This window comes from Odocoileus virginianus, chromosome 23, assembly GCF_023699985.2.
Source record: "Odocoileus virginianus isolate 20LAN1187 ecotype Illinois chromosome 23, Ovbor_1.2, whole genome shotgun sequence".
Classification (NCBI taxonomy): Eukaryota; Metazoa; Chordata; class Mammalia; order Artiodactyla; family Cervidae; genus Odocoileus; species Odocoileus virginianus.
Genome location: NC_069696.1, coordinates 7,276,316 through 7,407,891, shown reverse-complemented (window position 1 = coordinate 7,407,891; position 131,576 = coordinate 7,276,316). Strand labels below are relative to the sequence as shown.

At 50.2% G+C, this 131,576-nt stretch overlaps 3 protein-coding genes and 1 long non-coding RNA gene across 8 annotated transcripts; all 4 read left to right on the top strand.

Annotated features, from left to right (window-relative positions):
* Window positions 1-20,372: 20,372 nt before the first annotated feature.
* On the top strand, window positions 20,373-22,307 carry LOC139030666 (uncharacterized). Its single transcript, XR_011483079.1, has 2 exons — window positions 20,373-20,412; window positions 20,921-22,307. It is a non-coding gene; the product is annotated as an uncharacterized lncRNA (long non-coding RNA).
* Window positions 22,308-46,487: 24,180 nt separating this feature from the next.
* On the top strand, window positions 46,488-57,724 carry CBX6 (chromobox 6). The gene is made up of 5 exons (XM_020896433.2): window positions 46,488-47,026; window positions 47,206-47,249; window positions 47,408-47,473; window positions 47,617-47,683; window positions 52,070-57,724. The coding sequence occupies exons 1-5, from the start codon at window positions 46,958-46,960 to the stop codon at window positions 53,066-53,068; spliced, it is 1,245 nt and encodes a 414-aa protein (XP_020752092.2). The 5' UTR covers window positions 46,488-46,957; the 3' UTR covers window positions 53,069-57,724.
* On the top strand, window positions 55,048-97,139 carry NPTXR (neuronal pentraxin receptor). Its single transcript, XM_020896421.2, has 7 exons — window positions 55,048-55,140; window positions 60,613-60,676; window positions 75,050-76,188; window positions 88,326-88,551; window positions 89,487-89,734; window positions 92,369-92,548; window positions 92,825-97,139. The coding sequence occupies exons 1-7, from the start codon at window positions 55,048-55,050 to the stop codon at window positions 93,047-93,049; spliced, it is 2,175 nt and encodes a 724-aa protein (XP_020752080.2). The 3' UTR covers window positions 93,050-97,139.
* Window positions 97,140-106,409: 9,270 nt separating this feature from the next.
* Window positions 106,410-118,131, top strand: DNAL4 (dynein axonemal light chain 4). 5 transcript variants are annotated; one of them, XM_070453339.1, is made up of 5 exons: window positions 106,410-106,510; window positions 114,002-114,209; window positions 115,756-115,839; window positions 117,024-117,167; window positions 117,820-118,131. In XM_070453339.1, the coding sequence occupies exons 2-5, from the start codon at window positions 114,141-114,143 to the stop codon at window positions 117,835-117,837; spliced, it is 315 nt and encodes a 104-aa protein (XP_070309440.1). In that variant the 5' UTR covers window positions 106,410-106,510; window positions 114,002-114,140; the 3' UTR covers window positions 117,838-118,131. The 5 variants fall into 5 exon arrangements, with proteins under 5 accessions (XP_070309440.1, XP_020752095.1, XP_070309437.1 ...); XM_070453338.1 differs by adding an exon at window positions 110,527-110,660 and having other exon boundaries at window positions 106,411-106,510; window positions 117,024-118,131; XM_070453337.1 differs by adding an exon at window positions 110,527-110,684 and having other exon boundaries at window positions 106,411-106,510; window positions 117,024-118,131.
* The last annotated feature ends 13,445 nt before the right edge of the window (window positions 118,132-131,576 follow it).

Sequence of the window (131,576 nt, the reverse complement as noted above, 5' to 3'; positions counted from 1 at the left end):
CTAGGCAGAGGCTGCCTCACTGAAGCCACAGAGTCTGTATGGGGTAAACTTCTTAGATAAATGCAACTGACAACTTTTGCAGAAAGATTAATTTTTATATTAACAAGAATATAATTCTACTCTGTACTATTTCCCTATGACCCTGTTACCTTTCAGTTAAGGTCACCATAAAAATGGAAAATAGGTTTACAATCACCTGACCTGCATGAAATGTTAATAGCCTCAAGGCCAGGAGATCATGTGCTAAAAATTATTATAGAATTAGAAAGCAAAAAAAATCCTGCTCTTCCTAAAATTCAAAATGATGTAATGCTAATCCTGTGTAATCATGAGTAAGCATCTTGTACCTTGAAAACGTTCTGTGAAAGGGTATAAAACGGGTTGTCAAAAAGTAAAACACAGATTTGGCCCTATCAAGGCTGATCTCACGTGTCTTCTCTCTCTCTCTCGCTGACGCCGTTCATCCTGAGGGTACCCCCTGGATCCTGCCGGGGCTGGACCCCGGCAAAAGGGAGATTTCAGGACTTTCTCGGTGGCCCAGTGGCTAAGACTCTGCGCTTCCACTGCAGGGGGCGCAGGTTTGATCCCTGGTCAGGGAACTAAGATCCCACGTATCGCACGGCACGGCCCAAAGAGAAAAAGAGGAAGAAAGGGGGTATTTTTCACTGCCCTTCTTGCCCCTCCACCTAGCAGCAAGTGACACAGCTGAACACACTGCCTTCTTGAAACTCTCTCCTCACCCGTTATAGTGACAATCCTGTCCCACGGTGATCCTCCTCCTTCTACTTCCCAGTTCCCCTCTTCTGGGTTCCCTCCCTCCGTCCTCCATGCATCCCGCTGTCTTTCTGGGAGATACAGCCTGCACTCGGGCACATGGCCCACATCTCCAGTCCTGCTGCTCCCCCGAGTTGGACACTCAGGTACCAGCCTCTTACCGGATATCTGCCCTCGGACATCTGATGGGCACTGAACACTTAACCTGCCCAGTAGAACTCTGTGTGGGGTATTTCGCCCTAAAGCTCACTTTTCTCAGATTTCCCCAGCTCTGTACAGGATGTCACCACTTAACCCAGCAAGCAGTGAGACTGCGCCAAAACCCAAAGGCCTGTCTTCAGTCCTCTTTTCCCTAACATCTAACCCATAGCCATATATGCTCAGTTCCTCAGTCGTGTCTGACTCTGTGACCCCATGGACTGTAGTCTTCCAGGCTCCTCTGTCCATGGGATTTCCCAGGCAAAAATACTGGAGTGGGTTGCCATTTCCCTCTTCACGGGATCTTCCCAGTCCAAGGATGGAACCCTCATCTCCTGAATTGGTAGGCAGATTCTTTCCCACTGAGCCACCTGGGAAGCCCAATCCATAACCAAGTCCTGTTAATCCATGTTACCTCTAAACTCACCCTGTCAATCTCCACCCCCGTGGTCTCCAATGTCACCTCTCTCTGGGCTGACTGGACAACCTCTGGCTTCCACTCTTCCTCCCTCTATCAGCATCCTCAGAACCTTTGGAGGGAGGCTTTAAACAGGAGGCAAGTCACCTTGATTCAGCTCCTCACCCCTTCAACACACACACACACAAACACACACGGTCTTTTTATTTTTTTTTTGCGACACTGCACAGCGTATGGGATCTTAGACCAGGGATCGAACTCATGCCCCCTGCAGTGGAAGCGTGGAGTCTTAACCGCTGGACCACCAAATCCCACAGTCTTGTACTTAGTATACCATCTAAACTTCTGCTTACGACCAGCTCCCACCACCTCCCTGCCCCAACTCTTTGCTCCTCAGACACAATTCTCTTTTCTCGTCCTGCCTCAGGGCTTTTGCACTTGACTTATCTTTGCCTGGAAAGCCCTTCCCCCAAAGTCCTCCCAGGGCTACCTTTTACTCCTCCTTTCTCTCTCGGTACAGCAGGTACCAGCTATTTAAACAGCTTCCCACCACAGCTTGTCTAACGCAATGAAACTAACCCATGCCGCATGGGGCCACCCAGGATGGGCGGGTCATGGTGGAGAGGTCTGACAGACCTCCACTTCTCCACTGGAGAAGGGAATGGCAACCCACTTCAGTATTCTTGCCTTGAGAACCCCATGAACAGTATGAACAGGCAAAAGGATAGGACACTGAAAGATGAACTCCCCAGGTTGGTAGGTGCCCAATATGCTACTGGAGATCAGTGGAGAAATAACTCCAGGAAGAATGAAGGGATGGAGCCAAAGCAAAAACAACACCCCGTTGTGGTTGGGACTGGTGATAGAAGCAAGGTCCGATGCTGTAAAGAGCAATATTGTATAAGAACCTGGAATGTTAGGTCCATGAATCAAGGCAAATTGAAAGTGGTCAAACAGGAGATGGCAAGAGTGAACGTTGACATTCTAGGAATCAGTGAACTAAGAGGGACTGGAATGGGTGAATTTAACTCAGATGACCACTATATCTACTACTGTGGGCAGGAATCCCTTAGAAGAAATGGAGTAGCCATAATAGTCAACAAAAGAGTCCAAAATGCAGTACTTGGATGCAATCTCAAAAACAACAGAATGATCTCTGTTCGTTTCCAAGGCAAACCATTCAATATCATGGTAATCCAAGTCTATGCCCTGACCAGTAACAGTGAAGAAGCTGAAGTTGGACAGTTCTATGAAGACCTATAAGATCTTTTAGAACTAACACCCAAAAAAGATGTCCTTTTCATTATAGGGGACTGGAATGCAAAAGTAGGAAGTCAAGAAATACCTGGAGTAACAGGCAAATTTGGCCTTGGAGTACAGAATGAAGTAGAGCAAAGGTTAATAGAGTTTTGCCAAGAGAACGCACTGGTCATAGCAAACACTCTCTTCCAACCACACAAGAGAAGACTCTACACATGGACATCACCAGATGGTCAACACCGAAATCAGATTGATTATATTCTTTGCAGCCAAAGATGGAGAAGCTCTATACAGTCAGCAAAAACAAGACCAGGATCAGACTGTGGCTCAGATCATGAACTCCCTATTGCCAAATTCAGACTTAAATTGAAGAAAGTGGGGGAAACCACCAGACCATTCAGGTATGACCTAAATCAAATCTCTTGTGATTATACAGTGGAAGTGAGAAACAGATTTAAGGGACTAGATCTGATAGACAGAGTGCCTGATGAACAATGGACAGAGGTTCGTGACACTGTACAGGAGACAGGGATCAAGACCATCCCCAAGAAAAAGAAATTCAAAAAAGCAAAATGGCTGTCTGAGGAGGCCTTACAAATAGCTGTGAAAAGAAGGGAAGCGAAAAGCAAAGGAGAAAAGGAAAGATATACCCATTTGAATGCAGAGTTTCAAAGAATAGCAAGGAAAGATAAGAAAGCCTTCCTCAGCAATCAATGCAAAGAAATAGAGGAAAACAACAGAATAGGAAAAACTAGAGATCTCTTCAAGAAAATTAGAGATACCAAGGGAACATTTCATGCAAAGATGGGCTCAATAAATGACAGAAATGGTAGGGACCTAACAGAAGCAGAAGATATTAAGAAGAGGTGGCAAGAATACACAGAAGAACTGTACAAAAAAGATCTTCACGACCCAGATAATCACGATGGTGTGATCACTCACCTAGAGTCAGACATCCTGGAATGTGAAGTCAAGTGGGCCTTAGAAAGCATCACTATGAACAAAGCTAGTGGAGGTGATGGAATTCCAGTTGAGCAATTTCAAATCCTGAAAGATGACAATGTGAAAGTGCTGCACTCAATATGCCAGCAAATTTGGAAAACTCAGCAGTGGCCACAGGACTGGAAAAGGTCAGTTTTCATTCTAATCCCAGAGAAAGGCAATGCCAAAGAATGCTCAAACTACTGCACAATTGCACTCATCTCACACACTAGTGAAGCAATGCTCAAAATTCTCCAAGCCAGGCTTTAGCAATATGTGAACTGTGAACTTCCAGATGTTCAAGCTGGTTTTAGAAAAGGCAGAGGAACCAAAGATCAAATTGTCAACATTTGTTGGATCATCAAAAAAGCAAGAGAGTTCCAGAAAAACATCTACTTCTGCTTTATTGACTATGTCTTTGACTGTGTGGATCACAACAAACTGTGGGAAATTCTTAAAGAAATGGGAATACTAGACCATCTTACCTGCCTCCTGAGAAATCTGTATGCAGGTCAAGAAGCAACAGTTAGAACTGAACATGGAACAACAGATTGGTTCCAAATAGGGAAAGGAGTATGTCAAGGTTGTATATTGTCACCCTGCTTATTTAACTTATACGAAGAGTTCAGTTCAGTTCAGTTGCATCATGAGAAATGCTGGGCTGGAGGAAGCACAAGCTGGGATCAAGATTGCCGGGAGAAATATCAATAACCTCAGATATGCAGATGACACCACCCTTATGGCAGAAAGTGAAGAAGAACTAAAGAGCCTCTTAAAGAAAGTAAAAGAGGAGAGTGAAAAAGTTGGCTTAAAGCTCAACATTCAGAAAAGTAAGATCATGGCTTCCAGTCCCATCACTTCATGGCAAATAGATGGGGAAACAGTGAAAACAGTGGCTGACTTTATTTTTTGGGGCTCCAAAATCACTGTAGATGGTGATTACAGCCATAAAATTAAAAGATGCTTGCCTTGGAAGGAAAGTTATGACCAACCTAGATGGCATATTAAAAAGCAGAGATATCACTTTGTCAACAAAGGTCCATCTAGTCAAGGCTATGGTTTTTCCAGTGGTCAAGTATGGATGTGAGAGTTGGACTACAAAGAAAGCTGAGTGCCGAAGAATTGATGCTTTTGAACTGTGGTGTTTGAGAAGACTCTTGAGAGTCCCTTGGACTGCAATGAGATCCAACCTGTTCATCCTAAAGGAGATCAGTCCTGGGTTTTCATTGGAAGGACAGATGTTGAAGCTGAAACTCCAATATTTTGGCCACTTGATGCGAAGAGCTGACTCATTTGAAAAGACCTTGATGTTGGGAAAGATTGAGGGCAGGAGGAGAAGGGGATGACCGAGGATGAGATGGTTGGATGACATCACCAAATCAATGGACATGAGTTTGGGTAGACTCCAGGAGTTGGTGATGGACAGGGAGGCCTGGCGTGCTGTGGTTCATGGGATCGCAAAGAGTCGGACATGACTGAGCAACTGAAATGAACTGAACCGAACTGAACCGAACCACCAGCCATTAGTCTCTATTACAGCATCCTGTTTATCCCTTCCGACAATTGCCTCGATCTGGAATTATCTTACCCATTCCCATTTTTTTTTATTTCCTTTGGGTCTCCTTTCACCATGACATCATCCGCTGAGGTATGGAGTTCCCTCCACCTTACTCAAGTTTGTACCCAACACCTTGGACCAAGCCTACCCTCCCCCCAGTAGACGCTCAGTCAGTATTAGTCAAAAGAACAGACACAAAAGAAAACAAATGAATAAATAAAATGATGCCGAAACGAAACACAAGTTTTTCTTCCTCTGTGGAAGAGGGAGATTAGAGAGGAGGAGGGTTAATGATGAGAGACTCTAAACTTTCCCGTGAGCTATCTCTGTATCATTTGACTTGTTTCATTAATCTAGCACCTTGTGAATCATTAAGTGCTAATAAAGTCACTACGGAAGAAGAGGTTTGCAGGCTGACAAAGATAGGGAGAGCCAGGTTCAGGCTGCCAGAGCCAAAGTCCACCCAAACATCAAATGCTACCTGTAATTACATGGCCGGGAGGAGGAATTCTGGTTCAGAGCCAACTGGCAGTGCCCACAGGGGAAACAGGACAGCAGAGCTTCACGGCTGTGATAGAATAAACCTCGCTCCTATACCCAGGTTAGCATATTACACGTACATTGCCATGCGTAAAATAGATCGCCAGTGGGAGTTTGATGAATGACACAGGGAATCCAAAGCCGGTGCTCTGTGACAACCTGGACGGATGGGGTGGGGTGGGAGGTCGGGGGGTGGAGGAGAGGACACATGAATGCCTATGGCCAATTCATATTCATGTATGGCAAAAACCATCACAATACTGTAAAGTAATTGTCCTCCAATTAAAAAAAATTAATTAAAAAGAAAAACACACCACCCCACAGTGAAAGGAGACAAGGCAGTTGAAAATGAGTCCCTGAAAACTAAACCCCAATGATGACGAGTCAGGGTATGTTAGCCGTCCCAGCAAAGGGTTTTCAGTAAAACCCAGATTTCAGTCTGGGCTCTGGAGAGTGTTCCCACATCAGCAAGTCCACACTCCCCACCCCACTCCCGTCATGGCTGATCCCCTGGGCAAGGAGAGGCAGGGAGCAGGAAGCTGCAAAGAAAGGAAAATAGGAGCTGTGTGGAAGGATGCGACCAAGGATGAGTCCGCGATGAAGGGCAGGACTCCCCCACCCCGACCTGGGCCCTCTCCTGGCAGTCATCTTTTCTCTGCTTCCTGGGGATTTCCCAGGTGATGAATCTGTCTCCTTCCCTGGAGGGCTCCTCTTCTCCTGGCCTCTCCCTGGATCTTCCTAAACAGCCACGGCCACCTGTCCTCCCTCTGGGTTCCCCCCCCCCCCCCCCCGCCCAGGAATGGGCTCTGTCCCCTAGGGGCCAGCTCTGCTGAGGCCCCCAAACCGGCTCCTCCAGCCCAACTCCCTCCAGGCTCCTGGTCTGGATCTTTTTCTGCCTTTGGTGCCAAACCCTGTCATTCCTGCTTTTGCAAAGGTTCTGGGGCCTCCGGTATCTCAGTGACTATTGGACAGATGTGTGCTCACCTTCTAACTCTGTAACCAGATTGCAGGGCTTGAAGAAAGTCTTGGGCCTCTCAGAGCATTGACTGAGGTGGAGCTGAAACTATGTCAAGATGGATTTAGAAGTTCACAACATGTGCAGAGAGAATATCCTTGTTTCGGGTCTTATGACCCAAAAGTCAGGTAGCCAGGCAAGGTTACACTGGTACCTGTGTGGACACTGTCAATTGTAAGAGCATCTTCTTCACTCTTAAGTCCTGCTTACTAATTATTTGTATTATAACTGCAGCCTATGTGAGCAATGCTTAAAATATAACTTTAAAACAACACATTCAATATCTGATAAAATAGAAAACGAGCCAAATAAAAAGAACGAGAAGAGAAAATTGTACTCAAGAAGTCATTGCAGGGCGCCTTCCCTGGTGGTCCAGTGGTTAAGAATCTGCCTGCCAAGGCAGGGGACGCCGGTTCAGTCCCCGGTCTGGGAAGATTGCACATACCGTGGAGCAGATAAGCCCACATGTCCCAACAACTGAAGCCAAAGAGCTCTAGAGCCCACGCTCCGCAACAAGAAAAGCCACTGCTATGAGAAGCCCCCGCACCGCAACTAGAGAGCAGCCCCCACTCGCCACAACTAGAGAAAGCCCTCACACAGCAACGAAGACCTAGCGCAGCCAAAAATAAACAAATGAAAGATACCAATTAGCAGCTTACATTCCTTTTTTCTTTTTTTTAATTTATTTAGTTTTAATTGAAGGATAATTGCTTTACCGTATTGTATTGGTTTCTACCAAACATCAACATGAATCAGCCATAGGTTTACCCATGTCCACTCCCACTTGAACATCCTTCCCACCTCCCTCCCCATCCCACTGCTCTAGGTTGTTACCAAGCAGCTTACAGTCTTAAAAAAAAAAAGCTCTTTCAGAAATGGAAGAACTTGTGAAAGGAACTGTATAGGTCCACAACTGCAGGATTCCATTCCAATATTTCTCAAAATCTCCCAGGATAGCTTGCCTTTTAGACACAACTGGTGGCCATTTGGTTTCAGCATGTGATACAGGTTTTAAAACTTTGTTTCCTTCAACAGTGAAAACACACCTTCCCAGCCTCTGGGGAGACCAGAGCTGTACCTTCCGTCCTGCTCCGTGATCCCCAGATCTGTCTACACTGCATTTCACGCACGGCTCCTGAGTTTCCTCTCACCCGCATCAGTACTTTCACGGCCCAACGCACTTACCTTACAAGGTTACGGGGCAAAGGCAGTGACACAGTGAGGCTGTGGTGTGCACCCTGCCGTAGAGACAGAGCTGGCATTTCTGCAGACACCTGGGCCTGTGCCAGCTGGCCCGTTGGAACCTACCTTGGCTGTGGGAATGGTGCCCAGAGCTGCCAACTATCACATGCCACATGATGAATTGAGCCGACCCATGTCGGCTACCAGTCTGAGGCCTGGGGTACAGCAGTGACATGATGGCCAGGCCCCTTCTTTCACACAACCACAGTGATGAATTCTGTACAAACGGGTGGCAGGCCCACCTGAAGACAGAAAAATGTCAATTTCATGATTAAATGAGAAGTGACCGAGAGGTAGATAGACAAAGATAGATAGATAGATAGATAGATAGATAGATAGATAGATAGATAGTTAAATGATGGAGATGATAGACAGATAGAGGGAACTCCCTGGCAGTTCAGTGGTTAGGACTCTGAGCATTCACTGCACGGGCCAGGGTCTGATCCCTGGTCAAGGAACTAAGATCCCACATGCAGTGTGGTATGGCTCCTCCCCCCCAAAAAGATAGATAAACAGGTAGACAAGTAGACAGTTGGAAGATAGACGATAGATAGATGATAAAGACAAAGACAGGTAGATGGAAAATAGATGACAGATGATTGTTTGGTAGGAAAAGAGCACTTGAATGTTGAAGCAAATGGGGAAAAGATTGACAACAGGTGAATTTGGGTACAGGGTATATGGATGTTCTTTATATGTAATTTTCTGTAAGTCTGAACTAAAATAAGAAGTTTAAACAAATAAAAAGTAAAATTAAAATGCTCAATATCTCTAGGGTGGTAATATGAATCGTTTTCTGTCACAACTTATCTCTGCTTTTCAAATTTCTACAGTGAGTGTTCTTCATAATAGCTACAGATGTTATTAAGAAAGAAGTCTCGAAGCCATCATTTCTCCAAGGGTGGATCTCACCCCAGGCACAGTCTGATAAGGCCCCTACCATGGGAGCCACCATTTCAGTCTACAACGAACCCAGCAGGGCGAGCAGGGCTGACCCTCCGCAGAGTGCCTCCCAGGGGCCAGGAAGAGACAGGACATGTGTGGGCTGTAGGAGTCAGAAGCTGAAGAATGGAAGCCATGTTCACCTAGAAAGAGTGTGCTGCTTTTTTCTACCTCCTCGGACCCTTCTGATCAAGATGAGTTTTGCTAATGCCCTTAATACCTTAAAGCCTAAGGGCAGTGTGTTTTCAGACTGTGCCTCTGGCTACAGCAACTGACAGGTAATGACAGCCCAATCTTACTGGACACTGGTCCCTTCAAAACCAGAGATCAACGGAGTCCAATTTTTCCAGAATCTAGGACAAGAGATGGACCTGCTTAGCCCCAAATGTCACGTTTCATGATTTTAAATTCTTTAAACTCCATATCCTGAGACGGCATGGTTTTCTGTTCCTTTAATCTGTTTGGGCTGCTATAATAAAGTCCCATAGACTGGATGGTTTAAACACAATATACGTTTATTTCTCACAGTTCTGGAGGCTGAGATCACAGTGCCAGCATGGCTGGGTTCTGGTGAGACCCTCTACTAGGCAGCAGACGGCTGACTCCTCGTATCCTCCCATGGCAGAGGGCAGAGAGGAGGCAAGCTCTGTGGGGACTCTTATAAGGGCACTAACCCTTATGACCTCAGCTAATATTATTTACCTTCCAAAGGCTCCACCTAATACCATCTCATGGCCAGCAGGGTGGGGGGTGCCGGGGGGGGGGGGCAGTATTCAGTTTTAGGAAAACACATTCAATTCATAGCATCCTCCAGGACTTCCCAGGACCCTGACACCTGGACAGACTTGAACCTCACCCCTTTCCCACTGGGAGTGCTGGGGAGAGGAGTGGCTAGGTAGGATATGAGGCTTTAGAACCAAGGGGAAGTTTGCATTACAGCTGCTGTGGCCACACAGGCGAAGGTAAATGTCAAGGATTTCAAGTGCCCCAGAACCTGCCCAGGTATGTTGACTCACTGGTTACTTCACTGCAGATAGAAAGGACAGAATGTGGAGGATTCAGATCGTGAATGGATTCCCAAAGCTGATTTTCGTAAGGCTATGATTCCCAACTGTCTTCTTCCTAATTCAGAATGATGGGGGAAGCGGGGAAGGGCGGGGAATGGACCAGGTGAAGAGGAAGAGGAAGGCCCTCCAGACAAGGAGCCGAGTAGAGCAAAGCTGTAGAAGCCAGGAGAGGCAGGGCTGTTGAGGGGGAGGTCAGAATACAGCACGCTGCTAGCCCTGCGACATGACCTGAGGGCCAACAGGGGCTGAGCTGGTAGCGAAGCCAGGACACAGAAGGCCTTTTTTAAAAACTGTTTGACCTTTTTTGTTTGTTTGCTTTTTGGCTGTTCCACGTGGCTTGCAGGGATCTCAGTTCCCCAACCAGGGATTGAACCTGACCATGGCAGTGAAAGTGACAAATCCTAACCACTGGACCACCAGGGAATTCCCACAAACTTAACCTTTTTTTTTTTAACTTAACCATTTTTAAGTGGACAGTTCAGCGGCATTAAATAAACACTTTTGTGCAGCCGTCACCACCAACCACGTCTTAGAATGTTATCACTTTCCCAAACTGAAACTCTGTACTCATTAAACATTACCTCTCCATTCCCCTTTCCCTTCCAGTGGCAAAAATGTCAGCTGTTTTCAAAACGAGTCAGACAGTTTCTACTTCACGTCTGCAAGTCTTCACTCATTATTGACCGGAGACACATTAATGTCACAGGCGTTAGTTTCTGCAAAAATCCCCCTTAAATAAATAAAGTGTTATTTCACTTTAATAAAGTGTTAAAGTTTTACTTTAATAAAGTGTTAATTCACAACGACAAATTCTTTTCTGATTTTTTTTTTAAGAAGTCTCTTAGGATTGCAAAATTAGCTGCCCAATTTCATTCAGCCACCACACAGAAAACAGACACAACAGTCCCAATACTGTGAATTTTGAAAGGATTGCAGTTATTTGACTAGAGTAGTTGTGACTTGTTTCACCCAAGACTTTTGGCTTATTCTCTTAATAAAAACCAGTCTGTGTCAGGTCAAACTTTGCAAGACTGGGCTCCAGAAGCATAGTGAACAAGAAACACAAATTCAAAATATGACAACTTTAAAGTCAATCTGTTACGTATACAGACAGAAAACTTAGGAATTTTGCAAACTGCATAAAGACAGTTGTTTTTGTGGGTTTTTTTTTTTTACAACGTTGTGTTAGTTTCTTATATACAGCAAAGTGATTCAGTAATGCATATATATATTCAGATATTCTTTTTCACAATGGTTTATTACAAGATATTGAATGTAGCTTTCTGTGCTATAGAGGACTTTGTTGTTTATCTATCTTATATACAATAGTTTGCATCTGCTAACCCCAAACTCCCAACCACTTGGTTAACCACCAGTTTGTTCTCTATGTCTTTGAATCTGTTTCTGTTTCATAAGTAAGCTCATTTGTGTTATATTTTAGATTCCACATATATGTGACATCATATGGTATTTGTCTTTCTCTTTATGACTTGCTTCACTTAGTATGATAATACCTAGATCCATCCATGTTGTTACAAATGGCATTATTTCATTCTTCTTATGATTAATATTCCATTGTATATATGTGTGTGTGTGTGTGTATGCCACATCTTTATCCATTCATCTGTCAATGGACAGTCAAGTTGTTTCCATATCTTGGTTATTGTAAATAGTGTTGCTATGAACATAGGGATGTATATATCCTTTTTTAATTAATTTTTTTGTTTGGAGTGTAGTTGCTTTACAATGTTGTGTTAGTTTCTGCTGTATAGCAAAGCGGATCAGCTGTACGTATACATATACCCCCTCTTTTCTGGATTTCCTTCCCATTTAGCTCACCACAGAGCACTGCGTAGAGTTCCCTAAGCTATGCAGTAGCTTTTCATTACTGACATTTTTGTTTGTTTGCTTTATTTATTTTTTAACTGAAGGATAATTGCTTTACAGAATTCTGTTGTTTTCTGTCAAATCTCAACATGAATCAGTCATAGGTATCCATATATCCCCTCCCTTCTGAACCTCCCTCCCATCTCCCTCCCCATCCCACCCCTCTAGGTTGATACGGAGTCCCTGTTTGAGTTTCCTGAGACATACAGCAAATTCCCGTTGGCTATCTATTTTATATATGTTAATGTAAGTTTCCATATTACTCTCGCCATACATCTCACCCTTTCCTCCCCTCTCCCCTTGTCCATAAGTCTATTCTCTGTGTCTCTCCATTGCTGCCATGCAAATAAATTCTTCAGCACCATTTTTCTAGATTCTGTATATATTAATTGCTTACCTATTTTACACATAGTAGTGTATATACATCAACCCCAATCTCCCAATTCATCCTATCCCCTTTCCCCCTTTGATATCCATATGTTTGTTCTCTGCACCTGTATCTCTATTTCATTTTTGCAAATAAGTTCATCTGTATCATTTTTCTAGATTTCACATATAAGTGATATTATATTTGTTTTTCTCTTTTTGGCTTACTTTACTTTGTATGACAGTCTCTAGGTCCATTCACATCTCTGCAAATGGCACAATTTCCTTCCTTTTATGGCTGAGTAATATTCCATTGTATATAGGTACCATATCTTCTTTATAAATTCCCCCATTGATGGACATTTAGGTTGCTTCCATGGCCTGGCTATTGTAAATAGTGCTGCAATAAACATTGGGGTGTATGTATCTTTTTGAATTATGGTTTTCTCTGGGTATATGCCCAGGGGTAGAATTCTTAGGTCAAATGGTAATTCTATTTTTAGTTATTTGAAGAGCCTCCATACTGGCGGGCTACAGTCCATGGGGTAGCAAAAGAGTCAGACACAGACACGAGTTAGTGACTAAAGAACAATTACTACCCCTAAGGACATTATGCACAAGATAAACCCAAGTGCTCATGACAGTGTTTCAGGTGGAAACAGTCTTATGCAAAAACAGTCTATATCTTAAACTTGAGGGATGACTGAGAGAAAAAAAAAAATCTTGGTCCATTAAAGATTGATAGGAAAAGTCAGTTTGTGGGATTTTAAATGCTTGCTTAAGAAAAAAATTCAGAACACATCACTTTCCATACAGAGAAAAATAGCAGACTTCTGGATGACCATATCCGATCACACTACATGATTTAGAACAGGGGTCTCCAACTGGGGTCACAGACTGGTTCCAGTACAGTCTTTTATGAACTGGGCATTACAGCAGGAGGTGAGCGGCTGGGCAAGTGAGCAGTTTCATCTGCATATTTACAGCCACTCCCCATTACTCATATTACCACCTGAGCTCTGCCTCCTGTCAGATCAGTGCAGCAGAATAAATGTAACGCACTTGAATCATCCCGAAACCACCACCACCACCCCACCCTACCCCGGTGCGTGGAAAAACTGTCTTCCGCAAAACCAGTCCCTGGTGCCAAAAAGAGGTTGGGAACCAATGATTTAGAATGAAATCATGTCTATGGTTAAAAGCTATTTTCTGCTGTACTCATTCCTTAAATAGCATCAATTTGTGAACTAAAGTTCATCTTTAGTTCAGCTACATTTATGGCACAAGATCTTGTTTCCAAATCAGTGACACTAATTTTCCTTAAGTGTAACAGCGCTCAATTTTTAGTAGCAATTATATTTTTTAAAGGTTAACAACTTATAGGACAAAAATATTCTAGCCATATTTATTTTCTACCTTTTTATTCACTATTTATCAGTTACACTATTTGCAGCAAGAGTAATCTACCTACAAGATGGTCTTTCTTACGCTCCCATCCCACATCTTATTCAAAGGATTTTCCTTCCTCCTTCCTCATTTCTAGCTTGGTTGGTGCAAGTGCAGGAATTTCAGAAGAGGTACCTGTGTATTTTGGATAGAATTCTGAGTATAAAGGTAGTGTGTTAATCACTCAGTGATGTCTGACTCTTTGCAACCCCATGGACTGTAACCCACCAGGCTCCTCTGTCCATGGACTTCTTCAGGCAAGAACACTGGAGTGAGTGGCCATTCCCTTCTCCAGGGGATCTTCCTGACCCAGGGATCAAACCCAGGTCTCCTGCACTGCAGGCAGATTCTTTACCATTTGAGCCACCAGGGGAGCCCCAAAGGCAGAAAGAAGACAAAAAATCCTTAGTTTTACAGTGTCCCCAAAATTAGATATGAGAAGTAGTTATCTGTCGAGAATCTTGAGAGGATGGGGCCATCGAAAGTCCCTCTCTGTGTAATCTGATACATCTGCAACAGTAGATTAGCAAGAAAGTCACCTTAGTCAACTAGTCAACTAGTCATGCAAACAGAACTGACAGCAAGTAATAAATACACCTTCTGATGCAAACTGATGAAACCTTTTGTTAACAATACCTTCTGAGAACTCCCCAGCTCTACCTAGTTACGCTTTGTGTTAAATCACTCTTCAGGACTTCCCTGGTGGTCCAGTGGTTAAAAATCCACCTACCAATACAAGGGACACAGGTTTGATCCTGGGATGATTCCACATGCCACGGGGTAACTAAGCTGGGTGCCATGACGACTGAAGCCTGAGCTTCAAGAGAGCCACTGCAAAGACAAGCCCATGCTCAGCAACGAAGACCCAGCACAACCAAAAATACAATTAAAATAAAGAAATTAAATCATTAAAACACATAATCAACCCTTAAGTTATTAGAGGAAATACTCATAGAAAGTAACTAGTGGCAAAACACTCGTGAAAACCGAAGCAAATGAGTTGACAAATTCCTGAGAAAAGCCAAGTGACATCATTTGTCAGAATAAATGCTGGACAATAAAACACCGGTCCAAACCTGAAATGTGTAAATTAGGATGGTGATCCTATCAAGCAAGTTTTGGAATTGATGGAAAATTTCTCGAGGTGCCAGAAGGGGCATGTTCACCAGTCTCCCACCCCCCCGCCAAAGGAGTGGCTGGCTGAAAATGTAAATACTGTGAGAAAGCAAATTCGAACCTGTACCCACAGGAAGTGACTCTGATTTGGAGAAGCCACCATGAGAAAACAAACCACAGACTGATGTCCAGCGGACTCCCCAAAAAACAAGGGGGGCGGGGGCAGAGTTAAGGCACTTAAAAAAATTTTTTTAATCCAAGTGACTTTGGCCTTTTACAATATTTTACACTATTTTTTTTTAAAGAGGATTTCAAGCATGTGGGAAACAGGCAAGTTGTTTCAAAAACCCTGCCGTGGCAAATTCAGTTTGCAAGCGTCCTTCAGATGTTTGCCAAGGATAATAAGGCCGACTGTTGGCGGTGTCCGGTCCTTCTTCCTCCCTGACGCTCGGTGGAACCCCGAGGACTATGCAGAGTCACAAACAAGTGGTCTGCAGGAAAGGGGCGTGGCATCTACATCGCTCGAAAACAGCTCTCGCTTGGCAGATTTTCGAGAACCGTGATTGCCTCTTCCACGTAGAATCATTCTCTCGCCATATTCGCAGAATTTCTCCAGTCGTCTAATATTTCAGTGACAGGACATAAACACGTGTCCTGCGCCGCATTTATGGCACAAGATCTCGTGTTCAAAACCGTGGCCCCGATGTCCCCGGTAGTAACAGCAGTGGACTTGTAGCGGCCATCGTATTCTTTAAAAAGGTTAACAACTCGGCGTCTTGTTACAGGTCACCTCTGCCAAGCGTCTCCCTCATTTTCCTTCGATGCCAACCTCTTCGTAAACCTGCCTTCCCACTGCACGGCCAGGTTCTCGCGGCGGCCCCAACCCTCCTTCCCCTCCGCTGGGTCTCCTGCGTGGCTGCGGGGACACGTCCCCCGCTCGCTGCCGTTCCGGCCGCAGCCCGAGCGGGGGCGATAGCGAGTCGGGGGCGCAGGTGGCGCGCGCGGAGGGCGGCCAGGCGCGTCCCTGGGGTGCGCTGGGGCCGGGCTGGGCGCCCGCCGCCATCCAGCTAGCCTGGGTCGCAGCTGGCCCCGCACCCGGCCCCCCTCATGCCCAGGGACATCCGTGCCAGGGTAGAACAAGGCTCAGCGTCAGGCGCGGCGATGCCAGGGACTCGGCCGACTGCGCAGCAGCGCCGCGCGCCGGAAATCTCTGAATATTGCATAGATCCTTCCTTGGTACGCGAGATGATTGACTCAACATCAAGCTTTGGTTTTGTTTAAAAAAAAAAAAAGCTTTTGGGATTATGTTTGCTTTTGAAAATCCATACTGATAAAATGATGTACTCAGAGTATTCCTGATTTGGGGTGTGTGATTGGCAAATTAAAAATGAAAGAATGGCGAGAAGAATAATAAGAGGTTGAGAATATACGAATGCACTTCTCTAAAAAAAGAAAACCTTGGGGAGTCGGAAGAAGGGGTTGGGGGGCAGGCCCCGCTCATGGGATTCTTCGGGTCGCCGATCAGGTTAAGCTCTCAGAAAGCGAATCTGGCAAAGGGATCCGTGCTCTTTATTTTTATGTGCCCCCACCGGTTTGGGTCAGAAGAAGGCTAGTTATGCCGCAGTAACAATCAGTCCTTGAAATCTCAATGGCTTACATCAGTGGCGTCTTTTTCTTGCTTGTGTTCAGGGTGCACCGCAGGGGTTAGGGGACCCCTCTATCCGGCGGTGCTCGCCAGCCTCCTGGATGCAGGCTGAAGCCACCGAGGCTCCACCCGACCACTCAGCAACCCGGCAGGGACACTGGACATAACTCTCCAGCTCTTAAAACTATTGCCAGAAAGTGGTGTGTCACTTTTGCTCCCATTTTCATTGGCCAAAGCAAATCACATGCTTCCCCAAAGGTATGGGAAAATAAAACTTCAGCAGGGGCAGGAACAAGCATAATGGGAGTGTTCTAAAGTAGCCCTGATGGCCATCACATCATCCAATCACTGTGCTGAGCCAACTTCTTTGTTTTTTCAATTTATTTTACTGAAGTATTTCAATACTTAATGATTTACAATGTGTTCATTCTTGCTGTAGAGCAAAGTCATCCAGTTATTCATGTATATATGCATTCTTTTTCATATTCTTTTCCATTATGGTTTATCACAGAATAGTGAATCTAGTTCCCTGTGCTCTATATCCAGCAGGTTGTTCTTTATCCATTCTATATTTAATAGCTTCTATCTACTAATCCCAAACTCACAATCCATGCCTCCCTCATCTCCCTGCCCTCTTGGCAACCACAAGTCTGTTCTCTCTGTAAGTCTGTTTCAGTTTCATAGATAAATTCATTTGCATCATATTTTAGATTCCACATATAACTGATATCATATGGTATTTGTCTTTCTTATTTCACTTAGTAGAATACTCTCTCAGTCCATCCATGTTGCTGCAAATGTTCATCTGTCGATAGACATTTAGGTTGTTTCCATGTCTCAGCTATTGAAATTAGTGCTGCTATGAACATAGGGGTGCATGTATCTTTTTGAGTTATAGTTTTGTCTGGATCTGTGCCCTGGAGTGGGATTGCTGGATCATATGGTAACTCTATTTTTAGTTTTTTAAGGAAACTTCACACTGTTTCCCATAGTGGCTGCACCAATTTATATTCCCACCAACAGTGTAGGAGGGTTCCCTTTTCTCCACACCCCCCTCCAGCATTTCTTACTTGTAGACTTTTTGATGATGGCCATTCTGACCCGTGGGAGGTGGCACTTCATTGCAGTTTTGATTTGCATTTCTCTAACAATTTATCTGGGGCTTCCCAGGTATTCTGCCTGCCAATGCAGAGGATGCAAGAGACACTGGTTTGATCCCTGGGTCAGGAAGAAATCCCCCAGAGTGGGAAATGGCAATCCACTTCAGTATTCTTGCCTGGAACATTCCATGAACAGAAGAGCTGGCAGTCTACAGTCCCATGAGGTCTCAAAGAGTTGAACACAACTGAGTGACTGAGAACATATACACACAGTAGTTCATCTAACTTCTTTGGGAAGGTCTGATTAATAAATAAGTCCAAGAAAGGGAAAGAGGTAAGATAATAGGAAAGAGGTTACACTTGTCACTGTTTTTCTATTGTAGCTCCCCTTAAAAGGACAGAGGCCACAGCCTGGCAGAAGTTGGCATCACTGTCCCAGCTCAGCACAAGTATGAGTTGGCTTAGATACAGAGAATGCACATGCCTGGTGTGTTCCCTACACACTTAGCTACCAACCACCTCCTGACCAATGAAAAAGCAAAAAACTTCTATAGAAAGGTCAGAACAGAGGGAAAGAGACCAAAGACAAACTATTAATGGTCTCACAATTTTGATATATTTGTTCAAAGACTTGCCTGCTCTCACCCATCTCCTTCCACCCCCAACCCCATTTCTATTGCTCTCTCTCTCACACACACACCAAAAAATGCCACTATGAAGCTTCAGAACATCAGGAATAAAAATAAAATCTTCAAAGCTACCAGATAGATGAGATACACTGCCTAGAAAGGAATAAGAATCAGACAGCCCTGGCAGAGGCCTTTCACTTGCAAGTTGCTGTTTATATTTGCTATTTTTTTTATGTTTGCTATTTTTGAATTACTGTGGCTACTGTTATGTTGCATTTTTCCACCCAGTTCACAAAAATGGATCAATGGCTCAAAAGAGGTTCTTCAAAATGTAAAGGAATGATGAAAATGACATCATGAATCATCAGAAGAACACAGTAAGCATAATGAATAAATAGTTCTCCAGTGTATCTATGAAATACAAAACTGCATATTCTAACATAGATGAATTCTTGGGTAATGATTTTTACACATGTAGACATAAATGAAAATTCTGAGTATAAGTTCAGTGAAAAATATTTGAAAATTTTATTTATTGGGCCAGCAATCCATTGCCCCTTGTCCTCAACATGTTACCATTAAAACTGTTAGCTGCTCAATCATGCCTGACTCTTTGCGACCCCATGGACTGCAGCTCACCAGGCTCCTCTGTCCATGAGATTTTCCAGGCAAAGATACTGGAGTGGGTTGCCATTTCCTTCTCCAGGGGATCTTCCCAACCCAGGGATCGAAGCCGGGACTCCTGCACTGCAGGGAGAGTCTTTACCGACTGAGCTACAAGGGAAGCTCCCACCATTAACATTAAAACTTTGATAAATAGTAGTCTAAAGTCATTAAAAAAAAAAAAAAAAGACTCCATTGTCTTTCAGAAAAGCAACCAATCCAGTTTTCCGGGAACAAACATGAAATACTTTCTAAACATAATTAATATCCTTGTTACTAAAAGTGCAAAGGAGACCAAAGCATCACTCTAGGCATCGTTTTAAGCTGCTGCCCTCTTTAACAAACGCACATAAAAGTCACACAAACTACCAAAAAGGCTGTAAACCAGCTGCAAAAACAATGATAACGACTATTCTTGGAGAGAGAGCCAAAGAGACTATTGACAAAATTCCTTTATCAGATAACACGGTTAGACATTGCATAACATTAAGAATACACAAAAGTAGAAAAGCAATTAGTGCCTACACATGCTATCGGATAGTTTTGCTTTTCAACAAGCCAAAACTGCTCACGTGGGGGGTATGAAGCAAACCCTTGGCATATATGGGGTTCCAACATGAAGGAAAATGTTGCCTGGCTTGTCATTTTGTTTGTCGTGCCAAAGTATGATAAGAGACGCCTCAATTACAGATTATTTACTTTGTGAGTCATGTGCTGGAAATGGTACTTTAGGATGGGTGCCAGAGTTGAAGCGGCCATGGCTGCCATAAGCAGAGCTCTGCACTGTGGATAAAAGAGGTTGCCCCTTTACATGCTGCTTTATTCACAGAAAAGCGTTAATGGTCAGCAAAATGCAGCTGGACCTTGATTCCGTGTTAGAGGAAGTTAAAAAACACACACACACACACACAACAAACTATCATCTAATTCTGGTAGACTGAAATGCACATCATTTCAGCATATGTGGGGAGGGGGAACAGGTAGTATATAGGTCAGTATGCTTTTAGTTAGGGACAACAGAAACCCAATTCCAAGTGGATTAAACAATAAATGGAACTAATTAGATCGTTGTGATGTCCGGGCTCTGGCTCCGTTTCACTGCAGGTTTGGCTCTGTCCTCCTCCTTGTATTGGCTTCGTCTCAGCTTCCCCTGTGGTAGAAAACGGTTACAGCAGCGCAAAACCCCACACGTTCAGGCCACACACTCCGGACCAAAAGAACGGCGGCCTGCCGAATCCCCATAAATACCCCGAGGTTCACACTGATTGGATGGGTTTAGGTCATATGTCCACTTCTGAACCAATCACAGTGTGGCTGGTGAGGGCGTGGAGCCCTCTGATTGCTCCATCCCTTGCAGTAAATGAAGAGGCAAAGCCAGAAAAGAACAGGGGATGGAGTGGGAGGGCGATCTTACAGATACAAGTTCTTCTTCTTGCTTAAAATACTGTTTTATCTTGTAATTTAAAATAATTGTTGAAACTCTGGTTGTTTGGTTTTTTTTTTTTTTTTTTTTGCTACAGATTGGTGATGCTTGGTGTGAAACCTTCGAAGAACTATGCTTAGTGGTAAAGAATGCAGGAGACGCGAGAGATGTGGGTCGGATCCCTGGGTGGGGAAGCTCCCCTGGAGACAGAAATGGCATTCCAGTATGCTTGCCTGGGAAATCCCATAGAGGAACCTGATGGGTTAGAGTCCATGGGGTCACAAAGAGTCGGATAGCACTTAGCAGCTGAACACGCATGAGCGTGCTTTAAGAGGATGCTTCAAGGATCTAATACCTAATGACCATCCCTTGCAAATCCACGTTTCCCTTAGTAGCAAATACTTAAACAACTATTACAAAGTCACGCCTCCTGATAAGCCTCCTTCATCCGTTGCTGTCACAGGGGATGGAGGCACCAAGCGGCAGGGAGAGAGCTGGAAGCGTCAGGGCTGACTTTCTGCTGTGCCACCGCTCCCAACTCTGCCCACCTGGCACCAGCTCCGCGGCGTCAGTGTCCCCTGTCAGTTGTCCTCACCAAGGCAGCGCCTCTCCCCGCCTCATCCTCTCTCTTTCTGCTTCTCCTTCTACAGTTCCTACATTCCATCCCTCATCAGTCTTGTCTCTCTTCCTGCACAAGGACTGCCATGCCTGTCCCCAGATGACCTGCTCAGCCCCAGGGCTCCCTGACCTTCCCGGTCCAGCAGCCAAAACTCACCTAGGAGAACCACTGCCTCTTAAGTCTAAGTCTCCAGAAGAGAGACGTTGTTCTGCTTGCATCAGGTGTCCACATCTGGTCCCATTAGCTGTGGAAGCCTGTGGGTCCCACTGATGTGGGGGAAGAGGGAAGATCACAACAAAGAGGACATTGGCTCCATAAGTACTTCAAAGTGTGTCTATAGATCCTTTACACGACATCCTGACATCCTCCTCTAAGTGTACCTTTCGAAGACAGTTCATAGGACGGCATGGTCTTTGCTACCACCTTTCAAAGACAGTTCATAGGACGGCATGGTCTTTGCTACCACCTTTCAAAGACAGTTCATAGGACGGCATGGTCTTCGCTGCCCTGTGAGTGGAGAACAGTACTCCAGTGAACCAAGTGGAATCAGGGTAAGCTCCCTGTAGGCTAGAAAAACCTCCATTTCGTGCTGACATGAAGAGAGAGCTGGCCTGACATGGATCCAGAGTTGGCTGCACCCCTGCATCTGATTGAAGTCTGGGTGATTGCCAAGCTGATTCATCCAGGAGCTGGAGAAAACCGCCAGCTTGTAGCTTGGACCAAGCCTCATACCACATCACCTGACTCGTGTCTTGTTCCCCTGCCAGATCTGTTGTGTCTTTATTGGCTCCCCTGATGACTTCTTCTGTCATTGAAAGTTACTCATTACTTTGGCTGTGCAAAACTAGAACATGCATGAGGCGCTGAAGCAGGAAAAAACCCCTGAGCCCTGCTGAGGGTTGAACCCCAACTCCCACTCCATCCCCTACCCTGGATGTAAGCTCCTGACCCAAAACCCTTACTGGCAATAGTTGCCATCCCAAACCATCTCTCTAACCTTTTAATGTGATCTCCAGACATTAAACAAGATCCTTGGACTTCCCTTGCGGCTCAGTGGTAAAGAATCTGCCTGTCATGCAGGAGACACGGGTTCGATCCCTGATCTGGGAAGATCCCACATGCTGCAGGGCAGCTAAGCCTGTGTGCCATAACTCCTGAGCCTGTGTCCTACAGCCCAGGAGCTGCAAGTCCTGAAGTCCATTCATCTCGAGCCTGTGCTCTGCGGCGAGAGAAGCCACAGCAGTGAGAAGCCTGCGCATCACAGCTAGAGAGGAGCCTCCACTCACGAAAACTAGAGACTCGCCCGCACAGCACTGAAGACCCAGCACAGCCAAAAGTAAATAAACAAATAAAAATAAAAGCCAGGAACCTTGGATTCCTTGACATAAAATAAAACAAGGTCCTTTTACAGACTACAAGCCCGTTTTTTTTCCCTTGTGGAATTTTATCTCTCTCTCCTTGCATAAGAAGGAAGTAGAAGTGATGATGAGGAAAACATGGCTTTTGGGGTAAGTAAGACCTGGATTTGAGCCCTTGACCCACACGGGAGCAATGGGATCCCATTCAGGAGGCTTGTCTCTATAAGCCTAATTCTTGACCGGGAAATTTGTGATAAAACTTTCATGAGGATTAAACTAAAGAACTTAATATCAAATGGCTGAAACACTTGAGTCTCAAATGTTAGGCCTTTTGTCCTCCCTTGGGGAAAGGATGAAAGCAAAACCTATTTTAAGTATCTACTCCACACTGCTTCTCTTCCACCCAAAAGCTGATCAATCCCACCAACACTTATTGAACATCTGCTATATACATTGACAAGGTAATAAGAGAAGCTAGCATGAACCCTGAACTCCAGGAAATCACATCTCTATATCTCTATCCTCACCTATAAATTTACCATCAGTGGGAAATCATGGGGTCATGTACTTCCCAACCTCCCAGAGGTCTTGGTGACAATAAAACTTTGTAAATGACACTCAGAAGAAATAGTCCCAGTTTCTTCTCTCCAGGAATGTCTCAGCAGCAGGATTCTCCAAAAGAAATCAGTCTGGTTTTTTCCCTTCTCTCTACCTCTTACATCCTTGATCACTTGGTTCCCAGCCCCTGGGAAGAGTTGAACATGAGTCATCACTGCTCCAGCGGAAAGTGGAACAGTGCAAGGAAGACCAGTAGCTGTGGTTCAGGACCATGAACAGCGCCAGATGGACTCCTCCTGGTCCAGACAGGTGAGTCCTCCTAGCCCAGGGCCTCCCTGCATACAGGATGACAGAATGGCTGCCTCTCATAGGTTTGGCTCCTGCTGCCGGAGTCACTGGATCTACATCAGGGCTCATGCTGTGAATTAGGATGACAGCCCTCCTCTTGGGGCTGGAAGATGGCTCTGAAAATCAAAATACCAGGAACACTTTCCATTTGGACCCATGAATGGAGAAAGGGGAGCTCCAAGCCAGCTTTGGGGGTAAGCAGATGTAAAGGGATGAGGCATCTGTGGATTTGCCTAAGAGCTATTCCTAAGCCAAGTCAGAGTGCTTTTCTGCTGTAAGCCTCCTGTTCAAGTTAGTCAATGACTTTCAGCTACAAGAGTCCATGGAGGAGTGTCCCAGCAAGGACCAAGCCCAAAGGAGGGCGGAGCCTTTTCTGCTGGTCTTGTCTGTTACACATGGAAGATGGTGCACATCTTTCCCTCCTCGAGACTCCACTTTTAGAGCAATGCCTGTCGTAGCAAAACTCCTTGATCAATGTTGCTTCCTCCTCCAATCCCTCACTGAATGCCTTGGAGAACATGAAGTCTGTTTACTTCATCTACTGTCTGTTTACTCTCTCACTGTCCTCCTTTCCTTGTGTCTCAAGCCTCAGGTCTCACCTCCCTGTCTTTGCCTACAAAATCTGCTTCACCATCCTAGATGCTAAACTCTCGTCCCTGAGGCTAGCAACATGGAATCACCTTTGATTCTTCCTCTCCCTCTTCCTTTGTTATATCTGCTAGTGAAAACTTTTATCCTTTCTTTAAAAGTCTCTAAATCAACCATTCATCCAAAATTTTTGTATGAAGACTTTTAATTATTTTACAGATTGCCAGTTGAAACTGAGGAGGTGACCACACACAGTTAGCCTATTCACCCTTGGAGATCCTTCCAAGATGATTATAAAGAATAAAAAAGGAATAAATCCCAAATTAAGAAGAGAATAAAAGGGTAGTCCCAGAAGAGAAAATAATCTGAAAGACTGAAAATAGATGGAGAAGAAAAAACTGATGATGTTTGGGTATGCATGGACAGAAACTCAATCAATGAATGAGATTTGCCTCCAAGGACTGCTCACCAAATGGAGGGCAGAGCCCAGGCTCACTGTTTGAAACCTTGGATCTTGGGTGGATTGTTCCCTGCTTGTGAAAAGAAGATCTAGAGGAAGGGAGGGAGGGAGATAGAAACTTTCTGGCCAGGGGCTGTGCTAACCTCCCACTGTTCTGTAATGGGACCAGTCATCACCCAATATCATAGCAGAACAGTAACCACTTGAGCTACCATTGTGAAGTGGGATCAAGGTTGGGGCCTCAAGGATCTAGCAACTGAAAGATGCTGACAGGGAGGATGATTAAGAGAAAGGGAGGAGAAGGAAAGAGAAACAAAAACCAATGTTTCCTCTCAAAAGAAGTCTGCAAACCAAAATTCCCAAAACCTAGAAAGAAAACTAATGCTGAAAAAGAAACTCAACAAAATCAACACATGAAGTCACCACGTGCAAGGTGATCTTTCTTTCCTTGAGACTCCACTTTTAGAGCAATGCCTCTCATAGCAAAACTCCTTGACCGACGTTGCTAACCTCTGATGATGTTGGTCCTTATAAACTCCTTGACTGATTAAGTAATCTCATAGAATAATATGACAGTGGCTTTAAAGAAGTACATGAAGAGGATTCAGAGACCTAGATGCCTGCTCTGGCTCAAGGTTGGGAGACACTGCAGAGAAGCTTTCTTTGGGGTTTCTGGGAGGTGATGTCACTGACAGAAGCCACCCTTGAACTGGCACACACAGTGTACAACTTCCCTGCTGTTCATCACTTGCCAAGTTCTTGCCTTTGAGAATATCCCAAAACGTTCTCAAGGAAGGTAACTGAGGCACCCCTGCAACCAGAGGAAGGAAGATCAAGGTGAAAAATTAGAACACAGGTCTAGTGGGGTAGGCTGAATGATGTGCCTCTGAAACATGTCCATGTTGTAATCTCAGAACCTACGAACATGTTACCTTATATAGCAAAAGGGACTTTGCAGACATTATAAAGCTAAGGATTTTAAGATGGGAGAGTACCCTGGATTATCTAGTGGGCCCAATAAAATAACAAGGGTCCTTATAAGCAGGAGGTAAGAGGTCAGAGTCAGAAAAAGATATGGCAACATCACCAGGGGTTAGAATGGTGTGGTTTGAAGATGGAAGAAGTGGCTGTGAGCCAAGGGTGGCCTTTAAGAAGCTGGAAAAAAGCAAAGAAGTAGATTCTCCCCTTAGCGTCTCCAGAAGGAGCCAGCCTTGCTGACACCTCGTTTAGACTGATTTTGGACTTCTGACCTCCAGAATTAACAACAGTAAGGTAACAAATTCATGTTATTATAATCCACTGAACTTGTAGTCATTTATTACCATAACAATAGGGAACTAATATACCTGATGAAATAGAATCCAAGTGGATTTCATTTTTTTTTGTTTACACACACACAAAATTTCTTGGGGCATAAAACATGGTTTTCAACTAAAAAAAAATCATCAGGTAAATTGAAGATTATTCATATCCAGTTAGCAACTCTGAAGGTGGCATGCAGGAAATATCTCAAAAATAGGGAGAAGAAAGATAATCCCCCACAAAATGTAATTTATGAGGGAAGGAAAAATTGGTGGACAAAATCAATGGATGTAATGGACAAATAATAGCTGTTCCAGATGGAGATAAATGCTAACAGATGGGGGAGAAGTCATAATCAAATATTAGAAGAAAATTTTTCCTGAGCTAGGGAAAATACGCCTACCAACTGATTTAAAGGCTCACTGAATTCTTCCTGGGTTGATGAGAAAGTTACACAGGATGGCACATCTTGGTAAAATGCGTGATCTTAGAAGATAAAAAGAAAATCTTCTAGGCTACCAGGCAGAAAGAACAACTTAAAAGGATGGAGTTCTAGCTTATGGGACGTGGTTTATTCTCTGGGTTAGAAATTGATATATGGTGCTTTCTCTCTCATCACCAGAATATTCGAGTCCAGGAATTAAGAGATAGAAATAAGAGAAGGTCCTCTCACTATTGGGGCTTCTCAGGTGGTGCTAGTGGTAAAGAATCCACCTGCCAATGAGGGAGACGTAAGAGACATGAGCTTCATCCTTGGGTTGGGAAGATCCCCTGGAGGAGAGCAGGGCAACCCACTCCAGTATTCTTGCCTGGAGAATCCCATGGACAGAGGATCCAGGCAGGCTACAGTCCATAGGGTCAACTACGGACTGACTAGCAACTTGGCATACACCCACACCTCTCGCTATTATACCTAATAACTTGCTTACAGAACTTTTTCTGCCCATTCCCACGACTCTGAGTACAATGGATTTGGAGGTGGTGGTTTCCAAGAGTTGGGATTGCTACCAGCCATTTTGGGTCTCCCTGCCACTAAGCCAAGAAAGGGATTACTGCCTGGGGTGATTGATTTTGTTTCTGAAGAGAAACTGATTTGCTGCTACACAGTGGAGGCAGGGAGAGCAGTATCTGACACCTAGAGGATGTTGAAGCTGGAGCTCCAATGCTTTGGCCACCTGATGCGAAGAACTGACTCATAGGAAAAGACCCTGATGCTTGGAAAGATTGAGGGCAGGAGTCAACAGAGGATGAGATGGTTGGATGGCATCACCGACTCAATGGACATGAGTTTGAGTAGGCTCCGGGAGTTGATAGACAGGGAAGCCTGGCTGTGCAGCAGTCCATGGGATCGCAAAGAGTCAGACATGACTGAGCTACTGAACTGAACTGAGAGGACGTTCTGGGACTCCCCTTAGTATTGGGTTGGCCAAAAAGTTCATTCAGGTTTTTGACACTATCATGCAAAAAAAACCTGAATGAACTTTTTGGCCATCTCAATTCTTCATGTCAAATCATAAAACTTAATGGAAAACTATAGCAATCAAAAAGTCAGGACCACTAAGAATTCAAAGACTTTGGGAATGAAAACTTAGGTCACTCCGTCAGCTAAAAAACCCTAGCCAGTTGAAAGCAAAGGACATGCAGAATGAGGAGTAGAAGAAGAAATGATAAATGTCAGCTACAGCCTCGTGGCCTGTTATAGAAACAAAGACTGTGTCAGCTAAGATTATTTTCTTCCTCAATTGCTTTATGGGGTCTGTGTGTGTGTGTTTGTGTGTGTTTCTTCTCCTTCCCCCTTTCCTATTATTATTTTATATAAGTTTTGCTGGGGGTTAACTTTCCGATTTTGTATTTAGGTCACAGAATATTCAGGTGTGACTGTGACTGGATTTAGGAGTTATTAACATTGCCCAGAGACAGATACATGCCTGTTAGTACTTTGCATCTTCTCATTTGGGAGAGAGCCTGGGAATGTCTTTATTTGCATGAAGGATTGTGGCATCAAGTTAAATGGAAACCTAGAGTTGTTTTGTTGTGTGAAAGTCAAAACACATATATAATGGTGACTATGAATGCTGAAAAGCCCATGAGATGGACTTGCCCCTTCTGAAGCTATTGCCTCTCAGCTCGAAAGTGAAAGTTGTGACCCCATGGACTATCCAGTCCATGTAATTTTTCCAGGCCAGAATACTGGAGTGGGTAGCCTTTCCCTTCTCCAGGGGATCTTCCGGACCCAGTAATCAAACGGGGGTCTCCTGCACTGCAGGCAGATTCTTTACCAACTGAGCTATCAGGGAAGCCCAGATCCGCTTCTATATTCTGAGTTGTGATGCTGTAGCTGCCAGTCCAAACCTCTTTTCAGCTTGGCCAGCTGGTGCCGTGTTAGACCGCCAGTAGGGGACGCTAGAGGAATAATAGGAATCCAAGGGAGGAAGCTATGTCTGCCTATTTTCCATCTGCTTCCTACTTGATTCCCGTGAGAATCGCCTAGCAATTCACCCTGCAACAGCAACTGATTCCAGTTTGAAGTCTTTCCAACACCTGCAGAACCAGCCTGATCACACCCCACACGCACACCCCAGAGACACTAGCCAGCTTATGCCCCTCCTTACAAGTTGGATTTTCAAACCGGTGAGGTGCCTCCTCCAAGCTGAAGGGACACCTGGATCAGCTTGACCTTATCCCTTCCATTAGAGGTCTGAGTTTCATCTTTATGGACCCCCTCCTCAAAGTCACTAAATTTTAATAAATCCAACACTGTCCTTTTGTTTCCCCAATCCTAGGAGTGGTAAATGCATTCTAAAATTGATAGCTGCAAATCTCAGAATTATCTTTTTATCCTTTCAGTTACCCAGTTAATGCCTTTGTAACTAGTTAACAATTCTTTCCATGAAATTCTCTCCGCTCAAATAACCAGTTTGTTTGTTTGTTTTATTTCCTGAGTAGATCCTGAATGTTATACTATTCACTCAATATGTTTAATGGTTATAGGACTATTCGTGTTCTCTACATCCTCTTGAGTCAATATTAGTAAGTTATATTTTTCTAGGCATTTGTCCAATATAAAGTTCCAAATATATTGGTATAATATCCCACTATTATCTTATGGATATCTGCAATGTATGGAATTATGTCCTCCTTATTTCATTCTGGATATTATTATATTATTCATACCTTACTGCTTTCTCTTGATCAATCCTAGTAGAAGGTTACCAAGTTCAGGTACCTGGCAGGCTATGGTCCATAAGGTTGCAAAGAGTTGGACACAACTGAGCACACACACATTTTTAAAACATATTCTCTTTGCTGCTCTACTATATATTTTCTCTTTCATCAGTTTCTATCCTTTATTATTTTTTTTTCTTTCTCTGTTTTGGGGATTTGTTTTGCTACATTAAAAAAAATACTTCTGAATATGGATGTGTAAATGAAAAGTTTTTAGTCTTTCTTATTTTCTATTGTGGGCTTTTCCAGGTCCCCTTCATGGATCACAACTTTGTTGTAGTGAAGGGGCTTGTGGGGGGCTCAGTGGTAAAAGAATGCTCCTTCTAAAGCAAGAGACACAGGGAAGATCCCCTAGAGTAGGAAATGGCAGCCCACTCCAGTATTCTTGCCTGGAGAATCCCATGGACAGAGGAGCCTGGTGGGCTATGGGCCATGAGGTTGCAAAGAGCTGGACACGACTGAGCACACACACATGTACCTATTTTCTATTGTATGAAATTAAGGCTTTAAATTACCTTCTAAATACTATTTTAATTGAATGCCACAATTTTTAATATGTGATATTTTCATGTTATCTTTCAGTTTAATATTATACTTCATCTTTGACTAAAGGATTATATAAATCCTTTATATGAGGATTTATAAGATGTGAGCATCTTAACTTCCAACTACATTAATAATCTATTATCTTTTTGTTGATTTATAACTTGTCCACTATAATCATAAAAAGTGATCTGCATAATTTTAATCTTTGATGTTTGCTGAGCCTTGTTTTTTAGTATAACATATGGTTAATTTTCACTAATGTTCCAAACCAATGAAAAATAGACACATTGGGCTTTATCTAAATTTAAAATTTTTGTATTTCAAAGGACACTATCAAGAAAGTCAAAAGACAACCCACAGAACAGGAGAAAATATTTGCAAATCATTTATCTGAAGCTATTGTCTCTCAGCTCTGAAATCACCATTCTATACTGTGATTTGTCCAGTATCAAGAATGTGTAGAGTTCTTACAACTCAACAACAGAAAGACAAGTAATACAATTTTTTAAATAACCAAAGAAGTTGAAAAGACATTTTCCCAAATGGTCAATAAGCACTGGAAAAGATGCTCAATGTCATTAGTCATTGTCGCTATTGTTTAGTCGCTAAGTCATGTCCAACTATTTTGTGACCCCTCTGGACTGTAGTCTGCCAGTTTCCTCTCTGTTCGTGGGATTTCCCAGGCAAGAATATTGGGGTGGGTTGCCATTTCCTTCTCCAGGGGATCATCCTGACCCAGGGATTGAATCCATGTCTCCTATATTGGTAGGCGGATTCTTTCTCTGGAGCCACCAAATCAAATCACAATAAGATATTATTTCACACCCACTGAGATGTCTATAAGCCAAGACAGACAATAGCAAGTGTCAGGGAGCATACAGAGAAATGGAAATTCTTGTATATTTTTGGTGGGTGTGTAAAATGGTTCAGGCATTGTGGAAGATGGCTTTGCAGTTAGCGCCTCAAAAAATTAAATATAGAATTACCACATGACTCAGCAATTCTACTCCAAGGCATATACCCCAAAGAACTGAAAATAGGTATTCAAACAAATACATGTTTGACAAATGTAGTCAAACAAATATGAACTCATGTTATAGTAGCACTATTCACAATAGCCAAAAAATGGAAATAACTCAAATATCCATGGGTAAATTGTAGTATATGCATACAATGGAATATTATCAATGTTCGGTCATAAGATAGAATGAAATATTGATACATGCTACAACATGGATGAATCTAAAAACATTATCCTAAGAGAAACAAGCTAAACACAAAAAGTCACATGCTGTGTGATTACATTTATGTAAAATATTCAGAATGGGTAAATCCATGGAAGCAGAAAGCAGATTGGTGGTTACCAGGGGTTGGGAAGAGAGAATGGGGATAAACTGCTTAATGGATATGGGGTCTCCCTTTGAAGTGATGAAAATTTTTTGAAACTAGATAGAGGTAGAGGCTGGGCTTCCCAGGTCCCACTCATGGTAGAGAATCCATCTGCCCATGCAGGAGACATAAGAGACTTGGGTTTGATCCCTGGGTTGGGAAGATCCCCTGGAGGAGGGCATAGCAACTCACTCCAGTATTCTTGCCTAGAGAATCCCATGGACTGGTGAGGAGAATGGTGGGCGACAGTCCATAAGGTCACAGGGTCGGACACGACTGAAGCAATTTAGCACGCACACAGAGGTGAGGACTGAACACTTAGTGAATGTACTCAGTGCAACTGAATTGTTCATTTTCAATGATTAACTTGAAATAACTTGATTTTAAAAAGGACAGAAGACCTGAATAGACACTTTTTCAAGATACCTTTTACTCATACATTGCTGTATTGTCAATTATATCTCGATAAACTGGAAGAAAAAAGATGCAAGTGAGAAAAAATAAATAAATGATTACTTTTATGTATGTAAATTTCATGGCAATAAAAAAGGTGAGGGTTAGTCAGGTTTAATATCAAAACAACATCCAAGTTGGAAAATAAACAAATGAAAAATATATACTGGGAAAATACCCAAAGAAAGCAGGTGTACATATTTTAATATTCAGAGAGGAAAAGAGACTTCAGGGCAAAAATAGCTAATGACAAAGTGAGTCACTTTATCTTTGATGCAAGTGACATCATTTTCATAAGAAAGATAGAAAAATTCTAATCTTCATTTCCAACATAGCTTCAAAGTATATAAACAAAAAAATGAAAAAAAATCACAAATAGAAATTGACAAATCACTGTCAGAATGAATCATTTTTACACAGTTTTCTCCATCAATCATGAATTAATTCACTCAACAAATAATATTTTGAGTTACTACTGTGTGCCAGGCACAATTCTTAGCAACTCCTAATTAGAAGAGAATGATCAAGTCCTTTGTAAATAACAGCAGTTTTGGTCTTTGTATTCCAATTTTATGCTTTTTATTCATTTTTCCTGGCTCTACTGTATTTTAATGCCAAATAAAAATGGTAGAAGCAGGCATCTTTGCCTTTTTCCTGATCTTAACATTTTATCATTTACTAACATGTTTAATTAGATTTTTTAAAAAAATCTTTGATTTAAGAGAATTTCTTTCTGTTCCTAGTTTGCTTGGAATTTTTAAAAAATCATAAATGGAAGTTGAATTTTATCAGACATCTTTTCTGCATTTGTGGAGATGCTCATGTGGTTTTTCTCCTTTTATCTATTAATGGGATGAATTATACTGCTTGATTTTCCAAAGCATTCCTGGCACAAACCCAGCTTGATCATGATGCATTATCTTTTGTATGTATTGTTGGATTTGATTTGCTGACATTTTGTTTAAGAAAAAGATTAGCCTGTATTTCCCTTTCTCCAGCCATCTTTGGTTTGGATACCAAGATTCAGCCAACTTCATAAAGAATGAGTTAGGGAGTATTGGGGATTTTTTTTTTTTTTTCTGTTCTCTGGAAGAGTTTGTGTTAGACTGAAATTATTAAGTCTTTAAATGTTCGGTAAAACTCCTGATTTTTTTTAAGTTCAGTTCTGACACTCTTTTTTTTTATAAGACCCATTTATGTATTCACTTGATTTTATTTTTTTGGTGGCAGTGGGTCTTTGTTGCTGCACACAGGCTTTCTCTAGTTGTGGAGAGTGGGGTCTGCGTTTCGTTGCAGTGTGCAGGCTTTTCATTGCATTGGCTTTTCCCGTCGCAGAGTGTAGGCTCTGGGCGTCCAGGCCTCAGAAGTTGCTGCACTTGGGCTTTGTTGCTCCACAGCATGTGGGATCTTCCCAGACCAGAGATCAAACCGGTGTCCCTTGCATTGCAAGGAGGATTCTTAACCACTGGACCATGAAGGAAGCCTTCTGATACTCTGATATAAAGACGTTTGGTCACCAATTCAGTTTTTTAAATGGTTATAACATTGTTCACATTTGAAATTTCTCTGGAGCCAAAGTTTATTACTGGTAAAAAGGTGTGCACACTCAAAGTTTTTAAAATTTAATTTGATTTAAATTTTCCAAATGATTGGCCAAAAAATGCTCTTAATAGTCTCTTGATGTATTTTAAATGTTTTCTTTGTCTGGGGCCATGTTTCCTTTCAATTCCTCTCTATAGTTTTTGGGTGCCACCTCTCTGTTTCCTATTTAGACTGGCCAGAGGTTTGCCTGTTTTCTTACTCTTTTCAAAGAACCAGAATTTGGTGTCATTAGTCACATGTACCTTATGGATGTTTTCTGTTTCATTTATGTCTATTCTTATCTTTTACATTTCCTTCTTCATAATTCCTTTGAGTTTATTCAGCTGTTCTCTTGCTAACTTCTTGTGTTGAATGTTTGGCTTATTGATTTTCGGCCTTTTTATCTCATAGAGGCCTCCCACCTGTTCTAATGTGTGTAATTTTCCTTATCATTCACTTCTAAGCATATTCAAAATTTTATTATGCTCTCTTTTTATCCATGAATTACTTAAAGAGGGTTTTTTATTTCCATATTTTTTGTTACTAACTTTGTCCTGAATTATGTGGTGGTCAGAAAATGTTATTTGTTCAATCCAACTTTTTATCGTTAACCAAATATTCCTTTTTGATGAGCTAAATGGTCAATTTTCATAAATGTTCCAGGTGTGCTTGAAAAGAATGTCACATCACCAGTTACTTGGTGAAATGTTCTAGAAATTGCCATGAAGTGACACTTGTAATTCCATAATTCCCATCTTCTCTAGCCTCACCAATTTTGGGGGATGAAGGGCTGCTTGCTCCATCCAAGTGAGGTATGTCAGACAGAGTGAGGGGGGACTGGTGAGAAGAGAAGACAAAAAGACCAGCTGAATTCACAACACGACCAGGAACCAATCAGACAATCCAGAAGGTAGAACATTCTACAGGACAACAGCTTAGTCCCCCCGATTCATGTTAGGAAAATAGGAACTGTTCTAAATTTATAAAGATTTACAGATGTAAGTAGATTGGGCCCTGGGTCTTAATTTAGAAAACCAGCTATAAAGGATATTTGGGGGATAATTGATCTGGGCCTCTCTAAGCTTGAGGCCCCACCTTGCCCAGGACCAAGGGCATCCAAGTGTCCTGCCTTTCCAGATGGCCAGTGCATTGATCGTGCCAGAGGAAGGCTGACATCATCATCAACCTATTCCAATGATGATACAAGCTCCAGTTGCCATGATAACAAAATATGGTCCCTAGAACTGGGACAGTGTCTGGAATATGATAAGAGCTTGAAAATACTGTTTTAAATGATTTACCAGTGGATTTTAGAAACGGACTGTTCTTACTGGGTAGGTTCTCTCTTAGGTCTCTTGATTGGGGCGATGGTTTCACAGGCTTATGCAAAACTCACTGCATACTTTAAATATGTAAGTTTATTATAGATTAATTATATATCATTAAGCTGATTTTATTTTTTAAAATATCTATTTATTTTGGCTGCACTGGGTCCTCCTTGCGGCATAGGAGATCTAGTTCCCTGACCAGGGATCAAACCCAGGCCCCCTGCATTGAGAATGCCAGATCTTATCCTCTGGATCAACAAGGAAGCTCCAATAAAGCTGTTTTTAAAAAGAATAAATGAGTATTGTTTTAAACCACTGAGTCTTGGGATGCTTTATTTGATGCAAAGACTTACGGATACATCTCCATTGCTTTATGTTTTGCTAAAACATTTCCCATCTCATCAGAATGAGAAGCAAGGGCCATTTCCCAAAATGTAAAGTTCGGTTTATCAAGGCTAACAGAATAGATATGTCTGAATAGCAGACATCAAACCCATGGGACGTGACTGTGCCTAAGTAGTAATGGGATTTTAGGCTCTGAGACCAGAATCATCTTTTAACTGCCCATGTGTTTGCTCAGTCATGTCAGACTCTTTGTGATTCCATGGACTGTAGCCCACCAGGCTCCTCTGTCCATAGAATTTTCCAGGCAAGAATACTGGAGTGGGTTGCCATTGCCTACTCCAGGGGATCTTCCCGAACCAGGGATCAAACCCATGTCTTTCACATCTCCTGCCTTGACCGGTGAATTCTTTGCCACTGTGCCACCTGGGAAGCCCAACTGCCCATGTAACACTGGACAAATGACCTAATCTCACTGTGTTTCAGTTTCTTTATCTGTAAAATGGGAGAGTTAATAGCACCTACTTCAAGAGATGTTTGAATGCAATGAATTAATAGTGAAAAGCACGTGGAACTATTCCTGGGGCAGAGTTGGCCTCCCATAAACGTTAGCTACTAATCTCATCAAACTCGAAGGACTTTAGACATTTTTATACATTTTAAGAGGCAGAATCATACAAAATCCAATCAATGATGTAGAAACTAAGGTCGGAATTACAAATTTCTATGAACAGAGGGAAGAATTAGGTAATGGTATGATTCAAGCCCAAGGAAATGGACCAAGAGCTCTGAGATCACCCCACAAGGGAGATCTCGAGACATAACCACGTTTATAGATGCTTAAATGGCACGGGAGGATCACAGGTGAGAATCTTGGCTAAACGTTTTGGATCTTTATGTGATTTTGAATGGTTGAGTAGGTATCCTCAGAAATTGCTTAAGTACTTTTTACTCTCAGGAAGACTTAAGTACAGAAATGTAAAAAGAACAAAAACTGAAATGTTAATAATTTCATGTGAAGGCAGTTTTGCTGTTTTATATCCTTACAATGTTAAAGAGAACTTAGCTTATTAGAATAGATTGCCTTGTGATTCCAATTTAAAATATGTAATCTGGTAATTGATCTGCACTTAAGATTTTACTCTTTCATACACAGGACTAGATGGCTCATTGAACTTTAAAGTCGCCATAGTTTTAAGCTAAATGTGTTGAGTTTATAATAATTGCTTAATTACTTGATAAGATTTATCAGCCTATTCTACTTAAGAAGTTAAGCAAACATGTATGCTGGATAATGCAATATGAAATGTTTAAAGGAGTTAAGTTTGTAAACGAGACCAAAATTAACAAAACCTTCTTAAAAGTGACAGCTAAACTTTGCTAGACCTCTAATTAAAATAATAAATTATTAATATGTAAGCCAAAATTAAGAGCTTAAGGATGAATTAGGGTTTTTCCTTTTGTGTATAACTTTAATAAATTGAATATTCATTTTTAAAAAACTGAACAAACCCCTAAATAATCTTTTCGGCACACAAAAAATCCTTTTAAGGTCATCCAAAAACTCATATTAATGTGTATATGTGTGTATGGGTTTGAGTTGTTTGAGACAGTCTCATCACCTCTTGGGGCGTCCCTGGTGGCTCAGCGATAAAGAAGCCACCTGCCAATGCAGGAGACACGTGTTCAGCCCTTGGGTCAGGAAGATCCCCTGGAGGAGGAAATGGCAACCCATTCCAGTATGGCCTGGAAAATCCTATGCAGAGAGGAGCCTGGTGGGCTACAGTCCATGCGATCGCAAAGAGTTGGACACAACTGAGCATGCATGCATGCATGCATCACCTCTTACTTCTCTATCTTTGTGGGGCCAACAATAGGACCCATGCCAGCAGGCCCCTCAGCTGACCACCTGGCCCCCTACAATTCACACAGAAATTGCGCATGGGTGCCGACTCTGCCTGCTGCAAACACCCAGCACCTGTTATGGGTCCCCTAGGACACAGAGGACAAAATTGTTCCCAGCCCCCATGAGACTAAGGTTGTGGTTCACAGTGTCTCCCAGAGGGATGTCCCACCTCTGAGAGATGGTGGCGTGAAGACCTAACCCGAGGTGCCCCAGGCCTCCTGTTCCCTCCAGGGCTCAGAACAGGAAGATCAGGTACAAATTCTCTTTAGCAAAGTCCTCATGGGCCACCCCCTCCAGGTGAAGGCCCCTGCCTGACAGCAAGATTGCCCAGTGGGAGAGCTGACCTTACAAGTCAGGGTATGCACACAATACTAGAATGCTCTCTCAGCCCTGGAGGAACACTGATGAACTTGGCTGGTGACAAGTCAGGGACAGCCTCCTCCAGCCGGGGATCTCCACCAGCATGACTGCTTCTAAACGACAAAATCAGGCCGACACATTCTTTTGTCCTCTGGTTGTGGTTTACCTGCTCACCTGAGAAATCACGCACCTGGGAAATCCCTCCCAGCCATGGCTGGGAGGCCTAGGTGTGTCCCCAAGTGCTGGAAATCCCCTTTCCCTCCCACCTTATCTGAGCTGCAGAGCTGGGTACAGTAGCTTTCTCTGCCAGGCATGCAACTTAGAGGCAGAGTTCAGTGAATCCATCAGAGGAATTCTTTCTAATTTAACCCCAAGAAGTTTATCTTTTAAAACAGGCCCCAGAACTGCTGTGTCACAGTAAGGTTTTGGTCTTTTTTTTTTTTTAAGATTGGTGTGTGTGTGGACAATTTTTAAAGTATTAATTGAATTTGTTACAATATTACATCAGTTTTAAGTTTTGTTTTTTTGGCCATGAGACATGTGGGATCTTAGTTCCCCAACCAGGGATGGAACCCACATCCCCTGCATTGGAAGGCAAAGTCTTAACCACTGGACTGCCAGAGAAGTCCCTGATTTTAGTTTTTATTAGCACCCACCCTGATTTTAGTTTTTATTAGCAGCCACCCAGGGTTTCCCTGGTGGCTCAGACTAAAGAATCTGCCTGCAATGCAGGATTCGATTCCTGGGTTGGGAAGATGTCCCCTGGAGAAGGAAATGGCAACCCACTCCAGTATTCTTGCCTGGAGAATCCCATGGACAGAGGAGCCTAGTGAGCTATACAGTCCATGGGGTTGCAGAGTTGGACATGACTGAGCAACTAACACTTCTTTTACTGTCAAGACCCCCGGGTAAGGACGGAGGAGGAAAGGCAAAGGTGATGGAACACAGTGAGAAGTTCTCCTTCTCCGACCAGGTGAGCCAGCTCTAGGGTGACACTGGTCCCCACTGTGAGCAGAAATGGGGATGAAGCCAGGATGGTGGGGAGTGCAGGTGGCCAGCAGCAGCCAGCCTCTTCTGGGTCTCTCGCTGGCCCACTGCTGGGGGGGGGCGGGGGGTGTGGGAAGGCCAAGCGACTTGGCAGATCTCTCAGGATGAAACCCAAGGAAGCACTCGCCTCTTGCTTCTCTTCCTCCCAGGTGCATCCTCCCAGCACCACCTGTCAGGTTGCCCTCACCCTTCCTTGTAGTGAAAAAGAACTTGGAGAAATTAACATCTCCTCCCAAACAACTGAAAAGTATTTGAAAAGAGAAAAAAGTTTCCCAGCAAAACAGGAAGAGCAGGAAGAGGGCAAGTTTGCACAGAGCTGGCTCCATTCTGCTGGGAGAGGAAAGGGAACTGCTGGGAACTTTGCATTTCTTCTCATCTGTTTTGCATTCGCTAGAAGAGGCGGGGTTCACCAGGGCCAGGGGGCCCACAGGAGCAGGAATCATCCATGGATCCTATCTGTCATGGTTCAGGAGTCAGCTTCATCCTATTTTAGCCTGGACTGTCTCTCCCCCATTCAGTCCTGCTGATTTTGCTGGGGACCACCAGCAATCAACAAACCAGATAGCTGTTGAGGAGAGAAACAAATCCTTCTAATTTGGGATGTCTTTGCAGAGAAGCTTAATGAACCAGCAGACAAGGTTCACCCTTGCTCATCTCTCTGTTAGAGGGTGCCCAAGCTTGGAGAGTCTTGACACAGCTCTCCCTTCTTAACCACAGTCTACTGCCTCCCTGGGCTTCCCTGGTGGCTCAGATGGTAAAGAATCTGCCTGCAATACAGGAGACCCGGGTTTGATCCCTGGGTCAGGAAGATCCCCTGGAGAAGGCGATGGCACCCCACTCCAATATTCGTGCCTGGAGAATCCCATGGACAGAGGAGCCTAACAGGCTACAGTCCATGGGATTACAAAGAGTTGGACATGACTGAGCGACTAACGCACACTCTGCCTTTCTGGACTTGCATCCAGGAGGCTGGACTTGCATCCAGGAGGCTGGACTGGGGTTGAGTGGAGAAGCAGTCATTGCTCAGTTCTCAGAACCTCTCCGACCACCCAAGGCTCTGCCCTACATCAGCCTCAACCTCGCTGTGCCATTGGTGCAGGAAGGGGGACCCCTTCCAGGGCCCGAAATTGGGCTCTTGTCTAACACTCGGAAGTGAATTGTCTGAGGAGACACATGTGGTGACAAAGCAAGAGATTTTATTGGGAAAGGGCGCCCGGGCAGAGAGCCATAGGGTAAGGAAACCCAGGAGAACTGCTCTGCCACGTGGCTCGCAGTTTTGGGTTTTATGGTGATGCGATTAGTTTCCGGGTGGTCTTTGGCCAATCATTCTAATCCAGAGTCTTTCCCGGTGGTGCACGCTCAGCCAAGATGGATGCTAGCGAGAGGGATACTGGAAAGTGGACGGACACGCAGTGTCTCCTTTCGACCTTTCCCAAACTCTTCCGCTTGGTGGTGGCTTATTAGTTCTGTATTCCTTACCAGGATCTCCTGTCATAAAACAACTCATGGGAATGGTTACTATGGTGCCTGGCTGGGGTGGGTGGCTTCAATCAGTGTGCTTCCCCTAACACCATGACCCACCCATCTCCTCTCGCCATGAGCTCTCTCCTGGAGTTTCCTTACAGATCTGAGAACAATGCCCAAGCTCTCCTTTGGGGCCCATAAGACTCTGCACATGGGGCCTCTGCCTTCCTGGAAGACCTCAGTCTCCACTTCAGGATCACAGACTTCCTTTGGTCCCTCAGATACACCAAGCATGTCCTTGCCTCAGGGCCTTTGCACCTGCTCTTCCTTCTGCTTGGAAAACTCTTCTCCCAGGTCTATGTAGCTGCCTCCTTTTCCTTGTGCAGGACTCATCTCAGATCCAGCCCCTCAAAAGGCCTGCCCTAACCGCCCTAGCTGAGCACCCCGTCCACCTACTTTGTTCTTCCCTACCACACGATCTTAGTCTTGCATTGTAGTTTTTGTTCAGTCACTCAGTCGTGTCCAGCTCTTTGCAACCCCAGGGACTGCGGCACACCAGGCTTCCCTGTCCTTCACTGTCTCCTGGAGTTTACTCAAACTCATGTCCATTGAGTTGGTGATGCCATCCAACCATCACATCCTCTGTCATCCCCTTCTCCTCCTCCTTCCTTCAATCTTTCCCAGCATCAGAGTCTTTTCCAATGAGCAGGCTCTTCATATCAGGTGGCCAAAGTATTAGAGCTGCAGCTTCAGCATCAGTCCTTCCAATGAATATTTAGGTTTGAATTCCTGTAGGATTGACTGATTTGATATCCTTGCAGTCTAAGGGACTCTCAAGAAGCTTCTCCAGCACCCCAGTTTGAAAGCATCAATTCTTTGATGCTCAACCTTCTTTATGGTCCAGCTCTCACATCTGTACATGAGTACTAGAAAAACCATAGCTTTGACTATACAGACCTTTGTCAGCAAAGTGATCTCTGCTTTTTAATATGCTGTCTAGATTTGTCATAGCTTTTCTTCCAAGGAGGAAATGTCTATTAATTTCATGGCAACAGTTACCATCTGCAGTGATTTTGGAGCCCAAGAAAATAAAGTCTGTCACTGTTTCCATTGTTTCCCCATCTTTTTGCCATGAAGTGATGGGACTGGGTGCCATGATCTTAGTTTTCTGAATGTTGAATTTTAAAACAACTTTTCCACTCTCCTCCTTAACCTTCATCAAGAGGCTCTTTAATTCCTCTTCTGCTTTCTGCCATTAGGGTGATGTCATCTGCATATCTGAAGTTATTAATATTTCTCCCAGCAATCTGGATTCCAGCTTGTGCTTCAGTCAGCCTGGCACTTCGCATGCCTGAAAATCATGCCCTTGTCTTGTGTGTTCCATGTCTGCAGCTGCCTTCTTAACAATCTTCTGGAGGGTGGGGATCCATCTGTCTTTTCTCTGTCGAACCTCCAACACCTAGAATAGTGCTGGGTACATGGGTGGCACTCAGTAATGTTAGTTGGTTGGCTGCCCAGTGTCAGGGAAGTGAGGGGGTATATGCAATTTGGCCCTTGGGGAGTGATAGCAAGTGACCAAACGGAACTCTTCTGTGCTATGAGAACTCTGCAGACACTCAAATGGGGCCAAGGATGTCTAGCCAGTTCTACCCGGGGGAACAGAGACAGTTTCACACAGGAGGATAAATCAGGACTCTGTTTTGAAAGATATGTAGATGCATCCCAGATGAACTGAAGATACGGAAGTGTGAAAAAGCAGGGGCCATTCAGAAGACAGCGGTGGTTCAATGAGGCCGAAGGAGGGGGTCGCGCAGGGTGAGGACAGGGAGTGAAGACCCCCGGGAGGGGCCCCTTCGCCATGAGGAAGAACTCTTGTTGCCTTCTAGAGACAGTGATGAGCCACTGGAGGGGTTTCTTCCTGTTGATATTTTAGCTTCTGCCAGTGTTGAAAAGTCTTAAAGGGAGGAACGACTGGGTCAGAGCTGCTTTTCCAAAAGATCCCTCTGCCAAAATTGGCGTTCCCTGTATCCCTTGCCCAATTATGACTGTATTCAGGCATATTTCCAAAAGTCTCTACTGGTCTCTTTCTAAAAATAGTTAGCCATTCTCTAGGGGCACATAATTTCACAGCACAATATTTTGGAAGGCAATACATGTGCTTCCATTCTTTGAGACTTGTATTGACACCTGACTGCAGATCCTCAGCTTCTTTGTCTGTAGTTTTGTTAAGTCAAATTACATCACATGATGGATCTCATCTGGTACCAGGAGGAGAGGAGGGGCATCTAATGAATGTAGAACTTAACGTGTTATTCTCAACGGTGAAATAGAATGATAGTATCCACCTTATAGGATTATTTTGAGGAGTAAATTAGTTAATATCGTATGTAAAGCACTTGGAAGAGTCCTTGAAACATGACGAATGCTGTACAAAGTGTTTGGTGTCCTCTTTGACCAATACAGTTTTAGTTTCTAGACCTGAGTTTAAGTGGAAGAAAGGCTTGTAAGTACATACATTGTGTGTGTGTGTGTGTCTTCAGACTGGAGCATACACATACATACACCTCCACTGTCACACACATATTATGTGCCCAACAGAGTTCCAGGTGTCATATTTGTGTTATCTCATTATCCTCACAATAAAACTATAGGATGTGTTTATTATCACTCAATGTGTTCTCAGTCGCTCAGTGGTGGCCGACTCTTTGCGACCCCATGGACTGTAGCCCACCAGGCTCCTCTGTCCATGGGATTTTCCAGGCAAGAATACTGGAGTGGGTTGGCATTTCCTCCTCCAGGGGATCTTCCCGGCCCAGGGATCAAACCCATGTCTTCTGTGTCTCCTGCACTGCATGTGGCTTCTTCACCACTGAGCCACTTGGGAAGCCCTACAAGATAGGCATGAAGAAAACTGAAGCTCAGAGAAGTTGACAACTAAAAGTTGGCACAGATCACATCACATCTGTTTACACCTTCATCCCTCCATGCACCTCGGTTCCTGGAGGGTAGAAATCCCACCTCTTCCATGTTTGTGTTCCCTAAGTTCAACATGGGGAGGGAAGGGAACACCCAGAGAGTGTTTGCTGGGTCTGAATTCACACATATGTTATAGGGTCAAACTTACTCTCAAAAATTCCTTCAATGGCCCACTCATGTGTCCAAGAAATATTTATTGAACACCTTATATGCAGAGTACATCATGAGAAACGCTGGGCTGGAGGAAGCACAAGCTGGAATCCAGATTGCCGGGAGAAATATCAATAACCTCAGATATGCAGATGACACCACCCTTATGGCAGAAAGTGAAGAAGAACTAAAGAGCCTCTTGATGAAAGTGAAAGAGGAGAGTGACAAAGTTGGCTTAAAGGTCAACATTCAGAAAACTAAGATCATGGCATCCGGTCCCACCACTTCATGGCAAATAGATGGGGAAACAGTGGAAACAGTGGCTGACTTTATTTTTCTGGGCTCCAAGATCACTATAGATGATGATTGCAGCCCTAAAATTAAAAGACGCTTACTCCTCGGAACGAAAGTTATGACCAACCTGGACAGCGTATTAAAAAGCAGAGACATCACTTTGTCAACAAAGGTCCATCTAGTCAAGGCTATGGTTTTTCCAGTGGTCAAGTATGATTGTGAGAGTTGGACTATAAAGAAAGCTGAGCACCGAAGAATTGATGATTTTGAACTGTGGTGTTTGAGAAGACTCTTGAGAGTCCCTTGGACTGCAAGGAGATCCAACCAGTTCATCCTAAAGGAGATCAGTCCTGGGTTTTCATTGGAAGGACAGATGTTGAAGCTGAAACTCCAATACTTTGGCCACCTGATGCAAAGAGCTGACTCATTTGAAAAGACCCTGATGCTGGGAAAGATTGAGGGTGGGAGGAGAAGGGGACGACAGAGGATGAGATGGTTGGGTGGCATCACCGATTCAAAGGACATGGGTTTGGGTGGACTCCGGGAGTTGGTGATGGACAGGGAGGCCTGGCGTGCTCTGGTTCATGGGGTCACAAAGAGTTGGACACAACTGAGCAACTGAACTCAACTGAACTGAACTGAGGTGTCAGACTGTGGAAGAGGTGGGAGGGACCTTCTCTCACAGAAGCTCCTGCTCCACTGACCTGAGATGCCTTTCTCATTCTTCACTAGCAGGCAATGCCTCTTCATCTTTCAGGTCCCACACTAAATGTCCCCACCCCTGAGAAGACTTCCTCCAGGGAGTGGGATGCTCCCTTATCTAGCAGGATGTTTCATTTTATAGGTCAGCCTGCCTGGGCTACAGGATGCCCAAATAGCTGGTAAACACTATCATTCACTTGTCTGCATTAGATTCAGTACGCCAAGTAAAGAAGTCCACTCTTAGCGATGTAGAAGGGCACTATGGTATTCACGGTTGTTGTTCAGTAACTCAGTTGTGTCCGACTGTGCAACCCCATGCATGAACCGAAGCATGCCAGGCTCCCCTGTCCTTCACCATCTCCCAGAGCTTGCTCAAACTCATGCCCATTGAGTCCATGATGCCATCCAACCATCTCATCCTCTGTCATCCCTTTCTCCTCCTGCCCTCAATCTTTCCTAGCATCAGGGTCTCTTCCAACGAGTCAGCTCTTCGCATCAGGTGGCCAAAGTATTGGAGCTTCAGTTCTGGCCTTTCAATAAATATTCAGTGTTGATTACCTTTAGGATGGACTGGTTTGATCTCCTGCAGTCCAAGGGACTCTCAAGAGTCTTCTCCAACACCACAGTTCAAAAGTATCAAGTCCTCAGTGCTCAGCCTTCTTTATGGTCCAACTCTCACATCTGTACATGACTACTGGAAAAACCACAGCTTTGATTATATGAACCTTTGTTGGCAAAGTGATAACAGTATCCATGGAGGACCCAAATAAAACCAAAAGATGGAGGAATGGCAAATTCCCTTTCTTTTTGAGCCGGGACATGGATCTTCTCCTGCCCTCAGACATTAGAGTTCCTAACTCTCAGACCCTCAGACTTGGGGACTTATCCCAGCAGCCCCCTGGTTCTCAGGCCTTTCACTACTGGCTTTCCTGGTTCTCCTGTTTGCAGACAGCAGACTTCTTGGGGTTCCATAATCATAAAGCTAATTCCTATAAGAAATCTCCTCTTAGGTATCTCTGAATGAGTGTGAAGTCTCTCAGTCATGTCCAACTCTTTGCGACCCCATGTAGGCAGACGCTTTACCTTCTGAGCCGCCAGGGAAGTCTTCTTATGTATCTCTATATACATGCTATTGGTTCTGTTTCTCTGGTGAGCCTTGACTAATATATCTAGACTCCCAGGGCATCTTAAACATACCTTTTGTAGTAAGTTGAATAAGGCCCCACCCACCAAATATGTCCACATTCTAATCTCCAGAACCTATGAATATGATACCTTATATACTTTACATAATATGTAACTCTATGGTGAAAAGGACTCAGCAGATACAATTAAGGTAAGATATGTCAAGATGGGAAATTGTCCTTGATTATTTGGGTGGGCCCAATGTCATCACAAAGATCTTTATCAGAAGGAGGTGGTTAGTCAGACAAGGGAAGGCAAAAGTAAATATTAGAGTGAGCCAAGGAATGCCAGCAGCTTCTAGAAGCTGGAAGAAGCAAGGATGGATTCTCTCCCTAGAGCCCAAAGACACCAATCTGGGCCTTCTGACCTGCAGAACTGTAAGATAAGACATTTGTGTTATTTCAAACCACTGGCCTGTGGTAATGTGACAGCAGCCATAAGAAATGAATATATCTTTATTCCAGCACTGGTCACATTGCATAGCAGATGCCTTTCTCACCTCAGAGCTTCTCAAGCCTGGGCACCTCTGTTTCTGACAGCTGAACACAAAGCCATAAAAAGGACTCACAAGAGCTGCTGAGAGAACCAAAAAATGGGTTAATGCTTACCGGCTTCATCCAGCTGTCTGTGTTCTGCAGCCTGAGAACACACACACATTCACATCCACATAGCTCACCTGTCCAACCACCTCCACCGCCCCCAGGAGGGCACTTCTATACTTAGACAGAAGCCCACTTTGGGCTGGACAGCAAATATCTATGTCTCATGAGCATGTGGACTTTAACAGAGGAGGGGGATTTCGCCCAAGGTAATAACCGGACAAATTAGCAGGCTGGTAGGGATGAGAAACAGAAATTTTGACGTGGTTGACTTGAAACCATAAGAATTGGGGTTGCACCACAGGACATGTAAAAATCTTCTTTTCCAACAAATAAATAATGAGAGCAAGAGACAGCCCTGATTGGAACCACATCCCCAGCCCTCTCCACCTCCGACTCGGTGCCACCACAAACAAACGATTGGGAAATGTGTACTCAATGACACCAAAAAAGGTCTGCTTTATATCATTAAGGGAGAAAAGTGGATTCCAGCTAGCGTGAACAATGCGGCCCATTCTGCTGAAAAGAAAGTATTTAAATACACATCTATACTACATGCATATAACGTACAAAGAAGCACAGGTACGTGTGTTTATTAGGCATAGGACAGAGGCGGGAAGAAGATCCATGAAGAGGTTAACGGTTGGATGGAGATTATAGACAGTTCCTTTTTTTTTTTTTTTCTTTCTTACTTAAAAAAAAAAAAATGCAAAGAACAGGGCTGTTGGTGTTTTTCTAAAAATAAAGTTTAGATAATTCAAAATAAAAGAAATGGCGCGGCTTGTGCGGCAGGACTACGTTGTGCCCCTTCCAGGACAGCCGAAGTCTCCCATTCCCTCCCCAAATAGGAAGCTGGGCTGTGGTCTCCCCGTTAGCAATGGCGGGACCATTAGAGGAACTGTAGGCGGCAAGAGGGTGACGCGGCCAGGGGGCCTGGGAATCAGAAAACAGACAGACCTGACCGCGATGGCGGCTTTTGCCGAGTGACCCAAGGATGACCCGCTTCGGGCCCAATCTGGTACGTGGGAAGCCTGTAGTCACCCCGCGGCCTCTCCTCCCTGGACCGCCGCCACCCCCCCACCCCCCCGCCCCCCAACCACCGCCACATCTTGCTCACTGCGTCTTCACCCGACCTCCCTCCCGGTGAAGGCAGGTGCCCGCCCAAGACCCCAGCCGAAAACAAATCCAAGGGATCACCCCGACCTTCCTTGGCCCCATTCACCGCCTCCCCCCACCCTTTCCTGCGGTGGCGTTTTTGTTTTAATTCATCTGAACTGGTTACAAAACCATACTCCCACGAATACATAAATAATGGAGTGGGGGGGGGGGGAGCAGTGTTTTAAAGAAATTCCCGCAGGGCCTGGCAAGGCAACAGCAAATGCATTTCTGCTGTATCATATTTAACTGTTTGCAAACTTCTGCTGGGAGGTTGAGCAGCGACGGTAGAAATTCCACCCCGCTTCCCCGCCCTGGGCCCAGGAGTGACATGTAAGGAAGGGTTAAGAGGGAGAGGTAGTCAGCGGTCGGGGGGCAGGAAGATGGAGGGGAGAATGAGAAAGTGTTTGTAAGACTGCACTGTCCGCAACCCGGCTTCCCGCAGGCCAAGCATCTCCTTCCCGGACTTCGGGGCCGCGGCTCCCCGAGCCAGGATAGGCCCCTTTAAGAGCCAGCGCGCGCCCCGGCCCCGCGTGCGCTCACTTTCCCTAGCAACCGCCCCGGGGGAGGAGGAGGTCCTGGCAACGGCGCACCAGCCCGGAGGGTCACGTGACGGCCCGCAGCTGGAACGCGAGCGCGCGCCCTGCCGCGCGCCCGCCCGCCGAGCCTGAGCGCTGCGGCGCGTGCGCGAGCGGTGCAGCACCGGCCGCGGGAGCAGGGAGTATTATGGGCTGTGGGTGCCGCTGAGCAAGATGGAGCTGTCTGCAGTGGGCGAGCGGGTCTTCGCGGCCGAATCTATCATCAAACGGCGGATCCGAAAGGTGAGCCGCCTCCCAGGGCGGGACGCCTCGCCCCGCAGCCGAGGCCCGAGTCCGTGGGCCAGCTAGGCGAAGCGGTCCCGCTAACCCGGGCTCTCTCGCCCACCCCCGCGCCGTCGCCTCCTCGCGTCCCCGCATCTTCCCCACCCCCACTCTCCCCTTTTTTTCCTTCTCTTTTTCAGGGACGCATCGAGTACCTGGTGAAATGGAAGGGGTGGGCCATCAAGTGAGTGTCACGGGATCCAGGAGCGAGGGGGGAAGGGAGGCAGCGGACATCAGGGCCTTTTTTTTTTTTACCTTGGGGGGGTGCGCACATTTGCTCCCTCGCATGTGCCTCTGCCTCTCTGGTTTTGTTTTTTATTTTGTGCATGTGTAACTCGGCAGGTACAGCACTTGGGAGCCCGAAGAGAACATCCTGGACTCGCGACTCATTGCAGCCTTCGAACAGAAGTGAGTTTGGGAAGCTGGCAGGGGCGGCGGGGCCGAGGCTCGGCTGGGGCGCCGCGCCGGGAAGCGGGAGGGCCGGGGAGGGCAGCGCGGAGTGAGGCCCGGGAAGGGGATCATTTTTAACCTCGGGTGTTTCTCGGCCGCAGGGAGCGGGAGCGTGAGCTGTATGGGCCCAAGAAGAGGGGACCCAAACCCAAAACTTTCCTCCTGAAGGTAACCTGGCCCAGCCCCAGCAGCCCCCTCTCGGGCCCCTAGCCCGGGCGCAACACGGGGCCTGCAGGGGAGGGACAGATCCGCGGCCGCCCTGGCGGGCGGGCCTTTCTAGAGGGGGCCCCAGCTGGGCAGGGGGTGGTTGTGAGCCCTCGACGAGCCCCTGGCAGGCGGCCCTGGCCAGCTCCAGCTTCTCTGCAAGAGGGGCCTGGGAATGGGGGCGAGGAGGGAGGATGATCCTTGTTCACAAAACCAGGGTCTGGGGAGGCCAGCAGAAAGAAAGTGAATGAGGCAGGTGGGAGCGGTCCACCTGCGGGGGTGGCAGGGAGGTGGCCTCTGCACGTGAGAGTCCTGCTCTCCCCCAGCCTTGAGTGGTGGGGCTCTACCTGGAATTCACGTCCAGAGGAGTGGATGTGATCTCCCTCATCGGAACAGGGAGAGGCTTTTAGGGTGGGGGCCTGCCTCCCTGTCTCCAGTTTGCCTCTCTCAGGATTTGTTCTGCATGCCTTCCCTTCGGAGAGGAGGATCGAACTTAAATTTGACCTTAAGTCACTTCGCTTTGAGTTTTATCACCCAGGCTGGGCCACTGGTTCTGTTAGCCCCACTTCAGGCTGTGTCTGGAGGTTCTAATGAGGATGGAGGGAGAGAGAATGAAAGCATGGCACACTGGCCTTGGCAAGGGAGGGAGACCTAGCTCCAGAGGAAGCCATCTTAGAGGCTTTTGGTGTTTATTTTTTTTTTAATGAGAAAGAACAGAGTCTGGGAAAGGGAAGTCGAGATGACCCAAGGTGGCAGGCAAAGCTGCAGGCGGTCTCCATGGGCAAGCACTGTCTTCCCCACTAGTGCTAAGATTTTCTCAAGGCCCCGTCCCACCCCGACAACCTGTGACTTTGTGGCAGCTGGCATGGGCAGGGCAGACGGGACTCTGCAGAAAAAAGGCTGTGCAGAATGGCAGGGCCTCAGAATCTCCAATCTGTTCGAAAGGCTCAAAGCCCAGTTGGTGGACTTTCCAGCCTCCCACCTCCCTCAAAAGGACTGTACATGTGTATAAAGTTTGCCTCGGACTTAAAGCAGAAGTGAAAGAAATAATGGTTTCCAGAATTACATCCTTCTGTGACCCTTGTCTCCAAATTACACACATTTTAGGAGATCCGTGGAGCAATCTTAACCCTTGATGTTTCTCCGGAGGGATGGGGCAGAGCAGCTGGAGGCCCGTGGGCTGTGTGACAGCCTCTCACAGTGCAGCTGGAGTGCCCTCTAGCGGGGAAGTGAGCAATGGCCATGACAATTGATTCAGAATACTTTTCTTTTTTTTAATAGCTGTAGCGCCGGCTGTGGGCCTCATAGTGTTGAGCCCCCACATGGATTATCTCCTTTCTATTGCTCAAAAACCCCCTACGAAGTAGGGAATGGTATTCCCTCTTTTGAAGATGAGAAAATCAAGGCCCAGGGAAGGGAGGTGATTTTACCTGAGCTCCCATCACCTAGCTTCCTGGCTTTATCATGTCTCCTTTTCTTAACCCTGTCCCTCAGGGAAGTACACATCAGGTTAAGGGAAAAAGATGGACACACACGGGAAACTGAAGGCTGCAGAGTTGGTGGTGCAGGGGGGCGGAGAGGCAGATGAGAGGACCTTGATTTGGAGATGAGATGAAATAGATATTCAGGGAGCATGAGAGATTTGCAAGGGGTGATGGAGATCAGCTTGGTCTGAACCCAAGAGGCAGTGTGTATAGTAAACAAATCACACTTTCTGCAGGGAACTCCTCTGAAGAGAACAGGAGCCCATGAGATGGGTTGCATTATCCCCATTTTATACATAGAAAAACTTGAGACCAGAGAGGTTAAATAACTTGGCCGTGATCACAGAGAGGCAGTGGTAGAGTCCAGGGCTTTATCTTCCACGTTATCTATGCCAAGCCCTTGGAGCTGTGCCCGTCACCCAGTCAGAATGCAATAAATGCATTGGCTGTGGTTACCATTTTTAATTCACAGGCAGACCCAGGTCTCACCTTCAAAGAATTCTCCACCTGGGGAGGGGAGAGGAGGAGGAGGGTAAACTAACCCCCTTTGAAAAAACATTTAGAAATTACAAAGTAAGAAATTTTTTGTAGAATGGTTGGAAGGCATACATTAGAAAAAGGTTGCTCTCAAAAGCACCACCCCTTGGATAGATAAGTCTTAACATTTCTCGAGTGCTTGCTGTGTGCCAGGCGTTTTGCTAAGCAGGTAACATACACTATCTCATGGTCCCAGGAGTCCCACCAAGCCGGGGTTTCATCCCGGATCTGACGTTTGCCTTGCCTACACACTTCACCAGTCCCCAGGGACCATGCGTCACTGCTGGACTCTGGCAGAACCGTAATTACAGAGGTCTTGGAGCCCCAGCAGCGTGCAGAGGGAATAAACACTAACCCCTGGGGTACTGGAAAGAGTGGGGAATCCCCTAAGCTCCCTTGGGGATGAAGCTGCAAAAAGCCCTTGTTGCCATGCCAAGGAAGGCTGGCTTTCCCCTGCCTTTGTCTGGGAAGGGGTATGAGGGAACCAGCCCCTGGCTCCACTGGCTCTGAGCTGGAGGAGCTGGCAGCCCTGGCACAGGGAGGTGGGGTGGGGGGTGGGGGGTGGGGCTCATCTGCTGCCACCTAGTGGCTGGAGGGATTGTTAACTAAGCCACCCCTGGAGGAGACTTGAGACAGAACTTGTAGGACATGTGCCTCTCCCACGTTCTAAATGACATCCTCACTTATTCAGCATCTAAGTCCACAGATAACATCATCTGGGGCTTGTGGTCAAATACACTCTAGTCTTGTCTACCAGCCTGCCTCCGGGGTACTGATAAAGCATCCAGCACCGTGGGGATGGGAGGTGGAGAGACCCCCAACCACAGATTGCACTCTTGGGGAGCCCAGAGACTGACCTATGGAAATGTGCCCTTCCTCTCAGCCACCCGAGCTCCCCTGGCTGGAGACAGTCACTGCCTAACGATCTCCCCCACCAGGCGCCAGGGTATCTGTACAGAACCCAGACTGGTCACCCATATCTACCCTCTGTCCAGCCATTGCTTTCAGTTCCCTGGGCTCTCTCTGCCTCCACCATTGGTCTTAGCAGTACCCCTTCAGCAGGCCACCTGAGCCTCCACAGCCCCTTGGGGCATAGCTCAGGGAAGTCAAGGGTGTTTTTTGTTTGTTTTTCTACTGATGGTTCATCCTCCAAGACGGGGACCTAATCCGTGCTCCTCTGGAGCCTGTACTTGCTTCCTTGCATTGAAGCATCCTGCACCCTAATTGCCTGTTACCTGTCTTTTCCTTGGAGTGCGGCCCCCTGGACGTAGAAGCTGTGTGTGGTCGTAGCTGTAGCCCCAGGCAGCTGACAGGTGACTTATTAGTACTTGCTTAGTGAGGGAAGGACTGGCCCCCGAGGATGGCTTACCTAACTTTGTGAGTCTCTTGCCCTGGACCTGGGGTCTCTGAGGGCCCTGCCACACACATCCTGCACCTTCCCTGAGGTAGCAGGTGAGCTGCTGCAGAGTCCTGGGGCTGTACACATTTCACACCTGGGACTGTGTGCAGCTGGGCTCAGGAGCCTGGGACAGTAAATATCACTCGCTCCTCACAGACTTCTGTCCAGCCATCCTGCCCCCAGGCCATCTTGGCACAGAGACTGTGGTGAGGTCCATCCCACCTCTTAGCCCATCCCCACCAAACCAATGCCAAGGAGGTTCTAGGTGCCGGCTGTGAAATCCATTGGCACCAGTTTGCTCAGACCCAGGCCCTGAGCCAGACCCTGGGCAGACAGATGAATCAGACCCAGGAGGGGAAGTGCCAGGGGCTGGGAACGAAGAGAGGCCAAAGGTCTGCCCCCAGAGTTGAGGTGAGACTGAGCTGGAGGTGCAGCTTGTTCAGAGGCAGAGAAAGAGCTCAGGGCGTCTACAGATAGGCCCAGAAGGGTGGGGCAGGGAGAGATCACCCTCTGCTTTTGGTCACTAAGAATTTGTCTATGGAGGAGTGCCAGGCTGGGCTGCGATCTTCCCTGGTCAGAAGTGGCCCGGGGCTTCTTTCCATGCAACATCCTGGCAGTTCCACTTCTGTGTGTCAGCAACGACAGTGACTAGTCTGTCCCTCGGGCCCACAGCTGAGCTGGGAAAGTCAAGCCTTGCAAGTTGGGCCTGGATAAGAGTCTGCCTTGCCCCGCAGCCTTCTGCACTTTGCACCACCTGTCTGAACCTGTTTCTTTTTATCGCTCAGGCAGGGGTAGGAGCACCTGCTGATTTTCTTAAGTGCCCTCAGGATGGTTTCTTGAGCCAGTACTGGTGGGTGGCCGAGGCAGGGGGTGTCCAGAGGTCAGCGGGCAGCCCGAGCCCTCAGCCACCTGCCTCCCTCTGTCTCGCAGGCGCGGGCCCAGGCCGAGGCCCTCCGCATCAGCGATGTGCATTTCTCCGTCAAGCCGAGCGCCAGCGCCTCCTCGCCCAAGCTGCATTCCAGCGCTGCGGTGCACCGGCTCAAGAAGGACATCCGCCGCTGCCACCGCATGTCCCGCCGCCCCCTACCCCGCCCAGACCCCCAGGGGGGCAGCCCCGGCCTGCGCCCGCCCATCTCCCCCTTCTCCGAGACCGTGCGCATCATCAATCGCAAGGTCAAGCCGCGGGAGCCCAAGCGGAACCGCATTATCCTCAACCTGAAGGTGATCGACAAAGGCCCGGGCGCAGGTGGCGCCGGGCAAGGGGCCGGGGCCCTGGCCCGCCCCAAAGTCCCGTCCCGGAACCGCGTTATCGGCAAGAGCAAGAAGTTCAGCGAGAGCATCCTGCGCACGCAGGTCCGCCACATGAAGTTCGGCACGTTCGCGCTGTACAACAAGCCCCCGCCCGGCCCTCTGCAGCCGCCGCCTGCCGGCAAGACCGACATCGCCGCCTCCCCCGGCCAGGGGCTGCTCCTGGCGCCCCCCAGTGCTCCCTACGACGCCCGCAGCTCCAGCTCCTCCGGCTGCCCTTCGCCCGCCCCGCACTCCTCCGAGCTGGAGGACGCGCCCCCCAAGCTGCTCCCGGAGACCACGAGCCCATCGGCCCCCGACTGGCGGGAGCCCGAGGTGCTTGACCTGTCCCTCCCGCCCGAGGCGGCGGCCCCCAGCAAGCGGGCGCCTCCCGAGGTCCCAGCAGCTGCCAGCCAGGCCCTTCCCGCCGCCCCTGAGCCGGCCGGCGCCGCCTCCGAGCCCGAGGCGGGGGACTGGCGCCCTGAGATGTCACCCTGCTCCAACGTGGTCGTCACCGACGTCACCAGCAACCTCCTCACGGTCACTATCAAGGAATTCTGCAACCCAGAGGATTTCGAGAAGGTGGCTGCTGGGGTAGCAGGCGCCGCAGCAGGGGGTGGCAGCATCGGGGCGAGCAAGTAAGGGGGGCTCCACCAAGAGGGGGGCTGGGGGGCGCCCTCCTGCCCAAAGTCATACTCTTGCTCCCGCCCCCGCACCCCCCCGCCCTCAGACAACCCCGCCTGTGCTTTGCTTGTTTCAAAAGGCTCGGTGTTGACCCCGGGATGGGGCTGGGTAGTTGGAGACCCCCTGAAGCCCAGTGGGAGGGGCAGGCCCGGAACGGGGTGGGGCTGGGGTGGGGGGCGAGGGCACCGGGAAGTCCTCCCTCTAGTCTCTTGGCACCCTCCTTGCCCACGCACAGTGGGGCCTGCTGGGTGGCTCCTAGGGAGCCCCAGAACCTGGGGTTCAGCTGCCCTCCCCACATCCCGTCCTGTCTCTATCCAGCTTGCTTCCAGCTCTCGCGCACAGCATCTGATTTCTCGGTGCTAACCCCCGGCAGCTGCGGGGCCCCTTAGGGGACCCCCATCCCAGCATGGGCACCGTCCCTTTCCTTCCTCCAGATAACCCGGGAAGGAGGGGCAGGGATGGGGAAGCCAGGACAGAGGTGGAGATGAAGGCGGCCATGGCCCCTCTCCTCCCCTTGTGAGGGCGGCAGGAGCTGGGCCCCCGTGGCTCCCACCCACCCATCTTTTTCCTAATTTCTGTCTTGAACGTGGGAGGGGCTGGCACGAACCTCGCCTGCCATGGCCTCCCGGCATCTAAAGGTCCCTCAGTTTTCAACCAAAGGTGCTACAAGAACCTGCGGCGCGGACTTCCTGCTGCGCATGCGCCTGCCGCCCCAGGCGCGTCCGCGTGTATCCGTATCTGCGTGGGGCCCCGGACCCTCCCTGGCCATCAGCCGGGCCTGGGACCTGATCTAGGTCCCAGGAGTTTGCTGCGGAGGCCGAGCTTCCCGGCACGCGTGTGCAGGGGCTGGACGCCCGATCCCCGCCCTTCTCCTGTGGGGTGGTCGGACATGACATGATGGGACTGAGGCCGAGGGGAGACAGACCACCGTCCCAAGCTGCTGCTTCCTCCTGGCAGTTTGCGGGGAGGAAGAAGCCTGGACATGGTTCTTAGGGTCTCCGGCTTCGCCCCCAGCCCCCCGCCCCTTCTCTCTTGCTTGTGATCGCCCAGGCTTTGTCACAGCCCAGCCTTCTCCAAGCAGCAGGAGGCCTCCACTGCTCTAGGCAGCTTCGTTTTCTGCTGCGGCCTGGGAACATGAGTTGTCCATGCCAGTGGCAAAGACCAAGACCCCAGTTTTAGGCCTGGTGCTGGGAGGGCAGGCTGGCCCAAGCTGGGGATGGAAGAGGGGGCCCGGTGTCCTTCCGGAAAGCGGGCCTGTGCAGGACCTGGGGTCTGGGGCACAGGGAACAAAACCCCGCTGGCCAGCCCTGGGGCACTGCCTGGTCTGTTTGGCATGAGTGGGAGTCCTTAATGGTGGCTCGAGGTGGCTTCTTGGTGTGTCAGCTTAGAATCTGTGATGTCAGGACGCAGAAAGGGAATTCCGGGTGGGTAACAAATGCCTTGGTCCTGAGCATGGGGAGGACTCTGTCTTCCGACTGTCCCTGCCAGAGACTGTGGCAGGGTCCTCTGACCCTCCCCATCCCGCCCTTCTGTTGGCTCCGTGGCCGTCCAAGTGCCAATTGGCTTCGCCCCAAATAAGGGCTGGTATTTCTCCTCTTGTCGTTAGAGGGGATTCCCCCCCCCCCACCAACCCCCACCCCAGGTGCGTGTCCACCTGGGTGCCAGTTACAGGTGTTTCCAGAGACCATAGAAATGTGTTTTCCTGAGAGTCCGTGTCATTCGTGACCTTTTTTGTAAAGAAGTTGTGTTTTCAGAGGTGATTTTATGACAGGAAAGTGAAAGAATTAGTTTTGCAAAAAACAGAAAAAAATAAATAAAAAAAGGGGGGGGAAGAAATAGAAAAAAATATTGTGGGATTCCTATGGGGTTGGGGAGGGTGGGGAGAAAGCTATTTAAAGAAAAACTAGTAACGCAGCGATTGCACAGCTGAGGCGGCAATGTTAGGAACGTGGACAGAGGCCCAGGCCCAGCTGGGAGGGCACCCCGACCCCGGGCATGGCGACAGCCCCCCTTCCTTGGCCCGCGGCAAGGTAAGCCCTCCCTCCTGTGCTCAGCCCAGGCTCCGCTCTTGTCCCAGCTCAGATGGAAGGATGACCTCTGTTCCCAAAGGAACTTACCAGAAGCTGCAGGGGCGAAGCAGGTAGAGCTGAGATTGGGGGAGATAGCGGTCAGCAGGGGTCCCACTGTCTCCGGGACCCAGCGTTTGTGACTCTGCAGGAAGTCTGGTGAGTGGGTACAATTGGGTTCCTCGCCCCCTTCATTCCTTTGCCAGCCTGTTGCTCCATCTGGTTCCTCCACCGCCACCCCATGGGGGCATCTTCCTCCCCATTGCCCCAGTGACCATGACACCCCCAAGCTTCCATGGCCAGGTGGGCGCTGCTGCAGGTGTCAGGAAGATAGGCACTGTAGACTCTGGGAGAGCCTTTGGTGGTGATCATGGTGGGTTGGGGGTAGCCCTAGGGAGAGGGTGTGTCCGCTCCGTCTCTTTCCATAGGCGAGTTGCTGCCCTTGACCCCCAGCTGTGCAGCCCTCCCCAGCAGGGGCACGCATGCGCACGGCTGGCTCCCAGGCGGGCAGCTCCCCTGGGGGCCCAAGTGGGCACCAGGTCAAAAGCAAGCGGAGCCGTCCTTACCTCTCCCCCAGGTGGCTCTGAGCTGGGCCCTGCAGCCCCTGCCACACTTGCACAGATCAGCCTCCTGTGGGTCCTTCCTCCCCTGCTGCTGCTTTTCCGTTTGCCTAATTACCAAGCAAAAGTTGCAGTTTGGTTGGCTTTATTTTTTGTATGTGAAAGACCCCTCAAGACCCAACCTCCTTCTTTGTTCAATATTGGCTGGGGTCATCTCCCCTTAATGCCACCCTGTCCTCACCCCCATGTCATAGGAAACAGATGAGGTCTGGTGTCTGGTTTGAGGTGGGAACTTGGAACCCGGCTCTGTCTCATTCCCCTCCCAGATACTCAGTTTGCCCGTCTGTGAAATGGGTGTATTGGGCGGCATGGCCTTTTCACCTGCTGGTGTCCCGGCAGCTGCTGAGGATTAGGGGGTGGTGGAGGTCGCTGGCACTGGGGCCTCTACTCTCCCACAGCTGCTTTTCATTCTCATCCTGCAAAGGGGTCAGGATCAAAATGGGCTCCAACTGAGCCCAGTGAGGCAGGCAGAGTGGGAGGGGTCACCCCACTACCAAGGCCAGGAAACTTGGCCTCTGAGAGGCAAAGCTGCTTCATTGAAGTGAAGAGCCCAGCTGCTCTGGCCTTTCAGGGACAACCTTTGAAAGGTGGGGACCGGGTCCTGGAGCTACCACAAAGCCAGGGGCTTCCCCTGAGCCAGGCAGTCTTGAGTGAGAGGTCAGCCCAAAGGAGGAAGCTGTTGGCTCGGGGAGCTGGGACACCACCAGCCTTTCTAGCCTCTGGGTGGACCCAAGTGGACACACTGCCTTTTGTGTCTTTAGGGGTTTTGTTGGTGGTTGTTGGTTTTGTGTTTTGGGAGGTTTTTTCTTTTCTGTTTTTTTGGGGTTTTTTTTTTTGCACTTAGCCCATGCCGGACGGTGGGACCCACCTGGTCAGTTCCACTTTCAGGCTCCCATGCACTAGCCCAAGGCAGCCTCTTGGGGGCTTGTATGGTTTAAGGAATCACTTTTGAAAAAAAGAAAAAAAAAGGAAAGTGTTTAAAGGTTTTTGTTTTTTTTCTGTCTGCATCTCCTCTCAGATTGAGAAAGCCCAGAATTAGGGGCTACCACTCCAGGACAGAGAGAGGGTGTCCCCAGCCTGGCCCTGTCTTATTGATAGTTGCCAAGATACCAAGATGGGGGGGACAGGCTGGGTGGAGACTGAGGTACCCACCTCCCAGGCCTGTGGCGTCACCCTATCCCACCTTGAAGGAGTCAGCACCCCACTTCAGCAGTGGGTGAGTGCCTATTTTATGCAGAGCTTCAGCTAGGCAAAGGAGGGCTGGTGGTCTAGTGAGGGACCCTTTGCACGAGGCCACAGTAGAAGGAACCAAGGGTCCTGGGGCCTCCCCCTGCTATTGGGCGGAGTAGAGATGGAGACTTCTTGTTGGTTTTAATTTAAAAACACAAAAGCCTAAAGAAATGTATCTTATAATTTTTTTTAATTTTTGAAAAGCTCATTTAATGAATTGTGCACGAATGAATTCTATATATATAAAATATACATATATAACTCTATATTTGGGGAGGGGCGCTGTCTCTTTTTTCTCTCATTTTAAAAATGAAGTGTTGTTGCCTTTGTCTGTGGTTCAACCATCCAGCTCCCAGCTGGCTAAACTTTGCCTCCAGTGGTTCAAGACAGGAAACTAGTAGGGTAAGCGGGAGACCGGAGATGTGGGGAGGGGGGCGCTACCCCAGCATGGGGCTGGGCCGCCAGGCCACCTGCTCCTCTCCCAGAGGTCGCGGGTGGAGAAACGCCTTGTGTTGGGTGTGGATTTTGGTTCTGTTCTGGAATCGGTTGTTTCTGGGCCGGGGGAGGGGGGTCTGTGCTGATTACTCTTGTCTTGTATGTTTTGTTCTGCTGCTCTTCAATATTGTATCAATGCCAGGAAGGGGGCGTGAAAAGCCTCTTTGGCCCCCCCCAAATAAATTGTCACATTCCGAAGCTAAGGTCTAGCCCCTGGTCTGTCTCATTTCTTCTGGCTGGGACTGTGGTCCAGAAAGCTCAGGCCATGCCTCCCCCATTGCAGCGAGGAAAGGGGGGCCCTGGCCCTCAGCAGTGGGGGGCCAGTGCTCCAGCCCATTTCCAAGCTTCCCCTGTCCTACCCCGCCTCCACCTCGTAAGCTAAACTTGAAGGGAGTCCCCCCCCCCACAGGTAAAGTGGCGTGTGTGCCGCTTCTTGGAACCTGAGCCTGCCTGGTTGGCGGGCACGTGGGAGGGTTGAGGGTCCCACCACTGCCCAGTCCCCAGCTGGAGTCACAGCACCTGCAGAGAGGGGGCCCCCGGGGGCTGGGTCCCTAGTCAGCGGGTCACCACAGAGCCTGGGGGGAGCAGGCTGGGGTGGGGGGCACAGGCTGTACCCCTGCCAGCGGTGGGGGTTCAGTCACTAAGTTGTACCCGAGTCTGCGACCCCATGGACTGCAGGACGCCAGGCTTCCTTGTCCTTCTCCATCTCCCAGAGCTTGCCCAGACTCGTATACTTCCCTTGCCCATAATAGCCCATGTTAACAAGAAGCTGCTTCAGTTCAGAGAAGCCTGTTTCGTGGGTGCTTGTGCGCCTTCTCTAATGAGAAGAATGGACTGAGGAGCGTGTTGGACGCCCACAGGGGTCCGAAAGCATCAACCCTCTGCAGACGCCAGAGCCCCCCTCACGGTTCTGCTGTGAGCGGCACCTCCGTCCATCCATAGCCACTCATCTGTCAGGCCTGAAACAGATGTCACCTTCCGGCCCTCCGCTTCCCCACGGCCCCCGCCCCCTTGTGTAAGCCCCAAGGCTGGCCTCTCCAAGGTGTCTCCACCCTGCGCCCCCAACCCCACCTGTCCCGACCCCGGCTCCTCTGACAAAAGCTGCATGATCTGCTGTGCCTTCCCGACCTCACCTCAGGGGCCTGGCAGCCCTGCTGAGTCTTCGGGAAGCCCACTGCCCTCAGGATCGCGTCCCAAGTGTCCCCCACCCCCCCGGCCACACACACACACACACATGTCCCCCCGACACACACACACAAGTGTTCCCCTGTGACACACACACTCTACTCAGGGTTGTGCCCCAAGTGTGTCCCCCCCGCCACACACAGACATTCTACCCAGGGAGAGCGCCCCGCCTGAGCCCCCATCCCTGTCCGGGTCTGAGGTCTTGGCCCTCCCATCCGTCACGGCGGGCTGGGTCTTCATCTCCAGCCTCACCACGCCCCCCAAGAGTCCATGCCTGACCCCTGGAGACCCCTGTCCACCTTTTCCTCTGACTGTCACCAAGCTCGGTCCTCCCTCGTTAGCACCGTCAGCGAGGCTTGAGAATGGCTGAACGGTCGACGTGGGGCCCCAGTGCCACTCGTCCAGCGGGCCAAGATCCAACAGGAGTGTGTTTCTGTCTGAGAATGGTCTAGAAACGGAAGTCGGGTGGGGAGGGTGGTGGGACTCCGTGTTGAGTCAGGGCTGGCCTCCTCCGGGACCCGCTCCCACTTCATCGTCTCGCCCAGTTCAGGGTTCCATTCTCCGAAAACCCCCATTCTGTACTTAAACAATAACCTGAGTAGTCAGCACACCGGCTGCCTGTCAGGCCTCTGTGAGCTCTCTCCCTTCCCCCCTCGCGCCCTGCCCACCCTCCCCAGTGCCCCGGGTGATGAGTCCAGCATCACAGAAGAGAGCCAAGGAGTGGAAGAAATTCCTTGGCCCCCGGTGGCACAGCGGAGCGGGGCTTCCCCCACCCCCACCCGTTTCTCTCTGGGATTGAGACCATGGGGGCTGCCCTTGTGAGGGGCGAGCATCTCGTTGCAAGCATCATGTTCAGGGTTTAGCATCTCAACTGCCCCTTGTCACATGTCCTGGGTGCCCTGTCTCAGCAGCTACGTCCGACTATTAGCTGCTGATAAATGAGTGTGACCTTGGCAGCTTCTTACAGAGGATGGGAGGGTTTGTGCCAAAGCTTGGGCAAGACCACACAGCTGGGCTCAGGGAGCTCAGCGAGCCCCGCCTGAGGTGGGTCGGCGCCCTGGCGTCCCGCCAAGCTGGTGCTCCTAACTAGCCCCCTCCCCTCACGCCACCGTATTCCTGGACATCACTGGAGTGAAGGTCAGCTGTGGGCTGAAGTTTAGGAGCCAGGTAAGGCGGAGGGGTTGAGATGCAGTGAGAATGACAATTTTGCAAACTTATTGTCATTTCATAGAAGCTGAAAGTGTGCTGCTTTTTCTGTCCTTGTTACGCTGTACCTGAGGTGAAGGGGGGTCAGAGTGGCAGCATCTAAATGCCGAGCGCCCCCCAAGCCAGAGCCCAAGCCTGTGTGACTGTCTGCCCCTTTGTGCAGGCTGCTGTCCTCTGAGCACTCACACTTAAGGCCTCCGCTGGGAGAGGCCAAGCAGGCACAGCTCGCCCATAGGGCGGGGCCCCGCAGGGAGCAGAAGTGAGCGGGGATCCTGGCCTCTGGGCATCCGTGGGCTCTGAGCCTCTGAGAGTCAGAGGAGGGACAGAGGCCAGGACTTGAAACCACTGCGTGAGCTCTAATGAGGCCCAGGCAGTGGGAGGGGGGTGACAGGAAGTGGGCACAGAGATTTAGAATATTGAGGATTTGGTGACTGGCTTTGAGTATGGACTTCCCTGGTGGCTCAGATGGTAAAGCGTCTGCCTACAATGTGGGAGACCCAGGTTCGATCCCTGGGTTAGGAAGATCCCCTGGAGAAGGAAATGGCAACCCACTCCAGTACTCTTGCCTGGAAAATCCCATGGATGGAGGAGCCTGGTAGGTGACAGTCCATGGGGTTGCAAAGAGTCAGACACGACCTCACTTTCACTTTGAGTGCTGTGAGAGGGACCCTCTGAAAAACCTCCTGGGCATCTGGTGCAGGTAAAGGAGTGGGTGTTGTCATCACGGGCTGGGGAGCCGGCAGAGGAGTCAGCCTGGGAGGGAGGTGAGTGCAGTTCGGGACACCTTGGATGTGAATCAGGCAGAGGAACCAGGAGGAATTTTCACCCAGAGGTTTGAGACGTGGAGCGAGTTCTTTCTCAGGCTCCCCCAGTGGCTCCGGCAGGTTAAAAATCTGCCTGCAATGCAGGAGACGCGGGTTCAATTCCTGATGCGGGTTGGGGAAGACCTCCTGGAGGAGGAAATGACAACTCACTCCAGTATTCTTGCCTGGGAATTCTCATGGAGAGAAGAGCAGTGGACTACAGTCCATAGTGTCAAAAAGAGTTGGACACAACTTAGGGACTGAGCAGGCACCTCCCTGGTGCTGCTGGAGAAATTGGTCCCTTTGCTGAAGAGCCTTTGCCCCCAGGTGCCCCTCAGCTCTGAGATGACTGATCACCAGACATCCTGGAAGGACCCCCGGGGACTTAGGTGCTTAGCTGCTGAAGCCATTGGGATATACAGCCCCTGCCTGCCACCCCTACTTTATGCCTTTCATCTGAGTGAGGTTGTGAAGTAGGTGGCTGGGGGAAGATGAACCCCATCAGATAGGTGAGGACGTGGGGCAAGGGACTTCCCAGGGTCACTCAGAAGCAGAAGAATGGAAGCCGGATCTTGGGTATGATGGATGGAAGCTTTTGAAGAGCCAACTGCTGCATAGTACTGGAGTCACTAAAGAAACTAGAACATTCTTTTAAATACCCAACTGAGCTTCCAAGAGAGTAAAGAAATCCTCAGGGACTAAAAACAAACAAAGAGGAAGCCAAAATCGGGGTGACAAGCAGTTGCCAATCCTTTAGCGGGGATCTGTGGGTGGCTTGGGGACAAGGGTGGAGAGGTTGTTGACCTTTACTGATCTTGGCAACTGAGGAGCTTGGGGAGACAAGGCCTTGGGCCCCTGCTGAGAGAGTTTTGGAACTAAGACACCTGAGTAAAGCTGGACCCATATCCTCAGTGAAAGAGCAAACGGAAAAGAAATAATCCTTTTGCAAAAAAAGCAAAAGAAGTTGTCAAAGAAGTTGGCTCATTTTTGGCTCTGTTGGAAAAATAAAAATTGAGTCTCTCTTGAGAAATTCTAACTCTAGGCGTTCCCTCACACAAAATTTGAGGTTTGAATTTGCATTGCCCACACGGTCCCAGAACTCCTAAGTCTGGAAATTAATATAAAAAGCAAACACGGGGTGGTTTACACCCACAGAGCAGGTGGCAGTAGCAAAGGCAAGCCTCTCTGGAGAGACATTCCCACAGTAAAGGCCACGTGGGCTACTCACAGATAAAAGCCTTGCTAACACGAGCTCTCAATTCCAAATTACAAAATGTACAAAGAAGCAAGCCACAAACCACAGAACAACAAACAGCATATATAGAATCCTGCATCTGATGTGTTATTTTCAAGCACACACCAAAGGTTTCCAAAAATGATCGTGAATATCCTGTAGTAGGACATGAAACAAGTCCCAATAAATTTCAAGAAATTGGTATCACAGATCATGTTTAATTTAAAAATCAATAGCAAAAACTTAACTGTTAATTAAAGACAAAACCTCATGTATTTAGACAGTAGCCCAGATCTCTCATTCCTGTGCATTTTTCTCCCTCCCCAAACTTCTGAAGTCTCTTTAGAACAGTGAGATTCCAGGATGGATGTGAAAGTGTTGGTCAGATGGCAGGCACACAAGAGGGTCACAGCCAGTCTGAGTTGAAGCTGGGTGTGGGAACTGGTCCCCCTCTGATCTCTAGACAGGATGTGATCATTAGAGCCAAAGACCAAAGTCCTCTCTGTCTTTTCCAAAAAATGGGCTCAGCGGGTGACAAAGACATGAGCCTGCATTTAAAAGACAGATATCAGCCATCAGCCTTTATGAGTCAGAGCGTCTGGGAAACTCTTGCAGAGCCAGCCAGGGTGGGCTGCTAGGAATGGGACAGAGCAGGTGGCAGGGGTTCTCGGTGCTGTGTCATAAAGATGAGCCCCCCTGCCAACAAGCCCCATGCTCTTTTGGGGTGGATTTGGAGGTCCCCAGGGGTTCTCTGTAAAGGCTTGGATACTCCCATCTGCGAGCAAGGAAATAGGACACGCTTTGGAAGAGGCACACGTGGCCTCTGTCCCCCACGGGGACTCATTATAGTGATCGTCATCTCACTGGCTCCCTGGGCCATCCGTGTGGGTGCTCACAGCTGTTTCCACGCAGTGGCATCTAATGGAGGCTTGCTGTTCTCACCATCCCTGGCTCCCTCCCGTGCTCATCTGCCAGCCTGCCTTTGACAACTCGGGCACTGTAAAGAGACCCTTGTCCAGGTTCAGGTGGCTAGGTCACTCCCCTCTCAAGGCCTCGAAGCTCCTCAGCAGAGGAGCAGAGGCCAGGACTCCTTGCTTGGCAGGGTTCCTTGGGAGGACTGAATGGAATGAATGTGAAAAGCATCTGTTCAAGCACCGCATGGGTAAGAAGGGACACAGATCTTCCTGACCTGTGCGGCCAGGATTGACCACTCCTTTGACCTCCCATCCCGGCCTTCCAGCCTCCTCCTCAACAATTCTTGATGCCTTCCTCCCATGGAACAGCTTGTCAGTGGTGGAAGAACAGTGGAGGAGTCTGAGCTCTGCCAGCTGTGTGATCTCAGGCTGATCAGTCACCCTCTCTGAGCCCCTGTAACCTCTTCTGTAAAGTCGAGGGGAGAGCTTCCTCTCATTATCTTTTCCAACTCAGAATGACTCTAAGGGTAACTAACGAGTACAGAGTGGACTTTTCAAGGACTGACTCATTAAATCCTCAGCTTCCAGAGAGCACAGTGCAAACAACACACAGATGAGGGAGGAACTGAGGACTCAGAAAGGCAAAGTAACTTGCTCAAAAATTCCTACGTGGTAAAGCTGGGGTGTGAACCCATGCAGTCATACTTACCCACCAGGCCAGCATCCTCCCTGCATAGCCTGGTGAGGGCTCAGTCACTGGGGCTGGACTGCCTGTCTGAGTGGGACCCTGAGCACATGGCTTATCTCTTCCGTGCCTCTGTCTCCCCATCTATAAAATGGGGGTGGGGGGTGAGAGTAATCCTTCCACCTGGGACTGCAGGGAACTCTGCTGAGGGCTCCAGGGGCCAGGCTCTGAGCTACACACTCGGGTTTCAGTCCAGCCTTAACCCTCCCAGCCAAGGCAGCTGGAGAGAGAGGTTGAGTCACTTGCTCCAAATGGTGCAAACTTGTGGAGCTGGACTTCAAATCCCAAAGCCCCAGCTTCAAAGTCTGTGCTATTAACGGCCCTGCTCCACCTCCGATGAGGCCCTCAGACTCCACGTTCAAAACCAAATTCCAGACTGCAAATTGGCAGCCCCCCACAGTCTGCCTGACTCACCACCCTCCTTGATGGGGGCCTGAACCCTGCACCTCCTCTTTGACTCATCCCTTCCCAGCTAGTCCTCAGCATCGTGACTAATTGACCCCTGAATGGAAAAAACCATTCCAATCCCTCCCTTCCTGCTCAGTTCTGCTGCCCAGCTCAGTCCAGACCCCAAAGGTGAGGATGATGGATACCAAGGATGCCCATTCTAGAATGTAGACTTGCAACGGAGCTGGACCAAAATGCTCTTGGTCCCTCAGCTCGCCCAGGCTGTGGGGCTACGAAGCCACGTGCAGGTGGGGTTTAGAGACAGCTGGGAAAGAGAGTTGTCTTTAGAGACAGTTGACATCACTCACCAACTTCAAGCCAGGTGAGGGGGCTTCAGAGAATGGGAGAGCATAGTGGCAGGTGTCCACTGCGTTTTGGGAGGTGGGTGACTGGGGACAAAGCTGAGAGGCTGGCTGAGTCCCCTGTTTCCGTGAGGCAGGCAAGGGGAGAGCAGACCAAATTGGGGTCTTAGAGCAGAGTCCCACCGTGCCTCCTTCCCCTTTGAGTTTAAGGCAGACTTGAGCTGGGGAAGAGGAGAAGCTTTGGCTAGAGCTTAGAGCTTTGCCATTAGACTCGACTGTTTCAATATCTAAAAGTAGGATAAAGCCCCAAAGTGACTGAACAAGCTATGAGATATGCCCGGGACCTCATCCAGAGGTAGGGAAGTTTGGGTCAATGCCGGAGCCTGCCGGCAAACGAACTGGTCGAGAACGCAATTACCAGAGTACCTGAGAAATATAAGACTTAGACAGACTTAGAAAGACTTAGACAGACTTAGAAAGATGGGGTTGAGAGGGACAGAGTCAGCTTGCGTCTGACTCTGCCAACTTTATTGAAGAATACCACACCTATATATATGCTAACAGGAGTTACTAATAGATTAAAGGTTTGCATATGTGCAGAGCTACAGGCACAGATGTTTTAAATTCCTCCACTTAAGGTCAGTAAAGTATTACCCTAGCACCCAACATGATTAAGATCAATAGAACATTAACTAGATAGAAAACAGGCTTCAATCATGACGAGTTTATCAGCACCAGGAAAACAGGTGAAAGATCGCTACAGCAATTTCCTTGAGGGAGGTGAGAAAGGCCAACCTGTGCTTTAATAAATCAGGGGTGGCGGGACAGAGAGGGACCTCTTGATCTCTCTCAGAGCCAAGAAGGAGCCTGAGCAGTCAGGCTGGCTCCCCGCAGGTCAACAGAACAGGTTAACAGGGCAGCCACTGAGAGTAAAATTCTTTCTGCCTGCTTCCCTCCAAGCACAACTCATTCTGTGTGTCCCTTCACTGCCTCAGCCTCTTAACAGGCCCTTTTACTTTCATCTCCTGTTCCTACCTTGGGCTTCCCAGATGATCTTATCAGTGGTAAGAATACTCAGTGGCAAAGAATACTCCTGCCAATGCAGGAGATGTGGGTTCAGTCCCTGGATTGGGAATTTCCCCTGGAGAAGGAAATGGCCACCCACTCCAGTATTCTTGCCTGGGAAATTCCATGGACAGAGGAGCCTGGCAGACTACAGTCCATGGGGTAGCAAAAGAGTCAGACATAACTCGTCTAAACAACACAATACAATATAATCCTACCACACCCTGACCCCATCCCAGTCTACCAGGCCTTCCCTGCTCATCCAGGGAGACAGTATATCCTCGTGATCATGAGCTTGGATGTCTGAGTTAGGATCCTAGCTCCTTGACTTGGCAGCTGTGTGATCTGAAATAAGCTGCCTAACCTCTCTGTGCAGTATCACTGTCTGCCACGGGGGATCATGATAGCCACACGCCTGTTCCACCGAGGCTTCGTGAGGCTTCTAATGATTACTTATAAAGGCCCGAGAAACATTGTAAGAAGGATTCCAGTGTTAGAGATCAACATTGCTCTCAAATGCTTCCTCCTTGCTATGCAACCTTGGCAAAGCCCCTTTTCTCCCTGTTTCTCAGTTTCTGAAAAATGAACTATGTGTGAGCACCATCTGCTTGTGGCTGCAGCTACTGCTGGTGGCCGACAAACTTCAGTGAGGAGAGAGATCCAAGCCTGGACCCACCCCACGGTGGGCCGAGGAGAGAGCCAGCCGGCTCTGCAGACAGGATCCAGCAGGACTGCCCACCCTACCCTGGTCTCATGCCTTTTGCCTTCTCCTAGCCTCTGGGAGAGTCTCCCCAACCTGCCCCCATCTTCCCCTAGGGATCACCTTGGGTACCCTGGGCTAGATCAGGAAACAGATGGCATTTGAGGAGTAGCTGCCAGGCACCCTTGGCTCCTCACTGGATACAAGTGAACAGCCATCCAGGTGAGGTCCCAGGTACTCACCCCCTTGGTCTTGAGCCCCATCACACACCTCCATCTGGCCCTGCAGTATCCACCTGCCCCTGCCCCTCCTTCAGCAGCAGGCCTTTTGCCTTTTACCATCTCTGTAGGCAGCACAGAACTGCTCCTGCCCATTTTACAGACTAAGGAAAGAATGCTCTCTAAAACTCAGCTTCCATGAGCTATATCTACAGAGTCGGGGATCATCAGAAAAGTGCCCTTTTGGAACTTCGCTGGCAGTCCAGTGGTTAAGATTCCACACTTCCAATGCAGAGGGCGAGGGTTTGATCCCTGGTCAGGGAAACTAAGATCCCACGCACATGCCTTGCGGTGCCACCAAAAGCAAAAAGGAAAACAGCCTTTTCCAGAAGAGCTGGAGTAACAGCCACCAGCCCTGAGGTTGCATCGTACTTGGATGGAAATACACCCTGAACACAGGCAGGGAGCCAGTGACCCAGATACGAAGCAGACGTGGTAACAGACCTCAAGAAGTTCTTGAACTTGGGAATGCAAGTTACAGGTGAATGCAATGAAAACTGGTGCTAGGACCACTGGTGAGGGCAGGAGGGGTGCTGCAGTGGCTGATGGATTTAGGTGGGCTCCTGGGCTCTGCCTGGGAACTGCCTGGAGAAGAGGGTAGAAGGGGATAGGACTAAGCCGAGGGCGGAAGGAAGCTCCCAGGACATACTGCTTCCTCACTGGGTGTGGCTGATCAACCCAGTGAGAACATGTGATGGTTCAACTCCTAGATGGACACCCACTAATCAGGGGACCCTGAGGAAATGAATGAATCTCTCTGATTTCAACTTTCTTATTGTTAAATGGGGACGGTTACAGTATGGCGCTCCAAGGTTGCCACCGGTGAGGATTAGGCAGAATAAAAAGTGCAGGGGAGGAGGAACTGGGGGCATTTGGGATGCTGATGAAACAGTGAGACCCCCGGCCCTTATGGCCTCAGAAAGAGGACGTAGCCTTATCAGGCAGCCACTCCTTCTGGTCCTTCTTGACTGGACCTGGACTCAAGCTCACACGCTCCAGCCAACTCCCAGGCCCCCCACAAGGAGGACACCCGTTTCCTCCTTGATTCTCAGCTCCTCCCAAGCTGAGAACAGATGTCCTCGCTTCCTGCTTGAGCCTGAGAGGTGGGTTGGCTCCTTTTCCCACTTCCAAGGAAGTAAACACCCTGGATGGAAATCTCTGGGCTTCCCCAGAGAAGAAAGCTCCCTCTTCCCTGGCTGCTGCCCCTCCTCTCTGGCTGGCTCCTTATCCCAGCACCTGATGCTCAGACCTAAGCCTTTCGGGCCTTACCTGAGCCCTGCTTCTCCCTGGAAAGCCCTGTACTGGGGTGTGTTGATGAAACACATACATGAACCTCAGTCTGAAGTGTTCCCCAACCCTGCTTGGAAAGACAGTGAGAGCGGAATGAAGAAAGGACAGAGCAACTATGGAGGAAGGCACTGTAGGATACTGGGGAGTCAAGGAAAAGAAGTAAAAAGGGAAATTAACATTTAATGAGCATCTAATATATGCTAGGAATAAATAAGGAAGAGGGTAGCATGTATTGGAGGGGCTTCCCAGGTGGCTCAGTGGTAAAATGATCCACCTGCCAAGGCAGGAGATGTGGGTTGATCTTTGATTCGGGGAGATCCCCTGAAGAAGGAAATGGCAATCCACTCCAGTATTCTTGCCTGGGAAATTCCATGGACAGAGAAGGCTGGCGGACTACAGTCTATGGGGTCACAGAGTCAGACACAACTGAGTATGCATACAGCGGGTATCGGGCATCTACTGAGTGCCAGGCATACTGAGTGCCCTGGGAATACAAAGTAGCATAATAAGAACCAATCCCTGCCTCCGAGTCCCTGGGAGGTTTCACCTGCAACACTTCATCTGGTCTTCTAATTCTTGTTATAATCCACGGCCCCATTTTATAGATGGGGAGACTGGGGCAGCTCTGGTCCAGGGACAGCCCATCCGTGAGTGGAGACAAGGCCCCTGGGATGGGAATGTCCAGAATGGGTGCAGGCAGCTCTGTTTGACCCCAGTCCCCACCTCTCCACCCTCCGGGGAAAGGAGGTGCTTTGGTTCACAAGCACAGCCCAGGTGGCGTTGTCTCCAGCCCCCGTGAGTTTGAGTATCCACAGGGGCTGGCCCTGGAGACCCAGAGATGAGGGTGACACAGCCGGTTCCTGCCTTCAAGGGGTTCACAGTCTTTCGATAGACAGGTAAAGGGGGAGAGGCCATAGTGGAGGGCAGCCCAGGGGTTGAAGAAGGCAGGGGGAGAGAGTCGTGTGTTATTCGGTGTCCACGGTACCAGCACTGAGGGAGTGTACTTTGGGGATAGTTCGATTGACCAGCCTGCTGGATCCACCCAGGACTGAGAGGTTTCCTGGGACACAGGACCTGCAGTGCTGAAACTGGGTGAATCAGGTCACCTTAAGCCCTGATTTCAAAGTCTGGTTCTGCCACAGGCCTGTAACAGAAACTAGCTGCCTGACTAGCGCCCACGCCCCTGTTCTTTTAGAAATGACTTATAGTCTGAAGTTCTCCCTCCACAATCCTACCTCCTCCCTCCCCGCCTGCAGATATGTTGTGTGTGGACTTTACTAGGCTGGGGGAGGAAAGAATATCTGCAGCCCCTCCTCACCACTGTTTACTCAGCAAGAGGTACTAACAGAAGGCAGGGGGAATTTAGACTGGGTGGCGGAGGTAGGAGGCAGTGAATTCTTCTTGGGGCCCTGAGACCAACTGTGATGGGGACTGGGGTTCATCCCACCAACCCCTACTTTTTTTTTTTAGTTCTACCACTTTATTGCTACCAACCCATCTCCTTCCACCCTTGTGCACACATGCTCAGTCATGTAACTCCATGGACTGCAGCCCTCCAGGCTCCTCTGTCCATGGACTTTTCCAGGCAAGAATACTGGAGTGGGTTGCCATTTCCTTCTCCACAACCCCTACTTCTAAACATACCCTCAGGAAGAGGGGCCCAGGGAACCTCAGAGGGGCTGCTCCCGGGCTGTGTATGGAGAAGTGAATGCTCAAGGAGCAAGGGGTGGGAACGTGGCAGCCATGGACAGCACCTTTAGGTGCGGTTTTTGTTGGCTGGTTGGTTAGAGCAGTTTTCAGTTCACAGTATATTGAGCAGAAGGTATAGAGGTTTCCCATATCCCCTCCCACCCCTACGTATGCATAGCCTCCCCCATTATCCACATCCTACACCAGAGTGGGACATTTTTTATGACTGATGAATTGATTTTTATGACTGATTCTACATCATTACACCCAGTGTCCATAGTTTACATTAGGGTTCCCTCTTTGGTGTTGTATATTCTGTGGGTTTCGATAAATGATACCATTATAGCATCATAGAGAGTAGTTTCACTGCCCTAAAAATCCTCTGTGCTCCTCCTATTCATCCTCCCCTCCCCCATAACCCCTGGCAACCCCTGATCTTTTCACCATCTCCATAGTTTTGCCTCTTCCAAAACATCATACGGTGGAGTCATACAGTATGCTGCCTTGTCAGACTGACTTCTTTCACTTAGTAATATGCATTTAGGGTACCTCCTTGTTTTCTCATGATTTGACAGCTCCTGTCTTTTTATTGCTGAATAATATTCCATCGTCTGGATATATCTGTTTAGTTATTCATTCACTTACTGAAAGGCATCTTGGTTGCTTTCACGTCTTAGCGACCATGAACAGAGCTGCTGTAAATGTCCACGTGCAGGTTTCTGTGTGGACGTCACCCCACTTTTTGAGCCGAAGCCACCCTCTTCTGGAAAAGTACTCAATTAATGACTGGGCATGAAAAGTATACTGGGAACTGGGCATTTCTGCCCAATGCCAAACTTCCCTGATAGGCACTGCTGGCCCAGAGTGCATGCGTGCTCAGTCATGTCTGACTCCTGTGACCGCATGGACTGTAGCCCAACAGGCTCCTCTGTCCATGGGATTCTCCAGGCAAGAATGCTGGAGTGGGTTGCCATTTCCTCCTCCAGGGGATCATCCCAACCCAGGGATCGAACCATTGTCTCTGCACCAGCAGGTGGATTCTTTTACTGTTGAGCCACCGGGGAAGCCCATTGGCTCCAGAACACCCTGTTAAGAAGGCCAAGGCTTTGTCAGATCTGCACGGAGGTCTGAGGTTCAACCTGCCCAATTCTTCTTTCTCCTCTTTCTCTTTCACCGGCCTTAGTCTCCTATCAACCACTTGCATATCTAATGCTATCTTAGTGTCTGCTTCCTGAAGGACCCAACTAAGAGACTCTACCTCTAAAATCAACCCATGGTCCATCCAATTCTCTCCATTATCATGACCTCCAAACCGCTCAGTCCTCTCACCTGGACGGCGGCATGGCCCCTACCTGGTCTCCGTGTTTCCTCTCCTATCCCTTAGTGGCCCAGCCCCCACACAGCCACCATTGATCTTTTACAAACACAAACCACATGGTGTTACTTCCTTGCTTAAAGCCCACCAATGGAGCTTAAAATCAAACCCATTCCCTCCCCTTGGCCTGTAAAGGCCCACATGACCTTGCCCTGCCTTCCCCTCCAGTTTCCTCTCTCCCCAGTGTTCACTCTGCTCCAGCCCCACTGGCCTTCTTTCTGTTCCTGAAATCTATCAAACTCATTTCTGCCTCAGGGCCTTTGCACTAGCTGTTCCCTCTGCCTAGAACACTCAGTCCTTCCCGAAGTTTCTCCATGGCTGGTTTCTCAGGTCATTCAAGTCTCAGTTAAATGCAGGCCTTTTCTGACAACCTTATAAGTAATGCCCATATCCCAACACCCCTCCCACACTCCTCACACACCTCCTATAACTTTCTATCATGTTACTTTAAAAAGTTCCTTATAGTTCTCATTACTGTTATAAATTAACTTGCTTACTTAATTATTCATTTATTTACTGCTTGCCTCCCCACTGGAATATAAAACTGTAATTTTATCCTATTTCTAGCTCTCCCTCGTGCCTGGCACTATGCCTGGTCCAAGTTCAGTTCAGTTCAGTCTCTCAGCAGTGTTCAACTCTTTGCGACCCCATGGACTGAAGATACCAGGCTTCCCTGTCCACCACCAACTCCCAGAGCTTGCTCAAATTCATGCCCATTGAGTCGGTGATGCCATCCCACCATCTCATCCTCTGTCGTCCCCTTCTCCTCCTGTCTTCAATCCTTCCCAGCATCAAGGTCTTTTCAAATAAATGAGTCAGTTCTTTGTATCAGCTGGCCAAAGTACTGGAGTTTCAACTTCAGCATCAGTCCTTCCAATAAATATTCAGGACTGATTTCCTTTAGGATGGACTGGTTGGATCTCCTTGCAGACCAAGGGATTCTCAAGAGTCTTCTCCAACACCACAGTTCAAAAGCATCATAAGGGTGGTGTTATCTGCATATCTGAGGTTATTGATATTTCTCCCAGAAATCTTGATTCCAGCTTGAGCTTCATCCAACCTGGCATTTCACATGATGTACTCTGCATATAAGTTAAATAAGCAAGGTGACAATATACAGCCTTGACGCACTCCTTTCCCAAAGTGGAACCAGTCCTTTGTTCCATGTCCAGTTCTAACTGTTGCTTCTTGACCTGAATACAGATTTCTCAGGAGGCAGGTCAGGTGGCCTGGTATTTCCATCTTTTGAAGAATTTTCCAGTTTGTTGTGATCCACACAGTCAAAGGCTTTGGTGTAGTCAATAAAGCAGAAGTAGATGTTTTCCTGGAACTCTCTTGCTTTTTTGATGATCCAACAGATATTGACAATTTGATCTCTTGTTCCTCTGCCTTTTCTAAATCCAGCTTGAACATCTGGAAGTCCTCAGTTCACGAACTGTTGGAGCCCAGCTTGGAGAATTTTGAGCATTACTTTGCTAGCGTGTGGGATGAGTGCAATTGTGCGATAGTTTGAACATTCTTTGGCACTACCTTTCTTTGGGACTGGAATGAAAACTGACCTTTTCCAGTCCTGTGGCCACTGCTGAGTTTTCCAAATTTGCTGGTATATTGAGTGCAGCACTTTAACAGCATCCAAAGTCAGTCTCAAAACATATATTTTGAATTAATGACTATATTTGTTTATTTAGGGCAGAATTCCCTTTCCCTAAGGATGGAATGAAAGTGAAGGAATTAAAAAAAAGAAAGAGAAGGAATAAAGAACCTCAGAGATGTGAGCTTTAGAAGGAAAATGTGAGGACTGTTGCAGTCTTATGAAAGTTCCCCTGAGAATCCTATTCTGGCCATCTCTTGAGGAATTCTGTATTGGGATCAGGAGGGCCTCTCCCCAGAGCTCCAGGGATATGGGTTTCAAGTCCTTTCTGTCCTAACTTCTCCCCTCTGCCTCCAGCAGCAGCCAGTGCTATCTGTTGGGGGGACAAGTACTGCAAACATTCACCAAGAAGCTACCCTGGGTGTGGCCTCATGCTGGATGCTGGGGATAGAGATGAATCAAGGAAGAAGGAGGGGTGGCATTCCAGGCAGGGGACAACATGAGCAAACAGAGAGACAGGAGACAGTCTGGTGTGTGGGGGAAGTCAGGCGCAGCTTAATGCTGCTCCAAGTAGTAAAGATGGAAAATGGGGCTAGAAGGGGGAGCCCTGCCAAGTCTTGTAAACCAAGAAAAGCTAACATCATAAGGCCCAACATTTATTAAGGCTTTCCATGTACTACTACTATTCTCCCATTTTACAGATTGTAGAACTGAGGCACAGAGAGGGTGGTGTCAGGCGCTGTCAAAGACCTGATACTTTACCCTCTTTGCAAACTAGGTTACACAACTGGTAACAGGTAGAGGCAGGTTTGAACTAGGCCTTCTGGCTTCAAAATCCCTGTCCTTAACCACTAGGTACTAGTGCCTCTTAAGGAATTTGAACTTTCTTCCATAAAGGGATGGGGATGCATGCATGCTCAGTCATTTCAGTTGTGTCTGACACTTTACGACCCAGTAGACTATAGCCCTCCAGGCTCCCCTGTCCCTGGGATTCTCCAGGTAAAAACACTGGAGTGGGTTGCCATTGCCTTTCTTCTCCGGGGGATCATCTTGACCCAGGGATCGAGCCTGCATCTCCTGCATTGCAGGCAGATTCTTTACCGCTGAGCCACCAGGGAAGCCCCAAAGGGGTGGCAACGGGGAGCCACTAATAGGTTTGTAAGCAGGAGAGTGACATGTTCATATCAGAGGTTTAAAAAGTCATTCTAGGGGATAAACAGATCACTTTGAGCAAAATTTTACTCCAGCCTCTGGACCCATGTATCCAACTATTTCATCGCTCATGGAGCAGCTTACATAAAGGGGGCACCATTTGATGCCCAAGTCACAAAGGCCTGCTGCTCTGGGCAGTAGGCCCCTCTCTTGGCCTTCTCTGCCCTTCCAAGATAGAATGTGAGTGCTTCTGTCTTCGTAGAACACAGGTAGATGTACCAGGAGTCCCAACACCTCACGTGCCTGCAGGACTTTGTGGCCCCCTACTGCCTGCCTACCTTCACCTTCAGAGAGCCTGGCCCACCTCTCTGTTGGGGAGATGCTTCCTCAAGCTGTGCTGCTTGGCGGGTTTCCAGGTCACTGCTCCAGTGAGTATTAACTCACATCCATGCACATATAGCTCTGGGGGTTCATCCTGTACAGAGCTGGCATTTGATTTGCTCCTACTTTACGAGTCAGGTAACCCTCAACTCCCAGAGATCAAGTAAGCAGGGCAGGAATGATCCTGAGGCTGGGGGTGGGGTGGAGTGTGTGAGATGTACCCAGAGGACCCCTGGGCAGGATCTCAGCGGCCACACAGGGCCTCCCAGGGCTGTTGATCCTGAGAAATGTTCTGGTCTCTCCCCACCACTTTGCTGAGACCACACTGCATCCCTGGTGGTCCAGAGCCCCACCGTGGGCCTTCCCTTCAAGTCAAGAATGCAGGCTTGGCAGGGAGACAGGCCTGGGTGCGGCCTTGGCTCAGGACTGAACTGGGTGTGGCCTTGGCACGTCCTCCCATGAACCACAGCCCCTCTCCTCTATCCCAGCCTTCTGAACATTCTCCAAGTCCTGGAAACCCACGCTGGCCAGGAAATGCCTCATGGAGAATTGGAGATGGAGCTGGATTCTGAAGGATGGTAGAATTTTTTAAAACATTTTTCATTGCGAGTTAATTTGCAACAAAATGTATATAGACATTTTCAACAGGAGAAAGTAAGTTTCCTGCATCACCCCAGCACAGCCCGCTCCCATGCCCACTTGCTCTTTCCAATGCCGGGTCCGCCTGCCCACCCGGCTTTTGCCATGCTACTGTAGACTGCAGTGGGAGAGGGTCTTCTCAGCGACCCTTGATGTTCTGTGCTCCTGAAGATTCAGAGGGGGGGACTTCTGCTACCTTCTGAAATCACAGGGAAAAAAAAAAATTTTTTTTTTTATATGGGGCTAAGAGGAGTCACCTCTGCTCTTTCAAGGGGTTGGGATGGGAAAGGACGGTTGGGTGGCCATAGTATAACTAGAGGTTGGGTCAAAATCTCCGGTCCCCTCCCCCTAACACTGGCCTCTTTCCTAGCTCTCCCTAGGCCCACCCCAGCTCCACTGCATAGTCTGGGTCCACTCAGATGCCTCCGAGCTCAAATGCTGCTGCAGCGCATACTAGCCGTGTGACCTTGGACAGCGACCTGACCCCTGTGGGTCTCATTCTCATTTGTACTGGGAACGTGTCCACGGTGAGGCTTAATTGTGATCAAGCCCCTGGCTCCCTCAGCGCAGAGCCCGACGTGGAGAAAAGCTCCCCGCAAGCTAGCAGACGGCCTGGTGGGTTCGGGGAGGGGGCCAGAAAGCCGTGGTGGGGTGGGGCGGGGGTCGCCCAGGAGTCCCGCCGCCCGGCCACCGGGTCGCCGCCCTCTGCGAGGCGACGGCGGCTGGCTGAGGCTCCCGGCGCCGCCCCCGCCCCTCGCTGCATCCCGGGCGGCGCCCCCACTCGGCGCCCGGCACGGAAGGGGTGCGGGGCTGGGCCAGGGCCGGCCCGGGGGAGCCGGCGGGGCGGGGCCGCCGCGCCCCGCTCCCCCTCCCCGCCGCCCGCCGCCTTCTCCTCCTCGCGCCGCCGGGGCTCAGAACGGCGGCAGCAGCGGCCGCGGCTACAGCTCCGGCTCCGGCTCCTCCTGCGCTCGGGCCCCGCTCGGCCCCGCGCGCCCGGGCCCCGCGCCCCGACCCCGCCGCCGCGCCTGCCGGGGGGCCTCGGGCGCCCCCGCCGCCCGCCTCACGCTGAAGTTCCTGGCCGTGCTGCTGGCCGCGGGCATGCTGGCGTTCCTCGGTGCCGTCATCTGCATCATCGCCAGCGTGCCCCTGGCGGCCAGCCCCGCGCGGGCGCTGCCCGGCGGCGCCGACAACGCCTCGGCCGCCGCCGCGTCCCCGGGCCCGCAGCGCAGCCTGAGTGCGCTGCACGGCGCGGGCGGTTCGGCCGGGCCCCCCGCGCTGCCCGGGGCGCCGGCGGCCAGCGCGCACCCGCTGCCGCCCGTACCGCTCTTCAGCCGCTTCCTGTGCACGCCGCTGGCGGCCGCCTGCCCGTCGGGGGCCGAGCCGGGGGACGCGGCTCCGGGCGAGCGCGAGGAGCTGCTGCTGCTGCAGAGCACCGCGGAGCAGCTGCGCCAGACGGCGCTGCAGCAGGAGGCGCGCATCCGCGCCGACCAGGACACCATCCGCGAGCTCACCGGCAAGCTGGGCCGCTGCGAGAGCGGCCTGCCGCGCGGCCTCCAGGAAGCCGGGCCCCGCCGCGACACCATGGCCGACGGGCCCTGGGACTCGCCCGCGCTCATCCTCGAGCTAGAAGACGCGGTGCGCGCCCTCCGGGACCGCATCGACCGCATCGAGGTGAGCGCCGCGCCGCGCGCCGTCGGGGACCCGGCCGGGGGTGGGAGGGGCCGCGCGCTGGAGTCGAGGGCATCCCCGGGAGTCGAGGGCCTCCCCGGGTCCTGCGGCCACCGCCGGCTCAGGTACCTTGTGGCGGGGGTCGCCCTCGAGTCTCTGAGTCTTGGGTTTCCGTCTGTGCAAAGGGGATGGCTGGCCCTTCCTCCCAGGGAAGAAGGGAGGAGTCAGGGAGGGCACACAGGCCGGAAATTCACCCTGACTGCGGCGCAGGGAGCGCGCGGGAAAAGCTCGCTCCTGATCCTTTTCCCTCCAGGCACCCCTGTAAGCCTCAGTTTCTGAGTCTGTAAAATGGGTATAACGGTGCCCACTTGTAGTGTGGATTGATTAAAATGTAGATACGTGGAAATGCTCGGCACGTACAAGGACCTCTTTAAATGTCCGTTTCATTTCCTTCTTTCTGACATCCCCAAAGCAGCACCAGCCACACACTCAGTCCCCTGGCTCAGGAGATAGGAGGGCTGTCTGAGGGACTCGGGGCCCTCCTCTCCTGCGGAATGGCAGGGAACAGTGTCTCATAAACCAAACCGGGATGCTCCTTACCTTCTGTACCCCTAAGTCCCCCAACTGGGCTTGGACCATGGACATGGACAGCAGAAGCTCAGATGACGATAGACCTGCCAAGATGCCTGGAAGCCGGCAGCTCTGGGTTGAGGGCTGAGTGGAGAGTAGGTCCCATCTGGGTTTCTCCCCCTCCAGTCACCTTTTTCAGATGTTCCTGTCTCAGGCTTGGAGTCAGACACGAGGGGCCCAATAGGGGCAGTCCGCTCTTGGCTGTCCTGTGATCCTGGACCAGCCATTTCTCCTTTGAAGCTGCCAGACCCCTGCCTCCCTCTGAGAACCTATTTGGAACCACCTGGAGGGGGAGCTGGACAAATTAGTCAGGACAGACATCCAGGAGACCCTGACCACTTCCAGCATCCATGATTTCCAGACTGCTGAGAAGGGGGTTCACAGCAGAATGGGATCCATGGAAGGAGGGGGCAGAATGAGGCCCAAGCACCGGCTGCCCCCTTTATTACCTCCCCCTAAACCGAGCTGGTGAAGGGGGGAGAGTGGCTGGAATAAAGGAAAGGCAGGGACTCTTCCCTCTCCATGGCTCTCAGTTAAATCCCTGGCGGAGCAGCACAGGAGATGCTGTGTGGAAGCCTGGCCTTACCTGTGGCCCAGTGGCCCTCCAGAAAGTCTGTGTTGCTGCCTGCACCCACCCCGCAGGGTGTCGCAGCACAGCCAGGCAGTTATCACAGCCAACCCCAAACCTGGGGTTCAGAGACCTCCTCACACACAAGACCCCCTCTAACAGGCCTCTCACAGAGGTCTCAATCTGAGTGCTGTTTTTATCATTAAGTTCTAATATTACTAGTTTTTTTTAAATAGCCAAAATTTAAAATGAGAACAAATCCTCCATTTAGAAAATAGATTTTATTAATGTAAAAAAAAAAAAAAATCTGGTCTTCAATCAATTTCCTCTTGCCCGCCCTAGCCCCTGCCCCCACACCCAGATGGCTCCCGTGGTTCCTCCCACTTCTGGGGCTGGCAGGGCTTGGCTTGCTCTGGACCTGTTCCCCCAGCATCTGTGCATTTGACAGGGTGGGCTCCCCTCCAGTTAGCCCGCTGAGATTGGGGGGATCCTAGCGGCTGGGATTCAGCACCAGGTCAGCTTCCTGGGTGGAAGAAGTCCTGCTTCCCTGTACACAGTCCTGCTTTCTGAGTGCAGGGGACATGGAGGGGCTGCCTGCCCACCAGGACTGCCTTCTGAGCCTGACAGCAGCCAGAGACAATCTCTTTGGGGTGTTTGACAGTGGCTGGGACTTGGAACCCAGTGGACTCGGGATCAGACTACTGGTCTCAGCTCATGCACCTTTCAGCCACTGACTAGCTTCCCTCTTCCTGTCTCAAAAACCTTCCCTTCTCCAAAAACTTCAAAAGGATACCCTTCAGGATCTACTTTATCACCACTAATCTCTCTCCTACCTTGATTCACCAGAAGTACTCATGGTGTTGAGTTGATAAATTGAACAGGAACATTTCAGTCCTTCTCTTGCTGGACCCCTCTCTGACATCTGACCCCAGAGATCATTTCCTCCTACAAATCTCCATGCCCTGGGCTTCTAGGTACCTCTCACCCGCCCGTCCTCCCTCCCTGCTTCTCTGTCCCCTCTTGGGTCCTCCTCCTTTAACATGTGCACCCTTCCTGGCCCTCCTCTCGCTCTCCCTGGCAGAACTCAACCACACCCTGAAGCTTCCAACACCATTCCACCATACTGCCCCCAAACCAGCTTCGTCCCCAGCCCAGGTTTCTCTCCAAGCTTCAGACCAACAGACCCACTGCTTCTTGAGCACCTCCCCCGGGCATCCCACCAGCCCCCTGCCTTCATCATGTCCCAACCTGAACTCAGGTCCTCTGCCAACCTGCTTCTCAGGTGTACCCTGGGAAGCCCTGCTCGGCTCCTGTCTCTCCCTCCTCCTTCCTGTCAGCCTCATTTCTCTGTGGGTGCTTGCAGCAGCCCCCTTGCTGGTTTCCCACCTGATCAGGCACACCCCTCCATCCATCCTCCTCCAGGCCACCCCAGGAATCTTCCTTAAGCTCACCATTAGGCTCCCCTGTGATAGCCGACTCCAGCCTGCTCCAAGGCTGCCATTTCATTTCCAGCATGTTTCCCAGTTCCTCCTTCTTCTGCCTAGATTACCCCCAGCTTATCTATACTCATCGTTTAAATCTGCTCTGAGGACACCTCCTCCCAGAGGTCCTCCCTGATTACACTCGGTCCCTTTCCTGTCCCCACCCCTGCACATCTCAGCACACCCCTGCTCCTCCCCACCTCTCTGCATCACCCCCTTCCCCGCCCCGCTGGACTGACTACTAAAAGGGAGGAAAGGTCTCTCTGGCCCACTCTCTCCCTGCAGAGCTCAAGTTGGAGTCACATTTGAGGGCTTAGGAAAAATCGCTTGTCTTATGTTTTTATCTTTGTTGTTGTTAATTGAAAAAATGTCAAAAGATTGGGGAGGGGAATTACATTTAGTTCCACCATTTTATTTGTTTATGAAGCCCTTCCCCTTTTGGTCCTTTATCAGAATGTGGACATTGTTCCCGAGTTGCTGGTGTTGCTAGTAATTACCATCTTAATGATGGTTATAAGATCCTGGATCCATCTCAGCCTTCCCCATCCATCAGTCCTTTGGCTGTCTCCTGTTGCTGGAGATGTAGGTTGTTTCTAATTATTTTTTCTTCTGGATGCTCATTGCAGGATCGATTTCATGCAGATAGTTGTTTTTTGTTTTTTTCTTTTTAAGTCAATTGAGTTATTTCTTTAGGCTGAATTCCCAGGAGTGGTATTACTGGGTCAGATGATATTGACTTTTATGGCTGTGGCCAAAAACCACTTTCCAAAAAGACCATTTATGTGGCAGCCAGCCATGTATGCATGTTGCAGTGTTCTGTTTTTGCACTAATTTATGTGTAAAACAGAATTTCTAAATTGATTTAAGTAGCAATTCTTTGACAAAAACCACATTCTTAATCCCACGTGGCAAACTAGTGGCCTCTCCTCATCTTGGGGTGGAAGTGATGAAAAGGAACAGAGGTTCCTGGACTATTATAACGATTATAGCTCACATTTACGGAGAGCTTACCACGTGTCAGGTACTGTGCATTATCTCATTTAATCCTGATAAAATTTCTATGAGGGAGGTGCGATTCTATCCCCCTTTAACAAATGAAGAAACCAAGGTTCAGAGAGGTTAAGAAACTGGCACAAGGGGGCACAGCATGGGAGCCTGGATTTGCCTCTCTCAGTGTGTGGCTCCAGAGTCCTTGTTCTTCATCATTAACTCTAGGTTCATCTGAAGGATCAGGCCTCACCTTCCTTTAAGAGAGTGAGGAAGACAGGTGAGGAAAGTGCCTCTTGTGTAGTAGCCTGGACCATTTCTGAATCAGAGCATCTACAGCAAGAGTGATGAGGACCAGTCCTCAAAGGTTTGTCCTGCTGGCTGGCAAGGTAGTCAGGAGGCTGAAAGCAATAAATAATAACAAGTAAGATGTATTAGGCACTTAGTGCATATTAGCTAATTCAGTCTTCAGCCCTATGAAGCAGCCTGTACACATCCCCATCTTACAGATAAAGAAATGGAGGCTCATAGACTCTGGAGAAACCAGAGCCAGCTAAATCACCACCTGCCCTCCTTACCCCCAGCTTCTGTTTCCCCTCCATAAAATGATACAGTGGGTAGAGGCTCCCTAACCACCTTGCAGCTCTAAATATCTCTGAAATGGGAAGACTGTATGGCATAAAGTTGAGTTCTTCTTGCTTGTGACTTTAATTGCTTTCTCTGGGCCTCAGTCTTCTCATCTGTAAAATGGGTAGAAGGAGGGGCTGGGTGTGGTTCGGGCCCTTTGGGCTTCAGATTCTGATTCTTGGGCAGATGTTTCCTGATTAGGAATTGTCATCTGTGCCCTGGAGGCCTCTCCGCCCTGGCAGGACTCCCCCTGGGAAAGAAGACCCCTCCTGCCTGTTCCAAGCCTGGCAGGAGCCACTTGGACAGAAGACAGGGAGGGGCTTACGTGTGACCCTTTTTTTAAAGGTGTATCTTACATTCAAGATATTTAAGAGCTCACATATCATACTTTAAAAAGACACAAATCTTTTTTAAGGGATTTATTTTAAATTGGAGGATAATTGCTTTACCATATTGTGTTGGTCTCTGCTGTACATCAACATGAATCAGCCATAGGTGTACGTATGTCCCCTCCCTCTTGAACTTCCCTCCCACCTTCCACCCCACCCCACCCCTCTAGGTTGTCACAGAGCATCAGCTTGAGCTCCTGAGTCATACACTAAATCCGCACGGACTGCCCATTTTACATATGGTGACGTATGTATTTCCATGCTCCTCTCTCAGTTCGTCCCACCCTCTCCTTCCCCCACAGTGTCCACAAGTCAGTTCTCTATGTCTGTGAAAAAGACAGATCTTAAGTGTGCAGCTGCATGAAAATATATGGGCACACTCATGAAAGCACCATCAAAATAAGAATCAGGACTTTTCCAGCACCACAGAAGGCTCTTTTGTGACCCCAAAATCCCTGCTTCCCCAGAGGTACCACTATTCCAGTTTTCATCGCTGCAGGTCAGTTTTCTCTGTGTTTGAACTTCCCTCAGGTCAACTCAGACGAGCTGCACCCCTTCATGTCTGGAGTCCTCATTGCACATTGACCTTCAATCATGGTGTATGTGTGTTAGAGGTTTACTTTTCACCGCTGTGTAGTGTTTCAGTGTGGGGAAACACCTTATTTACCCATTCTCCAATGGACGGACGTTTGGGTTGTTTCTGGCTTGGGATTATTACAAATCAAGCTGCCGTGAATGTCCTTGTGATATCCCTGGTTGGCTAAAAGTCCTCATTTCTCCTGGATGTATCCCCATGAGTGGTATGCTTGGGTTCCAGGAGAGGCATATATTTAGTGCTAGGAGGCTCTGCCAAACGCTTTTCCAAAGTGGCAGCAAGCGTTCGCACACCCACCTGGTGTGAAACTTGTCAACCTTGCTGTGGTCATTTTAAAGACACTCCCCATTCTGGTGGGTGTGTAGTGGACTCATCGTGGTTTCAATTTGTGTTTCTCTGATGACTCATAATGTTGAGCACCTTTTCTTATGTTTATTGGCCATTTTGTAAAGTCCTTGCCTGTGGGAGGTGGACTGAGGTCAGGGGCTGGTGCACCCCATCCCCAGAGTGATAAGGCCATTGGGCTTCCCCAGGACAGTCAGACACTTAAACCCTGCAGAACTTGAGACAGGGATAGAGGCAGCCAACCTGAAGTGGAAGCTCTTAGGTGCCCCCGCCCACCTCGCATTTGACTCCAGGGGAAGCTGAGGCTCAGAGAGCCTGAGTGACTTGCCCAAGGCCACACAGCATGTGGAATGCTGAGCCAAGATGACAGCCAGGATTTTCTATGAAAATGGGCTGAGGGTGGGGTCCTCAGTCTCTGCTGCAGATTTTGGGCCAGGGCCCAGAAGGTATGTGGGCAGGCAGGGCCAGGAAGGGATTTTGTGGCAGCTTGATGGGGAGTATGTGAAGGGAGAGGAAAGGGGGCCTGGGGATGGCATGTCTAGTCTCTTGCTCTGAGGCCTCGGAGCCCGGGAGAGTATATGGACAGACCCTCATGGAGCTGATCCCCCTTCTCCCGACCTCCCCTCCTGCCTGCCGACTGCCGTCTCTCGGCACCCTCAGTGTACAGAGGTCCATTTGTCTGTTTTCCATTCCAACTGCAAAGTGGCAGTGGGGACCAAGACAAAGATCAGTCTGGCCTCTGTCACCTGCTCTCCTGCCCCTCCCCTGCTGGGGTGAGGTGGAGACAGAGAAGCCTGCCAGGCTGGCTCCTGGGGAGGAAGGGGGAGCAGGACAGCCCCTCTGAAAGAGCTTCCCTCGACTCACCCTACCCTCTCTGCCAGCCTGTTCTGAGAGCCTTACAATTTAGTCGCACAAGAACCATGGGACTATTACTCTCCCCATTTCACAGGTGATGAAACCGAGGCTCAGAGAGGTTAAGAACCTTGGCCAGGTCACTCAGCTGGGATTTCAGTCCTAAGCAGTCTGGCTCCCTGGCCCACATCCCACCCAGTTACTACTCACTATGCTCTCCTTGGTGGCTCAGATGGTAAAGAATCTGCCTGCAATGTGGGAGATTTGGGTTCGATCCCTGGGTTGGGAAGATCCCTTGGAGAAGGAAGTGGCAACCCACTCCAGTATTCTTGCCTGGAGCATCCCATGGACAGAGGAGCCCGCCAGCCTTAGTCCATGTGATCGCATAGAGTCGGACATGACTGAACAGCTAACACTTTTTTCACTTTCATGCTCTCCTGCCTCTCAATAATAGTAAGTAATAATAATGGTTATGACTCCCTATCAGCCATTTTTATATGCCAGGCTTTATGTATTTTTTCATTTTTGTCATTACATATATCCTAAGATGTAGATATTATTATTCCCATTTTACAGTTGAGGAAACTGAGGGTCAGAGGAGTTGAATAGCTTGCCCAGGGCCACACATCTAGTAAGTGGGGAGCCTGGGAATGACTGAAGCCTTGTCTGACCTGAGAGTCATGCTGGTACCTATGCATCATGTTGCCCCAGCACATGGTGACAAATGAATGAATGAAGGGATGGAGTGAGGACTTGCAGTCCCTCCAGAGATACCCTTGTTCCCTCTCCCTTTGGAGCATCTTGGCTGAGGCGTCAGGGAAGCTGCCATCTGGTGAGGGTGAGGAGGTACTGGCCAGAGGAGGTGGAATGGGGGTGGGAAGAGTGTTCTTGGCAGAAGGAACAGCATGTGTGGAGGCCCAGCAGTGAGAGGGAGTTGGGGACAGCTGGGCCTTTTAGTTGGAATGAAGGGTAGCCTCTCGCGGTGTGTAGTAAGGGCTGAGAGTAGAGGGGCAGGGTACTGATGGTGGGAGAGGAGGGCTACTGAAGGGTGTAAGCAGCGTGGTTGGATCTGTATTGAGCTGCCTGCCTCTCTGGCTGCTGTGTGGAGAAAGGCCAGAGTAGGAGCCTCGGGATGGTGGTCTGGGCTGGGGTTAAGATCCAGAGCTAGATTCTACCCTCAAGACTCTGCTTTTGGAGCTTTCCCCCCATTTTTTAAAAGAAAATTACTGGGGACTTCTCTGGCCAGTCCAGTGGTTGAGAATCTGCCTTCCAAGGCAGGGGGTGTGGCTTCAATCCCTGGTTGGGGAATTAAGATACAACCACACCATACACAGCACAGCCAAAACAACTTTTTAAAACAAGACATAGGCAAAAGTGTAAAGACTACCATCCAAGTCCCCACTGATGCTCAAGACCCAGAACAGTTGCAACCGCCTGATGTCCCTGAGGGCCTCCCCTGTCCCAGCCCCAAGAGAGGGTCACCGCTGTCCTGAACTTGTATTTATCACTCCATGCATTTCTGTATGCTTTTTATAAAATACACGATCTAGCTTTGAATCTTTGCACTTTTGTATAAATGATATCCAACTGTTCTTCTGTAACTTGCTTGTTTTCTCAATATAATGATTAAACAAAAACATTTATGGTTGGAGATGGAGGAGGATGGGCTCCTTCAAAGATGTTTAAGGAGTGTTAGTAATAATCATGACAGCTGACACATAGCCCGTCATTTGCCAACTTGAAGGGCATTATATCTGTTAACATTTCTCACTGCAGGCTATGAGCTGTTATTTTTGTACCCTTTTTGCTGATGAGGAAACTGAGGCAGGGAGGCTTTCCATAACAAGGTCACTGGGCTGATGGAGCCTAGGTGTGAGCTGGGGCAGACTCACACAGGACTTAGGGGATAAGCCCATGTGGGAGGCAGGTGGCCTGACCCACACCACAGCCACCAAGCCTGCTCTCTGCCCTACTGCCCCTGGAGCTGGGCCCTGTGCTGTATGCGCGGAGGGGAACTGTGCAGAGGGTGGAGCCTTGACTGTGAAAACCAGCGCCTTCCCTCTGCCCTCATAGGGAAGGAGCAGACCCCACATGGGGACAAGGTGGCAAGGTCTCCCCCCACCCTCCCAGCCCCAGAGCTCCCCCACTTAGGCAGGTCCCTCTGTCCGACCCCCTCTGCGAAGCTGCCCCACCCCAGGGTCTGACACCACCTGCCAGATCGTCCCAGCCTTCTCACGGCCCCTGAAACCTCTTCTGCCGGCCCTTGAGGCAGGCAGGACAGCTGGCACTGTACCCATTTGGCAGATCGACAAACTGAGACCCAGACTGTCAGGGCAAGACCAAAGAAGAAGAGGTTCTGGAGTCAGAAGGGGCTAAACTGGGGTCCTGGCTCTGCGACTGGGCAGTGTGTGACCTCAGGCAGATGACTTCACCTCTCTGAGCCTCTGCTCTCTCATCTGAAAAGCAGAGCTCCTTAATTCCCCAGATAGTTGAGAGGGCTTGCGGAATGTTTGCACAGTACTTCCGGAGTGCAGGACTTGGCAGGCTGTGCGCGGCAGTGAGGACAGCTGCCTCTGTTAGCATCTTGTTACCGAGTGCTAATGAGCCCAGCACGTTAGCTGAGTTGGACCGGAACCCGGGGCTCTGGCTCCAGGCCCCACATACTTCCACCAAACCCCACCCCGGACTCCAAGCACGACAAGTGTGGGTTTCAAGCCCCCATCAGGACCCGCGTGGGGTGATGGCGTCGTCTCCCCACCATCTTGGGCTGGGGGCCCACTTGGCGTCAGGCCCAGAGCCCACGCATCACAGCCTGTGCCTGCAACAGATGGGTAAGTGGGGGGAGTCATGTTCTTCTGATGCAGACATCGGGGTGGGGAGGGGGCACCCGGGATCTGGTGAGCCCACCTCCTCCCTGGCCTTCCTGCTGGTGGCAGAGCTGGCGGCTCTGACAAAAGGACAGCTTGTGTGCCCACCTCCCTCCGCCTGTGCCGTGCCTCCTCGCAACGGCGTCTGTGTAAATAGCACTTGACGTCCTTGTTCCTTCCTGGCGGGTCTTTCTCCCTCTGAGGGAGGAGGACACTTTGCAGGAGAGAGAAGGCTTCGGCTCCAGAGGAGTCAGCTTTGCTCAGCCCCTCAAAAGGACTTCTGCCTCGGTTTCCCCATCTGTGAAATGGGGGCACTAAGAGTGCCAACCAAAATGAGTGGCTATGAGGATTCATGAATAAATACCTGGAAAGTGCCAAGGGGGGGGCCTGGCGCACTCTCCTTCAGAAATGCCCAGGTAGGCCCAGTGGATAGAGGGTCAGTGAGGCTAGAAGGGGGCCCATTCTAGGAGACCTGGCCCCGGCCCTTCCAGTGCTGATGTAGATGGCACTTCGTGAGGTAATTGCCTCAGCCTAAGGTTTCCTGGAAGTCCCACTGCCTCAGATGCAGTGGGTGGCTGGCCCTGTCGCTCCATGAGCTGTCTGTGGTCAAGGAAAGATTCTGGAGGTAGCAAGCTCGCCGTCACTTGATGTATTCAGGCCTCACAGTTTGCATTGCTTTCTCTTTGGCCACACCGCACAGTGTACAGGCTCTTCATTCCCTGACCAGGGATCAAGCCCAGGCCCCCTGAAGTGGAAGCATGGGGTCTTAGACCACTGGACTGCCAGGGAAGTCCCATGCCTTCTGCTTTTACGGTCCACAAGGACTTGTTACTTCCACTGTTTCATTCCCACATCTGTCTTGCGGATGGGCAGAGTGGGGCCGGTTGTCCCTATTTTACAGAAGGGGAAACTGAAGCTTTGTGTTTAGTCAGCACCAGAGTCAGGATTCGTGGGCACCTGGGGAATTCCAAGGAGCCCTCCAGATAGTGGACAGTGAAGATTCGTGTAATAAGGTAGGGCCATGTGTACTGAGCAGTTCATCCATCCATGCCCCTGGGCTCCCCACCTGGTGGACCAAGCAGATGTCTGCATAGGTGGATGGCTGTGCCCTCGCACGTGGGACACCGTGGGGGATACAGGTGGCCACACCGGCTCAAGCTGGAGCTCCCGCTATGCACCATCTTTTGATCCTGACCACAGGCCTGCAAGTCCAACGTTCCAAGCCCCCACTTTATAGAGGAGGAGAAATGACCCCAGAGAGATGAACCCACCTGCCCCCGCTCTCAGGGTGCAGCGGCGGAACCCAGAGCCTGGTCCCGTCACTGTCTGCAGTGGCAGCTCCCTTCTCTCTGCTGCTGAGTGTGGCAGTGACCCGTTGCCTGCACTGCCCTCTCCACCCCCAGCACTTTGAAGCAGGGGACACATTTATCCTCTCATCACAGCGAGAAAAAAAAAAAAGAGCTCAGAGAGGTTAAGGGACTTGCCCAGTGTCACACAGCAAATGACTGACGAGGTCAGGGCTGGGCCAGTGAAGCTGAGAGGGGTCCCGTGTGCTTGCCCCTAAGCTGTGGGCCATCCCTGTAGGCACAGGGTGCTCAGGAATGCGTGGTTGTGCTCTTGGTTTTCTGTTTGGCCCACAGTAGGTGCTCAGTGAATATTTGCTCGGTGAAGGAATCGTGAGAATTCAATGAGCTCAGATCTGGGGCTCAGCCTGTGTTCGGGGCCCAGGGCAGGTGAAATGGGAACCAGCAGAGCCCCGGGACAGTGAGGAAGCATCAGGCTGTCAGTAGGGAGCATGGAGAAGGGGAGAGCAGGCAGAACTGGTCTAATTTGGCTCCTAGAAGCTCAATGAATTATTCATTTCCTACTCATCTTCCCATGACGTGTCTACCAGAGACTGTCCCCTCCCAGAATCAGGACTTGTGGCCTCAGCTGCCTTCCTCTACCCTAGAAGGGGTTTCCTCCAGCAGGGGAGGGGAAAGGAAAGACCCCCTGCCTTCTGTCCCAATTCTCCTTCCCGTGGGGGTCTTAAGACAGACCAAAGGAGGACTCTAAGACACTTTATCCTCATCCTGGGTGGGAGGGGGTGTCTGAGACCACCTTCGAACACCCTGCTCTAGACAGCAGAGTAGACAGGCGCTGTTCACAGGCATTTACCACCTAATCATCCCCACAACCCTTTAAATAGTTACAGTTGTGCTATTGCCAGAGAGGAAGCAAGGGTTCAGAGAGATGGGTGCATTTGCCTCAAGCCTCACAGCAGATTGGTTCTCAAGCTGGATTTGAGTCCTGGGCTGCCTGCCTCTGGAGTCTGCTATCTTAACCACCCATCACAGCAGCACTGGAGCCCTATCCCAGTGCCCCTGGTTTGTGCCCCTGGGTCTGCCCGGCACCCACACAGAGTCTTGCACCATCTGGGAAAAGTTTGGCATGTAAATAAGTGATGATCAGGACAGCCCACCTCTTCACGGACCCATCAGGGTGAAGCCTTCCCGTGATGAAGGGCTCAGCAGTGGCTTTCAACCCCAACTGCACATCGGGCCCTCTGGGGGACTTTTGCAGCTCTCCACTGCTGGCCCCCAGAGGCTGAGATGTCCTGAGGACAGGAGCCAGCCTGCTGTTGGACCCCCAGTGCACATTCACTGCCTGAAGCAGGCATTGCCATCCCATTATACATATGGGGAAGCTGAGGCTCAACGGGGGTCACTCAAGCAGGGGCAGTGGGCATCTCTGGGACTTTGTCTCCTTCCATCCTCCTCCTGACTGACTTCGAAGGTCCCTTTCTCTGTCCATGAGCAGCAAGAGCTCCCAGCCCGGGTGAACCTCTCGGCCGCCCCAGCCCCTGCGCCTGTGATGCCCACCACCCTGCACTCCAAGATGGACGAGCTGGAGGGGCAGTTGCTGGCCAAGGTGCTGGCGCTGGAGAAGGAACGTGTGGCCCTCGGTCACAGCAGCCAGCAGCAGCGACAGGAGGTGGAGAAGGAGCTGGATGCCCTGCAGGACCGTGTAGCCGAACTGGAGCATGGTGGGTCCTAGGCCCCACAGAAGGCATGGTGGGTGAGGGCATCCTTGGTCCTTGGATGGTCCTCAAGGTGGCAGATTCACTCAGAAAAAGTTTCCCAGAGGTTAAAGCTAAATAGGGTGGTGGGGAAGAGGCTGTGAAACAAAAAGAATGATTGGGGTGTTTCGTTACCATTACCAGTTAGCATTTTCTGGCACATTTTCACCCACTATATTCTGGGAGTGGGCTAACTAATTGATATGTCAGCTGGTTTACTCTTCACAGACCATACAGGGGTGGTTCTGTGTATTATTCCCTAATAATAAATAATGCTATAAATAAATAAATAAAATTTATAAATATATATATTCATATTTGTTTTATTATAATTATTAAAATTATTATATTTATAAATAAGAGTATAAAATATTTATAAATAAATAAATAAGGGAAATAAGGCTCAGAGAGCTCAAGTGACTTGCCCAAGGTCACACAGCCAGTAAGTGGTGAATCTAGACCTTAAATCAGGTCTGACTCTAAAGTCCATGCTCTTAACCACCCTCAAGAGTACCTTTGCCATCAGAATTTTGTCATTTGTTTAACACCTGGGCCTGGCACCACAAGGGTCAAAAAATCATGACATGTTGGACATTGTATAGGTGTGAGCATGAGGACACCTGGCTCCTCAGTCCACAGCTGTCACCGGCTTGCTCCGTGACCTTGAAAGTTCACTTCCTCTCCCCAGGCCTCATTTTCCTCATCTGAAAAATAGGAGTTTAGAACTCATGAACTCTCAGGGAGCTTTCATCTTTTAAACTTGGTGAGAACCGCCCTTGAGGCTTATAGACAAGGTGAGGTTACCAGGGGGCTAGTCGCCCTCATCCTGGAGTATGACCTGCCCACCACCCCCATCCGTGTCCGCTGACCCCCACCGTATTCACCTTGCTCACCCCGCTCAGGGTCCTCAGCCTACAGTCCCCCAGATGCCTTCAAGATCAGCATTCCCGTCCGCAACAACTACATGTACGCCCGCGTGCGGAAGGCACTGCCCGAGCTCTACGCCTTCACCGTCTGCATGTGGCTGCGCTCCAGGTCTGGCGGCATTGGCCAGGGCACCCCCTTCTCCTATTCGGTTCCCGGGCAGGCCAACGAGGTTGTGCTGCTGGAGGCGGGCCACGACCCCATGGAGCTGCTGATCAATGACAAGGTGAGCGCGGGCGGGGCTGAGCCGGAGGGATCGGGATGAGGCAGGGGGGACCCTTCCGGGAGCATTTGCACTGCGCTAGTCCCAGACGGGCAGGCCGTTTCCATCCTCCTGCTCAGCAGAATCAGCACGCGTGAAATGCCTCCAAGATGGACGAACCCATGCCAGGCTGGGTTCTGGGAATTCAAGATAAGCCAGACCTGGGGCTGATAGGATAAGAGCTCCTATCCAAGAGAGGCTGTCAGTGGTGTGCCGTTTACAGAGGAGCATGTGAGGATCACAGAGATTAAGAGACTTCCCCAGCAACCTGACTGTGGGCGCAGGACTGGAAGTGCTTCCTACAGCAGGGTACCTATAGGGCCCCCAGGGCCCTGCTCATTCTCCTAAATGAAGAGAGAAGCAAATGAGGTCCTAGGACCTCTCTGGGGAGGGAGGTGGAAGGAAGGGCAGAAGTGCTCGTGGACTCCTTGTCCCCCTCCCCCCTGCAGTCAGCCCCATGCCCCTCCCCTCACGTGGCGAGTAGGCTTGTGCCATGGTCAAGCTCTGGCCTGAATGCTGGATTTGAATCCTCGTTCTGCCACTAACCCACTGTGTGACCTTCGACTAGTCACTTACCCTCCCTGTGCCTCAGTTTGCTCATCTGTAAAGCAAGAATAATAATAACCTCAACTGTACATAGTTATGGTAAGAATTAAATGGCTTAAATACATGTAAAGGGCTTTGAGCAGAACCTGGCATTTAACAAACTTTGATAAATGTGCCCCATTTTTATTATTCCAAGTCCCGTGCTAGTATTTTACCCATATTATCATCCTTGACCCAACAGCCCCAGGAAGTAGACACCCTATTATCACCATTTTTCAGATGGAAAAGCTGAGATTCAGTGAAGGCAAATAATGCATCCTGACCACAAAGCTGGTGAAAGGGTGATGATGTGATTTGGGGGTCTTGGGTTCCACTGTTCTGCTCTTGGGTCACTGATCTTCCCCATGCCCAGGACTCCCACCCCATCACCACTCTCCCAGGAGTGGACAGGGCAGGACAAGCTGGGGAGACAGGGGGAGTGATGTAGCAGGGGCATGGTGGTTAAGGGGGAAGCAAGGTGAGCATCTTATCATGCCATTCCCCGCAGATATCTTCCCCAGCCTGACATATTGCTTTGGGTCTTGATGGCATGCTTGTCTTTTGAGATGCCCTGGGAAATGCAGAGAACATATACTGCACCCACTTGTGACCAGCCCACAGCCACATAGAGCTGCTGGGAGTGGCTGACACCCAGCAGAACCCTGCTCAGCAGGGGGTGCCTTTCATGGGTGTCCTGGAGGAGGAGGAAAGAGATAAGCTCACAGGACAGTGAATTTCCCTTGTGGCCCAGTACACACTTACCCTCTAAGTCCATCAGAGGGTAGCTGGGTGACATCTAGATCGTGCTACCCAGTTCCCCATCATAACCCCCCTGGCTGCCATCCTTGGCTCTGCCCATGGTAGCAGTCGGTTCTAGTATAATAGAAGGAATTCAGCACCCTGGACAGGGCACAAGGCAACCCAATTTCCTGAAATTCTGGTGCCTTTTGAGTACCAGCCTCACAAGCTACTCACAGTTCTCCTTTTATTCCAGTCTCTAATCCTTTGCCCCTGCTGTGCAAACCGACCACCCGCCCCCCACCTTGGTTGGGGGGCCTTACAGTGGAATTTCCAGAGTTCATTATACTTCCAGATGTGTTTGGATTTCACATCTTCTGTTCCCACACTCCTCTCTGCCTCTGGGCCTTCACGGCCTCTGCGTCTCCCACATGGCCCCTACGTTACTCTGTCTTGTGATATTGTCCCTGAAGTCCTCCCCTCCTGTGCAGACTCAGCTCATTTTAGGACTGGATCCATATCCCCCGGTGTCCAGAACAAGGCCTGGCATCAAGTAGGCCTCAGAGAATATTGTAATAAATTGTGATCTCAGAGAACTAGGAGATGAAAGAGCCCTTTGAGAGCCCCAAATCCACAAGCAGCAAGTACCTTTCATCTCACAGGCCAACTCCAATCAATCAGCAGTGCCTTCCAAGAGCACTGTGATGAGAAAGATTCCGAGGTTGAGTCTAGGCTCATGATTGATTAGCCATGTCTGCCTTGGGTGGAGTAGGAGGCAGAGGTGGCTGCATATTTGCCATCCTTTGCCCAAGCCCCTGACTTTATGGATGAGACTGAGGCCCAGGGGGGAAAGAGCAACCTCCCCAGGGTCCCACAGGGTGTTGATTGGCAGCGCTTGGCCTCTGAGTCCAAGGCTTGTTCCATCATTCCAGCACTTCTTGATCCCAGCTGTGTGCCGGGCACTATGTGAGCTATTCAGGGAAGGGAGGCTTGTGAGATACAACTCCCACCCTGCATGACCTTACAGGCCTGTCAGAGTGAATAAACTACCTAGAAACAACCGAAAACCAATACTGAGTAATCCCTTGTGATCTGAGTGAAGTGCCTGATGATATTGCTACATTGTGGAAAGACACTGGGCTGGGAGGATAGGGAGGGTCAGATCTTGGGTCAGCCCCTGGAAGGAGGGACACTGGTCTCCCCATCCCTCATCCCACTGCTCCAGCCTTGGGGCTTGTGGCACCTCTGACCCAGGGCTGGGGGACCTGTTTCCAGGTGGCCCAGCTACCCCTGAGCCTGAAGGACAATGGCTGGCACCACATCTGCATCGCCTGGACCACCAGGGATGGCCTGTGGTCTGCCTACCAGGATGGGGACCTGCGGGGCTCTGGTGAGAACCTGGCTGCCTGGCACCCCATCAAGCCTCATGGGATCCTTATCCTGGGCCAGGAGCAGGTAAGGATCAGGGTGGGATGCAGCTAGATATCCCACCCACCAAGGGCGCCTCAGGAGGAGGGGTAGGCGGAGTGTCCCTGAGAGCACAGAAGTGAGCGCTCAGTCTGACCCAGCCATTCTGCAGATAGGCAGACTGAGTGAACCTTGGGGCGGGGCTAGAACCTGGAGGGGGCGGGGCTTCAGCAGGGACAGAGTTTTGACTTTCTGAGCACCTACTTATCTTTTCTGCTCCCTCACTCCATGTCTTTCTTGTTTCTTTCTGCTCTTTTGGTCCAGGATACCCTAGGCGGCCGGTTTGATGCCACCCAGGCCTTCGTGGGTGACATTGCCCAGTTTAACCTCTGGGACCACGCCCTGACACCAGCCCAAGTCCTGGGCATTGCCAACTGTACGGGGCCACTGCTGGGCAACATTCTCCCATGGGAGGACAAGCTAGTGGAGGCCTTTGGGGGTGCAACGAAGGCCGCCTTTGATGTCTGCAAGGGCAGGGCCAAGGCATGAGGGGCCACCTCGTGGGGGAGCCCCTCCCTTGCCTGCCAATTCGGGGAACTTCCGGGGCAGGAGAGCATTCCCTCCTTAGCCTACTCACACACGCAGTGGTCTCCTTTTTCACCCCACTCCTCCTGTTTTGCCATGCCTCCCATTTCCCCCACCTGTACCCACACCTCCAGAACGCCCTGCCCTTGATGTCTGTCCTCTGATCCCACTTGAATGGGGACAAGCAGCTTGAGTCAAGAGGTCAAGCCTGGGGTGAGTCCAGGGCCTGGCAGGGAGTGCATCGCAGTGCCCATGGCTCTTCCGCCACCACTGGCGTTAGAGTGGAGCCGTCTCATCCTGTGTCCCCTCACCCATCAACCACAGTTGATTCCACTGATCTCATAGCACCATCCATGGGGCTGTGTATGGGCAAAGGGCTCACTGTCTCAGTGGCAGAGGTGGTTATCTGTCCCCTTTCTTCCATGAGGCAGGTGTGCCCCCTTCCTCTTCAAGGCCATCACAGGCTGTGGAGCTGTCCCCCAGCTGAGAGGAAATGACAGAACCACACAGGAGACTCAGACTCACCCGCTTCCATCTTTCTACCAGCTGCCAGTCACGGGCAGGGGAAATCTTGATGTAGCTTCTCCCCCCCAATCCCCGCCCCCACCTGCACCCTTTCTTCCTCCTCTTTCCTTGTTTCTTTGTGTGCTGAATGGTTGCTTTGAATGTTGGTTCCATGCCTGGCCCAGCCCCACCTCAATTTCCAGGACATTCCCTTCCCAGCTCCAGCCTGAAGGGTTGGGGACCAAGATCGCAGGAGGCCCACCCATGGCTGCGTCCACTGGTATGGTCATCTTGCCCCTTCTGTGACCAGAACAAGGCCTGGACCACTTCAGCCTGGGCTGGGGACAGCGTGGGACAGAGGGGACAGCGTGGGACAGAGGGGACAGCGTGGGACAGAGGGGACAGCGTGGGACAGAGGCATGTGCCCCAGGAGACCCAGGCTCTGGCAGAGCCACAGTACCGACCCGCTCTGCATGTCCCTGCAGCCTTTGGGGAAGAAAGAAGCGGAGAGGGCAGGGAGAAGCATGGAGCGGTGTGCAGGGCTCTGGATGAGAAGGCGCCCCTGGTTCCTGGTCTTCTCTGCTGCCAGCCTACTGTGTAGTCTGCTGTCAGTCCCTGTCCTCTCCTGGCTGGCTGTCCTCATTTGCGAGCTTTGGTCATTTCTGAGAGCTCTCCAGATCAAAAGTGGGATGGTCTATGATTCCAGGTGGATAGGGTGGGACAAGCCTGAGAACTTACCTAGGGGTCAAGGAGCATAGCAGGGGCAGGCCCTGGGGCTGGGCAGCAGATGGGATCTGGCTAGGCACAGGTCAGGGTCAGCAGCTGGCTCCAGAGAGTCAAGGGCAAGGGGCAAGGGTCAAAGCAGACCAACCTCATACACAGATTGTTAAGGTCAGCTCTTCTGGATCACCCCCAGCCTGGCACCCTTGCCCATCTGAGTGTTTCAAAGGGCTGGTGGCTTACCTGGGCCCTACCCTTGAGTCCCCACTGGCTCCCCCAAGACAATGGAAGAATATCAAAATCTGAGAAAAGCCGCCCAGTCTGACCTCTTATTGCTCATATGAGGAGGAGCTCAGAGAGGGCAAGTGACTTGCACAGGGTCACACAGCTCAATGGAGCCGAGCCAGGACTAGAACCCAGTGCTCTTTCCCCCACACCATACTTCTTGCCCGTGAGAGTCTTTTGAGTCCAGCCTAAACCTAAGAGGATTGACATTTGAGGGGTCAGAATGCTTTCCAACATTCCAACAATGCTTTCCAACCCTGGGCCACTTTCCTGTATGAAACATACAGACATCTTGGCATTCCCACCCCTGATCCCTGGAAGGTAGGGTGGGAGAGGTGTGATCTCCAGGCACTCTGGCAGGAATGGAGAGCTGAGAACACTGGGGTCCCTCCCCACTCACCTACCGGGTGTCTGGACAGCTGTTGGTTACTTAAGTCAGATGGGCACTGGTGGCTTTTTGTTCCTTTGGTTCCCTGTCTCTGCTCCCCACATCCACTTAGCCTGAGGCATGATGCCTGAGCTACAGACTGTGGGGCGCAGGGCCATGGAGGCTTTTCCTAGACTTGTTGCTTCCAGCCCCCGGATCCTCGTTTCCATTTCAAGAGTGCAAATAGACCATTCAGCACTTCCAGCCCAACTCCCCCTAGAAGGAGGGATGGCGCGCTTTAGCCAGAACCTGCCGAGATCTAGTTGCCCTGGTAACAGCCAATGACATCGGCCCCAGTGCTGGGTCAAGCATCTCATAATGACATACGCTGTTGCTGGGGTGATGGTGAAATTTGGTACTTAGATTTCAGGAACACTGGGCTTTATTGGGTTTCTGTTATTGTCTTTGAGGGAGCAGCTTTTGTGGAGGCCTTGGAGGGAAAGAAAGAATCTTAGGAAGGAGGTGATAGAACTTGTTTGGTCACTCGAGCCCACCCAGAAACATCATCCCAAGTCCTTTATGCTTTGTCATGGTGATCGTGAAACTTCTGACCTGTGTTGAATCACCCTGGTCAGCCCTCCAGAGGGAACAGGAACAAAACCAGAGATGTTGTCGTGTAGGCTCTGAGTCTGGGCCATTGGTGAGTGGCCTGGGTCCCTATTCCCATTCCAGAATGATGAATGTCCCAAGTCCCCACTCCTCCGTCTACTGATTATCCTTCTTTGCTGAATGCCTGTTGTTTGGACTCCAGCTTTGATCTTCAGCTACTCCCGGGCATGCCAAAAAGATGGGGAGGAGCAGAGGTGCTCAGCTATGTCCTCGAGCTACTCCCAGCTGAAAATGAGGCTGGAACCATGTCTGTTACACCCTTGTAAACTTGCCATGCTGGGCACCTCACAGGGATCAACTCATTCACCCTCACAACAGTTCTAAGTAGGACTGTTCTCAGCCCCATTGTACAAGTAGAGAAATGGAGACCCAGAGAAGTTAAGTAACCTGCCCATTGTCAATCAGCCCACAAGTGATGGAACCCAGAGTTCAAAGTTGGTGACATCCAAGGCCCACCCTTCAGCCTGAGGGGACAGGTGCTGCCATTGCCTGTGGAGTGGGATTTGGCCATCCACTGCTCCTGAGCCTGTTCACCCTGACCCAGAGGAACACAAAGGTGAGGGGTGGACTGGCCCCTGGGCCAGGGTCCCCTTGGGTGAGGCCAAGGGAGGGTTCTCAGCCCCTTCAGGGAGCTTGTCCCTGTGCGGGGTGCTCACAGCCTAGCCCTTCTCTCATTGGCTGGAGTTTCCAGGAGAGCTGAAAAGGGAGAGGAAGCTGGGTGTCTCCCAAGAGTCCCAGGCTGCAAAGGGGAGAGAGCTGCCCCTTCCCAAACCCCTGCTTTGGGCCCAGCCCTGCACCAGGTGCTTCAGAGCTCTTATCTGCCAGATTTTCCCACCTTGTGGCACATGGCACCCCTTAACCAACATCCCAAGAGGCCGATCACCTTGCCACATCTGTGCAAGACCTGGGACCACAGGTGTGGACAGGAAGGGCTCTGAAGCCCTCTTTTTACAGATGAAGATGCCAGGGCCCAGGGAGGATGAGCAGTCTTTGTGGCCGCCCAGCTGGGACACTGGGAGACCTGAGCCCAGCTTTCTGATTCTGTATTCAGTGCTCACTCCATGATGCAGTGGTCCTAGCCCCCCTGAAATGGATCCCCTCTTTACTATGTTTCCCAGCATCCTTGCTCTGAGCAAACTGGGGAAGGGACACTGCTCCCCCCTCCCCAAAAGATGGAATCATTCTCTTCACCATCTTTGTCCCAACTGCCTGCCACTCCAAACCCCACCCCGTGGCCCCTGACCCTGCTGGGTTGGGGAGGGGCTCATGTGGGCCCAGGCTGAGCAATGAATGAGCATGTCAAGCTGTCAGACACTGTGAAATTAGTGCATCCTACTGGCAACCTGCCTCCCCCACCCCGCCTGATTTTGTACATAAAGTGACATGAGATGCAACATGTGTGTGTATGTGTGTGTGCGCGCGCGCGTGTGTGTATGCTATGTTATGGTTTTTGTTACTTTTTGTTTTTGTAAATTTGAATGTCCAAAATAAACGTGATGTTTACTCTGAGGCTCTTCTTGCAAAGGTGGGGCTACCCTGGGGGTGCTGGGCAGGAATGAAGTGGCTACTACTTGGAGCAGGGCAGTAGGCAAAGACAGAGGGGGTGCCACCTCACTATGCCAAAGCCTCACCCAGCCCCACCTGTGCCCCCCTAACCTGACAGGCTCTGCCAGGTCCCAGGGGAGACACACCCCTGTTTCCAGGATTTCTGCAGGAAGAATGTAAAGAACACGGGTCCCACATGGAAAGTGTCCCAGTTCTGATAACTGGGCTTTGGCCTCATTCCTAACACCTCATCCCCACCTCGTGCCCCAGTTATGGGATCCCAGGTTCCTGACTTGTTCCCTGAGACCCAATCTGCCTGAATTACTTTCCTGGGTCCCCAGAGCATCCCTTGGGGCTCCTGGGGAGATGGGGTGGTGGAGTGGGAGGAGCCCTGTTGTATTTCAACCTGTCCCCTCCTCACGGTCTACCTGGACTCCTGTGACTCGCATCAGAGACTAGACTGACTCTCAGCGTCAAGGTCTGCTACCCCCAGCCACCCCTCCAGGGCTCAGCCCACCCCAAGAGGTCCTGACCTGGGCCCCAGCCCTCTCTGTGCAGACCAGTGCAGGGGCGCAGCCTCCACCCTCCTGCCCCATCACTATTGTCACTGCTCCTAGTTAGACCTTGTCCTCAGATGGCCCCTGGGAAATGCCAGGGGGCCAGTCTGGAGTTACAGGAAGTCACACCAGCAGAACAGCCTTCTCAGGCTTTTCCAAAGTTTCCCAAACTTCCAATAAGAGGAGTTCACCCCCATGAAGCAACGGGTATAGCTGGAAGCAGCACTTCAAACAGGAAAACCATGTTTGAAGTCCACTGAGTAACCTGAAAAACTCCTGTGCTTTCTGCATTCTACTCCAGAACGAATCCAGATTTGTTTTAAAACATTGCTTTTCATTACTTAGTGCTGAGCAAAATGAAGCTGCAGGCAGATTTGCTTTGTTTATCCTCTCTTCCACCAATTTACTTACCACACCCTCTTTCCCTCTGTCCCACTCAGCTGGCACCATCCAACCACGGTTAAATCCCGCTGTCTACCTGCTTCCTGCCAGCACCTGCACATCTGAATGCTGATGTGGAAAAGCACAGGGTTCTGATGTGTGCTGACTCTCATTTTACATTCATGGTCAGAGGTCTCCAAGGGGCGTTTCTTCCTTTCCAGCTAGTAAATTCTCTCTGGAGGAAGATAGCATCATCCAAACTCATGTATTTTTGCCACACGAGGTTTGGCAGTCCATAAGAAATGATCAGACATACCTAGGGACAAAACTGAATGACTGGAAATCAAGAGTGAAAAAAAAATTTTTAAGGGCTAATAGCCCTACACATGTGATAAAATTGCATGGAAGTAAATAAATAGGCTATATTCAAGACAGACACGTATGCACACATCCACACACATCCACATGAGTACAAGGAAAGCTGAAGAAATTGAAATAATATTGTATCAATGTATCTTGGTAATAAAACTGTATTATAGCTTTGCAAGATGTTACCACTAATGGTAACTAGAAAGGGAACATAAGCTCTCTCTATTATTTCTTACAATTTAATGTGAATCTATAATTGTCTCAAAATTAAAAGTCTAATTTTTAAAAATCTCTATAGGAGATTCATATAGTGGAGTTATGAGACCCAGGCTTTGAAAATAATCATGGTTAATATATCTAAGAATTCAGATAACAAATAGAATTTCAAAAGAGAATTGTAAACTAAAAAATAATCAAATGAAAACTCCAGAACTGAAAGATACATTAACTGATCTTATGAGCTTAATACACAGGTCTAACAGCAGATCAAACACAGCTGAAGAAGGAATTGTGCACTCCATCAGAGATCTCAAAAGAAATAGTCCTTAATGAAGACTGAGGGGGAAGAACAGAAAGTACAGGGGGGGAAAGCATAAGATTCATAGGGAACATAATGAAAATCTCTAATATGAGGAGCTCCAGAAAGGGAGGGAGCAAATAGGGCAGAAATCAAATTTGAATAGACAATGTTTCCAAGGTACGCAGTTTCCATCCCTAGTGCAGGAACATTCCACACGCCATGGGGCAGCTAAGCCTTTGCGCCAGTTACTCAAGGCCACGCACCCTAGAGCCCGTCCTCTGCAACAAGAGAAGCCGCTGCAACGACAAACCTGCGCAGCAACTAGAGACGGCCTCCCACTCACCGTAACTAGAGAAAGCCGGCACAGCCAAAATAAATAAATAGAATCTCAGGGAACTTAGAGGGTGAGAAACACAAAGAAAACCGGAACTGGGACTTTGATAGTGAAACAGCTGTAAATCAAAGACAAATTCTTAAAAGGTCCCAGAGAAAAAACATACATGATGTTCCAAGGAGCAGTGACCAGAGCAACAGCTAACTTCTCAAGAGAAAGGATGAACAAAGGAAGGCAATAAAATGCTGAAAGGAAGTAATTGCCACCCTAGAATTTCACATTCATTGAAGACCCTTCAAAAATGAAGATGACATTGGGAATTCCCCGGCAGTCCAGTGGTTAGGACTCTGCGCTGTCACTGCTGGGGCTTGGGTTCAATCACTGGCCAAGGAACTAAGATCCCACAAGAAAGATGATAAAAAGATGTTTTCAGACACATGCACAAAAAAACAGAATATTTATCACCAAGGCTTTTTGTTGTCAACAGAGTTTCTCTTAAAGGACAGAACGCTTTAGGGAGAAGGGGAAAATGGAAAGGAAAAGGAAATACGGAAATTCCAATGAAGAACAAACGAGAGGGGGAACATGTGGATAAATCTAAGCTAATATTGATTGGGAAAAAATTATGTCCTGTGAGCTTTAAAATACATGGTAGCAACAGAATTAAAAAGTGGGTAAGTGCAACTAAAATATCCTAATATCCTTGCACAGTCCTGAAAATAGTATTAATTTTATGTTTGACTTTAACAAGCATAGTATCAATATTGAATTCTCCTAGGGTAATCAGTAAAAAGATTGTAAAAAAAATATGCAACTAACAAGTTAACTATAGGAAAAAAAAAACAGAATAATAAAAATCCAAAGAAGACCAGAAAAGGAAAGAAAGAAAAAGGAACACAGAAAGGGAGGGATAAGTAGAAAATGGTCAAGTTATTGATTTAAACCTAAATTTAACGTCAGTGGTTAATTATATTAAATGTGAAAAGATAAATATTCCAATGAAAATATTAATATTGTCAAATTGGACTTTAAAGTAAGTCTATGAAAGGTTGAAATTAAAAGGATAGAAAAATATGTACCACGCAAACACTAATTCAAAGAAATGTAGTGTAGGGACTTTCCTGGAGGTCCAGTGTTTAAGACTCCGGGCTTCAATGCAGACTGTCTGGGTTACAGCCCTTGTCAGGGAACTTCAGTCCCACATGCCACAGAGCTCAGCCAAAAACAAATAAATGAACAAAGAACGCTGACATGGCTATACTTACTTCAAAGTAGACTTAATGCCAAGAAGCACAGCTAGAGATAGAAGGTCCATTTCATGATGATAAAGAGTCAGTCTCTTAGGAAGAGACTGCATGTGTGTGTCAACACAGCTTTATAGTTATTTATATAAAGTAAAAACTGATAGAAATAAAAGGAAAAGTTGACAAATCCATAATTGTAGTGAGATATTTTAACATACATATCTAAATGATTTATAAGGCCAGCAGAAGAAAAAAATTTCAGTGTAAGTATGAAGTCCAAGCTGGAATCAAGATTGCTGGGAAAAATATAAATAACCTCAGATATGCAGATGACACCACCCTTATGGCAGAAAGTGAAGAGGAACTAAAAAGCCTCTTGATGAAAGTGAAAGAGGAGAGTGAAAAAGTTGGCTTAAAGCTCAACATTCAAAAAACTAAGATCATGGCATCTGGTCCCATAACTTCATGGCAAATAGATGGGGAAACAATGAAAACAGTGACAGACTTTATTTTCTTGGGCTCCAAAATCACTGCAGATGGTGACCGCAGTCATGAAATTAAAAGATGCTTGCTCCTTGGAAGAAAAGCTATTACCAACCTAGACAGCATATTAAAAAGCAGAGACATTACTTTGCCAACAAAGGTCTGTCTAGTTAAAGCTATGGTTTTTTCCAATAGTCATGTAAGGATGTGAGAGTTGGACTATAAAGAAAGCTGAGTGCTTAAAAATTGACGTTTTTGAACTGTGGTATTGGAGAAGATTCCCGAGAGTCCCTTGGACAGCAAGGAGATCCAACCAGTCAATCCTAAAGAAAATCAGTCCTGATGCTGAAGCTGATGCTGAGGCTGAAACTCCAATACTTTTGCCCCCTGATTCGAAGAACTGACTCATTTGAAAAGACCCTGATGCTGGGAAAGGAGGAGAAGGAGACGACAGGATGAGATGGTTGGATGGCATCATTGACTCGATGGACAGGAGTTTGAACAAGCTCTGAGAGTTGTTGATGGACAGGGAGGCCTGGCATGCTACAGTCCATGGGGTCGCAAAGAGTCAGACACAACTGAGAGACTGAACTGATAAAACATATGAACAAAATGGTAAACAGACTTGACCTAACAGCGCAACTACAGAATAGACTTTCTTTTCAATTACGTGTGAAAATTTTACCCATACTGACTATAGGAAGTAAAATAATGCCCCTCCCCCAAAGATGTCCACATCCTGATCCCCTAGGACCTGTGACTATGTTCTCATGTGGAAGAGAGAAATAAGTCTGTGGATAGAATTAATGTTGCTAATCAGATGACCTTGAGATAGAGATTAATGAGGATTATCTGGTTGAGTGCAAGGTAATCATAGGGGTCCTCAGAAATGAAAGAGGCTGAGGAGTCTCTGTCAGCAGGCAGGAAGTCTCTAGAAACTGGAAAAGGGAAAGAAATAGCCTTCTGCAGAGACTCAGGAAGGAAAACAACCCTGGGGACTCCTGGATTTTAGCCTATTGAGACCCATTTCAGACTCCTGACTCCAGAACTGTAAAAATAACAATATATGTCATCTTAAATCATGATTTTTCCATTAACTATGACTTGCAGCCAATGCAATTGCTAACTGATTCCAGGGTGTCCACGATCAACCATCCTAAACAACAGGGGCAGTGCATGAAAGGGTACAGCTAGAACATAGGCTGGATCTTGGGGATCGATGTGAGCTGAGTCTGAAGAAGTAGGGTAGGATCCTATCTACCTCATCTATTTATGAAACATTTACTAAGCACCTACTCTCTGCTAGGTCCTGTGTGAAACACAGCAATGCGGAGATGAACAAGACAAAGCCCTTGCTCTCGGGAAACTCACGGGGAAGGACGGAGAATTAAAGTCAAGTAGAAAACAGTGGAGAAGAGCAGTGATAGGCACGTGCCCTGGACGAGATGGGAGTACAGAGGACTCTTCTGGTTGCAAGTGACAGGATCCCAATGTGTGCAAGAGAAGACCAAAAGTGTATGGGCTAATAGAGTCAAAAGGAGGAATGGGTAGAGGCAGAATGTGGGCAGAGAGGATGCAGGGAGGTGAGGAACGGCATGGAGTGTGTGGAGAGCCATGAGAGCTAGGGTGGTTGAGCATAAGGTGATGGAGGTGCCCACACCATGGTGAGGGCCAGCCTCAAATGCCAGGCCATGCATCTGGATGTCATTTGGTAGGCAATGGGCAACTGTGGAGGGAGGGAAACAGTTGTTAAAGAGAGGAAGGAAGGGACTTCCCTGGTGGTCCAGTGGCTAAGACTCTGAGCTCCCAGTGCAGAGGACCTGGGTTTGAGCCCTCGTCGGGGAACTAGAGTCTACATGCTGCAACTAAGACCTGGTGAAGCCAAAATTAATAAATATAAATTTTTTTAAAAAAAGAGAGAAATGCAGTGGTGAAATTTGGGCATTAGAAGTATCATGCTGACTGTGTTATGGAGGGTGGATCAGAGAAGGGCAAGACTGCCGTCAGGTATTCCTATTAAGAGGTTGTTGCAAAAATACAGGTGGGATGGTGGTGCTGTGTCTATGAGGAGTGCCACCTAGAAGGGGCTGTAAGCAAGACATAGGAGTTGGAATCAGAAGGCTCGTGATTGATTTCAGGTGGGTGACGGTCGTGGGAAGGGAGAAGGACAAGATTCCCTGATTTATTTTTTATTCTATTTTTTTTAATATTTATTTATTTTTGGCCATGTCAGGTCTCAGTTGCAGCTCAGGCGCTCCAGAGCATGTGAGTTCAGTAATTGTGGCCGGCAGGCTTGGTTGCCTCACAAGGCATGTAGGATCTTAGTTCCCCCATCAGAGATTGAACCTGTGTCCCCTGCACTGGTAGGCGTACAATTCTTGACAACTGGACCACCAGGGAAGTCCCAGATGCCCTGATTTCTGATGAAGGCAACTGGGGATGGGGTGATGCCATTGACCAAGGTGGGGATGCAGGAGAGGAGTTTGGAGGAAGGTGATGGATTCAGTTTACACTGAGTATAGAGGGGTTTGTGGGACATTCTGGTGGAGACAGCCAAGGGGGAGGTGGATATTTAGGCCTATAACTCCAAGCCTAATCTGGAGAGAGAAACACAGGAGCCATCAGAATCTACAGGGACATTGACAATGGAATCATTATCAGTTGGGTGGCTCTGCAGCCTTCTCTGAAGATGAGTTTAGTTGAGAGTTTTACTCCTGCAGAGGGGATGGGTCCCGTAAGATAAAGACTACAAGGGTCTATTGTATTCTGCTCTTCAGGAGGTCACTGGTAACCATGGAAGAAAGAATTTTGGTGGCAGAGTGGGAGTGGAAGCCAGATTGCAGTGGGCTGAAGAATGAATGGGAGGTGAGAAAGAGAAGACAGAAAATGTGGACCCCTTTGGGGAGAAGTTTGGATGAGAGGCGGAAGCAAGAGCTTCATCCCCCTCAAAGCCACCTTCCATCTCCTGGAGGAACTTGGCAAAGAGGATTGGGAGAATCTGGAGGCTGAGTCAGATGTTCTGTGGACCCCAGAACACACCAGGGAGGCAAGCTGGGAGTCACCAAAGGCCTAGGGAACCTCAAACTTGCAAGTCTCAAAACTAAACCTGCTGCACCTATCTTCATCTACCTATTCCAAATCCAGTCTGCCATCTTCTCCATCCAAGGAATCGTCCAAAACCCAAATCTGCCCATGTTTATGCCTTACCTACAACCCTCCAGCAGCTACTTCCCCCACTCTCACCTCACCTCCCTGAACCGGCATTCAAAACCCTACTTCCCAGAGTTCCCTGGCAGTGCAGTAGTTAGGACTCAGCACTTTTGCTACTGTGGTCTGAGTTCAATCCCCGGTCGAGGAACAAAGATCTCACAAGCTGTGCAGAGCAGCCAAAAACAAACAAACAAAAAACTCTACTTCCCTCTGCATCTTCACATCCACAGTCTTCACTACCCCCCATCCTCTACCCAGGCCTCCTGGAGCCACCAGAAGTTCCCGGTGAACTCTGCTCTCCCACCTTCATTAGCCTACTAGTCACCTTAGACTCAGTCAACACAAACACCACCTCCTTTGAGTTAGTTACTCCCTTCCTGGAGAGAACCAGGACCTTGACCACACCTCCATCAGAGCTCGGGTAGAATGAATTACTCTGTGTCTATTTGTTGACATGGCTTTCCCCACACTGGACCATGCTTTCTCTGGGACCAAAGTCCGCATCTTATTCCTCTCTGAATCATCAGAGAGGGCGAATCATCAACCTGGCTAGGGCTGAGTTCCCAGCAAGTGCCAATAAATGTGAAGTGGAGTTCCACCCAGAGTACCCATCATGGGAGGGTAAATGTTTAAAATATGAAGTACTTCACTGACCCTTTGATCCACCAATCAAAACCTTGAATCTGCAGGGTTCTCTCTCTTCCCCCCTTTCCGTTCTCCCTAATTGTACTAATACATTCAGATTAATTTCTCCTAAGGGAAAGAAAAGGCAGGCTCTGGGCAACTATATCTTTAAGTCAGATGCTACAGTGTCTCCTACGGACCAGGTTGAGGCAGCTCTATGAGGGTGTGCCACAGTGCAAGAGCCCTGGGTTCCTTCTCCAGGAACTTAATCTTGATTTTTTCTTTTACAAACTATGTAACCTCTCTGAACCTTAGTTCAGATGGATGTGGTTACGAATACTATTACTTAAAAGAACTGTGGAGAGAACCAGGTGCAATACTCATGCAAAAGCCCTACATGATGCCACTTTATATTAGACTTTTGTTCAGTTCAGTTCAGTCGCTCAGTCGTGTCCAACTCTTTGAAACCCCATGGACTGCAGCACGCCAGGCTTCCTTGTCCATCACCAACTCCTGGAGCTTACTCAAACTCATGTCCACCAAGTCAGTGATGCCATCCAACCATCTCATCCTCTGTCATACCCTTCTCCTCCTGCCTTCAATCTTTCCCAGCATCAGGGTCTTTTCAAATGAGTCAGTTCTTCGTATCAGGTGGCCAAAATATTGGAGTTTCAGCTTTAGCATCAGTCCTTCCAATGAATGTTCAGGACTGATTTCCTTTAGGATGGACTGGGTGGATCTCCTTGCTGTCCAAGGGACTCTCGAGAGTCTTCTCCAACACCACAGTTCAAAAGCATCAATTCTTTGGCGCTCAGTTTTTGTTATAGTCCAACTCTCACATCCATACATGACTACTGGAAAAAACATAGTGTTGACTAGACGGACCTTTGCTGGCAAAGTAATGTCTCTGCTTTTTAATATGCTGTCTAGGTTTGTCATAGCTTTTCTTCCAAGGAGCAAGCATCTTTTAATTTCATGACTGCGGTCACCATCTGCAGTGATTTTGGAGCCCAAGAAAATAAAGTCTGTCACTGTTTTCATTGTTTCCCCATCTATTTGCTATGAAGTTATGGGACCAGATGCCATGATCTTAGTTTTCTGAATGTTTAGGTTTTTTTTGTTTGTTTGTCTGCTTGTTTTTGAATGTTTAGTTTTAAGCCAACTTTTTCACTCTCCTCCTTCACTTTCATCAAGAGGCTCTTCAGTTCTTCGCTTTCTGCAGTAAGTGTGGCCTATTAGTGTCAGGACACCAACAAGTTGCATTTGCTGTTTCAAATGACTAAAAGAAACTCTCCAGATAATACCGCTCTTCTAAATTTCTCCAAAATGAGAACTTCTGTTTATGCCCGACTCCTCAGGCCCACTTAAGACAACTATAAGTGAAGCCACGCCTCCTCAATCTGTAAACCACGCTTCTTTCCGTACAATCTCCGTTGTAGGGCCCTTCAGTGTTGATTGACATCTTGGTTCACCAATAGGAAGTAAAAGTCCCATAACGTCCGGTGAGGGGGCAGGACTTCCTCGCTGTTGCTAAGACACTCTTGTTTCGCTCCTTGACAACCCTGGCGGGGGTGCGCTCGCTGAGGCCTTAGCTCCGGCCCCCTCGGGAGCAGGTGAGGCCACGGGGTGCGGCGGGCAACCGGGCGGGGAGGGCCGGCCCGAGAGGGGGTCGGGAGACATTGCGGGGCGGGCGGGGCCTCGCCCACCGCGGAGGCCCCACCTCAGCCTCCTGGCTGTTGGTCCCCAGTTCCAGATCCTCCCAACCCCCACCCTCCACCCCCCACAACCAGTTCGGGGACCTGCGAGCTCTGTCGAGAGAGTTTCGCCGTCGCTACTCTGCAGGCCCTTCAGCGTCACGTTCCCCCGTCCTCTCTAACCCGACTCCCCCTGCACCTTGATCCCCCATCGTTCGCAGAGTAACCCCCTCCTCCCGCGGCTGGGCGGGTGGTCGCCATCGCCTCCTCCCAGACCGCTTGAGTTGGACAGTTGACGACTGTCTGGGAGTCGAGGCTGGTCGTTTCCCTCTTTGGGCCTCAGTTTCCCTATTTGTAAATGAGAAGTTAGGTTGAATGATCCCTAAGGTCTCTTTGATTCTGACGTTCCAGGATGTGATTCTTTAACCCAACTGTAGACTTCCCCGAGGACGTGATCCTCATGGGAAGTTTGAAGTGTAGTGAAAAGGACTTTGTTGTTGTTCAGTCGCTCAGTCGTGTCCTCCGACTCTTTGCGACCCCATAGAATGCAGCAACCAGGCTTCCCTGTCCTTCACGTCTCCTGCAGAAAAGGACTTGGCAAACCTAATTTGGATTCCCAGCTACAGGACCCTAGCAAGTTCTCTAATCTCCCTGGAGTCCAGCTTGAGTATATACAGAATTAGGATACCATAGCACATCTCCTCGGTGGATTCTGAGAATAATATGAACCTCCTTCCTTTGTCTCATATTTCCGCGCATTTCCCTCCCCCTGAGAATCACTCTGTTTCTCCATTTCACCCTCTAATTCACATCTCCAGCTCAGGTATTTATCCTGGGCTTCCATGGTTAGTGAGACTTTGGGGGTGGGGTTGGAATAGAGATTGCTTTATTAATGTAGTGATTGGACTTGACGGCTCCCCTCCTGCCCCTGGTAATCCATGATTCTGTGATCCCCTGCTCCTGAGGAGACACCTCCATCTGCATATCTCGCCAACAAATTAAACTCAGTAATTCAAACATCAAAGCGTCCCACATCTCTGTCTGTCCATCTGTTCTACCTGAATTCTCCTGTCTCTCTCAGTTAGATCACCATCCTTCTGGGGTATCATCTGCCCCTCTGCCCTGCTCATCCCACTTAGGCAGGATTACGTCTTTGGTTCTGCCTCTGCAAGGATCTCATAGTCTCTCTATGCCTGAAGCCATCATCCCGGTTCAAGTTTTTAATGCCTGTCACCCAGGCCGTTGCTATAGCTTCCTAACTGGTGTTCCTACCCCCAGTATCTCCTCCTGTTAACCCAGTCCACCAGAGTAGCTGTCAAAACACAGCCATGTCACCAGCTCCCAGGAGACCTCCAAAGGACTTCTCTTTCTCCACTAAAAATATCCATATTTCTTAAGCCTGGGTCTCAGGGCTCTTCTCCACATCCACAACCCATCCCATCCTCTTGCCCGGCATGCCTCCTCTCTTCTCATTTGCCAGGTTCTGTCCTCTGGCCAAATTGGACTGTTGGACTTTCCCATAAAACACTTTGAGCTTTCTGCTTCCACCTCACTGTGTGTGTTCATCACTCTACCTGGAATGTCTTCCTCACGTTGCCCATCAGTCAGGATTCCCACTCACCTTTTAAGGTCTGACTCAAATGCTGCCTCTGCCACCAAACTCTCACTGTCCTCTTCCCTGTCCTCCAGAATTCTCCTCTTTCCTCTAGTTCTGTGTCTGTCTGGTGGCATTCCTGTTCTCTGCCATGAACCATAGTTAGTTCCTTGTGTATGTTGTTCCCTCATATTAGATTGTATGCTCCTTGAAAGCAGAGACTCTCTCTTGCTTATAGCAGAGCAGTTGAAAAAGCTTAGTCCTAAAGTCATATATGGCTGAATGCCTCCTGGCTCATTCATTTATTAGCTGGGTGGGAAGTCACTTTGCTTTGCTCAGCCTGAATGATCATCAGGTAAGTAGGGATAATAGTGTTTGTCTGATGGAGTTCTTAGGGGGAGTAAATGAGATCCTCTACATAAAACGCCCGTCCTGTTGCCTTGCTTAAGGTCAGTGCTCAATAGATGTTATTGAAGGGATTTGATAGGGCCCCCCTTCCCAGGGGACAAATAAAATACAGTTTAATTAGAGTTTATATATTTATTGGGCTTCTGCCATGTGCCAGACACTAGAAACTGCTCTGGGGGCATCTACAGGAGAGCAAAGCAAGTCCTTCATCCCCGGGAGATTGTCTGGACTCACGACGCACTGTTGAGTCGTGACTGGCTATGAGACATCACTGGTAATTAGTGATTATGAATGATTTTTTTAAAAAGTAACTCAGTGCTAATTCCAGTTTATTTTTGTGATAACATCATTCTTAGTCACTTACGTTCAAATCTGTTCTCTTGAGTGGGAATGGGGGTAGTAGGTGTGAAAGGGAGGGAGGGTGGGAAAGGGGCGGGTAAGAGACTTAGTAATCCACTGTCTGTAGTAAGCAGCTGTTCCCTTGTGATGACTGTGATAGTTCGATGCTATTTGTTGTACTTTGTATCTTGACTAAAGTGTTTGGATTGTATCCAAACTTGGGTATGTCCGTGAGGGAGTACCATGTGAGTCAGTATGGTTTATTACATCATCTTACACATAAAGAAAATGTCTTGATCTCTATCTCTCCATCTCTCCATCTTTCTTTCCTTCCCTCTCCCAGGTTTAAGGCACATCAGTTTTCACCAGACCTCAGTGAAATTAAAAAAAATAAGGGGGATGTGAAAAACAAAAACAAAAACCCTTTGTGTACATGAAAGGTAACTGTCTTTTCGAGGACTGTACTTTATCCTGAAATCATCTCTTTCTTACTCTTGAAACTTTCTTTTATAGTAGATGATGCATTTCAAACTGATGGTGAAACCTAGATGGTCCGTGTTGTTTCCTGACCTCCCTGATATCTTAGATGAATGCCTTCAAGTCCTCAGATTCCTTTCTCCTCACCTTATGAGCCTCACCTTTTGTTTGCCAGAAGGCGGAGGGTGGACTTGTCAGGGGAGGGCAGGGGGATGTTCGGGGTCTGGAGGGTGTGTGTAGCTTCACTACGGCTGGAACCAGCAGGCCTGTGTGGGCAGGAGTCTGAACCGCCGGCTGCCAAGGATGGACATTGTTTGTGTTACTGTCTTGTTTCCTTCTTACTTGGGACAGGAGAGAAAGCGCAAAAGGTAGAGAAGAATAGATAAGGATTCCGATCTTGGCTGTGTCATTGCTGGCTGTGTCCCCCCAGGCCAGCCCCCAGACCTCTCTGAGGTGCCTTGTCTGAGAACTGTGAGCGGGTGCTGCCCGCACAGGTTGTTCTGGGATGAAATGAGACAGCAGGTGTGAAAGCACCGTGTCACTCCACCCCAGCCCCCCGGCCCAGCTGTGTTTGCAGAATTCCCTTATGACTCCTTCCTGGCTCAGTACCAACAGCACAGAGCGGGAGCTCAATGGGTGTTGGTCTGTTTGCCTGAGCATTTCGCTGATTAGTTGGTTGGGATTCAAAGAAGGACGCTTCCTCCCACGCCAGTAAGAAAAGCTGACACTGACTGTGAAGTAGAGTCTGTTCTTAGACCCAGTTTCCAGATAAGAAAACTGAGGCCTGGAGAGGTAAACACTTATCCGAGACAGTCTGAGGTGTGAAGCCAGACATTCCTGTGGAGGCTGTACTCACAACCATAAAGCTATGCTCCACACATGTCCTCCCATCTCTCCGATGCTGGAAAGAGGTCAAGGCAGCAAGCCGTGGTCTACGGACCAAGCTTGTTCCAGGCTTGTTTCTGCAGCACCAGAGAGGGGGATAAACCTGGCTGGAGGGGGTGGTGAGGGGCCTGCTGGCAAACCCTTTTGGCCTTGTTTCCCAGAATTCATTCATTTTTCCTTCGTCCTTCCCATATCCCCTAACCCACTTAAGGATTGTTTCCAAACATTTCAGAAGTAAAAGAATAAATGGTGACTGAGGTCAGTGCCCACAAAAGAACAAAGGACACAGGCTTTGACAAGATGATGAGATGAGGAGCCCAGCTCGTTGCCGAGGAGAAGCCTCGCGTCAAACACGGGCAAGGCTGCGTAAGGCTCCAGAAGGGCCCTTGGGTGAGAAGGAGAATAAAGGGCAGAGAGGGAGCAAGGCTGATGCTGGCTCTGTGTACCCAGACGGGCCCCGGGGAGAGTCAAGCTCTGCTACCCAGAAGATTCGCGTGCCCTGGCCGGGAGCACACTTAAATTATTAAAGGGCTCTCTTTTAGACCTGACGCAACTGCTTCCTGGTCTGGACCTGTCAGGCACACACTCGTTTGCATGGGAGATTGATAAGGTTATTAAAACTTGAGTTGTGCTATTTTGGGTAACATTCTTTCAGCAGGGTTTTAAAATCCGAGCTGAATGACTGTAGCTGTACTATAATGATACAGTGTCATAAAAAATTCTACCTTTTTACATTTGGAGACGCCTTGTCTATAACTGTTCCTTTTCATTCTGAGTCTCATCCCTTTTGGATCCCCGGAAGTGTGTGTAGAGGTTAGGAAAAGCCATTGCAGTCATGATCCTTGATAAACGTGGCCGGATGATGTGGACGAAGTCCCGGCTGATAACATGGTGGTTGTTAGAGCAGCGTGATGCTGGGTGCAGAGGGCCCTGTGGTTTCCAAACACTCACATGCATATATACTTGGTGCTCACGACAGCTCCCTGAGAAAGAGAAAGTGGGCTCATCCCATTTCGCAAAGGAGGACACCAAGGCTCAGGAGGTTAAATTACTTGCCTCAGGCTGCAAAGCAGGGAAGAGGGCAGAACTGCTTTCGGTTTCAGAGCTGGTGCTCTAGCCTTAATGCCCTACCTCACAGTCTTGTACCTTCTCTTCTCTATCAGGTGATGTCCCACCCCCCGAAAAAAAAAAAAAACTGTCCCAGTGGCTTGCCCACTTTGTTCCTGAAGAATGGGCTTTGATAACACCTCTGAAGTGTGGTTTCATCCAGGATTCCACGTGCTGAAGCAGAGCCCAAGCAGTGGTCACGGACCGTGAGGTCCCGGAGGGCAGACGTGTACACAGTGGCCTCTGAGCTCCCCTCCACACTGGCACTTGTTCGCCCAGAGGCCGGATTGAATCGGATTGAAATATTCAGGTGGAAGGGGCCTAAAGCAGCTGCTTCAGTGTCATAAGTTGTTCCCACTTGAAAGTCTCGGGAGACAGCAAAGCTTACAAAGGATGTAATCCTTCTACATAAGTGTAGCCCCCACCTTCTCTCACCCCTTGATGATGTTGGGGAGGAGGCAACAAAGTGGCCTTTACCAAAGACTGCAAGGAGGACGGGGGGAATGGGGCCTTAATAGGAACAAGAAAGGACAAGATGATTCACTGCCTTTTGTGAAATAAAGAAACTTAAGCAGAAAGTACAATGAGATCGTACTTGGTCGTTTGCCAGCTTATATGTAGAGACAAACAGACACGGCTAATATCCGGGTGGTACAAAAGCCCAGAATGGTGAGATAAGAGGAGCCGTCTGTCCGCTGGGAAACCAGAGCATACCCAGGCGATGGGGGGGAGGGGAGGCAGAGGGTGATGCCAGGCTCCCAGCTTCCCTTGAGGGAGCCGACCACATTGAGTAGTGCTGAGGATTTCTGCAGCACCAGAGAGGGGGATAAACCTGAGAGCACCGCCCGGAAAAAATGTGCCCAGAAAGCTTAAGGCTTGACCAAACAAGTACCAAGTTAGCACTGGACGGGGAGACACCGAAAGGGAAGCTCTAATGTTCCTCTCACTTCTGGGATCACGGGAGCCGTGCTAGTGGTCATGCCTCGGGGGGAAGGTTTGTGGGCACCCACCTCGTGTGCTTGCTGTGTGCAGGCCCTGTGCTGTGAGGAGGGTGTTAGGATCACCTGTGCTGGAGACCATCCCGGGTCAGCCCCAGCTCTGCCGTTCAGTAGCTGAGCGACCTTCGGAGTAGTGATGCCTCCCTTACATGCAGGACCTAACTCATGGGGTGGTTGGTGGCACAGGGCCAAGTAAATGCACATGGAGTACTTGGAACAGTGTCTGGCCTGCAGGAAACCCAACTGATGTCACCCATCATTACCTACCCGTTGGTTACTAAGCTGGGCATCTTCAGGGTTTGGGGGCTGTGCAGTGAAAATTAATTTGGAAATGTGAGCAATGCTGGAATATTATAACATTATTTGGCTGTATTTGCATACCAGCTCAGTCCTATCCAACTCTTTTCAACCCCATGGACTGTAGCCCGCCAGGCTCCTCTTGTCTGTGGGACTCTCCAGGTAAGAACACTGGAGTGGGTTGCCATTTCCTCCTCCAGGGAATCATCTCAAGTCAGGGATCAAACCTGTAGCTCCTGCATTGAAGGCAGATTCTCTACTACTGAGCCATCAGGGACACCCATTTGTCCAATAAGGACAGTTAAAAGGGGTTTAATGATGTGGTTCATTTTCATTTATATTAGTTGTACTTCTGAGATTAAAAGTTCTTTTAGTTATAGGATAAATTGACTTGTAGGATAGAGAGAAACACTGAGTTTCAAGCACTGCTTCCAGTCATCTAGGATCCAGGCCCATCTTTTAAGGAAAAGCCCCATCTGTTTTTCCATAAGATTTGGAAAGAAAAAAGAAATCTCCGCATGTGTATTAGGCTTTATAACTTTTCCATCATATCCTTGTGTAAATCTACAGGGAGCCAGAGGGAGGGAAAGACAGTCTGCTGGGTATTTGCTGAGTGCCAACTACGTGCCTGGCATACGCCATCTCATTTGATTCTTGTAACAGCCCCACGAGGTAGACATGACCACCTTCATGTTACTGATGAGGAATCTGAGGCCCAAGACCACATAACTAGTGAGCGGAAGGACCAGGAACTAAGGCCTGAGCCTCCCAGCTCCTGGGCCAGCACGACAGGACAGGGCGGCCTGCGGGAGTGGACTAGGAGAGCCGGGCTGCCTGGCACACCACGGAGAGCGCAGAGCATCGCTGGTCACATTTCTCCTCTAGGGCCAGGACCTGTGCAAGGAAGCACTTGCTTGCCCATAAGCCCAGGACTATTGAACAGGACCTGACATTTCACTTCCTGACCACATCTGCCAGGAAGCAAGGATGATGTACATAGTGGCCTAGCAGAGAAGCCAAGTTCGTTAATTGCAAGCTGAAGGCTCTACCCTCGGCCTGGCCCGCAGTCAGTATTTGTCTTGATAATGACAGTGTGGGCTTGCAGCAGCGTATCAGCGTGTTCTTAACTGGGTCCCAGCATCTCGTGTTGACTCATCCTCCCGTCTCCAGACTTGCTGGCCATTTGGAAAAGGATGTGGAGGAGTTGAGACGGGGAGGTGTCAGATTGTTACTGAGACATTTCTAATTTGTGATGTATAGTTTTTAAGCCAACTCGTTTCTCCTGGTTTTTCCTGTTTTCTGCAGCACCCCTTGGGGAAAGACATTTTCTGCTTCCACCAAGCTGGCAGGGCCTGCTTCCTGAATCTCCTGGGTGTGTCTTAATTACCAGTCCCAGCACCTCCTGAAAACATCCCTCTCTCCTCCTGGTCACAGTGGAAGTATCATGGGAGAAACAGAAGGGAAGAAAGATGAGGCTGATTATAAACGACTGCAGACCTTCCCTCTGGTCAGGGTAAGGCCCAGGGGAGGGAGGCAGGTGGCCAGCAGGGCCCAAGAGCCTTAGAGAAAGAGGCGAGGGGGAGCTTGTCCGCTGCAGGATAGCACTGGGAGGAGGTTATGACGGGCTCTGCTGGCCAGTGTAGAGACCAAGAGGGCGCCCACAGTGATTCATTCTTTCATTCATCCATTCATTCATCCAACAATTATTTAGGCCACCTACTACATATCGGGCGCTGTTCTGGGCACTGTGGATATGGGAGTGAACAAGACAGAGGCCTGGCCCACGTGAAAAAAAGGTTTAAAGAACATAATTTCAGGTCACAAGTGCCCTGAAGAAAAAGAAAGCAAAAGTAAGGAGCTGGAGAGTAAAGATTGGCTTCTGGAAAGGGTTCTCTGATCAGAGACCTGAATAAAGTTAGGGAGCACGCCTTGTGAGAGTCTGGAGAAGATTCTCCAGGCAGGGGGAGCAGCAGGTATGGAAAGCCCGAGCAGGCTCAGCGTCTGGGAGGCGCCGGAGGAAGGCCAGTGTGGCTGGAATGAGCGCCAAGGGAGGGGGCACAGGATGTGAGTGTCAGCCTGCCAGGCCTGGGGGCCACAGCAAGCAATGGGGATCCCATCCTGACTTCAAAGGGAAACAGTAAAGAGCCTTCAGCAGAGGAGTAGGAGTCCAGTGATTTTAATGTTTCTGAAAGAGCCCTCCAGCTGTTGGATGGAGAGTGGATTTTAGGGAACCCGAGTGGGGAGGGAGACCAACCAGGATGCTACTGCAGAGGCCCAGGGAGAGAGAGGGTGGCCGGGTCCAGGTCACAGAGCAGAGATGGCAAGACACGGTAGGGTTCTCGACAGATGTTGAAGGTAGAGCAGTAGAATTCAGCAGTGCACTGGATGCTGGGTGTGAGGGAAAGCAGGCCAAGGGTGACTGCCAGGGTTGGTTTTGTCTTGAGTGTGGGAGAGAAAACAGTGTCGGTTACCAAAAGGAGGAAGACGGAGGACTAGATCTGTGGGGGAACATCAAGCGTTATCTTTCAGACCTCTGAAGCCGGCAAGTAGGCAGTTGGACATAGGAATCTGGAGCCCCAAAAAAGAAGTTAAAGTAAGGGTGAACGTGTGGGAACCCTGCCCGCACAGAAGGTGTCTGCATCCACAGAGCAGGGCAGGGCCCCTGGAGAGCAGGAGCTGGAGAAGGGGCGAGGGTGGAGACGGAGCCCAGGGAGGAGGGCACCCAGAGAGGGCCAGGAAGAACAGCAGGGGGCCCTCAGCGTGGCCACACCATCTCTTCAGGATCTGAGCGAGTCAGCTGTGCCCTGAGGCTGCTGGTAAAGCGTCTCCGTGGCCGGCGTGCTCCTGCCTGGGCCAGCCGCCTTCCCCTGTCTGTCGCTGGGATGCATTGGTTACACAGGGGCCCCGGGCGTAAGAGCCCATGAGGTCTCGCTCGGTTCCGTCAGCAGACGGGTCATCTCTCTGGGCTCTGCCCGTGCCTTAAGCTTGGGACGAGAGGCCAGCCCAGAAGACGGGTCACAGGCTGAGGCTCTGTCTGTCTGTCCCCGCCCCGCCTCCAGCACTCGGACATGCCGGAGGAGATGCGAGTGGAGACCATGGAGCTGTGCGTCACGGCCTGTGAGAAGTTCTCCAACAACAATGAGGTATTGCCATCAGTGCGGCCCCTCATGCCTTGGGTGACCCCTGTGGCCCCAGTCCCCGCAGCCAGCTACAGAGAGTACTGCTGGGGCCAGGCTAAATCCTTCCTGGGAAGCATTCAGAGCGTGGGGAAGGCTGGTGAGGGCAGAAGCTGCTGCTATCTCAGGCACTGACCCAGTGCTAGAGGGAGAAGAGCCGGGGGGCTTTCTGTGACGCCCCTGTTCATGTGCCCCGTCTCAGGTGGGCTGCAAAATAGGTTACCTTTCCCCTTGGCTCCATCCCAGTGGAGAACAGAGGCCCGCCCAGGCATTCATTCATGTATCCATTCATCCATTCAGAAAAGATGTTAAACACCATCCCTGTGCCAGGCACTGTCCTAGGTGCTGGCAATACAACAGGTAGGCATCGACCCAGGAAAAGTCATTCATCAGTCTGCTGGTGAGCAAGAATTTGAAAGTCAGTGTGGTGGCAGCCGGTGGGGGAGGCCGACCCTGGCCACTGTGCATCCCGGCTTGAGGCCAGGCAGGCCCAAGCTCAGATCTCAGTCTCCAGCCCCTTCCTAGCTCTTTAACCTTGGACAGGCCAGTTCTCACCGCCCGGCCCCAGTTTCCCGGTCTGTGCCGGAGGCAAGGATGCTGCCTCCTCGCTGGGTGGTCCTGAGGACAGACGTCCTGAAGTGATGTGGGTGAGGCGCCAGCAAGTGCCAGAGCCTGGGGGTGGGGGACGCCGCTGCCGCAGCTGAGAAAGACAGGAGACAGGGCCGGCTTTTCTCCCAGAGCCCACCAGACGCGCCCGGGAAGGCCTCTGTGCGCTCTGAAGTTAGCCCTGAGCCCGCACCATGACTATGGCGATCGCTGCATCCACAGCGCGCACTCAGGGGCGCTGGCTCATTGAGGGCTGACAGCAGCCTTGTGGGTGCGGGCACCGGGGGCACAGCCCGAGCTCCAGCCGAGGGCCCCGTTTCAGGCCCGACGCCCCGCCCTGCCGCCTCACCCGTGTCTTCCGACAGCTGAGGTAGAATGTCCTGTTCGCAGTAGCTCTGTCACAACCCCTGGTTAGGAGGGGTGGAAACCCTGTCTGAAGGTTCCAGAGCCGAACAGCAGTCCCGAGGCTACAAGGCCTCTCTCCTGACGAGACATCTGCTTCCCCCGCGCGAGGGCGCTGACTCAAGCCCCCTCTCTCCCCCAAGCTGCCCCCCACCCGCCTGCCCCCGACGAGCCTGGTCTCGTTGCAGAGCGCTGCCAAGATGATCAAAGAGACCATGGACAAGAAGTTCGGCTCCTCCTGGCACGTGGTGATCGGCGAAGGCTTCGGCTTTGAGATCACACACGAGGTGAAGAACCTCCTCTACCTGTACTTCGGGGGGACCCTGGCTGTGTGTGTCTGGAAGTGCTCCTGACACGCTGTCCCCCCGCCCTTCCCCGCCCCGCCACCCCACCCCGCTGTTCCCCTGGGAGGGGGGAGCAGCCACGGGCAGGTCCTGACCTTCCAGAGGAAAGCTAGGGTCTTTCCTTCCTTGTCCTGTGTTCCATGTCCTGAGCCGCACCCCGCGTGTGCATCCGCAACCATCTCACGCTGAGTCCCCAGGGGCAGCAGGGGGGGCTAGGGGGTGTGACAGGGTCGAAGGAGGGGCGGGGGGTGGCATTTTTTTCTCACAGGGACCTGCCAGCCCCCCACGCCTGCCCACACCCAGCACTGTGGGCAGGCGTCTGCCCGTCCTTGTCTTGACGGGGTGTGTGCAGATGGCCTCGAGGGAGCCTCTTCTCTTAGGGGGTCACTTAGGGCTTCTCGACTTCTGGAGAAGCAGTGACCCCACTCCCACCCCCAGAAGCCCCTTTCCCCGCCTGGCCCTGGGCTGAATAAGCCGCCACGTCTCGCCGGGCCCACAGCTCCACGGCCCCCTGGTTTTGGCACGAGGACCAAGCAGCCCGTCCCCACGCCCGCTCCGTCCCGGCCCTCCCCCCACCTTGCCTCCACGTGTGCAGTTGGTAACCAGTGGCTGAGGGTGCGGGAACCACGCCTGCGCGGTTTCTGGAAGTGTCACTGACCTCCGGTGAGACGCCTGGGCCAGGAGCGCCCTCGCCGCGAGGCCTGCTTTAGCAGGGAAACCTGGCCTGCCACTTACTTCTCATCAGGGACCGCATGCTGATTTGTACTTCTTATCTCTGCTGGGTTTTCTATATTCTTTTTGAGTGTGGGGAGAAGGGTTTTAGTAGAAGGGTGAATCCTATTTTACACAGCGGTCTTATTTATATATAAATGTCTTGGATTTTACAATTAAAATAACCAAAAACTGACCTTGATCTTATAGTCTCCTGGAGGGGGGGAGCCAGGCTCAGTATTGCCAGGCTGTGCGGGGGTCCCAGGAACCTGGTGAGGCTGCTGGCGTCTCAGTGCCCAGGCCGTGCCCCTCCCCGTTCCCTCACGTTGCGGGCCCCGGGGACACTGACTCGGGCACCCTCGTGGCCAGACTGGGCCACTGTAAAGATGCTTTCAGTCTCACATCGTGTCGTTCCGTTCAGAGATGTTTCTTCAAGCAGCGATGAGGGCCAGGTCCCCCAGGAGTGGGGACACCAAGACAGAGAAGCCACAGACCCCCCTCAGTGAGTTCGCGGTCTGTGGAGGAGGAACGCAGGAACCCAGTTATTTCAACTGGACGTGAAAAGTGATGAAATAAAAGAAGGGTCTTCCCTGCTGGCCCAGCAGTTAAGAATCCACGTGCCAGTGCAGGGGACGTGGATTCAATCCCTGGCCTAGGAAGATCGCACATCCCGCGGGGCAGCTAAGCCTGTGCAACACAGCTGCTGAGCCTGCGCTCTGTGAAGCCCGTGGTCCGCAAGGAGAGGAGCCAGCTCCATGGCTAGAGAGCAGCCCCCGCTCGCCGCAGCCAGAGAAAGCCCGTGCGCGGCGAAGAGGACCCGGGGCCACCAAAAATAAGTTTTTGAAAAAGAGAGGACGTGGCATGGTGGGGGTGGATGGAAGGCCTCCACGCCCAGCCTAGGGAGTGTCGGGGAGCCCCTGGCGGGTGGGCCCTGAAAGCCAGCTCTCAAGGGAGAGAGGGCTTTTCCCCAGGGAGGAGGTGTTCCGGGCCAAGTGACGCTAGGAGTAGATACGTGGCGTGAGGGGCTGCCCTGCAGACCTGAGAAGCCCCCTCCCCCCAATCTGAGTCTCACCCCTAGAAATGCCGAGTCTGGGCAGACCTGGGCCAGCCTGCCCTGCCCCCAGCCTACCCTCCCTTCCTGAGATGGCTCACCAGAACGTCCAGGCCTGGCAGCCCTGGGCGCTGGCCCGGTCAGGGCCTCCTATGGCTTCGAGTCCCATTTTGTCACAGAATCTGTCGACTGCTCTGCTGGACGGCATCCCCTCCTTCCTCTAAGTTCTACCCAGAGACCCTGGCGGCTGAGTAGGGAGGGGAGCACAGCGGACCACTGGTGAATTTCACAAGTGTTCGCCAAGTTGCTGCTGCCACGTGGGGTCCTGAGAAAGAGGAGGTGGTCAGGGTCACTGCCCCAAGGCTGGTTATCTAGACCTCACTGTGGTCATCTAGACCTAACAGGTCATCTGACCCTCTGGGACTTGTGGGATGGGGGTTGAGGGGTGGGGGCAACTCCCTTACCTTGGACCTGCGCTGATCCGAGCCCTGGGCCACACCAGGTGCTGTGGGGGGCGGTTGGCAGGGCGTGCAGATGGGAATACAAGGAGGTGGGCGCTGAGGCCTGGAATAGCTACAGTTTATTAAGTGCTGCCTTGGCAGCTGTTCTCACCTCTAATCTGCCACACGTAGGTGCCACGAAGTAAGCCAGGCTCAGCCCGAATCCCAAGTGGTAGGGTGGCATCCGGGGAGTGAGGGCTCTGAGGCCCACAGGCCTGACTCCGGCCCAGCCCTGCTCTTCCTAACCTCGCTAGCCTCAGTGGCTTTGTCTGTAAAATGGGGATGAAACGCAGCAGCTCCTGAGGTTGCTGCGAGCCTCAGGCCTGCCCCCGGAGCAGATGGTGCCCCCCCATGCACACTGTGTCCTTGGGGGCGCTGCTGTCTCCCCACCTTGGAGATGGGAACCCGTCTGACACCCAGCTGCCGCAAGGCAGGGTGGAAAGTCAGCACGATGCTGCTGACCTTGGTGGCTTTCCTTCTCTCCCCGCTGGGACCAATGCCAGCCGTGGTCACCCTGACCATCCTCCCAGGCCCCACCCCGATCATGGCCAGAGATTCAATAAGCATTTACTGACAGGTACTGAAAAGGAGAGGGTCGTGACCATTGAGCGACACACCGGGACACCCCAGCCTTGGCAGCAGGCGGCTGGCAGTCCATTGAGGAAGGCAGACCCAGGGATGGAAAAGCAGGACGCACTTATCCATCCGTCATCTGCTAGAGGGAGAGGGAGGGTGGGGTTCAGGGGAATGTAGGGTTCAGGGAAGGAGGCGCTGTCACTGCCCCCGGGGCGCTGGGGAAGGTGTCACAGAGGAGGTGGCATTGAACTAGGCTGTGGCTTCCCCAGGGGAGGGATGAGATGGGGAGGGGGAGATACCTGGGGAGGGCAGCCTCAGGTGAGGGGGGCCAGCATGTGCAGAACAGCCGTGTCCGAGGGAGCCGCCGAGATGGATGTTGAGAGTGGTGGCGGATGTGCGAGTGGAGTTCCCAAGAGGGCGGAGGGAGGAAGAGGTTGAGGACAAGGAGACTCTAGCCGCTCAGTGTCCCCGACTTGGGAGGTGCTTAGGCTTGCTCCCTTATGACGTGGTGTCCTGTATCCTCAACAGACCTCCAAGATGGTCATCACTGTCCCCATTTACAGATGAAGAAACTGAGGCTGGGTGGGTGAGAGATCTTGCTTGGGTCCAGCTAGGAAGCAGCTCCAGCTGGGACCCAGACTGCCGCCTGCTGGCCTCACCAGCCCTGCTCATCGGGGCACCAGCTGAGTTCCCAGGCCCACTTTCTTTACCTCCTGCCCCGTAGAGGGCTGAGGTCCCACAGCATGTTGACACCTCCATCCAGCCGCTCTCTCCCGCCGGCCATCAACCCCCACCTCCCTCTGTTCAGACTGCCACAGCCCCAGACACTCAGTGACCACAGCCCTGCCGCCACCGTCTGCCCAGGCCCCTCTGGTGCCATCCATGTGTGGGCAGTGGGGACTCGCCAGACACCTCAGTCCCCTCTGCTGGCTCAGCGTAGGGGAAGTCGGGCAGCATTTTCTGGACACATCTAGGGGGCCACATCATAGGCCCCCCACCCTCGGGGCCCCGGCCTTCTGCCTGGGAGGGCAGCGAGTGCTGGCCAGATGAGAGAACCGAACACTGGTCCTCTCCGCCAGGACTTGCACAGAGCCTAGAAGCACGGGCCTCCCCAAGATTGGGGGTGGGAGCGGGGCAAGGGGCACCGAGGCAGTCAGTGTGAGCAGATGAAGGGCAGGGGCTGGGTAGCAGGGCCCCACGGCAATCAAGACGCCCGTGGAGAAATCTTCTGGTGAATATTTAATGCTGTCTCGGAAGTGGTGCAGAGAGGCTCCAGGGTCCCGCTTAACCTACTTCCTGCTTCTCCCAAGAACAGAGCCTTTGGGGCAGGCAGGCGGTGTCCCCTGGGTGGTGGGGGTCCCCAGCCAGCATCTCACCCACCCCCAGCAGGTCTGACACAGCTGCAGGAGCAGGGCTTGTTAGTTCCCTGAGAAGAAGGAGCAGGGAACATCAATAATGTCCTTCAGATCCTCCCCCAAGTCTGGGAGGGGAATTGTTCAATTTTAGCCACAAGCCACCACCCTGTTCTATTTTCCTTTTGTTCTCCCCATCTCATATTTAAAGTAACCGCCTCCCACTGCCAGCTGCTGTCTTCAATCCTTAGGAAGGCGGGGCGGGGGCGGGGTAGAAAGGGAGCAAGCTTAGGAGGTAGAGGATCTGAATTAGTACTCATAATATTTCCAAACTATTCTGGGTCTGAAGCGTGCCAGGCACTGCCCTAAGCATTTTCCAAACTGTCCCATTTAGTTGGTACGTCCATCCTGTGAAGAGATACTATCGTGTACGTGCTAAGTTGCTTTCTAGTGTCCAACTCTTTGCAACCCTATGGACTGTAACCCGCCAGGCTCCTCTGTCCATGGAATTCTCTGGGCACGAATACCAGAGTGGGTTGCCAATTCCTCCTCCAGGGTATCTTCCCGACCCAGGGATCAAACCTGTGTCCCTTATGTCTCCTGCATTGGCAAGCAGGTTCTTTACCATTAGCGCCACCTGGGAAGCATTTTCCAAACTGTCTCCTGTAGTTCGAACATCCACCCTGTGAGGAGATACTGTCATCGCTCCTTTTACAGATGAGGCATCAAGGCCCAGAGAGGTTAAGCTCCAGGTCACGGGACCAGAATTCACCGCAGGCCCACAGGGCACCAGAGCCCAGCTCTCCAAGGTCTGCACGCCACGGGACAGCCACTTGGCTTCTCGGCTGCAAAATAGGGTTTTCTCACCTGCAAAATAGGGTTTCCTGCTCCTGCCCTGCCTCTTCTCCTTGGTGGGGCACCACGGAGATAGTGGTCATGAAAGTGGAAATGCCTGAAGGTGGGAAGTGCTGATCAGGAATTGGGGTCAGGACCAGTCTGGGGAGCCCCTGCGACCCCTAGGAGATGGACTCTGGAAGCCAGGGGGCTCAGCGGGCCAGGTAGGTAGTTGCCTCCAAGGCCCTGTTGTCATCTGGGCTCCGCAGGGTCACAGCGTGAGACACAGGGTGACCATACATGCGTCCAGTGACTGAGGATCCCGAACAGGCGGGACCAGATGCTGTCCTTCCACCCTGAGCTGGGAAGGACTGTCCCAATAGCAGGAACTTGTGAGGACTCTGCTGTTGCCGAGCACTCTCCAAGCCGTGTCTGTCCTTCGAGCTTCATAATGGCCCAGGGAAGTGAGCCAGGCAGATTCTATTACGGTCTCTGCCCCAACAGTGAGGAGATGGCGGCATAGAGAACTTGGGATGTGCTGGGATGGGGGCTGGCCTGGGGCAGAGGTTTTTCCTCTACACACCAGTAGTCTCAGACACGTGGGAAGGGTGCTGCCAGCTCCTCTGGGACGCCTCCCCCCACTGCAGCCCCTGGACACTCCAGGTCACTTTGTGTCCCCACTGTGCCTCATCATCGTATCTACACCAGCTATGTTTTATTGACTTGGTGGAGACTATGTCTTATCTCTCTAGCATAGGACCTGCTATGTATCAGAGGTGCATTGTGACTAGTGAGCAAATAAATAAGGCTGGTTAGAGGGATGAAGAGATGGATGGATGATGGATGGTTGGATTGATGGAAGATGGATGGATGAATGGATGAGGGATGGTTGGATGGATGGATTATGGATAGTTGAATGGATGGATGATGGATAGTTGGATGGATGGAAGGTGGATGGATGGATAAGGGATGGTTAGATGGATGGACAGATGGATGGATGGATGGATGGATGGATGGGTGATAAATTAGTAGAAAATTCTCCAGGAAGCTCAGAGCAACAGAGAACATGAGCAAAAAAACCAGTGATGGCTGGACCAGGGGCATCCCTTTATTTCTGATGCCCTCAGCCAAATTTCCAGGCCCCTCACAGGAGACCTAAAGTTTATTTGGGACTCAGAAAGTCACTCTGCTTTGATCTGATTAATAAGAAAATACGAAGACTCAGAAGTAGCACAAGTTGATTCCCAAGGCTGGAAGAGCTTGCTAAAGAACACCAAGAAGAACATCGGGGTTGCCATCAGACCTGAGTTCCAACACCAGCTCCACCACTTGCTGGCTGGGTGGCCTTGAGTGAGTCCCTTCTCCTAAGCCCTGTTCTCTTCAGATGTAAAAAGGAGTGAAGTCCTTGCCCTCCTAGCCCAGAGGTTACGGGGAGGATTGAGCAAATGGAGCAGCCCCAGGAAGGGGGTCAGGGCTGATCTGCTATTAAAGCCTCTGCCAGAGCATCGTCATTAGCTAGTGAGCCATCAGCCAGGACCCTGTGCCCCAGGCTGGCCTTTTGCCTGCTGGCCTGATGCTCTTTCCAGACATCACTCAGCAAGTATTTAATAAGCTCTGGAGATGCCAGACCCTGTGCAGAGGAAATAGGGCCCCACTCTGGTCCCTGCCCTCGGGAGCACAGTCTAGGGGAGATGAACTCTAAAGGGGCTCCTGGAGAACATTGTGCAGGCCAAGTGCAGGTAGGCCGGCAGGTTATTCAGGAGTGTTCCGGGCAGAGCCCCCCGCCAAAGCTCCCAGCTGCCCCGGGCAGGCACAGAACTGCCCCCTTGAATGCTGTGTTGTCTAGGGCTCTTCTGAGAGCCACAGGGCCTTGCATTAAGTAACCTCTCACAGGGCTCCCCTGGTGGCTCAGACGGTAAAGGGTCTGCCTACAATGCAGGAGACCCGCGTCCGATCCCTGGGTCGGGAAGATCCCCTGGAGAAGGAAATGGCAACCCACTCCAGTATTCTTGCCTGGTAAATCCCATCTGGACAGAGGAGCCTGGTAGGCTACAATCCATGGGGTCGCAAAGAGTCGGACACGACTGAACGACTTCACTTTCACTTACAGGGCTTAGCGCAAGACTGTGTACACAACCGGTGCTCCATAAATGCTTATCAAGTGAATGTCCTCATCCTCGTCCGCAAAACCTTTCCGCACATTCTTTGTGCTGCTTCCGCTGGGGCCCAGGGACACAGGACGGTGGGAGCTTGCAGTTAGGCAGACACAGGGGCCAGTGGGACAGCTCCATGTGCAATGTGCGACCGTGGGGGGTGGGTGTGCCTGGGAGGGGTGCAGAGACCAGAGAAGGGACACAGCGGAAGTGGACACGGAGTTCAACAGGAGGGGAAGGAATTGAGGCAGAAGTCAGGGTGTGGACACACTTTTCAGAAAAGAAGGCCATTGGATGGAGCGGGAAGGTGGGGGAGATGAGCCAAGAAATGGCTCCCAGAGAGGCGGGCAGGGCCAGGCCTTTGTGGGCCTCCTCCATGGCAGGAAGGATGGACGTGGGAGGCAGTGAAGGAGGCGACGGCATCCACGTGGCAGGGGCAGGCTGGGGTTTCAGGGCGAGGCCTGCACCAGGATGGTGTTGAATCCCGGGAGGCGACAGTGCATGGTGATCCATTGAGTGCTGGGAACACAGGGCTGGGTGGAGGGCCTCAAGGATGCATGCGGAGCGGTGGCTCAGTCCTTTCTTGCCTGGGTGGTCCTTGCACTCCCAGCACCCCCGACTCAGAGCCTCTGGGAGGCTGGAGCCTCAAGGAGCTCAAGGAGCTGGGAGGGGCAACGCCACCTTGATGATGGACCCGCATCTTTGGAGGTTTGCCAAGGGCCAGGAGTGGGGCGGGGTAAGCATTCTGTTCCTGAGGAATCCAGAGCCCAAGCCTGTCTCCCCTTGGTCCCTTGGCCCCTTCTCTTGTCAGTGCCCCTAACCCCGCCTCACCCCACCGGCCAGGGCTCCCTCCCTTGGCCGGCTCCACGGTTTCCCCGGGGCCTTGGGCACTCTCTGGACTCCATCTCTGGACAGCCCTCCGGAAGATGCCCTCCCTCCATGGCTGGGTCCAGGAGGTGCCACCTCTGACTATCCTGTGCGGTCCAGCTCCCTGGCCTTGCACCTGTTTGAATAGCGGCCATGGTACCACCTCCAGCTCCTGGGACACCTCTCGGTGGTCCTGCTCCTACTCTTGGCTTCCCCTCCTCTCGGGCCCCTGTAGGTGGCCTTGTCACAGCCAGGGCAGCCCATGCCCGACCCACCCCCCAACCCCCGCAGCTTGGCCAGAAGCCATGGGGGCTTCAGGAGTCATAGGATTTCAAGGGTGGCAAGGGATCCGTGGAGAAAGGGGTGCTGCCCTACAGAGACTGGGGCCACAGCCCAGCAGCCGGGCCAGGGCAAACGGGGCGAGTCCTCTGCCCAGCCCGTGTACACGGCCACGTCAGCGCTGGGGCAGGACAAGCTCTTCTGTGTCACACCTAGAAGTTCACTGACCAACAACTGAGAATGTTAACTCGAGTTCAGGGACTCAAGAGTGAGGCTCAGCCTCCCTGGACCCCCCTGTCCTCTCTCCCCACACCCCTCTCGCTGCATGATATACCTGCTGCTGGGCTAGTCCCTGCATTCAGGCGGCTCCACCCCCTGGACCTTGGCCGACAACCCCACAGAACTCCCATGGGATGGGGGTGCCAGGGTGAGGCCTCGATGTCCTCACTGGCCAGGAGTTCCTCTCAGAGGAGGTGATATTTGAACTGGGCCCAGAAGGGATTTATGCAGGCCCCAGGGAGATGAGGAGGGGTCAGAGCACTGCAGCTGAAGTCACTGTGGGTGGGAGTGGGCAGAGCTGAGGACAAGGCTGGGGGAGATGTCTGCCTGCCATTGGACCAGCTGTGGGGAGCCAGGGAGGGTGTCTGGCAGGATTGTGATGCCAGAGAGCCAGGAGAAAGGCCTCTTCTCCCGGCCTGGAGGGCTGAGAGGAGACAGCCAGAGAGGGCCAGTCACCTGCCCTGGAGTCAGTGTGAGCTGGGCTGTGAGCCGTGTCGTAAGTGCAGGTGACCACAGCCTCTTAACCCAGCTCCCCACCCACATCTTACTAACCCAGACCAACCTAGACAGCATATTAAAAAATAGAGACATTACTTTGCCAACAAAAGTCCATCTAGTCAAAGCTATGGTTTTTCCAGTGGTCATGTATGGATGTGAGAGTTGGACTATAAACAAAGCTGAGCACAGAAGAATTGATGCTTTTGAACTGTGGTGTTGGAGAAGACTCTTGAGAGTTCCTTGGACTGCAAGGAGATCCAATCAGTCCATCCTAAAGGAGATCAGTCCTGAGTGTTCATTGAAAGGACTGATGCTGAAGCTCCAAGGCTTTGGCCACCTGATGAGAAGAATGGACTCACTGGAAAAGACTCTGATGCTGGGAAAGATTGAAGGCGGGAGGAGAAGGGGACGACAGAGGATGAGATGGTTGGATGGCGTCACCGACTCGATGGACATGGCTTTGAGTAGGCTCCAGGTGTTGGTGATGGACAGGGAAGCCTGGCGTGCTGCAGTCCTTGGGGTCACAAAGAGTTGGACATGACTGAGCAACTGAACTTAACTAGAAGGGCCACGTGTTCCCTGGTTTAACCGCCACCTGATAGATTTCCCAATGGCCCAGGACAAACCCAGCTCCTCACCTGGCCTGCAAGGCCCAGCATGGCCTGGCCTCTCTGCCTCTCAGCAGGACCCACTGCCTGGGCGCCCAGGGCCAGGCCTGCCCCTCGGGCATGGGCTTCCAGGGTCAGCAAGAGCCAAGCCAGAGCCCCTGGGGCACCTGCCTCATTTGGTGATGCTTCCACATCAATGGAGAAGAGTTGGGCCCGCAGCGTGACTGGCTGAGCCTGCCCTGAAGGAGGAGATGGCTACCAAGAGGGTAGTGGCCTTGGGTAAGCCAAGTGCACCCCATGGCCACCCCCATCCTCCCTGCCCACCAGCCCTGCCCTTCCTGACCTCCATTTCCACCTTGCAGTCCAGAAGTCTGGGGGAACCCAGGCAAAGTGGCCCAACAACAGGAGGCCCTTTTCAAATCCATGAGATGAGGACCTGGGAGGGGTCCTCTGGGCATGGCCGTGGACTAGCCGTGTGTCCCCGGGACAAGCCACCCCCCTCTGGACCCACTTCTTCCTCTGTGCCCCAAGGGTCCCTTTCACAGTGTCCCTCAGCTGACTCTCCAGATGGTCATTCTCCAACCTTGCTACGAACGCATCCTGCTTTCTGCAAGGCGAGCTCCTTTCTCCACCGCTAGGGGTCCTCTGGGAGGCTGGATTCACGGCGGCTGACGGTACGGGGCGACCTCTCGTGGCCACATGTGCGCACAACAAGGCTCCCTGGCGACTTCCCGCTCCGGGACCCCAGGACGGCGCTGGAGGGGCCCGCCCGGCTCTGTCCACACCCTGCCCTTACTCCCAGGCCTGGAGTAAGGGGTCACAACCACTTCCTCAGGTTCATCAAGCCCAAGTGGGAAAAGTCATGACTTATTCGGACCTGACTTCCTTTGGCTCTTCACTCCCAAACATTTACTGAGCACCTATTGTGTGCCTTGCCAGTGTGGGTACCTAAGAGCAGGTGGGTCCCCACCGTCACTGAAGTTATGGTCCAGCCAGGCCCCAGTGCCTCCACTTCACATCCTGAACCCCATGCTCCTGTAACTTAGCTCCACAGTCCCCACCTTGCAAGACTTCCCCCACCCCCCAACCGTGCAGGGAAGGGGTCGGTCCTGTTAATGGAATCTGATTGCGGAACTTTTCAAAACGATGAAGATCCTCTCGGAGAGTGAGGGAGCACTCTAAAATTTGCCTTTCAGGACCCGTGGGAATTTTCTGTTCAGTGGGTTCACTTCAAGCAAGGCAGTACTGAGCCGCTTCCCACTCCAATGGCCAAGCCAGGCCAGAGCATGTGGGCTTCGGTGCTATCACCCCAGGCCCTGGAGGAAAACACAGGCTGGGCCAGTCCCTCTGAGCCGCCAGGGAGTCCTCCCAGAAAGCAAGAAGGCAGACCCTGGACACTTCATGCTGTGCCTGGGTGTGTCACCTCCAGTGCAGAGCCCCTCACCCCAAGACTACAGTCACCCTGCGGAGGGACTCTTACCATCCTCCACATTTCACCCTAAAAAGGAAAAAAAAAAAACAACCAGCCACTCATACATCTGTGATTTACCTGGTGAGGACGCTGAAGCACAGAGGGGTTGAGTACCCTGCCCAGAGTCACACAGCCACGGGAACTGTGCAGAGGGGGGAATCCAGAGAAGGCTGCAAGTGCAGTGCTCTTCAGAGACCCCAGGCCTGCTTTCCTGGACCCTCCGGCTCAACTTCAGATAGACCTGCCTTGCCTGCCTGTGGACCAATTTGGGAAGGAAGCCAGGGAGCCAATGAGTTAAGTGCAAGGCTCCATATCAATCTTCCTTTCATCCTCACCATGGTCCCTCAAGATAATGGTGCCATTCCACTGTCTTTTTTCTTTCTTAAATTTAATTAATTTTATTTTTGGCTGTGATAGGTCTTCCTGGCTGCACACAGACTTTCTCTGGTTGCTGTGAGTGGAGGCTTCTCTTGTTGGAGAGCCCCAACTCTCAAGCGTGGGCTCAGTAGTTGTGGAGCACAGTCTTAGTTGCCCAGTGGCAAGTGGGATCTTCCCGGACCAGGGATTGAACCTGTGTCCTCTGCATTGCAAGGCAGACTCTTAATCACTGGACCACAAGAGAAGCCCCACTGTTCCACTTTTGACAAAATGTGGAAACCAAGGCCCAGGGACGCAAGGCCACTCCCACAGTCACGCAGCTCTCTCAAAGAGACTGGATTTGGTCCCTAACACTGTGGGCAGGATGCTGGGACATCCCCTCCACCAGGACAGGGAGATCTCTGGTCTCCAGTGAGGAATCCGACCACTGGGCTCGGGGGTGGAGGGCCAGGTAGGGAGTGGTCAGGGGGCCTTTCCATCTAACATAAAGCTGACCCAAGACCAGGAGACCCCTGCCAGCGTCCGACTTTGAGCAACATAATTCAGAACTCTTCTCTTTGCACCTCCGCTGGCCAGGTTCCCAGTAGCCCTAGATCCCTTGAGAGCAGAGACAGGTCTTCCTATTTCCTCCAGCTCCTCCCAGCCCTGCGGTTCCCTGCCCCACCTCCACCCTCTGGGGACAGATTCTTCCCCTGACATTTAGCCCAATGCCTGGGGGCCAACTGGGGGTGAAAAAGGGCATCACTGTGTGTCTGACCCTCTGGCCTCACCATCCACCAGATGCTCACTTTGGACAAGTCCCTTAATTTCTCCAAGCCCAGCTTCCTGTAAAGGTGATGATCACCCTACATCTCACCTTTCAAAGATTTTAGTGAACTACTAGGTGGTATGAAGTGCCAAAGGCCTGACTGAAAGTGAAAGAATGTGTTAGTCACTCAGTCATGTCCCACTCTGCGATCCCATGGGCTGTAGGCGCCAGGCTCCTCTGTCCATGGGATTCTCCAGGCAAGAACACTGGAGTGGGTTGCCATGCCCTTCTCCACGGAATCTTCCCAACCCAGGGATAGAACCCAGTTCTCCTGCATTGCAGGCGGATTCTTTACTGTCTGGGCCACTGGGGAAGCCTGACTTACAGGCAGTAAGTATGAGCAGTTTCCTTTCCCTTCCCTTTATTCTGGGGCCGAATCCTGCATTTCAGGAGGGTCCCCTCAGTCATGAACTGAAAGGTGAATAATGTCAAGGAGATCTGAGATGTCACTGCTGATAAGAGAGCCCTGCAAAACCTTCCTCATGTCTCCGGATGATGGGGCCCACTTCTCCAGAGTCCCAGGCCCGGGGAGGCAGTGGATTGAGAGCCCTCCTTGCACTGAGACACCTGCTGAGGCCTTTTCCCCCCCGCCGTATTGTTTCCCCACACTGGCCACACCCTAGTGATTCTCCCTGGGCACTTTGCATCCTGGGTAGACGCCAAGGCGGTCCTCTGGACTCCAACCACTCAGTCTATACACTTCTGGCCAGCCCCAGAGATGGAGCTCATACACTGGCCTGTGTCTGGCAGGGAACAGGGAGACAGTGCTAATGAAAAAGGCAGCAGAATTTACAGGGTACAGTGAAGGGATGCCTAGCCCACCTTGGGGTCCAGGGGGACTTCCTGGAGGAGATGCTATTGTCACTAGGATTTGAAGGATTTATGAGTATTGGGGTGTGTGTGTGTGTGTGTGTGTGTGTGTGTGTGTGTGAGTTAGATGAGAGTTAGGGGAGAGAGGAAAGGCGAGATGGGCTGCCAGGTGGAGGTCACAGTACCAACAGAGGCATGGAGCCTGGGAACAGCGTGACAGGTGAGGAAAGCATTGCCGAGGCTGTTATTAGAATTTTTAAAATATTTATTTGGCCGCACTAGATCTTAGTTGCGACAAGTGGGATCCAGTTTCCCGACCAGGGATGAAACCCGGTCTCCCTGTATTGGGAGTAGGGCGTCTTAGCCACTGGACCACCAGGGAAGTCCCTGTTATTGGAATTTGAAGAAAGAAAGGAACAGATTGGGGCCCGAGGTTCAGAGAAGTAGAGTGCCTGATCGAGCATCTCCGGCTGGAGGATCAGCCCGGCTCCCAGGCCCGCGCTCTCTCTCCTACTCTGGGCCGGCTATAAGAGGGCACGGTTGTCAGAATCTAGACACAGGTGTTACTGGGATCTGGGGAAAGTGGCAGAGATCACATCAACCAGGGCAGAGTCAGAGCCCAAGGGAGTCACCTCTTCCTGGCAGAATGTGGGGCAGGGGTCCTTCTGTCCCCTCATCCCACCCCCAGCTTGGGGGGAGCCAGGGTCTTGCCTGGGCTGAGCCTGGGGGAGCCTGGTGAGGGACAGGAGCCAGGCCAATGTGCCCCAGATGTGGCCCATACGGCCTCCCTCCTCCCGCAGCAAATAACAGCGTATACCTCCTACTGCTGTAGGAAGCCCACGCTATGCCATGGCCCCACGTGTTGGAGGGCCCGAACTCCCCTTTCTGCCCAAAGCCACCCTGGCCAAATGCCACGGCTGGCACAACCCACATAGACGCTCCCACAGCAAGAGCAAGAAGGCCAAGTGAGTCAGGGCAAACCTCTCCTCTAGAACGGCTCCGGTCAAGGCCATGGGCCTTCTCATTGCTTAGCGCCATTCCCCGGCTTCTCCTCTGAGGTCTAAGGCAGTCACTGGCCAAAGGGAAAGAGAAATGTGCTTTAGAAATCAGAAGGTGCTGGCTGTGTTAGGAACTGGCTGTGTGACTTTGGATAAATCACGTCTCTGATCTTCAGTTT

Bases quoted from the DNA above. Each gene is read 5' to 3' on its own strand.
- NPTXR (XM_020896421.2), top strand. From the start codon at position 55,048: ATGTTAGGAACGTGGACAGAGGCCCAGGCCCAGCTGGGAGGGCACCCC. The intron at 60,677-75,049 runs GTGAGTGCAGTT...GTCCACGGTGAG, and splicing joins GGAGTCAGCCTGGGAGGGAG to GCTTAATTGTGATCAAGCCC. The intron at 89,735-92,368 runs GTGAGCGCGGGC...ACCTGTTTCCAG, and splicing joins AGCTGCTGATCAATGACAAG to GTGGCCCAGCTACCCCTGAG.
- DNAL4 (XM_070453336.1), top strand. From the start codon at position 114,141: ATGGGAGAAACAGAAGGGAAGAAAGATGAGGCTGATTATAAACGACTG. The intron at 114,210-115,755 runs GTAAGGCCCAGG...CCCCGCCTCCAG, and splicing joins AGACCTTCCCTCTGGTCAGG to CACTCGGACATGCCGGAGGA. The intron at 115,840-117,023 runs GTATTGCCATCA...CTCTCCCCCAAG, and splicing joins AGTTCTCCAACAACAATGAG to CTGCCCCCCACCCGCCTGCC.
- CBX6 (XM_020896433.2), top strand. From the start codon at position 46,958: ATGGAGCTGTCTGCAGTGGGCGAGCGGGTCTTCGCGGCCGAATCTATC. The intron at 47,474-47,616 runs GTGAGTTTGGGA...TCTCGGCCGCAG, and splicing joins ATTGCAGCCTTCGAACAGAA to GGAGCGGGAGCGTGAGCTGT. The intron at 47,684-52,069 runs GTAACCTGGCCC...TCTGTCTCGCAG, and splicing joins CCAAAACTTTCCTCCTGAAG to GCGCGGGCCCAGGCCGAGGC.